Here is a 108,576-nt window from a genome sequence, read left to right as displayed (position 1 = left end):
TGGGGATCCAGGTGGCACTCAGAGTGGCTTGGCTCCAAGCTGCAGGTTGGGTTGAGGTCTGCTCTGTGGGTTCCTCGGGTACCTTGGGTCAGCATGTTAGCATAGGAGGGGTAAGCAGAGACATGTGATGCCTCATAGGGCCTGAGCCTGGAACTGGCACAGTATCTGTTCTGCCAACATTCATTCAGTTGGCCAAAATCGATGAAGGACATCAGCCCACAGAGTCAATAAGCTCGGGAAACCTCACACAAGAGAAAAATAAAACTGCATGAGAAGAGCACTGCACCTCTGATACTCTTTCCCAAACCCTGTGACCCAAGACTAATAATGAGGAAAATGCCAGACAAACCCAGATTTGGGGACATTCTACAGGATAATCTGACCAGTACTCTCTCCAGTGTCATGAAATACAAGGAAGGACTGAAAAATTCACAGACTGAAGGAGACCGAGGAAACCTGAAAACTAAGTGCAATGTGGGATCCTGAAACAGAAAGAGAATCTTAATGGAAAAACGGCTGAAATCCCAATGAAGTCTGGAGTTTAGTTTAAACACACACACACACACACACACACACAGAGGTACCTCCTTGTCAAACTTCTGAGGGAAAAAAGGTAATGAGAACATCTTAAAGACAGCCAGAGGAAAAAAATACACTTAATCTTCAAAGGAGCAACAACTAAACTGAGAGCTCCCTTCTCTACAGAAACAGTGGAAGCCAGGATACAATGAAATGCCATAGTTAAAGTGCTGAAAAGAAAAAAAACAAAACCTGTCAACTTAGAATTCTATACCTACAATTGTTCAATGATTTTTTAAAAATTATCCACTGCTCACAAGAGAAATGCTTTGAATGTAAGAACCCAGAAAGGCTGAAAGCAAAAGGATGGAAAGGATAACACCGTGCACACATGTCCCCAAAAGATGGTGGTGTTACACCAATATCAGACAAATATTTTAATGTCAGAAGCATTACAGAAGATGAAGAGGGACATTTTATACATTTAAACTATAAAGCAAAAATTGACAGAATTAACATCTCCACAACCATAGTGAAGGACTTGAACACATTTCTCTCAGTAGCTGATAGAACAAATAGACAAAAAAAAAAAAAAAATCAGTAGAGTTATAGAAGATCTGGACAACACAATTAACAAATTTGATCTCATTGAAATAGAACACTGTGCTCAACAACAATAGAATTCACATTGTTTTCAAGTACGAGTAGAATATCAAATTTCAAATGATTGAAACCAAACTGAGTATATTCCCTGACTACATTGAAATTAAACTATCAATAAGGTAACTTTTACTAGAAAATCCCAACTGCTTGTAAATCAGGCACTACATCTCTAAATAATCCAGGGGTCAAGAAAGAAAGAAAAGTGGAAACTAGAAAATATATTGAAGTGGTTAATAATGAGTATATGTTTTTGAAACTCACAGGATGCTTAAGCAATATTAGGAGAAAATTTATTGCCATAAAAAAGCATATCTGGGGCTTCCCCGGTGGCGCAGTGGTTGAGAGTCCACCTGCTGATGCAGGGGACACGGGTTTGTGCCCCGGTCCGGGAAGATCCCACATGCCGCGGAGCGGCTGGGCCCGTGAGCCGTGGCCGCTGAGCCTGCGCATCCGGAGCCTGTGCTCCGCAACGGGAGAGGCCACAACGGTGAGAGGCCTGCATACTGCCAAAAAAAAAAAAAAAAAAAAAGTATGTCTTATAATAGAGCAAAAGCTAAAAATCAGTTATTTACATCTCAGAAAGCTAGAGAAAGAATAGTAGATCAATCCTAAAGAAAGTAGAAGGAAGGAAATAAGTGTAATAGCAGAAATCTATGAATTAGAAAACCAACATACTAATTGAAAACCCCCTAACAAGACTGATGAGAGAGAGAACAAATTATCAATATCATGAATGAAAAAGAAGACATCTCTACAGATCCTATACATACTCAAAGGGTAATAAAGGGATATTATAGATTTACCAATGCATTTGGTAATTTGGATAAGACGGAGAAATTTCTCAAAAATACAGTTTGCCTATCTGACAGAAGAAATGGATATCCCAAATAGGCTAATAGAATTAAAGACATTGAAACCATTATTTTCTTAAGTAGACTGGCAGCCAATCATCTCTTTACTGTCTCCATAGTTACAGATTTTCCAGAATATCATAGAGTTGGAGCCATACAGTATGTAGCTTTTTCAGACTGGCTTCTTAGCAATATGCACTGAAGATTCCTCCATGTCTTCGTGGTCTCATAGCTCATTTCTTTTTGTTTGCCGAATGTTTCATTTTATCGATGTACCACAGTTTGTTTATTCGTTCACCTACTGAAGGACATCTTCGTTGATACCATTTTTTGGCAATTCTGAATAAAACTGCCGTAAACATTTGTGTGCTGGTTTTTGTTCGGACGTACGTACGTTTTCAACTCATTTGGGTAAATACCAAGGAGCACAATTGCTTGATCGTGTGGTACAAATATATTTAGGTTTTTCTGTTTTGTTTTGTTTTCTAAATGCCAAACTGTCTTCCAGTGTGGCTGGGCCCTTTTTTCATTCTCACCAGCAATGAATGAGCGTTCCTGTAGCTCCACATCCTTAGTAGCATTAGGTATTGTCAGTGCTATGGGTTTTATCTACTCTAATGGGTGTGTAGTGATATCTCATGGTGGTTTTTTTTTTTTTGGTGTTTTTTTTTTTGCGGTACGCGGGCCTCTCACTGCTGTGGCCTCTCCCGTTGCGGAGCACAGGCTCCGGACGCGCAGGCTCAGCGGCCATGGCTCACGGGCCTAGCCGCTCCGCGGCATGTGGGATCTTCCCCGACCGGGGCACGAACCCGTGTCCCCTGCATCGGCAGGCGGACTCTCAACCACTGCGCCACCAGGGAAGCCCCTCATTGTTGTTTTAGCTTGCAGTCCCCTAAAGACTATGATGTTGAGCGTCTTTTCATGTGTTTATTTGCCATATGTATATTTTCTTTGGTGAGGTGTCTGTTCAGATCTCTTGCCCTTTTTTTCTTTTTAACATCTTTATTGGAGTATAATTGCTTTCAACGGTGTGGTTTTGCCTATGTTTTAATTGAGTTGTTTCCTTATTGTTGAATTTTAAGAGTTTTTTATATATTTTGGATACCAGTCCTTTATTGGATATGCGTTTTGCGAATATTTTCTGCCAATCTATGGCTTGTGTTTCCATTCTCTTAACAGTGCCTTTTGCGGAGCAGATGGTCTTAATTTTAACGAGGTCCGATTTGTCAACTTGGCAACTTCCTCTGGGGCCCAGGCCATAGTGGTCTGGTACCCTCCTCAGACTTCCTCCTATGGTCCCTGACATCCGAGTCACGCCTCCTCCAGAGGGACGGCTCTCCCACAACCCCTGTGTCAAGGAACGCGTAGAGCCGCCTCAGTCTGCTCAAAGCAGAGGCATCAGAGAGTTTTCCAGCCCCTGCAGCTTCACCCACACGGGAGACGTGTGTGGACCTGGACGGCTTGGCACCTGCCCTGGGGCTTCAGACTTCCCTTCCCCCACTGTCATGCCCACCCCACCCTCACGCACTGGGAGGATGGCCGCTGCCCTGGGAAGAGGGATTCTTGGTTTTCTTGGGGAAGAAGCTACTCCCTCCTTTACCCAAGTCTCCGAATCCCTCTTTTCACTCCCCTAACCCTAACCAGCAAATCAGGGTAAAGGGAGCCGGCTCCCCTGGGAAGGAGTGCCCACCCCATCCCCCTGGAGCAAAGACAGGCAGCTGGCAGGCTATCCCCATCTGTGCCCTTTATTTCTCTCTGTCCCGGGCACCAGGCACACCTGTGTCCTGGGCCAGTCCACAGCCCCCAGGATCTCAGTCAGCTTGGGCTGCTATAACAAAATACCATAGAGTGGGTGGTTTAAACAACAGACATTTACTTCTCATAATTCTGGAGGCTGGGAAGTCCAGGGTCAAGGTGCTGCCAGGTTTAGTGAGAGCTCTCTTCCTGGGGTGCAGACAGCCGTCTCTCACTGTGTCTTCACAAGGTGGAGAGAGGAAGCTCTGGTGTCTCTTCCTCTTCTTATAAAGACGCTAATCCCATCATGGGGTCCCCACCCTCAGGACCTCATCTAAACCTAATTACCTCCCAGAGGTCCCACCTCTTAACACCATCACATTGGGGGTTCAACATACGAATCTGGGGAGGACACAGACATTTAGTCCATAATACCTGGCAATTCTGAGCATGTGGTCCCTGGAGAGGCGGCTGTGGTCACGGCAGCCACACACGTGTGCCCCTCTCTGCACAGGGCGAGTGGGAAGAAACAGGACCCATTCAGGGCATCTCAGAAATTTAGAGCTGGAGGCCAAGCCTCGGAGTCACTGCAGCCTGACCAGGTAATCTGCCCTGAACATCAAGGTAGCACAAACCGAGATACTAGCAAACACTGATCGTGCACGGGCCCAGCGCTGTCCACGTGCTTTACGTGCTTATGTCATCTCACTGATGCTTCCCGACGTCACCACTGTTACCGACCAGGGTTCCTGGACTCTTTAATCAATAGAAGTTGATGAGTGGCCAGAGGAGGAATTCAGGCGAGTCTTTACTGGGACTCGTGCTGCAGCAGAAGGGAGCGAAAACAAGCAACAGGTGCCCTTGCTCACTCCCTGAGGTGGGGCGAGCTGGTCCCTTAAATGGGGTGAGGGGGGGTTGGGCCGGAGCGGTGGCTCAGGTGGTCTGCCCACCCGCTTGGTGATGCCGTGTGCAGGGATCGCGTGCAGGACCCTGCTTTTCCTCCCCGCCCCTCAGAAGCGGCAGTTGGGTTTTGACCTTTTTGTATCTTCTTGTTCATAATTTGCCTAAACTGCGCATGCGTGCAGGTATTTTTAGTCCCTTTTAGTTTCTTTGTATTCTGTTGCTGGAAGAGACGTTTGTCCAGGTGCAAGCCCTGCAGTAGAGGGTCCGAGGTCCCAGCCTGCCTCATCATGAGGTAGGTACTATTGTGCCCCATTTTACAGATGGGGAAACTGAGACGGAGAAGCTAAGGAACTTGCCCAAGGTCACAGAGACAGTGAAAAGGGGAAGTCAGGACTCAGCCAGGCACCAGAGTCCCTGCTCTTAAGCTCTGCTGCTCCCTCAATCCCCTCATGTGAGCTGTGGGGAAACTGAGGCCCAGAAAAGTAAAGTTCACACAGATCTGAGGGGGATGGCTTCATGCCAATGGAATTCCAGAGCCCTGCTGGTTTCACAGCTACCCTCTTCACACTCCCTGGGGATGGTGGCCAGCGGTGAGGGAGGAGAGTAAAGGGTTGGCGGGGCTCCAGGCGAGTCTGTGTGGCCACTGCTGGGGGGCGGGGCAGGGGAGTCAGGAAGGAAGCCCTTGTGAATGAATGTCGCTTCAGCCCCCAAAGCTGGCCCTGACCCCAAAAGGGTCCCCTGAGACATCGGGAGAGAGGAAAGTGTGGGGAGGGAAGGGAGCAGAGCAGCCTTCCCCACGCCCAACCCCTCCCCCACCAAGGAAAGGGGCCTCTCTGAGCAAAACTGTAGCGGCAGGTCTACAGAAGCAGGACTGCCTGGGAAAGAAGCCGGAGAAAGCTAGGAAGCCTTTGCAAACACACTCTCCAATCCCTCGGGTTACAGATGGGCACACTGAGACCCAGAGAGGAGCGGACAGAGCAGAGGCAGCTAGGACCAGAGCCTGGCCAGGACGCTCTGTCTCCTGCCCCAGTGCGTGTGCACGCAACAGGCCAGGCAATTTGCCCAGGTAATAAAGGATTGGGCTCTTCGGGTTTTCTCACTGATGTCCTGCTGGATCCTCAGCCTTCCAGGTGCGAATTCCTCCACACTCTGCGAAGCTTGCAGACCTGCCCTGGAGGAACCTGCCTTATTAGGAAGGTAAAGGGGGGGCGGTGCGAGGGTGCCGGGGCAGGGAAGGATGGTCTCCAGGCTGACCTGAGAACAGGGTGAGTAAGAGTATTCCAGGCCCTGCCCTCCAGGGCAGCCCCAGGTTCTCTCTGCCCTTGACCCCCTTTCAGAGGGGCCTGAGGGGCCTGAGCAGCTTGGAGGGGGCACAGGTGCAGAGGGAGGCCTGGGCAGAGAAGTTTTCCTCACCAACTTGAAGGATGGCTTGTGCAAGAAGGAATGGTCTGGGTTTCTCTGTATCTTTCCCGTCTTGGTCCATGTAAATGTGTTACTAGTCCAGAACATACGGACATTTAAATTTAAGAAAGAATGTGGTTGGTCCTTAGGTACTGATAATGATTTCCAAGAAAGAAAGCAAGCTGAAAAACAATTTGCATAAATCACCCCAAGCTATGGACAATGGTGGTCACTGGGAGAGGAGGGAAAAGAAACTGGGAAGGGGGAGGAGGATTGCCTTTTTTTTTTTTTTTTTTTTTGCCGTACGCAGGCCTCTCACTGTTCTGGCCTCTCCCACTGCGGAGCACAGGCTCTGGACGCGCAGGCTCAGCGGCCATGGCTCATGGGTCTAGCCGCTCCGTGGCATGTGGGATCTTCCCGGACCGGGGCACAAACCCCCGTCCCCTGCATCAGCAGGCGGACTCTCAACCCCTGCGCCACCAGGGAAGCCCTGCTTTTTTATTCTGTATACTGCTGTATAATGTTTGTTATTACAATGAAAATGTATTTTTGAATTGCTTGAGCAATTTCTTAAACACGAAAATTAAAAAAAATGTTGCCAGCATTTAAAATCAAAATTCCTTCTCCCCCCAAAATAAGAGTGGCTGAAAGGTGAGGGAATGGATAAAAACATAAATCAGCCTCCTACACATGTCACCCCATTAGCCCTAACTCTGCGCTCTCTCCCACAACCAACGAAACCACACTGCTGGAAGTAAAGGGTGGAGAATCCCCGGTACGCGTACTGTTCCTCGGCAGACAGTACTAGTTGCTAACAAGGTCCCAGGTGATACCGATACTCCTGGCGATATCCTGGCGATACCATACTTGGCGAAACGCTGGTTTAGGGCATGATGTTGTTCTGCTGCCCTGGAGGGAATTCACTAGAGGCAGAGGTGCCCACCAGGTGAGTGCCAGCCTTGCCACTGCCTTGGTCTCCCTGCAGTAGAGTTGAGAGCCAAGGAACACAGGCCAGGCTTCAGGCTGGCTCAGCCTGCAGGTCCTCCCTGTGGTCCTACAATGAACTCGCTGGACTAGGTGTTTCCTGGTTCAAGTCCCAGCACCTGCCAGTTATACGAGCCTTTAAACTCAAGTTTACCCATCTCCATAATTGTCCTAACTCTTGAAGTGATTGTATAGATAAAGTAAAATGTGTTTCTATAACAGCTATTTTCTGGTTTATTACCTCTCACTGCCTTCTAAGGATGGGTCCTACCAACCAGAGAACCATTTGTTTTTTGGTTGTTGTTAATGAGTTCGGGGTATAAAAACTGGCAGGCAAGGATTAGAATGGAGTTGAGGTGCTCTGAATGCACTTCAAGAGTCCTTTGATGTGTTTGTGAAAAAATCTGGGTGGGTGGAGCCAGGAGTTAGTGAGTTGGGGTCATGGGGAGAAAAGAGAAAGGAAAAAAAAAAAACACTCTACCAGTCCAACGGCATGGCCTGGAGGAGGGCGTCCGGACAACGGAAGATTTTTAAATAGCTTGTTAAGAGATGAGTGATATCCACTTCTTCTCCATCCTCCTAATGTAACCGTCAGTAAAATCTACATTGCTTATTAGGATTTTCTGAGAGCGAACTCCTTAGAAAACTCAAAGAGATGATGAATTCTGCATCGGCTTCTGAATGATCCCAGAGGGGACCCCTGCAGAAGATGGGGCTGGAGCAACGCACAGGTGGCCCTGGGTTTCCTGTATCCAAAACAAATAATTCTTCCCTGACTCCAATACCCTGGCCCTCTAGAGTGCCCTGATCACAGCACTCATCTCCCTACCACCACAGTTACAAGAGGATTTCATTTGTTTTAATTTGTTTAAAAATTTAAAGTTTCGTTTGTTTAAACCTCTCAGTGGCTTAGTAATAGACAGGGAAATAAGTAAGACATATCTTTCTGAAAAAAGGGGACTGGAAAGAGGGATGAGGATGGAACAGAAGCAGTGGATTGTCTGCAGGAAAGATAAGTGACGTGGCAGCTCCGAGGTGAATTAGTGAACAGACTCCAAACGCCCAGGCTGGGATAGAGGAACCTGGGAAGCTATCACAGCTCTGCCCCAAGGGGCCATAGATGTCGAGCCTCTGCTTCTGTATCTTGGGCGTTGATCACCCCAGAGTGGCTTTTCAACCATTAGCTAACCAGGTGATCTAGGAACCGGAGCAGTAAGTGCAGGGAACCCTAACCCTCTCGAGTCTGATGCTTACGGATCATGTGGTCTTGTTGGGGGAAAGGGCTGTTGCTGAGAGATCGGTGCAGATGGGAAACTTGGCAACAGACGGCCTGAAAAGCCCAGATTAAACAAACACTAAGAGCATCTGGAGGGACACGGCGTCACTGGGAACAATCAGAGGGGCAACGCCACCCCCTCGGTGATGGTAGGCGTGGTGCGCTGGGGGCAGGTGCGGGGCCTTGGTCTTTCCTCCGTCCACCTCCTTCACTTTCTGTCTCCTGGCTGGCTGTCAGCTGCGTGCCCACAAAATGAGGGTACCTCAGTTCCTCCTTGCAGGGCCCAGCTCCCAGGCTGTCCGCGGTCACCAAGCAGCTCCTTCCGTGGCTACCACACCCACGGTAGTTGCAGAGACATCAGCCGATGATAAGAGGAGCAGGGCAGCCACAAGAGGCTGACATCAACTTGTGATTTCCGACTCAGGCCAAAGCTGATAAGGAGAAGGGGCAGCCCGTGATGGCCACACTGCTGGCTGCTGCTGAGTCCTGAACTTGCAGGGGCTGAGTTCTTGGTCCTGCATCCTGTCCTGGACTTATTCACTTCACTCATTCATTCCCTCATTCATTCGTTCATCCATTCATCCCTTTGTTTTATTTACTGAGCCAGACTGTCTCTTAACATTCTCTTATCCCGTGATGGATAGAATAATGAATAAGACCTAGCCTCTGCTTTCTCAGAACTCACAGGGGGAGGGAGGCGGCAGACGTGTGACCTAAGATTACAAAGATGCAAGATAAAATGTGAGTTTAGTCACGTGAGTGGGACCGAAAAGAAGTAGCCATGAGAGGGAAGCTGAGCTCTAGAGCAAATGGTTCAAATTTCTGGACTTCTTTCTTTTTTTCAAATGGCCTCTTCTACAAAAGGAAGGGATGGAACAGAGCCCACTCGGCCCCTGCAGAGAAAGGTCAGTGGCTTCTCCTTTGGTTGCAAAGGAGAAACCCAAGTGACAGAAACCCAGTGCAAACAGTCTTAATCGAAAAGGAGGGAGCATTTATTGGATCACATAGTTGAACAATTAAGAGAAGATCTAGACATCAGGGTTTCAGGCACAGCTGAATCCAGGCATTCATGCTGTCTGCAATCTGCCTCTCTCCAGAGCCATTTAGGCATTAGGCCATATCGGATGACAGCATAGAGTGTGTGAGTTTTTCAAAGGTCTAGAAATGTGTTGGAGATTCCCCAAAATATTGCTTGGCTTCAAAATATGGGAAAAAGAAAGAATATGACAGGGGCTTCCTTGGTGGCGCAGTGGTTGAGAGTCCACCTGCCAATGCAGGGGACACGGGTTCGTGCCCTGGTCCGGGAAGATCCCACGTGCCGCAGAGCGGCTGGGCCTGTGAGCCATGGCCGCTGAGCCTGCGCGTCCGGAGCCTGTGCTCCACAACGGGAGAGGCCACAGCAGCGAGAGGCCCGCGTATCACAAAAAAAATTAAAAAAAGAAAGAATATGACAAACTAGCAAACATGTCACCGTGGAGGTGATCTGCTCCCCAGCACTGCTCTCTCCTAATCATCAAGGTCAGCAGATGCTTTTTGGTGTTCATCCGTGTCCTGTCTGCAGTCTTGGACACCGTTGACCATCAAGTCCTTGACACTGTCCCACCCCCAGCTTCCATGGTACTCCACTTTTCCTCCTGACCTGTTTTTGCCTCTTCTGTACCAAAGGAAGGATGGTTAGGAGTGAGCCAGGAGAAGGGTTGGGAAGAGAATCCCAACTTCACTGCACATGCGAAGGCCTGGAGGTGGGAGACGGCCTGGATCATTAAGGAACTGCAGTCGTTCTGGAAGGCGTCAGAGCAAGGGGATAAAGCCTGAGGTTGGGGGTCAAGGAAGGACCAGATCAAGAAGGGCCTTGCAAGTCATGCTAAGGAATTTGGCCATTCTCTTGAAGGTAATAGGGAGCTATTGAAGGTTGTAACAAGGTGTAACGCGATCAGATTTGTGTTTCACTATCAGAAAGAGACCTTTGGCTATGAGGCGGAGGAGGCAGGGAGACATCAGGCAGTTGTAATAATTTAGGAGAAAAACAGTGGTGACCTCATGACCACCATGGGGGATGGAAAAAAAAAATGGGACAGTTCATGAGACAGTGACAAGACTTGGTGCTGTTTAGGTGTAACAGTTGAGGGAGGGGGAGATGTGAAGAATGACACCCAGGTTTCTGATTCTGAGATGAGCAGCAGAGAGGTGGGTTTAGAAGGTGAAATGAGGAACTGGCTTTGCACCTGTTGAGTCGGAAGAACTTGGGGCCATCTGGCTGATGGTGTCGGGGGTGGGGGTGTGGTTCTTGGTGTGTCTGGAGCTCGAGAAAGAAGTCAGGGCTCCCTGCATTGCTGCCCAGGCAGCACCAGCGGGGGGCCCACGGAGGTACCACCGTCCCACCCAGTCAGAATAAAGAACCTCCAGTGGCCAGTGGCTGACCACAGACACTTCTCTAGAAAGCAACGTCGCAGCAGGATGTGCTCTGGGAGGAGCTTTGAGGGCCATGGGGAAGGGGAAGGAAGAGGAGGGGACAGAGCCAGGCCTGTGCGACACTGGGCTTTTCTCTGCAGGTCTGGAGGCTGCAGACACCGGTCAGGGCTCATCTAAGACATCAGGTGGTCCCGGGCTGGAGGCCTCCCTGGGCAGGACTGTGGACAGCCGAGCTGCAGCTGAGCCAAGGTAGGCGCTGGCTGGGGGTGGGGTCTCCAGGGAGGGAGCCGGGAGAGGCAGACCTGAGCAGAGCAGATCGAGGGTCCGGGAGGAGGGATGCTGGAAGGGGAGCCCGTGAGGGGCAAGACACCCCTGGAGCTTGTGAATACACGCCCAGCCTTTCTGAGACGGGTTGCCCAGATGTGGTGGCTACTATGACCATTCTGCCAAGTTAAGATTATCCAACCTGGGCTGTCCAGTGGTTAGGACTCCGCACTTCCGATGCAAGCGGCACGGGTTCGATCCCTGGTGAGGGAACTAAGATCCCACATGCCTCAAGGTGCGGCCAAAAAAAAATTAGAAAAAGATTATTCAATCCATCTTCACAAGAAGAAAGGACGCAGGACCCTGTGAGAAGACCCCCTCCTTTCTTCTCCAAATCCTGTAAATGCCAGTAATAACAGGACTAATTATTGACGCCTGGTGCTATAGGATACATTCATTAGCCCATTGGATTCTCACGGACAATTGGAGGAAGGCTGGGTATGTTTATAATGCCCGTTTATAGGTCAGGAGACTGAGGCAACTTACTTGCCAAAGTGCAGAGCGGGTAAGCAAGGCACAGGGCTCAGAGAGAATCTTCTGGGTCCCCATCGGTGCCCCTCCTGGGACATCATCTGTCCACCTCTGTCCCGGATCTTGGCCATTCTCTACACACACACACACACACACACACACACACACACACACACACGGATCCAGCATCTTCTACGTGTGCAGCCGTCACCAGAGTCCAACCAGAGCCGTGTCTCCATCCTTGAGAAGCTGCCCGGCTGGTGTGGGGTTGAGACATGGCTGTGAGTGACTAACACAGACAGTAACAGGCGCCGGGGCCGCTGGCGAGGTGAGGTGTGCACGCAGGTGGAGAGAGCCCCGCAGGTGTGGGGTCAGGGAGGGCTCCGCGCAAACCCTGGGTCTTGAGGGAGACAGAGGGCTTGTGGGCAGAGATGGAGCAGCGGGCGTCCCAGTGAGGGGGGCAAAGTGCGCAAACCCGGAGTAGGAGAGCGGGTGTGAACAGCGAGAAAGAAAAGCTAGAGACTCAGTTTGGCTGCTAACGTGGGGTTTGTGGAGAACTTAGCAGCGTGGGCCTGGCCTGTTTCTTTATTTAGCTCTAAGTAAGTGGCTTTTGAATGTCATCTCATTGAGTCCTCACAGTAATCTTATGAGGTAGGTGCTAATATTAGGTCTCCTTTAAAGATAGGGAAACTGAGGCACAAGGGCTCTAAGCAACATGTTGCCATAGCAACAGAGAGGCTTGGAACCCGGGCAGTCCAGCGCCAAATGCTACCCGCCCGGCCACTCTGCCACTTTCCTCTGTCACCTCCTCGGCTCTCATGGTGGATGTGAACGCCAGGCTGGCTCGTGGCTTCCTGGTCTGCATCCAGGCCCTGTCACATTCCTCCCAGGCTCCCCCCGCCCACCCCACCCCCAGGAACAATGCTCTCCTCCTCCCCCCTCGACCAGCCCTCTCGCATCCAGGTGTTTCCTTCCCAGCCAGAGGCAGACTCAGCGAGGAAGTGGGCCTGCCCGGTCCTCAGGGGACAGCTGGGGAGCAGGGCCCTCGGGAATCTGGAAAGCCCAGCGGGCCTCGTGGGATGAGGGTTGACAGGGGCCCCCTCAGAACCCCAAGCTCTGCATTTCCACCCCCCACTAATCACAGGCTCTAAACCAAAGAGCTGGGTGTGTCGTCTGGCAAGTCTGTCTCTACAGAGAGAAGAACTCAGAGTCCTGGAAATGGCATCTGACCCAATACCCTGGGGGCGGCCGGCTGGCAACGCGTGTGGGAGGAGAGGGGAGTGGTTCGGTGGTGGGGGGGTCCCTTTTCTCTGTGCCAGGGCGGTGGGCGCAGGACAGGAGGGAGGCGGGAAGGAGGACCCAGATGGTCCTGGGAAACTCCGTGTCTTTCTTCCCAAGGGGTGGCTTCTCCTGTCTGAAGAGTCTGGCCCGGGAGCCAGCCATGGGGCAGGCAGGGGATCTTCCGAAGCTGGGATCTTCACGGCCAGACACTGACCCGGAGCCAGGCCTCCTCAGTCCTGCTCTCTGCAGCCCTTCCTCCAGCAGGGAAGTCTTTCCCATGATCTCTTGCACAGAGAGAATGGGCAGCCGCAGCTGCGAACAGGGCCCCGTCTGCTTCTTCCTGCTGCGTGTCACAGAACCGCCTCTGTGGCTCTGTGGCTGGTCCTGTGGCCCATTTTATCCCAAGGCAGTGAACGGCCATGTGTTCGCACCCGCCCCGAGGACTGTTCATTGCTAATGTTCTGTGTTTAAGGAGGAACGTCCTCTGAATCCCAATTCATTCATTCACTCGTTCATTCTTTGTTTCTGGTCTCGCCCCTCTGCTGGAAAGGGTCTAAGATTTTACCCTCCTTGTGACTCACAGGTTAGCGTACCACAATTTTAGGGATGCTGGCAGAAAACACGAGATTCGAGAGTCAGAGAGCCGGGTGTTTATCACTCACGGTGCACCAGGCAGTGTGAGCGTCCTGCCCCCAGGTCCCCTGGGAGAGCGGGGAGGTGGCCCCAGTGCGTGCTGTGCGTCACGGCTGGGATTAGCCCTGAGCTAAGGAAACCCCCATTGTTCACCGTGGGCTGCGAGCAAACCTGCCATCTTTGCCCTGGAAGGAGACATCGTCTCTATCATACTGGTCGGCAAAGAAATCCACCCTTGGCCCTGGAGGAGATCCTTGCTGTCTGTTCCAAGGCTGTTCACGATACAAACCTTCTTGAAGAAATGATCTGGAACAAAAGCTCACCAGACAGGCACAAACCCGGGAGGACTGTCTGCCAGCATCCTCCTACTGTCCCCTCGCCGACTGCACCCCAGCTGCACTGTCCCTTGAAAACCCTCGGGCGCCTCCCTCCTCGGCGCTTGGGTGGCTGTTCCCTTCGCATGGAACATGTTTCCTGCAGACATTGGCTTGCTCCTTTCCTCCCTCAGGCTTCTACTCAGATGTCACCTCCTTAGGGAGACCTTTTAACATCGCACCCCCGACGCTGGAACCTCGCGATCCCCTTCTCAGCCGTATTCCTATAGCACTTCTCAGCATCTCATATACAACTTAATTATGGAATTTATTGCCTTCCCCCACTCCCACCCTCACTACGTACCCTCAGGGGTGCAACCTTTATGAGAGCAGGTGTTTTTGCCTACTTGATTGCCACATCCCCAGGAACTGGAACAGTGTCTCACACTTAGAAGGGGCTCGAAACATATTCGTTGCGTGAATGAATGAATCCATCCACTTATATGATCTTCAGTTGAAGACCTGGTTCTCCTACCTTGAGTCTGTAGGACAGATAAGGCTCAATCACTATTGAGCAAATGAGACAAGGAACGAATAGCACTGGCCAGGGATGGGGGTGGGGGATGTATGAGAGGCCGCAGTGCCATGACCGTGGGGCTGCCCCCAGGTGGCTGGGATTCGCCCCTTGGCCGCTTTCCGCGCTGCTTGTACCAGCTGCTGGGAATCTTCCCAACTGGTGGCAGAGGCTGGTGTGTTTCTATCCCGTGATGTCGCATTCTCGCTATGACTGGGGCAACTGGGGGAGGGCAGGGGCTTGGGAGCTGAGCTTGGACGTGCCATTCGTCTGGTTAGCAGCACAAAAGCTACAGTCGGTCATCCGAGACGGAGCCAGGGACCAATGCCCCGCACAAGTGGCAGAGCAGCGTCCTTACCGCTGTGTCTGGGACCCCCTTCCCATGGGACCGCTGCCTCTTCACCAGTGTTTTCAGCATCAGTATCATCTCTGTTTCCTGTGCCAGTTGCCGTAGCAACCATGCTGAACAGACTTGATTCCGTTCCCCAGCCTGAGAGCGGCTTGGGGACAGGGACCCTGTCTTGTCTTCGTACAAGTGCTTGACATTCACGATGCAGTGCATCAGGGGCTACGGACCGTAAATGCTTGTCGAATGACTCACATGGCATCTCGGAGCAACTGCAACGCCCAGCTCACGTCAGGCGTGTCTGCAATTAACTCTCCTCTCTGAGAACTGGGACCTGGGCCACAGTGGACAGTCCCCAGCTTACAATGGTTTGACTTAAGACTTTTCGACTCTACGATGGTGGGAAAGCAGCGTGCATTCACTAGAAACCATACTTCAAATTCTGATCTTTTCCCAGGCTAGCGATATGGGGTTCGATATGCTGGGCAGGGCAGCTCCTAGCCAGCCACGTGATCACAAGAATCAACAACTCATACGCTTACAGCCGTTCTGCGCCCAGACGATCATTCTGTTTTTCACTTTCAGTAGAGTATTCAATCCATTACGTGAGATAGTCAACCGTTGATTATCAAGTAGGCTTTGCGTTAGATTTTGCCCAACTGTAGGCTAATGGAAGGGTTCTGAGCAGGTTTAAGGTAGGCAGGGCCGAGCTGTGATGTTCTGTAAGGGTAGGTGTGTTCAGTGCATTTTCGACTTACAATATTTTCAACATACAATGGATTTATTGGGGTGTAACCCCGTCACAGATCAAGAAAGATCTACATAGCTTGTGGGTTGCCAGCTTGTCTGCCTCAAAGAGCCCAGCAGGAAGCATGAACAATGCCACAGACCAGCTGACAGTGGTGGATGCAGTAGGAGGGGCGGGTGCCTGGCCCTTCCAGGGGGGCAGCTGCAGTCCAAGCCCACTGATTGTTGCCACGTGGAATTATGGGCCCATTGTTTCCAGATCTTCCAGTTATTCCTTCTAAGTAAAAGTTGAGAATCTTGATTTTTATGTGAAATCTAACTTTTAAATGTGGGCTACAGAGTCAAATTTTCTAGAACCGTGGCTGCTTCTAGGGAAGGAGGATGCTTGCTTTTTCACTGTATAGCATGTGTACCTTCCAGACATTTGCCATGGGCAGAGTTTTTAGCGTGGGCAGTAAATTCTCACAATGTACCAGGCAGAGCAAGTCTCTGGTTCCCCGTGCAAATGTTACCAAACACGTTTGGTCTGCCCGAGTCGCAGTGAGTCAAATGCTGAGATGCTGAGGTTTGCAACAGAGAAAGGGTTTATTCGTGAGGCAGCCAATCGAGGAGACGGGAGAACAACTCTCAGATCTGCCTTCCTGACGGCGAGGGGGCGAGGGGTACTTACGAGATAAAGATGAGGCGTGTGGAGCATGGGGAAAGGTGATGGGGATAAGAAAAGGTGAGGTAATCATCGTTCTGTGCAGGTGCAACTAAGCTACAAGCTTCTCATAGGACGCATGCTCAGAAAATGGTGCCGTTAGCGTGTTCTGAGGGTGGAGGTATTGGGCCCCTGACGCCAAATGGTCACCAAGTGGACATTTGCGCCTGCCCAGATGGAGGGTCTCAACCAGTCTTAATGGGCTCAAACTCAAACTGGACACAGCTTTGAGTTCCTAAAAAACCACTTAGGCAAACGTCTTATCGTTCAGCCTTCATGACACTTGGAGGACACGCAAGTTTTTGTAAAAATAATTAAAGCCAGCCTGATCAGCAAAGGCAGTATTTATTAATGGTTAACTGATGACTACCCTTGGTTTCCGTGTAACACGTGTGTCATCAAGCTTGCCGTGGGCATGGACACCAGTGTGCCAATCGTGGGCCGAGAACGTGGCGAGTAGGGCCACACTGCAGTCAGTGAGAAGTCATGGGCTGGAAGGCCCCCAGCTCCTAAGGGCAAGGACTGTGTCTCATTTATTTACCTCTAAACGTTCAGGCCTGGCGCACTTTCTGCCACGTGAACAGTGTTCCATAGATGCTGTTTGATTTACTCAGCAATCTCAGTCCCTCGAAACACTGCCAGGAGCTAGGAAGAGAGCCAGAGGGCCTCGGAGCAGCCCAAATAGATGTTCCAAGAGCATGGGAGTTCCATGCTCTTTTTTCATAGACCAGTTTCTCGGGCTTTGTCTCCCTATTTTACATACAAGACAATGCCATGTGTTTATCTGGCTCCCCAGCGTTCAGCAAATTGGCAGTCTGGTGAAAGAGCAGAGACAGCAACAGGGCAGCCACCCGCACAGAGGAGCCTTTGTTCCAGTTTAAGAGAGGCATCCCCGCTGAACAGACAGATGACAGCAAGCACCCTTTTGGATGGATTACGGAGCCTCGCCCTTCCTGGCTGGGAGGGCCAGTGAGGCGGTGGGCCAGACGGCAGCCCCGTCCACCCACTTTGTGCGAGGTGCAGTCCCCACTGCTGAAACGGGATTCATACCTGAGAAAGTAGGAGCCTTTCAGCGTAGGATGGAGGCTTCCTTCACCTACCAGCAGCCCCTGAAATCTTCACTGTGTTACTGTGAGGTACGTGCAGTCAACTCCCATGAGATTCATCGAGGAAACCTCAGAGGCAAGTTTGGGTGCTTAAAAGGGCAAGGTTTATTTCCTGAGAAATTCACATCATCCTGAAATGAGACAACTGAGATGTTGCTGCGTTTTGCCAGAATGACCTGGGTTCTGCCTGTTTCCATTTCCTGTCTGGTGCAGGCTTGACCCCTGAGGGCTCTGCCCCATACTGGTGTGGTCAGCAGCCCCAAAGGACAGGAAATAGATTGCAGAGGAACAAGGGGGTGACACAGCATATACCCAGGACCTGCACAAATGCATACAGGCACCGAATACATGGTTGATGAGTGAATAAGTGAGCGAATGAATGAATAGAAGAATGAAGGAGGCTTTCTGACAGCGATTGTTCAAACTTCTTAGAATTTTGCTTTCCATTAAACATCATCCCAGACCGAACCCGGGCCCCCTGCATTGGGAGTGCAGAGTCTTAACCACTGGACCACCAGGGAAGTCCCTACTTCTCTTTTTTTTTATTGAAGTGTACTTGGTTTACAATGTCGTGTAAGTTTCAGGTGTACAACACAGCAATTCAGCTACGTATATTCTTTTTCAGATTCTTTTCCCTTATAGGTTATTATGTAATATTGAGTATAGTTCCCTGTGCTATGCAGTAGCTCCTTGTTGGTTATCTATTTTATACATAATAGTGTGTATATGTTAATCCCAAGCCTCCTAATTTATCCCTCCCCCGACCCGACCTACGCTTCTCTTTTAATCTGTATCTTTGTGGTTTCTTTTCCTTTAAGTCTGCTCAATGGTCATTATTAGCTGATTCCTCCCCGACAAAAGTTTAACTGTGTGTGTACTTTATTTTCCTCGGGCAGAGGGTGCTCTGTGAGGTTTGGAGCAGGGGAAGAATGGGTACGAAGGGAAGGGAGGGGGCCATGACTGGACACCCCAGGCTGAGATCTGAGCTCTAGCCCTGATTCATCATTCACTGGACATGTGACTTCAACTATTTCTCCAAAATATTTATTCACTGTCTCCTGGGTGCCGATAACTGCCTTAGACACTGGGCGTGCTGCAGTGAATAAGAGACACTGGAACCCACTGTTTGTGGAGCTCACATTCTAATGAAGAGCCCAGAAAACTGATCATTACATGGGAAAATTCTGATCCTGATGAAAGCTATGAATAAAATAAAAGAGTGTGCGAGAGCATGACTGGGAAAGCTATTTTAGAAAGACTGCTCAAGGGAAGGCCTCTCTACGGAGGTGACATTTCAAATGAGACCTGAGTGTTGAGAAGGAGCCGGCTGTGAGGAAGGCTTGGGAGAAAGGTGTTCCGGGCAGAGGTGTGCAAAGGCCCTGAGGTAGGACTGAGCTTGGCAAGTTAGAGGAACACAAAGAGCCATGAGGTGAGATCCTGGTGAGCCAGAGGGAGAACGGGATGAGATGCAGCTGGAGAGAAGCACTGAAGCCAGATCGGGCAAGATTTAGGCAGGGTGAGGAGGGTGGACTTTATGATAAGGTCTAAGGGAAGTCATTGGAGGGCTTCAGTCAGGGGCTAGGCTGTAGGGGGAAGAGTGGAAGCTGGGAGACCCACTGGGGGCACTGCCGTAATTTGCACAAGAAATGATGGTGGCTTGGACCTGGTGGGGCGGTGGGGTTGGAGCAGAGGTTATTACCATCCTTCTTCACAACCACATAACCGATAGAGGGGGACTTGAGAACACAACTTCTGGGCTCCCACTTGGGAAGCTTCTCTTTGTCTCCCTCCACCCCTGGATTTGGGGATCTGCCCTGTTCCCACTGCCTGTCCACCTTGGGCGGTGGCTCTGACTGTGTTGCCATTTTCCACCTCCTCCGTGTAGACTGGGAACACCCACAAGGTCTTCCACTCACAGTCGAACTTTCATGTTTGAAGTTTCATAGTTCATTTAGATTCCAGTGTCAAGTCTTGCCCACCAAAACATGCCACTGCACGTTTTTAGAGAGAACAAACAGCATGAATGCCTGACACCTTCCTCTCTTGAGTGGAGTTTTAGTTCCCCGACCTGCATGCCTAGCCCTTGATCAAAATGTCATCATGAAATAGTCTGACATTCTAGCTGGTTCTTCTGGGTGTCCATCTCACAAAGAGAGGAGGAGACGGCAGCTCAGAGAGGCCCCCAGGGGGCCCCCTGGGGGTGGGGGTGCTGGGACTTGAGCCGGATTCCTCAGACTCCAGAAGTTACGCCCACAGCTCAGCATGGTCAGCCTTACAATACAGCAGTCCCAGAGACCCAGGGAGGAAGAGAAGAGCAATTATTTTAATAGTTTTATTGTTTTTTCCCTGAGATTATAAGTTACACGCACAGTGTAATTCAATGGCCGTGTCCTTGACTGATGAGCTCACAGATGTCTATTTTATTATGCTTCCCAACTTAAATACATGTCATCTCTCTCTTTTGTGTGCCCTCTGCCACATAATAAAAATAAAGTCAAACCTATTTCATATTAAGACATCAGATGTAGAAATGTATTAAAAATGAAAACCAGTGCCTGTGGGTAAGTGATACCACTTTTTTTTTTATAGTTTCGTGTGTATCATTAAAAGATAAAGGACTCACACACATACACACCAGGGAAATCTGAATAAAAAGGTATCAATGTCAATATCCTGGTAATGATACTTGCACTGCAGTTTCACAAGGTGTTACCACAGTGGGAAACTGGTAAAGCACACGTGAGATCTCTCTGTGTTATTTCTTACAACTGCGTGTGAATCTAGTTACCTCAACATTGAATGTTTAATTTAAGAAAAGACAACAGCTGTTACTTTTTTTTTCAAACAGAACTACAAAACTATTATCTCCCTCCACCCAAATTTCTGTGGTGTTCAAATTCCCAGGTGCCTCGAATGTCATAGTTTTTTTGTTTGTTTGTTTGTTTGTTTTTGCGGTACGCTGGCCTCTCACTGTCGCGGCATCTCCCGTCGCGGAGCACAGGCTCCGGATGCGCAGGCTCAGCGGCCATGGCTCACGGGCCCAGCCGCTCCGCGGCATGTGGGATCTTCCCGGACCGGGGCACGAACCGGCGTCCCCTGCATCGGCAGGCGGACTCCCAACCACTGCGCCACCAGGAAAGCCCCTAACCCCATAGTTTTTTGTAATAGTTTGAATTAGGATCGAAATAAGAGTCACTTGGTTGATAATGTCTCTTAAACCCTGTTAATCTGTAGCCCCCCCTTCCTTTGGCTTTACGTCTCCCCTCCTCACCTTCACCCCATCTTCCCTGCAATTTATTTGTTAAAGAAAACAGAATGTTCGTCCTGTAGAGTTTCTCAAACGCTGGATTTTGCATCCTGGTAATCTCCGTATTTCCTATAAATTGGTAATTAGATAGAGGCTTATTTGCATTTAGAATATATAAAACATGCACAAGCTTAAAAAAATTAAACTGGTAAAAAAAAAAGGGGTATATATTAAAATACGTCAGTTATTTTCCACTCCAGTTCCTCGGATGTTTCTCAAGAGGTAGCTGTGCCTTGTGTGTCAATGATCTGGTGTTTTAAAGCTGTGAGAGTACCATTGAACACACATGCCTTTTTCTTGGTAAATTCTAGAATTTGGTCAAAGCCTACTGAGCACCCAAGCACGGGATCCCAGTTACCAATTCAGATGTGGGTTTCTTTCTTTGTTTAATAGCTTTTTATTTTCTATATTTACATACAGTAAAATTGACTATTACTGCTATGCAGTTCAATGAGTTTTAACACATATATCGATTTTACCACAGGGTACAGAGCAAATCCGTCACCCCAAAAGTTCCCTGTTGCCCCTCTGTAGTCACCCCCTCTCCCTATCCCAAACCCTTACAACCACTGATCTATTTTCTTTCTTTTTTTTTGGTAATAAATTTATTTATTTATTTATGGCTGCGTGGGGTCTTCGTTGCTGCACACGGGCTTTCTCTAGTTGCGGCGAGCGGGGGCTGCTCTTCGTTGCGGTGCGCGGGCTTCTCATTGCCGTGGCTTCTCGTTGTGGAGCCGGGCTCTAGGCGTGCAGGCTTCAGTAGTTGTGGCACATGGGCTCAGTAGTTGTGACTCGCGGGCTCTAGAGCGCAGGCTCAGTAGTTGTGACACACGGGCTTAGTTGCTCCGCAGCATGTGGGATCTCCACGGACCAGGGCTCGAACCCGTGTGCCCTGCATTGGCAGGCGGATTCTTAGCCACTGCACCACCAGGGAAGTCCCTAGCAGGCAGATTCTTAATCACTTCGCCACCAGGGAAGTCCCTTCTGTTGTATTTCTTTTTTTAGTAGCTATCCCAGTGGATGTGAAGTGCTTGCTCTACTTTTTTAAACTATCCTCATTCGATTTTTGGTACCGAGGGTAGGCTGGCTTTTTCAGAGAATCTTTTCTTTTTTCTCTATTCTTTGGGACAGTAAACTCTGTGCTAAGTAACATAAAAACTTGCTTCACTCTGTAGGTTTGAGAGAACTTATCAAAGGAACCATCTGAGCCAGATACCACTTTTTAAGAGCCAGTTACCTGATGGCTTTCTCTGTTTCCTCACTGGTTACTAATATAAGCAGTTTTTCTAACTCTTCTAGAGCCTTTTGAGTCATTTTTATTTCCCTAGAAAACTGTGTATGATACAGAGGGTTCAGACTTTCTTTATACAGATAAATGTCATATGGGATGTTTATCATTCCTAATATTGTCTCTTTGTTTTCTCTTTCTCAATTAGCTTTCCCAGGTGTGTGTGTGTATGTGTGTATCTTTTTTTTCTTCAAAGAACAAGCTCTTGGATTCTTTCAGAGTTCCTCTGCTTTTCAGTTGTGGAGTGTGTTGCCCTGGGAAGCAGACTTTGGGTGTCCCTCCCTCTGGGGTCACAGTGGGGCAGCCTGTGGTCATGATTGAGGGCATGAGCTCTAGAGCCAGACGGTCTGAGTTCAAGGGCTCATTCCTTTACTTACTAGCTATTTGACCTTGAATCGTTATTTGTCTCTGTGTTTCAATTTCCCCATCTGTGGAATGGGGAGAAAATAGTGCCTACCTCATAAGGTTAATATTAAAGAGTTGATAGTTTTTAAGTGTTTAGAAGAGTGTCTGGCACATAGCAAGCACCATAGTAGTACTTCTTAAATAAATCTAGACTCCCTCCCCTCCAGTTTGAGAGAAGCCTCGTTCCCCCGGGAACCTCTCCATTCCACAAATATACTTTGTACACGTCCCACCCACCACTAACTGTCTCTTCTTTTGCAGAACCAGCTCTTTGCAGGAAAACAAGCACCTTACTTTCCATTCTGCTGCCTGAGACAGTCACACCCTCCTCACACTTACCCCAGGCCCCCATGGAGAGCTCAGGTCAGTATGGTCCGGGAGAGAGGGGTCTGGTGTGCCCGTTTACAGAGTGGGGAAGGCCCATCTGGCAGGTGAGGTTGCCCCCAGAGCTGGCAGGACCACCTCTACCCAGCGGGGCTGAGAGACCCGCACTCAGCTCCCCGAACGCGAGACCATCTTGAGAGATGGACATCTACACGCTTGTACGAGCCCCAGCTGCCGGCAGATCACTGAGCTGGACATTGGGAGTAATGACAATAATAGCAACATATATTGCCAAACACTTGCATTTATTTAACAGAAATCTCTATGGCACTCACAATATATCAAGTAGTGGGAAAAGCACCTGACAAATGTTAATTTGTTTAGTCTTCATAAAGACCCCATAAGATAGATATTATTATTACTTCCATTTTACAGAATATGGGAGGGGCTTCTCTGGTGGCGCAGTGGTTGAGAGTCCGCCTGCCGATGCAGGGGACACGGGTTCGTGCCCCGGTCCGGGAAGATCCCACATGCCGCGTAGCAGCTGGGCCCGTGAGCCATGGCCACTGAGCCTGCGCGTCCGGAGCCCGTGCTCCGCAGCGGGAGAGGCCACAACAGTGAGAGGCCCGCGTACCGCAAAAAAAAAAAAAAAAAAAAAAGAATATGGGAAAGTGAGAGAAGACAGGTATTGTCCCAAGGTCACATAGATATTATATGGTCAAATCAGGATTTGAACCCAGCAATCTAGCTCCAGCATCTGTGCTATGAATGACTTCTCTACGGGCTGCCTCATGCAAAACATCAGAAGGATTCTGCGAGGTAGGGATATCAGTACAATTGTCCTCATTTTACTAAAAGGGAAACAGGCTCAGAGAGGTTAGGTAATTTGCTCAAAGCTACAGAGCTAGTAAGTGGCAGATCCAGGATTGGAACCCACGTCTGGCTGACTCCAAAACCTAGACTTTTCTCCCTACACCGTCCTGGGACAACAAGCAGAGATAACCCTTCCCCCAAGATGTGTATCAACTAATGTTCACCTGGCAAGTCGGAAACCACTCCTCCGGCCACCAGGTATAGACTCCAATGCCGTTGAAGATCCCTGTCCCAGGGAAGGGTAGGGGACACCCCGAGGCAGGCACAGCCACCAGCCTGTTATCATTCCTAAGAGAGCATCCTTTCCACACCCCACTCACCCTCAGAGAGCCTCACCCAGTCAGAAGAAGCTTCAACCAGTGAATCTTGGTGTCACAAGGTTCCTGGTCACCTTTAACCAGCTGGGGTTTGGGCTGGGAGGATAAGGGTGGGGACAGCACTGTGAAAATCTCCTACTGAACATTTCAAAACCAACTTACTTTGCACTCACTTTAATTACAACAATTAAGACACATCGGTATCGTGTTTTAGGAAGGGAGGTATACCGATAAAGTTTCTTTGGATACAAGCAATAGAAGACCATATGGTTCATTTAATATTCAAAGATAAAAAGTGGCTGAGCATTGAAGGAACAGCTGAAGCATCAGGTACCAGAAAGGGCAGGGAACAGGGTGGATCTGCCGCCAGGACAGGAAGAGGGAGGCTCTCTCCACTCCGGGCTGTCACCCACAAAATGGTCACCCAGAGGGAGAGAGAGTCCGTTGGCCAGCTTGGTCCCGTGCCACTCCAAGGCCAGGTCAAAGCAGGGCACCTAGGTCACAGTGCCACCAGGATTATAGTGAGCAGGGAAGGCTACAGGGCAAGAAAGACCACCAACATCCAAATGACCCCCTGACCCAAAATCCAGTGGGTGAGAGAAGCATCCCCAAATTAGGATGCTGGCCCTGAAAACTCCAAAAGGGAGTTTTTCCATCAGGACCAGGGACTGCAGTTATCCTGGCTGGCTTTCCAAATTATAGTTGTTTTTAACTTTTCCCACCTTCCTACAGCCCTTAGAGACCTCTCATCCTAGAGTCAAGAAGAGGGGCCCCTGAAAAGTAAGACGTTTGTTTGGACGGCTGCAAAGAGCAATGTTTCAAGGTCACCAAAGGTATTGTTATTTTGCCACTCCTGCAAACAGGGGCAAGATTGCAAACCTTTTTAGAAACATCTGAGCCTTTGTACCACATGGGGGGAAGGTGGGAGTCAGGCACGGGATGGAAGAAAGAGGAGCACGTGAGCGTGTCACTCACTCCAGCCAACGGTGCATCTGGGTGCTGAGCACGTGATTTCAGTGAGCAGCTGAGATGCTCAGACAGTGCTGTCTGTTCACCAGGGGATTCCCAGACAAGTCCTCGCCCCTGGTAGGAAGGGTAGTCGGCAAGGTCCAGGTGGTCAGCGTGTTGGGGCCCCATGGGCTCAAGGAAAATGGAGCCCAGCTCAAAGGTCAAGGTCAGGAAAAGGTCATCCTCCAAAACGGAAACTAGTAAACACAACATGAACCACATGACATTCACCGGTACAGAGCTAAGCTGCCTCGGGTAGTCCAAGGCTGAATTGGAACACACACAAACAAACCATATTCTTCTCAATTGTATTATGGCTCACCCGGCATGAGGTAGTGGGACCCCTAGGTTAGTGATTTTATTGTGATTTTAAAGGGAAGGGACCAGAAAGAGTTCATTGGTGTGTTTCCATTTCCATTCCAGGGAGGGGGTTCTGATTCTGATGGCTGATACCCAGAGAGTGGAAAAGGACAATTCTCCACAACATCCTAGTTTGAGGGAAACATCCCTTGGGAATTATGAATTCAACTCTTCCGTAGTAATTTTGTGTCCCCTGTAACCCTCTCATCTGGGTGGCTATGTGCAGCGGCTGGAGCAGGCTGAGGGAATTTTAAGTTTGATTATTCCACCAGCTTTCCCCATACTGATGCCAGGGTCCTCTCTGGGCATGTTTGTCGGGGTTCTCCAGAGGAACAGAACCAGTAGGATGTATATACGTATAGAGAATGAGGTTTATTATAAGGAGTTGGCTTACACGATTATGGAGGCTGACAAGTACCAAGACCTGCAGTCAGGACAGCCCATGGTGTAAATTCCATTCCAGAAGCCAGCAGGCTCGAGACTCAGGAAGAGCCAGTGTTTCAGTTCAAGTCCAGAGGCAGGGGAAAACCAGTGTTCCAGCTGGACGGCAGGCAGGCAGGAGGAATTCCCTCTTCCTTGGGGGAGGGTCAGCCTTTTGCTCTATTCAGGCCACCACTGATTGGATGGGGCCCACCCACATTAGGAAGGGCAATCTGCTTTACTTGATCTATCGATTTAAATATTAAACTCATCTAAAACACCATCACAGACGCAACCAAAATAACATCTGACCAAATATCTGGGTGCCCTGTTGCCCAGTCAAGTTGACACGTAAAATTAACCATCACAAGAGGGTATGGGACAACTTCAAGAAGACAAAGACTGGTCTGCTTGAAAAAAATCTTAGGAGATTTTATTCCCGTCATGGCTGGACCCAAAGAGTGTCAGAGCACTGGTGTCTATAAGGGTTACATTTCTAAACAAAGGTTATATCTTTTGCAAACAAGCTAATGGACAACAACAAAAATAATAGTAATAATAATAAACTTTCTCCAATTGTATTATTTTAAATAAATTTATTTATTTTTGGCTGCGTTGGGTCTTTGTTGCTGCGCTTGGGCTTTCTGTAGTTGCGGTGAGCGGGGGCTACTCTTCGTTGCAGTGCATGGGCTTCTCATTGCGGTGGCTTCTCTTGTTGCGGAGCATGGACTCTAGGTGCGCAGGCTTCAGTAGTTGTGGCTCACGGGCTCTAGAGCACAGGCTCAGTAGTTGTGGCGCACGGGCTTAGCTGCTCCGCGGCATGTGGGATCTTCCCGGACTAGGGATCGAACCTGTGTCCCCTGTGTTGGCAGGTGGATTCTCAACCACTATGCCACCAGGGAAGCCCCTAATTGTATTCTTTTAAATCTCCTCCCACCACCGTGAGAGCCAGGACTATGGCCAGGGAGGGGCCATCCTGACCCTGTGACTTAATTCAGGGACGATTGTCCTCTGTGAACTGAGCATCTTGTCACTTCAGGGCTTCTCTGACAGATCAGTTACTCATATCTCCAAACTTATCGCCGAAGGCAATAATTCTCACTGAATTCGATTAGTTCTGTAATCCTGTACATTAGATTCTCCTGGGGAGATATTTTTAAAAATTGATGATTGGGCCCCACCCTCAGATATCTGATTTATTTGGTTTGGGGTGGGCTCTGCATTGGTATTTTTTTAAATCTTTCCAGGTGATTCTAATATGAGCCAAGGGTGGGACGTAGGGGAAAAGCAAACATCTAAGAGGGGGTTGGGGAGAGATTTGACTGTCTAGAATCGCAGGACAATGGAGAGCTGACATTGCCAAGTCCTGGGTCAGCTTTGAGTGGCCGGAAGTAGAGGAGCAAACCCTGAACTATGGGTGTCCTGCCACAGCAGGACCCTGTCAGCCTTTGTTCTCCCTTCCTTCCTCCCTATTGTCTCTTTAGCTGTAATAACATCTACCCTGGTTGGAGAGCGGGGAACCCTTTTTCAGGCAACTTTATCAGGGGCGTTTTTTTCTGCATTCAAGCCCCAGGCACACATAGGTAGACACGCGCTCACAGTCTCACCTGGGTGTCCCCTCTTCCCTTTCCCCAGTAAAGAGGTGAATGGTCACAAGTAAGATGACAGCTTTAGAGGAAGTGCATTTTGGCAAACAGAAAGCTCTGCTCCAACAAAAAGCTCTGTGACCTTGCGGAAATCCCTCTCCCCTCTGAGCCTCATTTCCCCCTCTGTGAAATGGGAAGAGAGCCAGCCTCTGAGGTCCGTCTGGGTCTGACCTTCTGTGGTTGGAGAGGCGAGATGGGGTGACTTTCAATCTAGATTCCACAAAACAGGGAGAACAGTAATTGTTCTGCCAAACTCACAGGGCTCTGCTCAGAATCCAGTGAGACAACACACACAGTTTGTGTGTCCCTGAGTCAGAGAACAGTGGCTGCCGTAACAGATGACCCCAGTGTCGGTAGATCAACACAAGAAATGCTTATTTCTTACTCATGTCACCACCCAACCTGGGCTACAGTCTTTCAGGGACAGAGGCTTCCTTCCTCTCAGGGCACCATCATCTTCCACATATATATTCCAAGCTCATGGAGGATAGGGTGGAGGGTTTTATGGCCACGCCTGAAGGTGGCACATACCACCTCTACCACGTGCCATTGGCCAGAACTCAGTCACATGGCTCCTGTGAAACAGCAAGGGAGCCTGGGAAATGTAGTCTTCTCATCTACCTGCGACAAAAATGAACTTGGTTTGATGAACACGTACCATTGTCTTGCTACGCCTACGTAAGACTCTCTACACGTGTACCATTCAAGTGCTATTTATGTTATTATTATTTTTAATGTATTTATTTATTTTTGACTGCGTTGGGTCTTTGTTGCTGCGCGTGGGCTTTCTCTAGTTGTGGCAAGCGGGGTCTACTACTCTTCGTTGCAGTGCATGGGCTTCTCATTGTGGTGGCTTCTCTTGTTGCGCAGCACGGGCTCTAGGCACGCGGGCTTCAGTAGTTGTGGCGCACCGGCTTAGCTGCTTTGCGGCATGTGGGATCTTCCCGGACCAGGGCTCGAACCTGTGTCCCCTGCGTTGGCAGGCGGATTCTTAACCACTGTGCCACCGGGGAAGCCCTCAAGTGCTATTTAAATGTTAGGTATTAATAGTAATCTGGATACCTGATAGTTATATCATATTCCTGGATGGAGGAGTAGATAATGAATGTTATTTATTTAGTGGGTGTTCTGGACCAAGAATTCCGTTAGACATTGCATATCATGTATAAACGACCCTGAGATACTTGAGGCACGAGAAATATTATTTCTTTGGCTTAATCAAATCCAATCCAGCTTCAAGCTCTTGTTTTCCAAGGTCCGTACAAATTCCAATGTCATTCACTTGCGGTACCCCCCTCCTCTCCTTGGGATCCTGTGAGAAGGCCAGGGGTTACAAAGTCTGCATGATGGGAAGTGTCAGTGGTCTTCAGTCCACTATGGCTACAGCCCCCAGAACAGCTTGCATGGTCCATAAGGAGACAGGGGGCTCCTCTGGGGACATTCTTGTGCTCTGGCAAAGGTGGCCCAGGAGACCACAGCAGTGGCACTCAAGCACACAGAGTTTAGCGCTTAGCTGCCCTCATCTGAGATCTTTGCCACCACCGTTCAGCTATGTCCCAGCCAACCCTGGTCTTCCTCCTTCCTGGGTCCCCATAACCCTCGTACCCTCACAGTCTTGGGAATCCAAGCTTCCGCCCTTGAATCGCCACTCCCCTCTTTAACTAAAAGCATCAGCCTTCACCCCCATCCGTTGGAGACAATCCAGGTTGATTGTCTCAATCAGACAGCCAGGGGTCTCAAAGTCAAGGGGCTGGGGAGAGGACGTAAGTGAGGGAAACAAGGAGAGCGACCACTCTGAAGCCCTAGGGGAGCTGTGCCCTGTCTCAAGGGGCAGCTGCTCCCCAGCCCCATCACTGTCACATGTAAGAAGAACGCACGCCCAGTGTCGACAGACTTTCAGGAGATGCCAGAAATCCGAACTTTGATGCAAAATCTCCTCATTTGTGAATGTTGGCGGCTAGTTCATTTTTAAAATTTTTTCCAAGACGCTCCACAAGCCCAAACAAGACACGTCTGCAAGCCAGATGTGGACCAAAGCCTGAGAGTTTGTTCCAGCTGCCCAGACTTTTGAAAACAAAGTTTATTTGGGGTTGTCTCCCGGGGCTACTGGCAGAGTCTAACTTCTCCATTTTTCTCTGAAACATAAAAACTTAGCTCCCTCTGCAAAGCAGGAGAACCTAGGGCTCAGAAGACGAAGGTTTGGCTGCCCTTCTAATGAGGGGGCAGGGAGGAAATCACAGTTATCACAGTTTTAAGTCTTTTGTGTAGTCCATGGCGGGAAGGTGGGCAGAAGAAGGGAGGAGAGAAGGAAGAAAGAAGGAACGAAGAAACAGGACATAGCATTATTTTTTAATAACCCACCCTGCGTTAACTCATTTATCTTCATGCCAGGTGGAGCTCGGTAGATGGAAGGATGGCTTGTGACAAGACTTCTTGCCAGGCTAAATCATTTCCTTGCTAGTTTTGGGAGATGCTGCACTGCCCACCAGAGTGGCCGGGTGGGCAAACGTGCGCTGTAACACCTGCCCACTCCCTGCCCGCTCTGAGCCTGAAGGAGACTCAGCTTCAGACCTGGACCTGGTCTGGGCAGGGGAACAAGTGAGAGGCAGGAGGAAAGTGAGGGTTTCAGAGATGCTGGGTGGCCCCAGCAGACGTACAAGGGCCCACGCCAGAGCCATGGAAGGGCCAGTCCATGAGCACCAGGGCATGGGGTGCCTTGACCTAAACCAGTTCTAACTCCTGGGCTGCAACCTGCTGGGTTTTTAGATTTGTCCTCTCTACCCGACCTATTTCCAAAGGAATCTGAGGCAATTAAGATGTATGTTTAGTAGATCATGAAGCAAGCACATCTGAAAAGGAGCAAAGGAGAGAGGTCTCTGTCACTTGAGATGAGCTGATTTTTGAGACGGGGCCCCAGTTTGGCTGTAAGTTTCCTGACCGCCAAGGCAAAAGGGGAACCTCTGAGGCGTGTGGTTTGTACTGTCTGACAACAAGAGACTGCACCCTCGCCTGTAAAAACAGCCTCTTGGTTGGAGCTGATCATAAAGGGGAATTGATGGTACAGGGAGTGTCTCCCGTACTTCCTGTGTTGGTCCAGATCCTCTAAGAAGCAGATAGTGAGACAAGATTAGACATGCAGGCTTCATGTGGGGAAACGCCTGTGGGACAGAAAATGGAGACGGAGGGAGCTGGTGAGAGCTGGGAGAGCGAGCGCCCAGACTGTGATGAAAATCCAACTCTGAGAGAAGGAGGAAGGGAGGAAGGGATGGGTGGAAATGTGCTAGACTGACGGATGGGTCTTGGGTTGGGGAATCCCTGAGCCACAGAGTCAGCCATCTACAAAGCTTCCCGAGCTGGAACCCGAGCAGAGTTCCTGCTGCTGCCCCTATTGGCTGGGAAGTGTGGCCTCGGCAGGAGGTGATGGATTTCACAGCCCAACAGCACAAAGCTCTTACACTCGTTGTAGCGGGAGATCAGTGAGGTGCATTTTCACGGCTACCGTGCTTTCCAAGTGTCAGTTCCTGATTCGTGTACCCACCTCCACAGCTCTGCAGTGTCAATGCTCTGCTGTTAAAGAAAATAATTATTTTGACACTTGTTAAACCCTAAAGAAGACTTTATTCAAGATTATTGCAATAGAGGAGAGAGATGGGCCTCTGCTCTGAATAAGGCAAAGACAGCTGGGGATTTACAGCCAACAAACAGAGGGAGGGGTCAGTAGATGGGAAATTCCTAAGAGGGGACCTCAGGGGTGGGAGATTCTTCCTAAAGTGACCTAACAGGATTCTTGCCGGACACAGGTCAAGAACTTACACATCAAAGGTGGGGAATAGAGAGCTTGGTCAGATATCAGCGAGAGGGACTTCTATCGGCCGACAGCAGGATCCTTGCTAAAACTGGGCTTGGAGACCAAAGACAGGACAGGGGCTACGCTGAGGGCCTAGTGGAGAACAGGGCTCTGAGGACCCCGAGTGAAGTTTGGTCAGGGAGAGAGTTCTTGTCACCTCCTGGTATCTATCTGATACGTTTCTTTAAATTGACTTTAAATTTTAGCTTCATACGAGTTGAGGAACCAGTTATATATTTTTTTCTATACATTAAAATAAGTGCATAATTACTCAAATTTTAGAATCATCCGTGTACCGTCTAAAATTGTCTCGCATGTCACTGGCAATGTACGTACCGCCCTCTGGGGAATGTGGATTTTACAAAGAACAGAGAAATGCCGGTTGAAAGGCTGTATTGCAGTCCTGGCCGGGACGCAGGCTGCCAGCTCTAAGTTGATTACTTCCGGGCACCTCTTGAGGCTCAGAGAGACGCTAAGGACATTCTCAGGGAGAGTGGAGGTGGGAGCGAGGGTAAGGCCAGGGGCTCCCGGCCTCAAAGCTTCCCCACCCTGCCTCCCAGATGTGGATCCGGACCTCCAGCGGAGCGTGCACGCTGTGCTCCGAGAGCTCAGTGCCCCGGCCCCCGCCCTACCGAGCAACCAAGGTAAGAGCCGGCAGGCATCGTCCGCTCTCTCTGCTTCCCCCGCCCCCGCGCAGCCAACTCCGCCCACGTGTTCTCGGGAAGAAAGCGCCCCAGCCTGGAGCTCACAGAATGAGGGGCTTCCGCCAAGCCCCCGTCCTCCTGGGAATCCTTGGAGCCCGAAGGACCCAGAAGGTCTTCTCTGCCCCCGGCTCACCCTCCAGGGACTGTGGCACAGCCCATCGGGGGTCTGCCGCCCTCTTTCTTAACCGCCTTCTCCAACTTGCCTTGCAAATAAAAGTCCCCTGGCACTCCAGGCCCGCATGACTCCCAGGAACGTGGCTCGGGGTGCTGAGCTGTTAACATCGCTGCTCCAGAAGCCACGTGCGCACACCTGTCCCCGCTAGCGTCCCGCCTCCCTCCTTTCTGCCCTGGGAATTCACCGCTCATGGGGCCTGCAGATCAGAGAAACCCACCCCCATGGGCGCGGAGCCCAGCACCTGGCGGTGGGGGCGGGGGTCAGACCTGGGACTCCAGGGCTCAGAGTCCTGCTCAGAGGGGTCTCCTTTCAGAGGCCACCCCCCTCCCCCCTGGCTGGGCTGGACACCCCTTTCTCCTGACCCAGGCATGTGGAGATGGTCCCTGCACAAGAAGGTCGAGCGGGATCCTGGTAAGAGTCCGGCACTGGTCCGCATACTGCTCAGAGAACTGGAGAAGGTGAGTCCTCGGGCTTCGGGCAGGGGGCAGACAGGGACGAGAGGAAGAGGGGCCGTTCCCGCCGGGGACTCGGGCCCATCCACCCCGCGTCTCACACACTCTGGTCGTTTGATTTCTACCGTATTTCTCCCTTTCCAGTACTTTGCTATAAGCAATTTAATCTTTACGTTGACTCCCACTCTTTGACCTGAGTTAACGTCTTTCAAAAAGGATCTCTACAACACGACTGTAAATGGAAAACCCGTATCACTGGACAGAAATGGAAAGTACCTGGAAACGTAAATGCCTAACTAGTAAAAATGTTCAAAATTATCCTCGTAATTACCCTCCACACCACCCAGTGCTCTACGTTTGGGAAACGCTGCACTCAGGGGAGCCTCCAAGCTGGTGCCTCACCTGTCGCTTTGCTACCAGCTCCTGCCCTGAGTCAGTGCCGCCCCTCCCTCAGGGAGTTCCCTGCACCCCTCCCACACGCCCTCACACCTGGGCTCCCGCACCTGTGCCCCCCACCCCCGCTCTTCTACCAGGGCAGGCTGTGGCCCTTTTCCACTCCCCTCGGCCTGCTGGGACACTGCCTTCCACCACATCTCCTGCTAGGATGTGGCAAGACCCCTGCGACCCCCCGCACCTGTGCGCCCCATCCATGTCCTGTGATCTCCTGTTTTCCAGGCAGAAAGTGAGGACGCCCGGCATGTCATCATCCCCTTGCTGCACACGCTAATGTACGTGCTCACTAAGGTGAGCGGGGACTGAGGGTGAAGGGGGTCGGGGTGACCCACGGGTGACGGGGCTGGACACTCAGGAGACGACCGGTCTCTGCCTGGTGAGCGAGCCTAGAGGAGCTCGAGGAGCACCTGCCCCTAACTGGCTTCTCCCCATAGCCCTGCCCTCGCCCTGATACACGAAGAGATGAAATTGGGGAGGTAGTGGCGGTAGATTTGCGACCCCGACAGAGCAGAAGGGCTGCGAGGGGAGTTGATGTGCTGGCAGAACAGGATGGGGATGAGTTTCCATCTTGAGAGGCCTGAACATGGTGTAGGAGGGGAGATGTCTTAAGATGCTGGGAGAAGAGGCTGAAGGTGTAGATTGGGAGAGAGTGTGAGCCCAGGTCTGGCTGCTCTCCCCGCCCCCCATCACCCCGCACCACCCAGGACCCTGCGAGACCTAGGGCTCCGGGCACCCTGATTCCTCCGTCTCACCCAGGCCACGGGCATCACAGAGGAGCTCCACCGGAGAACCTATGCCTTTTGCACGAGGTTGCTGACCCTGCCCGCCCCCTACTGCACCATCGCCCTGGACTGCGCCATAAGGCTGAAAACGGAGACGGCCGTCCCAGGTAAGAGCCAATCCGGCTCTGCCCAAGGTCTTGCCTTCCTCTCCAGGATTCCAGGGAGCTCAAAAGCCCCAGCACCTTCTGGGAAAGTAGGGAATGGGGGTCAGAGACTCAGACGCTGGTTGGCTGAAGTGGTCTGCCCCGCAGGGACACTGTACCAGAGGCTGGTCATTGCCGAGCAGAACCTGAGGAGTGAGCTGTACCCCTACCGGGAGAGGTGAGTGGCCCCAGCGAGGGTGCTGCCCGCAGGACAAGTGAGGAGTCTGCGTGGGGAGCGTCCCCTCCCATCCATGGCGTTTGTCCAGCAGCGGGACGTCCTCAGGGTAGAGAGGGCGTGTCCTTCCCTGGAGATCCCTGAAAGCAGTTAGGACTTTCTTCTTGGGCTGGATTCAGAGCTCGCCCGCTCACATGCAGAACGTGGACACGGGCACCGGGCCATTCTGCAGATCCATGGTTCCACCTCCATTCTGCCCTTGGCCATGGTGTTGCGTCAAGCAGCCAGAGGCACCTCTAGAATACCAGTAATTCAGGCCACAGTCACACCACGAGATCTGGGGTCTTTCATCTGTGTGTGTGTAAGACTGAGGACACGTCCGCTGCTCGTGCTGGGGAGAGAGGCTGATGGAGTCGGGGGTGAAGCAGGGGGTGCGTAGCCTCCTGCCCTGCAGGTACCTCTGCTCGCCTGGTACTGAAAGGTGTAGCCTGGGGCTCTGTGTTCGTGGAGGGTGCAGGGAGGGGAAGGGATCCGGAGGACTTGGCATTGGAGAGGTTGAAATGACAGTTGAGTATGGAAGAGAGGGTGGGTGAGGTTGGTTTTCTGCTGTGATGAGGGGGATGAGAGAAGAAGGGGCTCACTTAGGGTTCGGAGCTCGTTTCAGCAGGAAGGATTTAGGGTCCCTCCTAGAGGGCTACGGGGTCAACGGGCCACGACGCTGAGGGAGGGAGGGGCATTTCAGCTGGAACTTACCTAGACATGAGAGGGACCCAGAGGGACCAGCTGCCCCCCTGGAAGGGCCGTGCCTGCTCTTCTTTGCCGCAATCCCCACCACTCCCTAGTGTTGTCCCCCAATAGAATTTTGAATTTGAGGCTCCTGTTTTTGGAGGAAGTAAATAACTTGGGGGTTGGGGGTGGCGGGTGCTGCAAGGCTCTGAGGGTGGCCCTTCTCCCCGTGGTCCTCGTCATCAGCTCCCGGTCCCCCCACCTTTGCCCTCAGAGTGTTCCTCTTCGTGGATCCTGAGCTGGTGTCTCCCTCCGTGTGCAGTGCCCTGCTGCTGGAGATTGAGGCGGCCCAGGGGCAGCAGACACCAGAGGCCTGCATGCGCCACGTGGTCTCCCACGCCCTGCAGGCGGCGCTGGGGGAGGCCTGCGAGGCAGGTGTGCTGCAAAGGAAGCTTCAGGTAAGGTCACTGCCCTGCCCCCCCATACCAGCGCTCACTCTCCTGGGCTTCCCCCTTCTCCTGTTTCCACATCACCTTTTTCCCCAAACCAAAGATAAAGACACATTCACTAAGGAAAATTTGAAAAACAATGCAGGAGAGCCAAGAAAGAAAATACAAATCACTCACACCCCTCTACCCACACACATTAGCAATTAACATTTGGTATGTTTCCTGAATAATATCGACAGTGATCATCACAAGAGCCACTGTTTATTGAACGTCTGCTGTGTTCCAGGCACCGTGTTCAACACTTTATAGGTATCACCTTAAAAAACTCTCACCACAACATTGTGAAATGGATGCACTTACCAAAACAAAGGCACAGAGAAGCTGGTAACCTACCTGTGGTGACACAGATAGGAAGTGGCTGTGCCTGGATTTGAACCCAGGTCTATCTGACTTCAAGCCTGTGTTCAATCGCCTCCCAGCCCCATCCGCAGCCCCACTCCTTTTTAACAACTGAGCTATCAGACTCTGTATACAGTTTATATACTGCCTCTCTATGTGCATAAATGTAATATCTATTTTTCCTTGCCACTGGAAATATGCCATATGGAAATATTTTCCTTGGAAATCATGTGCTTCCGCTGGTGCAGAGAATTCTCTCTCGTGAATGTGCTGTTATTTCTTTATCCCCTGCTCCTGTTGTGGGCATTTAGTTTGTTTCCAACACTTGCCCACCTATTTCCTAGCTTTTCTCTCTGACTCGGCCTCACCCCTGTCCACAGCCAAGACTGCATAAGGTTGCAGATTCTCTGGCCGCGGTGGCCCCAGGCGCTGGATTTCTTGGGTGGGGGAGGATGCCAGTCGGAGTCTGCACAGTAGGCAGAACGGGGCCTGCCCTTCGGGAAGGGGGGTCGGAGGGTCGCTCAGGGCTGTGGTGCCCTAGGAGGGGCCGGCTCCAGAACGGGGCGCGCCCTTGAGGGGTCCACGATCCCCTGCCCGTCCTGCCCCAGGAAGTGGGTGTCTGTCCTTTCTCCAGCCTGAGTCTCAGGCCCTGCTTTGCTCATCAAAATGCACTGGAGCCGTTGCTCTTCCTTCTCTTGTTTCCATATGGAATTCTCCACACCCTGAGCCCTAGGTCTTGGATCCTTCCTTTGATGGGTGTCTTTTATGTGCGGCTGGGTTCCTTCTTTTTTTTTTTTTTTTTTTTTTTTTTGCGGTACGCGGGCCTCTCACTGTTGTGGCCTCTCCCGTTGTGGAGCACAGGCTCCAGACGCGCAGGCTCAGCGGCCATGGCTCACGGGCCCAGGCGCTCCGCGACATGTGGGATCTTCCCGGACCGGGGCACGAACCTGTGTCCCCTGCATCGGCAGGCGGACTCTCAACCACTGCGCCACCAGGGAAGCCCTGGGTTCCTTCTTAAACCATGCTGGTCGTTTTCTGTCATTCCTTTTCTCTAAAAGGACCATCCCCACCATTCCTTTGTGGTTGCCCACCTGCTTGGACCCACTGAGGGTTCTTGACTCCCTTCCCCCATGCCGCCATCCGGGACATCCCTCCTTCCATAACAGCCCCTTTGGGGGCTCACAGCACACAGACGCGTGATGGAGGAATGCCCCTCCCCGCCGGACTCGTACCTAAGCCCCAGGCTGGGTTTAGCACAGGCACCTATGGCCCCTAACGTGTCTCATGTGTCTGTCCTAACGTGGGCTCCTGTCCCCTCTCCCTGCACTTGGCCGTGGCTCTCGGGAAGGGAGGAGGGTAGTCGCCTTCCTGACCAGAGTTTGTCAGCTGACCCGGCAGCCCCTGTGTGGCCACCTGCGGCTCTGGAGGTTGTTTCTGACCAAACAGCCCACGGTCAAGGCGCCGTTTTCACACAACAATGCCAAACATGTAAGTGTTGCAGGAAGGGGGACCGCTTCCAGGGCCTGAGAGTGGGCTCTTGTCTCACACTCGGAAATGAATTGTCCGAGGAGACACACGGGCTGACAAAGCAAGAGACTTTATTGCGAAAGGTTTCCCGGGCGGAGAGCAGGAGGGTGAGGGAACCCAGGGGAACTGCTCCGCCACGTGGCTCGCAGGCTCGGGTTTCGTGGTGATGGGGTTAGTTTCCGGGTTGTCTCTGGCCAATCATCTTGCTTGGTCCATAGTCTGACTCAGGGTCCTTCCTGGTGGCGTATCTCTCAGCCAAGGTGGAGTCCAGTGTGAAGGATTCTGGGAGGTTGGTCATCTTCTCCCTCTTTTGGCCCCTCCTGAATTCTCGGGACCTCCTGTTGTGAGACAGCTCAGGCAAGCGGTGATCATCGTGCCTGGCCCAAGTGGGTGGTTTTGGTCAACAGTTCCCTAACGTCTTAAGCGCATTGATTTTTGTTTCTCAGTGATGCAGGCATTAGAGGATCCCCAGCCTCACTCCATCCCCGAGTTGGATGTGTCTGGAGTTCAGGGGTTGGCTTGAGAGTGAGGCTGGGCTGGGTTTGAGGGCATGAGGAATGGGACAGGATTGGGAGGTGCTGGGCCAAGAATGGGGTGGGGTTCAGGGCTGAATTAATGGGTCTGATGCGTGCACTACTTCGCTATAGAAGAAAGAAATGCTGAAAGTGAAAGCTGTATTTTTTTAAACATAGTCAAAATCTTATGCACCCTCTGCTACCTCGCTTTATCCGGAGCTCACGGCTGAGTCTCCATGTTTGTGAAAAGAGAATTGGGGGGGTGGGAGGGACCAAAGAAGAGCCAGGAGAGACCCAGGGAATGCGTCACTGATCTGAAGTTAGAGACCCTCGGAAGCTTGGAGGTAAGGGGTCCTCAGTGGTCCCCCCGGCACCCCCCCCCCCTTTTGGGTGCTTGGGGCTCCTAGACCTCAGCCCGGCCTGGGGCTCCCCGCCCCCTGAGACCAGCCTCCTTATCTGGAATTCTGCTTGAGGGATGCCATTCCCTGTCATACCTGCTGGCTTGAGGGCTGGTGGGGCCTGGGAGAAGTGGCCCAGCCAACCATGGTCTGGTGGTTAGGCCTTTTCTAGCCACCAGCCCACCTCCTGTCTGCTGAGGGCCTGGTCCGAGGCCCAGTTAGGAGGTGGGGAGTGTAGATTAGTCTCCCCACATGTCCACAGGATCTGACAAGGTCTCGAGACTGGGAGGGTAGCCTGGGACAACCCGGCCCTCGGACCCTCTGCTCTGTGTTCCGGATGCTAGAGATGGTGTCCAGGTGGGGCTGCCCCGTGGCAGGTACCCACATGACTCGACCCTTCACTTGCTTTAAACTTTTAGTCAAAAGTCACCTTTCAGTGAGGCTCCTCTGGTCTCACTGTCTAAAACTTCAGCCCCTCCCCCAGATTGCACATCCTCCTTCCCTGCTTTATTTTCTTTTCATCACTTTACTGTTATTTATCCTACTATAAATTTCACTTATCTTGTTTATTATTTCCCCCCCCACACACACACAAAGAGATACACTATAATATAAGCTGCATGCAGACAGGAATTTTTGTCTGTTTTGTTTACTGCTGTACTCCAGCAGTTAGAACAGTGCCTGGCACCTAGTGGGTACTTGATAACTATTTAATTAATTCACTTATAATCAATTTATAAAATGAAGCAACAAGACGAGATGGTCCCCGTGGCCCCTTCCAACTCTGATTCCTTGTCCCTCTAATTGCTGGTCATTCAGCAAATATTTACTGGAGCCCTAGCTGGTCAGAATGACCCACTCGCCCTCAGCCCAGGAAGTTAAGACCCTGCTCAGCGGACCCCTAGCGCAAAAAAGAGATCAGAGCAAGCCCTGCTGTGCCTGCCCGTGTCACTTGTTTGGGCCCCGCATCCTCAGTCATGAGCTGGGATTAGCTGGTGGTGAGTGGGGGTGAGGGGAGACAGCCAGAGATCAGTGATCCAGGGGAGTTCTCAAGGTGTCAGAGAGGTACCCGTGGAGACAGGAGCCTTCGGTGCTGGAGAGCATGGTGAAACTCAAAGAGTGAGAAGCTCTTCAAAACCTGTTTGCGTTAAGGAGAAAGGCTCAGCTTGGGGCGTTACCCTTAACCTCTTGAACACTTGCTAATCTGCCTTTTTTAAAAGAAAAAGCAAGCTTCCAGCTCTAAAGCCTTGGCAGGCCATAGTACCTGGCTACAATTTAATAATAGAGTTTTGTGATCATTATTTTCATCTTAGTTATTTTCTGTTTATGACAAGTGACACTAGCCGTTTTACTTAGAGCAGCAATATAAAATTTGCTTTTGAAATAATTTTGAACCAAAAAAGTGCAATGATTTAAAGAAAAATAATGATTTATAGGTGGTACGTCAAGGCAGTATAGGAGTGACAGACGTTTAGGAAATATTCAACAAATATTTATCGAGCACTTACTATGAGCCAGCAGATGTTCTAGGTGTTGGGGGTGCAGCTGGAAATGAAACAGACAAAACCGCTACCATCCTGAGTTTACATCCGAGTGATGGCAGAACAGTGATCCAGATACTTAGTGACATCCCAAGGAGGGTGGGCGCCAGAGGCCATCCCTTCCCCCGGGTTTCCCGACATTGCCGGGCACCAGCTGTCCCCCCGCACCACGGTGTGAGGGGCCGAGGGGACCCCCCGCTGCAGGCGGCATCGGGCAGCAGCTATGGCAGGGCAGGAGCGGAGCCCTGGACGTGGGAAGGCCTTCATGGGGAAGCTCCTGCCGGAGTCCCGGGCAGAGGGGAGGTGCCACTGGGCTCTCCGTGCACCTGCAGGCTTGGCGTTGGAGCAGGGGTGGGTGGGTGCAGAGCCGGAACTCAAGCTCTGATGCTCCTCCCCGCAGACCAGCTCCCCCCGCGCCCTGGAGCACTATTTCCACGCCGTGGTGGCAGCCGTGGAGCAGATGGCCAGCGAGCCCAGCCCGAGCCGGGAGGGCCACCTGGAGAGGCTGGAGGAGATTTACTGCTCGCTGCTGGGGCCGGCGGCCGCCGCGAGGGGCCGCTGCGGCGGTAAGCGTCAGGCGCGGTGAGCTGCGGTCCGGGTACCCTGCAGGGGGCGCCAGAGACCAGCGCTGTACCTGCTCAGAGTCTGCGCGCGTGGCTGAAGCGGGGTGGGACACACAGCGGCTCCCGAGAGCTTGAAGGTCCCGGGCTAATTAGAAGGTGGGTAATTAGGGTCATGATAACAGCTGACACCTACTGCGCACCTACTATACCCCAGTTGCTGTTCTCAGCAGTTTACATATATTAAATCAATTAATCCTCACAGTACTTATGAGGTAGAAAGCATTAACCCCATTTTGCAGGTGAGAAAACAGAGTTAGAAAGAGGCTATAAATCTTGCCCAAGATCACCCAGTTAGTAAGTAGCAGAGCTGAGATTCAAACCCAGGCTGTCTAGTTCTTAACCACCATACTATAGTAACCAAGGGATCCAATGGTCCACGGATTCCCTAAAGAGCATCTACATCACTTACACCTGGTCTCACAGAGTTTTATTCCAACGCTTCCTTTCTGCTTGCCTTTTTATAAGACAATGCCATACACTGATGGGAAGCAAGCCCGTGTGTGTTGCAGAAACTCCAAAGAGCCCAGAGAAGTGTCTGGAACATATATTTTCTGGCTACTGGAGGACGGTTCTGATTTGTGTCCTGTTTCATGGCCACTCAAAGCACCCGTGGAGTTTGTCAGCCTGCATGCCCTGAACACACGGTGCACCCGTAGGTACACAGCACTTGCCTGAGGACTGGAAACCACGGGCAGAGGCCAGTGTGCCGGCCCTCCCTGGGCTTGACCTCGGCAGCCCAGGGAGGGTGGAGACTGCCGAAGTCAGGGTGAGGCAGGCAGGTTGGGCACCTGCTTAAAACTTCCTCCTCCTTCTCAGCCTCCTCTTATTTTGCTTTAATATTCTACACTGCCTCTGATTGCCACGTGGAAATGTCTGTTCATGAAGCCTGTCCCCTCCCAAAGCTGGGCCAAACCCTGGGGCAAATCTGGCTTTGCTCTCCTTGGGTACCACTTGCTAACTCAGCAGTAAATCTGCGTGGGCAGGACAAGACCACTCTGGGCTGCCCCCACCATCCCAGACACATCCAGGCACCTGCCTCCCGCCCAGACTTGCCCTGCGCATCTTAATGGCCAGCCAGCACCCCCGTTGAGCCCCTGCTGCTGGGAGGCAGCATGGGACAGTGGTTATGGGCACCCTGTCATGGGTAAAAGCATGGACTCTGTAGCCGGGCTGCCTGGGCTCAAATTCTGGCTCTGCCACTTACTGTGTGACCTCAGACCAGTTACTTAACCTCTCTGTGCCCCAACTCCTCCTCTATAGTGAAGATAATATTACCTGTGCCCCAGGGTCGCTGGTAGGACCTGGTGAGACGATAGCACTGTGGGCACGGTGAGAACAGTAGTAAGTGTTCAGTGACCGTGGGTTGCTCTCCCCTAAGGAAGCTTGCAGCCTTGTTCAGGAGGGAGCTGTGCTATGTGGAAGTTAAATCCTAAGGCTACATGTTAGGTGTGCCCAGTGTGCCGCCAATAAGGTCTGGGGAGGGGATGACTCCCAGGCTGGAGTGTCAGGAAGGCTTCTGGAAGGAGGAGAGGGGGGTTGGCTGGCCCTGCTCTCTCCCCTGGATGCAGGCTTCCTGCTGCCCTTCGTACTTGGCCGTGACTCTTTTCAGCACCAGGAGCAAACGTTAATTGAGCATCTACTGTGTGCAGGCTCCTGGAGGAGGCCCTGAGAAATACGGAGGCCTTTCCCCTGGTCTGCATGTGGCCAGGATGTCTCTGAACAGTGGGAAAGGCAGCATGGCTGCAGCGGGGCTGGGGGAGGGAGAAAAGGTTGGGAATGATGCAGTGAGCTGGCTTGTGCAGGGTCTTGAAGGCCCAGCTAGGAAGTTTGTAGGAAACTGGGAGCCGCTAGGCATCCTCGGGCAGGTGTTAGGCCCTGGATGAGCTGATGGTGGCAGAGAGGCAGAGGAACTCGACAGGGCCAGATATGGGAGGGCGAGGGTCTCTGCCACCCACCCCCATAGGCCCCACACAGGAGCTGGGGGTGGGGAGAGGGCAGAGGAGAATCCCACAGTCCTCTCCTGCATGGTCTCCACAGCCTGTCCTTCAGGTGAGCCCCCCCAGGACCGGCTTCCAAGCATCCCTCTGCCCAGCCCCCATATCACCTTCCACCTGTGGACCAATGAGGAACAGCTCTGTAAGTGCAGTGCCTTTGACCCCTCTTGGGGGAGCGGGCTGGAAATAGTGGTGTATGCGTGTGTGCGTGTGTGTGTGTGTGTGTGTGTGTGTGTGTGTCTGTGCATCTGTGTGTGTTTGTGTGTATGTCTTTTGGTGTGTGTGCAGGTGTCTTTGTGTGTCTGTGTCTACATGTTTGCGTCTGTGTGTGCACTGTTTGTGTGTCTATCTCTGTATATTTATTGTGTATCTGTGTGTATGTCTACGTCTGTGTCTCTGTGTGTGCCTGTGTGTATCTTTGTGTGTCTGCCTGTGTATCTGCTGTGTGTGTGTCTGTGTGTGCTCCTTGTTCCCTGAGTTGTTTGCAGCATCTGAAAAGAGGATGCATTTGCTCTATGTCAGAACACTCCGTGCATTAGCCACTGGCCACATGTGTCTAGAAAGTGTCTAGAAAGTGTCACATGCCATGATGATGCCAACAGACAATACACGTCCCCAAGAAGGAGGCAGGCACAAAAAAGTTATGGTTTCCAGAGCAGGAGGGGGCCACACTTCCCTTCCACGCTGATGTCTGTCCCCCAGTCCCCCTGGCTCTTCTCAAGGGAGGGGGGAAGATAGAGCGGCAGGTTGTGGTGGGACGTGCCAGACTGGTGAACTGGGTTCAAGGCCCACGTGTCCTTTCACGTGCTGGGTCACCCTGGACGGCAGTTCCCTGGGGGCCTCAGTTTCCTCAGGAGCAATAAAATGAAGGTCGATTAGAAAAGCCAGGAGCTGATGCTCTGTTATCTGTGTCCCGGGGGAAACTATGGGGGGGCTGGAGAATGGAGGATGCTAATGAGCAAATATAGAGAAGAGGGCTCTAGAGGCAGGAGGCACTGCATTAAGCTACAGGACTTCTCAGAGCCTTTAAAATGTTTACCTGTGGCAGGAGTGTGTGGAGTTCTTAGTCTCTGTTGGCCACAGAACCTCTATTCCTTCATGGAGCATCTCATGGGGCTTCTGTTCAGCTAACCGTGTGTGGGAAACACGGAACCACTGGCCTTGCCAGGGTGGGGCCCTGCCAGCCTCGCATCCACTCTCCGCCCTGATGGTCCCCTTTGTCTCCGCGTCCCAGGGAAGGAACTGGTTCTCTTCCTGCGCCCGCGATCCCAGCTGCGCCTCAGTGCAGACTTGGAAGCCTTGGATCTGCAGGGCCTCCTGCCAGACCGGGAGTTGGCCCGGGCGTCCATGCTGTCCACCGACAGCGGCATCGAGCGGGACCTTCCGTGGGGGGCCGACGAGCCGCCCACACCTGGCAGCCCCGAGGTGGAGCGAGCCAGGCTGAAGCGCAAAGGGGGCATCAAGAAGCGGGTGTGGCCCCCGGACATCCTGATGCCCGGCAGCTGGGATGGACCCCCGGGGCTGCACCAGAGGACTGGCAGGCCCAGCGGGGATAGGGGGCTGCTGCCTGGGGTCTCCCGGCTGCACACGGCCCGGGTGCTGGTGCTAGGGGACGACCGGATGCTGGGGCGTCTGGCCCGGGCCTACCACAGCCTCAGGTAGGGCCCCACGGGGCGGCTGGGGATGGTCGGGGCACAGGTGGGCCCAGCCTGTGCTAGTGAAGGATGGAAGGGTGCGGGGGGGGGGGGTGCGCTCAGGAGGCCGAGACCAGGCTGGGATGGCAGAGGATGGTGCACAGTAATCCCCCTGCCCCCGCACCCGGCCACCACGGAGCACTGTGCTTCCTGCTTTACTGCACCCATTCTACAGATGAGGAAACAGAGGTTCAGAGAGAGTAGGTCAATTGCCCAGAGTCAAGAGATAATAAATAGCAGAGCCAGGATGTGGAACCAAGTCTGTCTGAAGTCAAAACCCCTGCCCTCATGCCTGTGCTCTGCTCCCCCTTGCCAGGAAACGAGAGACCCAGAAGTTCTGCCTCACCCCCAGACTCAGCCTGCAGCTCTACTACATCCCTGTGCTGGCATCTGAGGTGGCTGGAGGGGGGGCGGGGGACGTGGGGGAAGAGATGGAAGGTGTCAGGAGCGGGAACTGGGATCGTTCTTCCTTAGGATGTGGAGCTGGGAGAGACCTGGAGGCTTTCTGTCCCAGAAGCCACAGACATGGGCCCTGGGGGCTGCACGTGGCCAGAGAGAGACGCTCTCTCACTGGGAGCATCGTTTTGCTTTTCTAACGGAATTAATGGCAAGCTTCTCAAACGGGGCTCTCTGTCACACACACACCCCCTCAGCCACATACACACCACCCTTCCCGGGGGGGCCGGGAATGAAGCCGTACCGGCAATTTTTCTTTTCTGTCGCCCACTCTGCTTCTGATTGGAAAGCATTAAATTCAAGGCAATACTTGTCTCTCCCCTTTAAAGGCTGATGACCATTTTTCAGTGTCCCTGGCGGGCATCCTCAGGGAAGGGGATTCCAGCTTCATCTCAGGTGTAAAACAAGTCTTCACAAATCGACGCCCCAAGAGGTTGAGTGATTTGGCCATATTCCCAGAGCTAGTTTGCCCGGGACTGGTACCTGGGGACCCTCCGATAGGAAGAGAGTGCCAGAGAGCGCCTGACGGGTCTGCCCTGTCCCCTTGTCCCTCTGTCCCCAGAAGCCCACAGCATCCAGGCGTTCGGAGCTCGGAGAGGTGGCTGCGTTCCTGGGCCGCGCAGACCCGTGGTATGAGAGCATCGTCAACACCCTGTGCCCCGCCATCCACAAGCTGGCAGAGATGGTAGGGCAGCGAGGGTAGGAGGGCGGCAGGGAGGTGGTAGGGGGTGTTTTCTTGACCCTTGGCCTCAAGAGTCAGCCCAGGGAGCCCCATGAGGGGCGAGGCAGGAAGGAATACAGAAGAGGAGCCCTAACCAGCTAGTGGCTGGAATTCACTCGGAGCACGTACCAGGCACCTACGGGAACGCTATGGAGAAGATAAAGTAAAACATTCTTAAGTGTGTAGGCCAATTATATGCCTTCTTCTGTGAGTTTCTTGTGCTATTTTCTCTCCAACTGCAACAGTTCATGCTTCCTGAGCACTGCCCCATGCCAGGCACTGTTCTAAGCACTTATACGCAGCAGCCCTACCAACCAGGTACTCCTGTCTGTCTACAGGCGCTATTGCCACTGCATCCCCATTTTACAGATCGAGCAGCTGAGGCACGAAGGGATTAGGTCACTTGCCCAAAGAAACAGAAGGAGTCCCGCTTGGAATCAGGCAGCTTGATTCCAGAGCCTGTTCTCTTAACCACAAGCCATAGTGCCAATCCCCCACCCCAGGCAGTGGTTGGGGGGCAAGGAGAGATCATCTTTTACTGATTTGAAAGGCCTTCCCTTTCTGCTGTCATATGTGCTGCAGACATTTTCCCCCACTTTTTTATTTGCCTAACAATTTTGTCAGAGTGGGTTTTTTTTTGACTTACAGAATTTCAATATTTTTACCCTTTATGATTTTTCCCTTTGGAGCCATGCTTTGAAAGGCCTGCTCCACTCCAAGATTAAGTAAATATTTACTGATAATTTCTCTAACCATCTTATGGTCTCAATTTTTACATGTAAATAACCTATCTGCCATTAATTTTAGTATGTAATTTTATTTTTTCCAAGTGTTTAGCCAGTTGTCCTAAAGCTATTTATTGCGTAAACCATCTTGCCCCATCAATTTGAAATGCCACTTTTATCATTTACTAAACTGTCACACATGCTTGAGTTGATTTCTGGATACCTATTCTTTCTGATTCATCTATTCATTTCTGTATAAATTAGCACTTTTTAATGTCAATGTTTGGCACGGTACATCTACCCCATTACTCATTCAAGAGTAATTGAATTTCCAGAATTGGAATTGGAAAGTCTTGTTTCTTTCCAGATAAATTTTAGAATCCCTTTGTCGAGTTTTATTTTTAATTCCCTTGGGATCTCGATTGAAGTTGGGAGAATTAACATCTTTAGCACATTATGTTACACTCTCTGGGGGTGAGATATAACTCTTCACTTATTAAAGTCTTCTTGTATCTCCCTCAGGTGAGTTGTACAGTTTTCATCATATAGATTTTACCCATTTCCTGCTAAATTTATTCCCTATGTTTGACGGTTTTTTCTTATAGTTGTGGATTTTTCTCCCATTATATTTGGGTAGTAGTCACTGCTAGTATAAAAGGAGGTTATTGATTTTTACATAATTACTTTCTAACTGGCCACATTTTGCTTCATTGCCTGATTGATTAGGACATCTTCTTATATTCTAATAAAGATATTGGAGATAGGCATCTTTTCTGAATTATTACTTATCTGAAAATGTCTTTGCCTATATATGAAAGACTGTTTAGCTGGGTATTAAAATACCTTTTCCTCGAAACCTGGAGGATACTAACAGGAGAAACATCTGATGCAGGGTCTCATTTATACTCCTTTGTTGGTAGCTGTTTTCCCTGCCAAGACACAGGTAGGATTTTTATTTTCCCCTGCTCTCTTTCCCCTTATAATTAGCAATTTATGTGACCCTTACACTTAACTCCAAAAGCAGTTTCCACATGAAGAAAATGGAAATAGTGTGAACAATGGCGGCACTATTAGAATAAGTGCATAGTTCCTCAGTGCGAGCTTTTTGAAAGGAGCGAGATTTCAATAGACCAGATGTGAAAGTTAGAAGAGATATTATAAGATTGGATATGGATGAAATACGCTGAGCTGCTTTCCAACTCTGATACTATCAGACATTATATAGACGTTCTGTTTACCTGAAAAACCCATTATGCTTTATAATCGTATGGGGTTGGGGAAGGCCTGTAGGACACGGCACTAGTCATTTCCCAATAGCATGTAAACATTAGCTCATTTATTAATATAGTCAGATGCCACAAGAACTCAAAGAGACATCAGATCATCTGGTTCCAGCTCTCATGCCCAAGCTTACCTGGCTAATGAGTAGCTAATGCAAACTAGAACCCACTCCAGTGTCTCTCATCATTACTTACATTCTCAAGCATCTTGTCTACCCCAAGCACCCAGCACAGTGCCTTATACACAGAGCTGCCCAATATGTCTGTGTGTGATTGAAGTGAATCAGAGTCCCTGAGATGGGGATTTAGACAGTCATCTTTTGATTAGGAGCAGAAATCAGGTGGTCGGAAAGGCTTGGACTGTTGAAGGACCAGCTGGGTTCGTGTATCACAGAGGGCACGTGGGGGCTTTGGAGTTTCTCTGTTAAGAAAGTGGTGGGAATTCCCTGGTAGTCCAATGGTTTAGACTCAGCACTTTCAGTGCCAGAGCTCGGGTTCAATCCCTGGTCGGGGAACTAAGATCCTGCAAGCCATGCAGCGTGGCGAGAAAGAAAAGAAAAGAAAGAGTCAGCTCCCACAGTGGGATGGAGGAAGCTGGCTGAAGACAGTACCTCTCCCTCACTTACAGCCTCTCTCCCTGGACACGTCCCAGACCGTAGACCCCTTCATCCTGGATGCCATCACCTACTATGTTCGCATGGGCACCCAACCCATCTATTTCCAGATCTACGCAGTCAAGGTAAGCTTCCCACCCGGGGCTCCAAGGAGACCATGGCAGCCTGCTGGACCCCAGGACCCCACAACCTAAATACCCTGGCTCCAGGGAAACAGGGGGCCAGGATGCAAGTCATAAACTCATCCAGACATTCTTGCTTGTTAACTTTCTCTTCTTACTCTCTGGATGAGTCAGATAATTATTAACTCCTAAGGCCTCAGGTTCAAGCAGAAGCAGGTCTTCTTCATGTGGAAGGTTCTCTCCCTCACCTCACGTCCTCTCCTTCATCCTTGCTAGCCCTCATGTCCTACAGCAAAACTGCCCTCATCTCTGCTCCTCTCAGCCCGATTGGGTGCTTCTCCTGGGTGCCCCTGTGATGCCCTGGGCATCCCTCTGACACCTCACTGCCACTTTGTCGTATATCTGCAGACACCTGTCTCTCCCCACCAAGACTCTGAGTCCCCTGAGATAAGAGACTGTCCTTTGTTTATCTTTGAATGTCCTGCTATTAACACCATGAAGTGTGTGTGTGTGTGAGTGTGTGTGTGAGTGTGTGTGTGTGTGTGAGTGTGTGTGTGAGTGTAAACCAAAGAGCGGGTCAGTGTGGGACCGGCTGGGTGCAGTGGGTGGAAAGTTAGAGCCTGTGTGCGGTACTAAGAAGTTCATGGCTTTGCCTCCTGGTCCCCCCACCTGCTCACTGTGGGATCGCGGTACCTCTACCTCTCTAACATTCATTTTCCCCATCTTCAAAATGGGAATAGGGACTTCCCTGGTGGTCCAGTGGTTAAGACTCCGCGCTCCCAATGCAGGGGGCCCAGGTTCGATCCCTGATCAGGGGACTAGATACCACACGCATGCCGCAACTAAGCGTTTGCAGGCCGCAACTAAAGATCCTGCGTGCCACAACTAAGACCCAGCACAGCCTAAATAAAGGCAGAAAGAAATATTAAAAAAAAAAAAAAAAAAGGTGGGGCTGTCTCAATTGGCACAAGCCTTTCTCCTTTCTGGAAGGCAGGTGCAATGTAGGAGATGGGGCAACCATTTAAAATAGGAATAATCTTCACCACAGGGTTCCTGTGAGAATTCAAATGAGTAGAAAAATAAATTAAAAGATAGGGGAAGATAAGGGCAAGGAAGTCGGCCCATAGAGGATCTGAGGGCGGCGGTGGGCACTTGGGTTAGAAGCCTGCATCCCGGGCTGCGCGGGTTGGGGGGAGCTGCCTCTGCTGGGGACGGCCTCCTCCAGCCTCCGTCCTCCCTGCCTCCCTCCAGATCTTCCTCAGTGACCTGAGCCAGGACCCTGCAGAGGACATCTTCCTCACCGAGCTCAAAGTCAAGATCCAGGACTCCAAGTTCCCCAGAGGTGGGCATCTGTCTCCCCTTTCCCAAAGCTTGCCCTGGCTCAGCTCCTCAAGGCCCACTTCCAGAAAGTCCCCCCACCTCTCACCTAATGGTTCCCCCCAAGCCCCGTCCCACCTCTGCTGAATACCGGGGGGCTTTGCCCTACTGAAGGGCAGCCTGGCCCCCCTAGGGTGCTGCCTTTCCATCCCGGGACAGATGCAGCTTCCGCTCCACCTCAGGGAGGTGGGGAGCCAGGACGGGAGGGAAGGGGACCTCCCGCCTTCATTCAGCCTCTTCTCGTCCCCTGCAGAGAGCCTTTCACCCCGGAGGAGGGGCGTGGCCGAGGGCCCAGGGGCTGAGCTCTCCGTTCGCTACCAGAAGGTCAGTGTGTGTGGCGTGGTCAGCAGGTGGCCCGGAGGTTCAACTGGGGGGAAGCAGTTGTCAGGGACATGAGGGGGAGCAGATAGAGCCAGAGGAAACTTCTGCCCTTTTCTCGTGGCTGCCCCCAGAGTTTCCCAGCCTCCAGGGAGTTTTGCAGGGATGGGGGGTTACAGTTGGCCTTCCACATAGCCAAGGAGGCGATCTGACCTAAGGAACAAGGCGCTGTCCCCTTGCTCAAAAATACCCTCCTCGGGCTTCCCTGGTGGTGCAGTGGTTGAGAGTCCGCCTGCTGATGCAGGGGACGTGGGTTCGTGCCCCGGTCCGGGAAGATCCCACATGCCGCGGAGCGGCTGGGCCCGTGAGCCATGGCCGCTGAGCCTGCGCATCCGGAGCCTGTGCTCCGCAACGGGAGAGGCCACAGCAGTGAGAGGCCCGCGTACCGCAAAATAAATAAATAAATAAAATACCCTCCTCTCTAGCTGACCCGATGTATGGGGGCGTAGTCCTTGGTCTGGAAGGCTCCCTGGGCTGAGTGTTCTGAGCCTGCATCCTCTAGCTCCTTACTGGACATTAGTGACACGGCCAACACTCAGGGCAGGGGCGGGAAGCGGGGGATGGGGGGAAGGGGACAGAAGCAGGACTGTTGACGTGGTGTCGTGTACCTTGTCCTGAGGACCCCCTTCCGTCCCCGCATCCCCCTCCCCAGGCCCTGCTCAGCCACCGCACCCGAGAGGTCACCGTCTCCCTGCGGGCCACCGGGCTGGTCCTAAAGGCCCTTCCAGCCGGTGACACTGAAGGTGAGGGGCTGGGCACGCAGAGCAGAGACAGGGAAGGACACGCACGGGAAAGCAGGGGCGCGGAGGAGAGAGGGCGGAGAGAGAGGAGACGGGCTGAGCCAGGGGAAGGAGCCTCCCTCCCTGTCCCTGGGATCACGGAACGTGGTCGAACTCCTACCCGTGCTGGGCCCGGAGCTGGGCGCCAGGCTGCCCGGGCGAGGACCCGCCTGGCCTTCAGGTTGGTCAGCATCGAGCAGCGCTGGGTGATGCTTCTGCCGCCGGAGGAGCCTGAGCTGGAAGGTGGAGGGACCACGCAGAGGGGTGTACGTGGCCTCCTGTACGTGAAGGAGACGTGTGACTTTGGCAATAGCTCTAAGACAAGAGGCGGTCACAGAGCAGTGGGGCAGGAGCACAGGTTCTAGAACCAGATGGGCAGGCTTCGAAGCCCAGCTTTGCCGCGTTTCCATCTGTGTGACCTCGGGTTACTTGTGACCTCTACCTGTTTGTTCATTTCTAAAATAGAGACAAGATGCTAATGTACGTGCACACGGTAAACTAGCGTCAGCCCTATTGTTAAACTTTGATTTCTTCTGTTTCCCTTACAAAACTCCCACCCCATCCACCCCCGCTCTAACTCCTGAATCTCCTCCACATTTTCCATCACTCGGTCCTATCCGAACTGTTCTTAGATCTCTAAGAACCCTCCTTCGTCGGCAGGGAGGGGTATAGCCGGGCAGCAGTCACACAATAATGGTTTTTGACACATTATACGCTGTGAGGAAAGTCAAAGAAATGCTCTCGACATGTTGGGACAGATGCCCTCCTACAGCCCTCTGTCTTACACACCATCCTGGGCTAGGTGTTCCTGCCATTCTGAGCATGCCCAGTGGCTGCGGAAGAACTTCTTCCCATTGGAAACGGGTACAGGAGAAGGTGAAAGAAAGGATTTAGGTTGGTGATGTCTGCTATGCCTCAGGATATAGAAATGTGGATTCTCCAGGGGACGGAGACCAATGATCTGGAGGGAACTGAGGCTTGGCGGGGACCGAGGCGGAGTCAGGAAGTAGGGGCTGCGCAGGGTGTGGGGAGGGGGTAAAAGGGGGCAGGGCAGTAGTCAAGGTGGGTTCGTGTCCTTCTTGGGAGGCGGAGTCTCGAGCTCCCCTCCTTCCCTAGAGGCCCATTCACAGCTCCTCACCCACCATCTCATTCTTCCCAGTTTCAGGGCCCACCCACTGCCCCCCAACTGCTGCTCCCGAGACAGACCACACATGCCTGAATATTAGCGTGACAGAGGTTGTCAAGACCTCCAACTTGGCAGGAAGGTCCTTCTCTGTAAGTACTGGGGAGATTCATGCAGGGTAGGTGGCGGGGAGCCCAGCGGGAGGGTTTCAGCGAAGGGGGAATGGACTCTTGAGCCTTTCTGAGCCTTTGCTGTTGAAGTGGGTCTTCCTGCTGGAAAGAATCTGCTTTCCAGTCAATCTGTTTGAAATACTGAGCACCAACTGGCATAAGTAAGGCACTGGAAGAGTTAAGGCCCCGCCCTCCACCTCCACCTGGACCATCTGAGGAACTAAGACGTACCCAGATAGTGCAAAATGCACCCGGGTTCTGGCGTCCCCTGCACACAGCAGCTAGACTCCCAAACAGCAATGGCCCGGCCTTTGACCACATCAAACCAGCTCTTTCAACCTCATCACCCTACCGCCGCCCTTTGCCCTTTGCCTTAACCCTTACCGATACTCATAGAGAGTCCCTTATTGATACAGACATAGGACCCGCCCATTTTCTCCCTATCTGATGGCCTCTCTGGACTTCACTGCCCTACTCGGCTGGGCTTGGAGCCCGTGATCATACCTGAACCACGTTCTCAAGACAGCCTCAGCTTCCCCACATCGCCTGTCAGGCAGACACTACCTTTAGGTCAAGCCACCCACTCGGTCTGATGCTCAGGTGTCTGAGTGCTTCCGCGATACCCTGCATCCACGAGGTCAGGGCCGTGACCTTCCACCTCATCCCAAGCCTTGGCATCACTCAGCCCTTTTCTCTGGACTCTTTTTCCTAAGCCGATTCCTTAAATAGCCACTGTTCTCCACTTCAGTCCATGGCCCACTTCTTTTCTTATTCCCTGGACTCTCAAAACCACGTCCATGGCTTTAGTCCAAGTTGTTAAGGGTGCCCAAACCTTTATCTCCTGCTCTGACATTCATCCCTGAGTGACTGACTCCTGCATTCAACTAAGTTAGCATGACCTCCGTGTCCCACGACACCCCAAACTCAAGATATTCAAAACCAGAGCCAGTGCTTTCTAGTAGTTAAGAGCTCTCTGGAGCCAGACTGCCTGGGCTCAGATCTGAGCTGTCATTTACGAGCTACGTGATTTAGGCAAGACACTCCAGCTCTCTGTCCCTCAGTCTCATTATCTGGAAAACGGGGACAGTAATGGTACCTACCTGTCCGGTTGTTGTGAGGATTAAATGATGGTGACGTGTCAAGCTTCTAGAAGAGTGCTTGGCCAAGTCACAGCTATATATGTATTAGCGGCTGTTTTTATTTCATCCCCTCCTCCCCTGTGTCTTGTCTCTCATTCAGCGGGACCATCGTTAACCAGTCACCTGTCCCGGCAACTTTGGAGTCAGCTCAGATGCCTCCCCTTTCTCACCTCCCCGTGTCCACTGGTTTTCTCTCTCAAACACTCTCACACCTCTCTCTTCCTCTCCATCCTCCTTCTTGTGGTCCAGTGAGGTTGACCATCTGTCCCAATTTGCCAGGGACTAAGGGGTTTCCTGGGACGAACTGGTCACCCTTGGGCCAGACCTTCATCCACCCCCTTCTGGACAAACACTACAGCCTCCCAGCCGGTCTCCCCGATGTCATTCCAGTACTCCTGCAATCCACCCTCCACACCTTTGCCTGCATGATCTTTCTAAAACAGAACTCGGACACATGACTCTGTGCTTAAAATCCCTCGACCATTTCCTACTCTCCAGGGCAGAAGGGCTGAGAAACTTCAGTGTTGCATAGCTTGGTTCCGCTTTCTCTCCATCTGCAACCCTGGCCACCCCTGCGTGCACTTTACACGGGGGTATCTGTGATACCGAACCAAACCTGGGTCCTCTCGCCTGCACTCAGCAAAGCCAATACACTGACACCGGGTCGTGGCGAAGGAAAGTGCAGTGTTTATTGCAGGGTGCCAAGCAAGGAGTCCAGGGCAGCTGGTGCTCAAAACCACCAAAGTCCCCGATGGGTTTCAGAGCTTTTAAAGGCCAGGTGAGGGAAGGGCGTCCCAGTGCATGTGATCAGCTGGTGCACAGCTCTCTGATTGGCTGATGGCGAGGTAACAGGGTGGTGTCACAGCGGTTAATGTTATCAATCCTTAGGCGCCAGTAGGTCTGGGGGCTCCGTGCTCATGGTCATCAAGTAGTTAATTTCTTCCATTTGGTGGTGGTTTTAGCATCTGTAAAACAGCTCAGGAAATGTGCATCAGATACTGTTATCTAGGTACTTCGGAGAGGAGCTACAGCAGAGGATGTGGGGGAGGCGTCTGTCCGGGGAAGGTCCCGTAGTATACTGCTCGGTTCCATTTGGAAGTGTACTGGCAGACCTTCCTCTGTGCCTTTGTTCACGCACTTTGCTTGGCCTGAAACCCCGTGCCTCCCTTTCTCTTCCCCATCTTCCTTTCATAACCCCTATTTCTCTTTCAAGATGAAACTCAGGTGTTATCTCCCCCAGGAGGCCCTTCCCTCCACCTCCTCCACCACACTCCCCATTCCCCACTCCCCGGAGAGCTAGGGACTCCACCTCTGTGCTTCCCCAGAGCCCTGGGGACAGAGCCACTGAAGCATTTGCAAAACTTGTCAATGACGTGATCTCGTGGCTCAGGCCCTATCTCCGTCTTTCCAGCGCCCACCGTGGGAATGGCCCACAGCAGGAGCGGGCTAGATGTTCCCTGATCATCTGATCCAGCCTCCACCTATGCAGGATCTCACCTCTAACCAGAGTTCATCTTTTCTGGGGCAGCCTGTGCACTGGAGGAGCGCTCTGACGGGCTGAGAGCTTTGTACTGAGCTGAGATCTTCCAACAGGACAGCTCTGTATTTGAGCTTCAGGTTCCAGGGTGGACCTATTTACCTTTATGTATTTCCCCTTTCAAAGTCAGTTCCTTACCACGGTTTCTATTTTTAATGACCTCTTTAAATAACCTGGTTGTGAGCTTTTTGAAAATCTAAACTTACCACCCTAGCGAGTTCCCTTTTACCTCTGTACTGTCTCACTACCTACAAGGTAGTTGCAAAGGTGAGAAACAAAAGCACAGAGTGATTAAGAATCATATCCAAGGTCACACGGCTAATAAGTGGCAGAGCCAGGATGAGAACCCCGGTGGTCTGGGTGGAGTCTCCCGGGAGATTCCTGCACACTCTGCCCATAGACTCCTGGCCGCCAAGCCCACCTTCCACCCCACAAAAGTCCAGCAGAAATGGCTGGACATGCTTGACCCCCCGCCCCAGGTTGAGGCTCTGTTTGTCCCTCTGCTGTTTGACAGTAGGAAGGTGGATCAGCCCTGCCTACAGGGAGCTTATGAAAAACAGGGAGCTTATGAAAAAGGCCCAGGCCGGGGCTGGACTCCAGACCACTTAGATCAGAATTTCTGATTTTATGTTTTGGAAAGGTGACTCCAGGGGTGGAGAATACTTGAATGAGATGGAGGCTAAGGCTCTAGAAACTCCAGTGCTCTGTGGTGGTGAGTCATGCAAAGCTGCCATCCACGTGTGCTATGGGCCAGTGACCGGAAAGGCCCTCAGTGCCCCACCTGGAGCCCAGGATGCTCTACGTTCTCTGACCAGGGGGAGGGGTCTCTCGGGAGCAGCACCCTCAGGTCACGGGTTGGAGGGCTGCCTCAGGGCTGTTTTCCGGTGCTCCTGGGTACTTTCTGGAGAAGCTGCGCAGGGCTGTGGGTGTGGAAGGTGGGAACACCATGACCCGGGTTCCCCGTGCAGAGGACGTAACTAGCCCCGTGGTACAAACTGGTACAGGCTTAGTCTGAGTCATGAGGATAGGTGGCTGTTTTCCAGACCCTCTGTCTCTGCCCCAGGGAAATAATTTTGTATGCAATCCAACACTGAGTACAGGGGTCAGGGCTTATAAAAACCCTGAAGTAGCCCCAAATTACGTACATAACATGCCTGTCAAAAAGGAGGTGCTCAGAGGGGCTTCCCTGGTGGTGCAGTGGTTGGGAGTCCGCCTGCCAATGCAGGGGACGCGGGTTCATGCCCCGGTCCGGGAGGATCCCACACGCCGCAGAGTGGATGGGCCCGTGAGCCATGGTCGCTGGGCCTGCGCATCCAGAGCCTGTGCTCCGCAGCGGGAGGGGCCACATCAGTGAGAGGCCCGCATACAGCAAAAAATAATAAAAAAAAATAATAAAATAAAAAAATAAAAAGGAGGTGCTCAGGTCACTTCAGCACCTGGCAAGCTCTAGCTGTAGCATCCCAGGTTGTGTTTGAAATTAAGGACGACAGGTGGGAAAAAGAACTGTGGAAATGATGGGAGAGCCAAGGACCAAGGCTGCCTGGAAGCATCTTATGCAGGCTTGACACTACTCAGGGTCACTTGCAAGAAGAGAGGCGGGACCCTTGGGTACTGAACTGAAACACACAGGATTCCAGGGTAGGAGGTGTTGGCCGGGCCATCCGTTACCAAGGTGATGCTCCCCAAGCTGTCTCTGTCGCAGACGGTGACAAACACCTTCCGGTCGGCTAACGTCCAGATCCAAAGCCAGGACCAGAGGCTGCTGACACTGTTGCTGGACAAGGACAGTTGCCGCGCGTACAGGGATGTGGCCAGGTGAGGCTGGGCTCCGTGCCCCTGGGGCAAAGCTTCCCGGCTGCCGGCCCCGCCCCCGCTCTTGCCTGAGCCCTGAACGCCTTGTTGGGGTGGATCGTGGGCCAGGCAGGTATCCCTGATGGGTGTGGACTCAGGTGATGACTTAAATCCAGGAAGAAGAGCAAATGACGGCTGACCTTGGGCAGTAGCTGAAATTCAGTTCTCCCGAGATTCTTCTACAAATGCTCAGCCTGCAGCCCTCCCGATCCAACCTCCTGTGCTGGCACGGCCCCCAACACAGGCTGCCCTTCTGTGGCAGCTACGACCCAGTTAACACGACACTTACTGGTGTCCCCTAGGGAGGTGTTTTTGGGTCAGGCAGGCGCACAGGGTGACCCGTTCAGGCGTATCCTCCTCTCTGTGCGTTCGCCCCAGGCTCAGGGTACCCTTTCTTCTTCTGACTCTTCCTCTTCCCTCTGCGGAGCCCCCTTGTCTATACCCAACAGTAAAGGGGCTACGGTCAAAAGGCCCAGGCAGATCTGACCCCTGAGATGGGTCTCCCGAGCTGGCCTCTCTCCGCCCACAGGTTCGAGGTTGCTCCCTGCCCAGAGCCGTGTTCTGGGGCCCAGAAATCCAAGGTGCTGGGACTCAGCTCACACCAGGAGGAGATAGAGAGGACCAAAGCCAAGGCCAAGCCCCTTCGAATGCCCATCAACACGTTCTCTGGCATCGTCCAGTGAGCCCAAAGGGGCTGCAGAATCGCTGAGTCTGAGAGCAGAGGGCCCGAGAGGAAGGATACACCACCCCACCTGCCCCAAACACTCACAGCAACGACTAGAACGAGGCTCCCTGGGGCGGCTTCCAGCCACATCTGAAAGCCAGCAAGTCCCAGGAGCACAGGGAGCTGGCCGTGGCGGGTGCGGTGGGGCAGAGCCCACACGAAGGGCCGAGGAGGCCCTGGCCAAGCTGTGCGCACGAAGCCCAGCTCCTCGCGCCTGTGTCCACTCCTTCGTTGATTTCCAATCCCTGCCTCTCCCACTCAAGCTCCCCACCCGGCCCTAAAACCAAGGTGAGAGCTGCTGTCCCGTGGCCTGGGGCAAACAGGACGTGGGCAGCGGCAGCCCCTCCCGCCCAGTCTGTTCCCTCCCCTCTAGCGGGCCACTGCCCACCTCGCCCACTCCCAGGCGGGCGTCCCTCCCGGTTGAGAGGAAATGTCAGATTCAATAAATGCACACTAAAGTCTTTCTGCTCTCATCTATATCGAGCAATACTTGTGTTTTAGTAGAGAGCAGAGGCACTACGTAGTCTAACCTAACGACTCTGCTTAGGCCCAGGTAAGAGCTTGGTGAAACATTCACTGGTGTGTTCTGTCCACCTGCCCGGCCCCCTCCTCGTTCACGTTCACTGAGGGCCTCCTGATCAGAGATGTCCCCAGAACCGAGGTGGGAATGCAGGCTCATTTCAGAGGAGCCAGAGATTAAAGACATCAAAATTCTTGGCTTTTGAGTCCAGATGTTAAGTCCATACCCATCCCCTGGGCAATCCCAGGGGACGGCGGCAGTGGGATGGAAGAGTCCCTTCCAAGTTTGGGACCCAAGAGTGGAGAGGTAAGCACTTCACTCTTGGCCTTATTGCCCTGGGAGTGGGGGCAGGTCTCAGAGCATGTTCTCAGAGCCTAGGGGCATGGTGTAAGAGGGGCTGCCTGGGGGCCTAGGCAGATGGGCCCAAGAGCAAGCTTAAAGAGAGTCCCCGCGCCTCTCTGGGCACGGGAAGCAGGTACGGTTTTCCCCAGGTAGTTGAAAGCAAACAAGCCCAAGGTAAGAGGTGCAGCCGTGAGTGGCTACAGGGACCAGAGAACCTAAAGCCTGGATGTGGACCGCAGGCACCTTGATGGACACTACGTGGCGAAATCCCTGCACCTCAGTGGCGATCCACCCTGGACAGGTGAAGACCGAGAAGTTGATGGATGTGCGGTCCTCCACCGAAGCTGCCCCTGCGGAGCCCGGGGAGGACAGGGACTAGGGACAGCCCTGAATGTAACGGAGATGGTTTTAAACAGGAAGTGACTGATATCACTGAATTTGAGTGAGTTTATCTGAACATGGCTAGACTTTCTTTTTCTGTCGTTGGGGTTATGTAAATTGATTCATATCAATTTGGGCAACAAGTACTAGGTTCGTGAAATAAATAGCTGCAGGGTTTACCAGCTGTTAGAGTTAGGTGAGGGCTCTGGGCCTTCTCCCCCAACAATCTCTCCACCAGCTTACAAAGAAAGTACGTCATAGACCAAATTCTGCTGCCCACTCAGATATGCCTCCCCACCCCCAGTCAAATTAGGTGCTCCGAACAAACCTTGCTTGAAACCTTCACGCAAGGACACTGGGTGGCTGGACACTGTAAAGTGTCCATCTCAAAGTAAAGTCTTCCCTTCCAAAGGGTCTGGACTGCTGGAATCTCCGGATTCTTAATCCTGTTCACCAAGGGAAGAGATGCCTCCAAAAATTATAAACAATCCATGTGACTTGGACACCATGAATTTCACCAGCGAAATTTTGCCAATATCTCTCGGGATGATTAATGAATCCACTTCCGTTGATCTGAGATCATTAACGTGCTTATATTCACTGCCTCTGGAGTGTGACTTGGATGAAGTGTTAGCTAACCACCTCTGGCGTGTGTATTCCCCACATGGACAACTAAGCGCTCTCAGATGTCGATTAAAGCGATCCAGTACGTGCATAACGTTGGCCGGGGGTGGGGCTGAGGGTGGGTGCTGCACGGGGCTGCCTGGAGGAGCTGCCGTCTCAAGACCACCCTCAGCTGTCAGTCCCTCTCGGGGGATTGTCTCCACTGAAGAAAACCGTGTCACCTAAGGTCGTGCCTCTTCCAGAGGCAGCTCACATCCAATCAAACAGTTCTAGGCCCTGGGGACAAAAATAGCACTTGATTCCAATGGAGACAGACAATCAGAAACAGAAACCGGTAGTGTGTCTGACAGCGATGCGTACCACGGAGGAAAACAAGCAGGGAAGGGGAGAGTGTGAGTCTGGGGAGGGGGCGGGGTTTGTCAGCGAGGGTAGACAGGGACGGTCCCTGAGGGAAACAGGGTCGTCCTTGATCGGGGGCCCATGAGCAAAGACCTAAAGAACACGGGGCAGGGGGGCATATCATGAGTTCCACTCTCGCGCCTCCCCAGCCAAGTTTTACTTGCCTGAAGCAGTTCAGGGATCTAACTCAGCACCGTGGGCTACGCGGGGGCCCTGGGGGTGGCCTCGAGCGCACCCAGCAGGCCTCAGCCCGCGACCCTCCTGCACCTGCGCACGTCTGGCAGGTGCGGCGGCGAAGGCCGTGGGGGGTGGCAGGTGCGGCCCGCAGGTGCGCCGGCCCCGCCCCTTAGGGGCGGTGCCCTCCGGGCGGGGGCACTTCCGGGTCGGTGGCCGGACGTGGGGCGGTGGGCGGCCGTTGACCCGGTGACTGCGGCGCCGCCGGAGGCTGGAGCTGCCGTGCGGCTCGCTCCCGCCTCCCTTCAAGGGACATGGCGCCGCGCCCGCCCCGCGCCCCGCCGCGCCCTCCGTCCGCCCGGGTCTGACGGAGCCGGGCAGCCATGAGCGCCAACCCCCAGTGGGACACCAGCAGGGCGCTGGGGGTGGCCAGGTTCTTCCATCTGGTGTGCGGGGTCCGGGATGCCTGCGTGACCCCGTTCCTGACCCTCTACCTGCGGCAGCTGGGCTTGGCCGCGCCCTGGGTGGGCATCCTCATGGGAACCAAGCACCTGATCGCAGCCTTCTGGGCTCCCTTCTGTGCCTTCCTGGCCAAAAGCTACCAGAAGCGGAGGGTGCTTCTGATAGGCTCGCTGCTCGGCTCGGTGGGAGCCAGCCTGTTGATGGTCCTGGTGCCGCCCTTGGACAGAGACCCAGGGTACCGCTCGTGTAACGGAAGCCACAGTGTGACCGCCACGGTCCCACCACCGGCGGTCGCACTCACCGTGAACGTCACCTCCGCCCCCGAGCCAGCTCCGAACTACCCAGCGCCCAGCCTCCCAGCCGAGAGGAGTACTGGGGTCGGCCCAGGCGATGGCTTCAGAGAAGGGCCTGGGGAAAGTGGCCAAGAACCTTTCAGTCGTCTGCCCAGCTCCTTTGTGGGCTCCATCCAAGGAACCAGGACCACATCCCGAGTTCTCCTCCATCCTATTACTTCAAGAGTGAAAGATACTCCCCAGGAAGGTGCTTTTAGGGTGGTCAGTCCTGCCCATCCTTTGCTTGCTGGGGGTACGGTGTTGGCAAGTCCGGCCAACCAGTCGGCAGCCAGGGGGATGGCGGGGGCCCTCGACCTCTCCTCGGAAGGGTTGCGGTGGACTTTCATCCTCTCCCTGGGCTCCATGGTGGTCTGGGAGCTGCTGACATCCCCTGTGGAGCAGGTGGCCGATGACAGCCTTTATGAATACCTGGATTTTGTGGACGCCACTGACGGCTACAGAAGCCTGTGGATCTGGAGGCTGCTGGGCATGTCGGCAGGCGTGTGCGGCATCTCAGCCTTGGTGGGGCAGCTGGACTGCTTCCTGATGACAAGTGGCCCCCGGGGTGTAGTGCACTTCTACGGCTACTCACTTGTCAGCACCCTGGCTTTACTGGTGAGCATTGCCTTTCCCGTCCCCGTCTGCAGGCGGTGGGAGCCCAGCTACAAAATGGTCAAAGCCCTGTCTCTCGTCGGCGGTGACCCCCGCCTCATCACCCTCGCCCTCACTGTCTTCTTGATAGGAACCGCCACCAGCACCGTGCAGAACTTCCTGTTCTGGCACATGAAAGACCACGAGAGCACCGAACCGGTCATGGGCGTCTCAGTGGCCCTGGGCTTGCTGGGGGAAATTCTACTTCATCCTCTCAAAACTCCGTTGCTTAGGAAGCTGTCCAGGGTGGGCACGGTGGGGCTAGGGCTGGGCTGCCTGGCGGGGCAGCTTCTGTATTTCTCTTTCCTCTGGAGCTGGTGGTCTGTCCTCCCCGCTCAGCTCTTGAGCGCCGTCAGCCACGGGGCTCTGTGGTGGGCAGTCGGGGCCTCCATAGAGCATCTGGCCACTCCCGGAACAGAGAGGCCTCTGAGTGCCGTGTTCCGAGACCACTTTTACGGGGTCGGGGCCAGCCTGGGCAGCTTCGTGGGGGGCTTCGTGGTGATGCACTTCAGCTTAGCTGTGCTCTACCAGTCCTGCTGTGTGGTCCTGTTGCTCTGGCTGGCCTTGTTCCTGTCCATCCAGTCCAGACTGCCCCAGGAGCGGACAATCAACTACTCTAAGCTGCTGGCCGTGGAGGCCAGTGACACGAGTGATTCTGAGCAGGGGACCGAACGGGACTGGCTCGTGAAGGCCATGAGAGACGAGCACTCAGACTGGAGGGGCTGAGAGACTGTCAGGATGCGCTGATCTGGGGAGGAGCCAAAGGGATGGACAGCACTTAGCCTGCTGGGGACAAACCCCACGAGTCCTGCCAGGAGTGCAGGGAGCCTGCGGAGACAAAAGCATGTCTGTGCCAAAGCCCCACGGGAGCATCTCATCGCATGATTTTCTTTACTTTTGTAGTAAAAGGAGATTTAACTTTTGGCTGTTCAGTCTTTTTAAAATAATGGAGCAAGAATACATTTGCTAAAAAACAAAAATTTCCCTTTGTGGTCACTCTTTTTTGGCGTATGCGGTTTGCAAGAGCTTTGCGTGGTGCTGTTGATTTCAGCCACGACTGAACTGCTCAGGTGAAACCGACGGGGCTGGGAAGGCGATGGAACCGCAGGACTCAGTCGGCGGAGGGGGCAGCAGGCTTCGATGAGTCGTGCACATTCCTGTGGATCTTAAGGCTTGAGCCCGAGCCGATAAAAGCCATGCCGTGGGCAGGTAAGGATGGTCATGAGAACCGAAACTCTTCTCTCTGTCTCCCTCTCTCTCTCCACTAATGTACAGTGCCCACAGTCACACCCAGGGACTTAAGTCTCCAATAAGAGAAAATGATGGGACGTGTAATGTGTGTTTGGGGGGATAGGGGGTGGAGGTGAATAGGTTTTCATTCTTACTCTCAGATGTGTGCGTCACCAAAATGGGGTCCTTAGACTCGTCTTCCATGCTTAGATGAGGGCAAGAGCCGTTTCACATCCCCTGGATTCCCATTTTGCAGGCTCCACCTCTCAAGAGCACATGGAGACTTTCTGCATCTGCTCCGTGAGGGTGCGGCAGCCTCCTTAGGGCTAGGATGCTAGTACCTGTGCCATTGGACCTCCCACAACAAACCTATGAATAAATCAAAGTTGTTCACTGCATTTTACAAGCAAGAAAACAGAGTATTAGGAAAGTCACACATTGGGTCACTGTCGGAAACACCTCCAGAGCCCTGATCTCCTTCCCGCAAATCTGGTGCATTTTCCGCTATGCCAGTAGTTCCCAAGGCTGGATTCAGACACCAGCCACAAATTCGGGGGTCCCCAGGGCTACCCTCACTTCTGAGCAACTGGCTACAAATTTGGGGTTCCCACTTTCCCCCTCAGGTTCAATAATTCGCTAGAATGACTCACAGGACCTATGAAGGTACTACACGAATAATTACAGTTTTATTAGAGCCAAAAGAAGAGACACATAGCGTGAGGCCTGGAGGGTCCCAAACGTGGAGCGGCCATGTCCTCTCTCCACGGAGTCGGAATCCACCACCTCTGAGCCACGGATGTGTGCAAATACACGGAGCATCGCCATCCCAGGAGACTCTGGCATCCGTGGTCTCCATTACATCAGCATATGGTTCATTGAGTCATTGGTCTGAGACTCAATCTTCAGCCCCTGTCCCCTTCAGTCCCAACAGAAGCCAGGCCGTTGTCACATGGCTCAAAGCCCCAAACTTCTATTTAATCACGTGGTTGGTCTTTCTGGCACAGCAGTCCCTCCCCAGTTATCTCATTAGCATTAGGGTCCCTCACTAGTTACTTCATTAACATAAACCAGGGGCCCTCCCGAAGTCACGCATTAGCATAAACACGGGTGTGGTCCAGAGAGACCCACCAAAAATAACAAAGACACTCTTACAACTCAGGCTGCCTTCCAGGAACCAGGGACAAGGGGCAGCCAGCAGGCCCAACAGAAAACACATACACAGAACAAGACAAGCTGAATGTCAAGTGAGAAGTTCAAACAGTGTTTCAGGAAGTGTGAGGCAGGCGTGATGGTTGAATGCTGGGCGAAAACCTCATGGAGATGATGAAATAGGCCTGCGTATCGAAGGAAGGATCGGGTCACAAAGACTTAGACCTCAGAGGTGTGACTTTTACGCTAGTAACCAGCCACTAGATCGGTTCAGCATCATAAAGTTAAAAGCAAATGAAATCCTTAGCTCGCAGCCTCGTGGCTATCAGAGATACTGAGTTCTAACACATCTTGGTTCCGGCTAAGAGGAAAGTAAATATTGGATGAGCCATTAACCTTTCTGCTCAGCCTTACTTAAACCTTCATTTCCCAGGTGAGTTTGCAGAAAACTTGATCCTAGCAGGGAGGGGGATGGGGGCATTAAAAAAGAATTCTGTGCCAAACAATTTAAGAAATTATGTAAATGACGTCACCTCTTAGAAACTTACAATACGTATTAGCAATGAAAGATTCTGGAAAGCCCTATAACCAACAAATCTGTTTAACTTTGTTGGCCCTGTAATTCCCCTGACATAATACGTATCACAACCTTCTTCCAGGTACACAAATCAGTATCTTTCAGAGCTAGTGTTCCCTAGAAGAGGCTTGGAAAACACCAATGTTGGTCGTTTTCTGTGTGACCTTTGTGACTCAGGGACACATCTGGGCTCCCACACCCAGACTGGCAAGAATCGAGGGTATCTGTGGTACAAAGCTACCTCATTAAGTCAGAGCATCCACTCATTTTACAGGTGAAGCAACTAAGACTCAGAAGGTTAAAATTCAAAACCAGATCTGTTTGAGCCCATCTGCTCAAGCTGTGTGTTGAAACTGGCTCAGATAAGTGGAGAGGCTGTTCTACAAGGGTAGCGGGTGATAACCAGGCAGGGGCATGGCGGGGACAAGACGCTAAACTTGCTTGTGGATTTTGTATGAGGAGTTGTGGAAAACAGGCTGGAGACATGGGTTGGAGTCAGACTGTGGACACCCTCAATATCACCCTAAGGGAAAGGGAATTCACACAGGTTCAACCATGCCCACCCCCTCTGTGCCGGACACCTGCACATGTCACACTCATAATTCTCACCACACAAATGCTCATTTTACAGCAGGGGAAACTGAGGCTCAGAGAGGTTAACCGACTTAGCTGCCCAGGGTCATGACTATTGGATGGTGGAACATAGCTTGAACCCGGATCTGACCACTGCCAATCTCAGGGTCCTTCCTCTGAATATTCACGCTGCTTCCCGGAAGTGAAGATTTTACCAGCCAGCTGAGAGGCACTGAAAGCTTATACTCTGTCTTGCGGGTTGCACTGTGAACAACGGGTCTGGGTTGTGGGAGCTCCATCAGGGCTGGGACGTCTGTTTTGGACAGACCATTGCAATTGTCTGGGCAGGAAGGGGGCTGCATCTCAGAAGCATGTGATGATCTAATGATGTGACAACGTATGTGCCACGGATTGAATTGTGTCCCCTCCAAAGTCATATGTTGAAGCCCTAACTGCCAATGTGATGGTATTTGGAGATAGGGCATTTGGGAGGTAATTAGGGTTAAATGAGGTCATAGGGTGGGGCCCTAATCCGATGGGATTGGTGTCTTTATAAGAGGAAAAGGAGACACCTGAGAGCTTTCTCTCCCTCTCCCTCCCTCCCTCCATCTCTCCCTCCCTCTTTCTTTCTCTCTCTCTCTCCCTCTCTCTCCACCAGTGCAAGAAGAAAGGCCGTGTGAGGACACATCAAGAAGGCCACTGTCTCCAAGCCAGGAAGAGAGGCCTCACCAGAAATTGAATTTGCCAGCAATTTGACCACGGACTTCTAGCCTCCAGAACTGTGAGAAAATAAATGTCTGTGGTTTAAACCACCCAGCCCATGGTATTTTATTATGGCAGCCGGAGAAGACTAGTGCAGTATGCAAGGGAGTTTCAGAGATGGAATCAACAATATAGCCCTTGGTTATTGATTGACTAACGATGTGGAGGTTAGGGAAGAAGGAGATATCAAGGATCACAGATGATTTTGCAATTTTGAACCCATGTGATGAGGGAAAAAGTCTGTAGAAATGGCAGAGTCCAGAATGACAGAAAACCAGTGCCTATATCATAAAAATGAAAGACAATACAGAAAAGACATTACTCCTAAGCCTGCTAGGTCCCTTCCACAATGGATGACTGCCACCGAGACCAGGGATATGGCTGTTTGGTGATACTTGTGATGTGGGGCAGAGCAGAAGACATTTCCAAAATCAGAGGGCTTTTCCAGAGCAATGTTCAGGAAACCTGACTCTCTTTTCAAGTCTGGTTGGGAAATAGCTTGGAGACATGAGTTTGGACTGGACTGCAGTTCCTCTGGACCCTGGGAGCCTGTGATCTGTGATGGGAGGATGATGTGGTGAGGTGCCTTCTGTTACAGAAGTGAAGCTTAAGATGTGACCCCTCGGGCAAACCACTTACCCTTGCAAGGTCTCACCTTCCAAGTCTGAAAAGCAAGGGCCTTGGCCTCCATGATCTTCCAAATTGTGCCGTTTGATTGGACATGATCCGTTCCTTTGAGCCTCGGCCCTTCTCACCCGGCAGAACGGCATGGCGTCCTGGAACCCGAGGGATGTACTGAATGAATGTTTATTTCCTTCCCTGAACCTGGCACTGTGCCCCTGGTCTGCTGTGCAGCGTGGCCACATGGAGCCCCAAGTCCCAGCCCTAGACTGACCCTCTGCCCTCAAAACCAGGGCTCCAGGGGAGTGATGGGATGAACCCGAGGGGCAGTCCCTGGGGGCTGGAATTGCGAGCCTGTGGTTGGGGGTCTGCGGTGGAAGGGGGAGCCCCAGGCAGGCACCTTTAGCTCAGGGAACTCCCTCCTAGCGGCATCCGAATTCCCGCTCTGCACATGTCAACCATCATAGGCTGCAACCTTGGACTCCTGCATCCCCTCTACCCTGTGCCAGGGATGAGGGCATCCTCTCGGGCCAGAGAGGCCATTTTCTACCTCCACATGGAGTGCGAGGGCCATAAGCTGAGGGCCAGGAGCTGGGACCGCGGAGAACAAACCAGGACCGGAAGGGAGGAAGGGAGTCGGCCCGCAATTCAGAAGTGTTCCACCAGGGGGCACCAAACACACGGGGAAACACCCGCCTGGCTTCCTTTGGCAAACATGGGCCCGGGCCCTTCCCAAAGCTCCAGTTCAGGGTGAGGCCAGCTCCCTGAGGACCCTTTAGATCTTGAAGCTGGGAACTACAGGGGAAAAAAAAAAAAAAAACAACGAGGATCAGGTGCCACTGTTGAACTGGCTTTGAGTGAGAGATAGGACTCCTCCGGGAGAAGGACTTGGGAGCGGGGATGCTGCAGGGTTTGCAGTGGACTTGGCAGGTAAGAGACACGGGTACCAGCGGCCCTGCCAGCTCAGAGCAGCCGCTGGTATTTCTTCCTGAGGAGACAAGCTACCCTTATGCTGTTGGTCTTGGTCAGGGTGGGTGGGAGTCCCTGTAAGTGTGAAAGAAACAGGACAAATGGCTGCATGTACCACTTGAAGGTCCCAGGGCTGATGGGGGCCATATGGGGTCAGAGCCTTGATAGGAACAGTGTCAGCTTCACAGGTCCTCACCTCCTGCTTCTCAGCCCCCATCCGTCCAACCCTGGCTGCCCCTCGAGTCTCACCTGTTTATATTTGGGTGCCTGCAGTGAGGGCCTCACCAGCGTTTACCAATTACCCTGTTTTCACCAGCCTTCACCCCCTACCGATGGAAAAAGATGGGAGGATTTGTCACCTCTGGGAAAACCCTGAGACCCTCTGATACCGCCATGATACGACCTCTTCCTTTCTCTCCGGAAGCAGATGGCATCGACAAACTGCCTCTATTGTTCTTCGCAAGATATATTAAAACCTGTGTGCCCTTTTCCCAGAAAAGAGACTAGACTTCCAGTAAGGAGAGATTTTTTTTTTTTTTAAATTAATTAATTTAGTTAGTTAGTTAGTTTTGGCTGTGTTGAGTCTTCATTGCTGTGCGCGGGCTTTCTCTAGTTAGGGCAAGTGGGGGCTACTCTTTGTTGCGGTGCATGGGCTTCTCATTGCCGTGGCTTCTCTAGTTGTGGAGCACGGGCTCTAGGCTCGCAGGCTTCAGTAGTTGTGGCACGTGGGCTCAGTAGTTGTGGCTCGCGGGCTCTAGAGCGCAGGCTCAGTAGTTGTGGCGTGCGGGCTTAGTTGCTCCGTGGCATGTGGGATCTTCCCGGACCAGGGCTTGAACCCGTGTCCGTCCCCTGTATTGGCAGGCGGATTCTTAACCACTGCGCCACCAGGGAAGTCCCAGGAGAGAATCTTTTGCTTGGAGGTTGTAGAGGCTTTCAAGGTTTCCATTGGAGAATAGTGAGATGCTTGCCCTCCGCGGGGTGAATTAGGTGAGAGAGCTATGGTTGGGTGGTGTCACTACTGAACCTGCCATAAATAATGGCCACGGGGGGCCAGTATTTCTAAGGAAAGTTGTGAGAGGGATCTGAATGCCTTCCCCCCTCACAACAGCTGCCACCAGGCCAGTTGTGGGCAGCAAACCTACCTGGCTGTGTCTGTCCCAGGGGCTGGTGAGCCAGACCAGCTCGGGCGCTTAGGATATTTAAAGAAATACTGTCTTTCACAGAGGGGGTAATATCTGAATATGCTTGGCATTTTCTTGGATAGAGACTAAAGAAGCATTTAGAAAACAAAACCATTTTTTCAAATGAACTCTTCTGTGTTACTTGGTGCCCAGAAATCTTTGCCTTACTACAATCAAAGGAATCTAAGCAAGGTGACCTGGGAGAGGAGAGAAGAGATACCGGGTACCATTACTACATCCAAACTGGGGCCCACCACCAGCATCATGACGTCCACCAATGGAAACATGATGGGGTTTACAGGTGGAGGACAAAGTTTGCAAACAGGCACGTGTAGCATCAAAGCATACAATCAACAGAGCAAAAGGCAACCTATGGAATGGGAGAGAATATTTGCAAATCCTACATCAGACAAGGGGTTAATATCCAGCATAAAGAACGAACTCCTACAACTTAACAACAAAAAACAAACAACCCAATTATAAATATAGGCAAAGGACTTGAATAGACATTTCTCCTAAGAGGATATACAAATGGCCAACAAACACATGAAAAGATGCTCCACGTTCATAATCATTAGGGAAATGCAAACCGAAACCATGATGAGATACCCATTGTGGATGGCTGCTATCAAAAAAACAAAAACAAAAGACCAGAAACAAAAAACCCAGAAAATAACAGGTGTTGACAAAGATATGGAGAAATCGGAACCCTTGTACACTGTTAGAGGAAACGAAAAATCCTGCCTTTTTCTGAACATACATCTCATGAGGAAGCCTGTAACTTAGCTGCACCTGCACCAGCACAGGATGACTGCCTCACCTTTTTCTTATTTCCAATCCCCTTTCCCCACGCTCCCCACACCTCAGATCACCCTGCTTCTTTATCCCATAAATACCTCTAGGCCCTTGCCTTCAAGGAGGTGGAGCTTAGATCAGTTCTCCCGTCTCCCGGCCTCGTGAATAAACCCTTTCTCTGGTGCAAACCTCAGCGTCTCAGCGTTTGGCTCGCTGCACGTCAGGCAAACAAACCTGGCTTGGTGACAACATGAGGTACCTACAGTGGTCAAACTCATACACACAGAAAGTAGAACGGTTGTTACCAAGGCTGGGGGCAGGGGGAAATGGGAGGTGGTGTTTTGGGTTTTAGTTGGTGGGTATAGGGTTTTAGGGTTTTAGTTTTCCAAGATGAAGGAGTCTGGAGGTTGGTTGCACAACCATGTGAATGGATTTAACGCTACTGAACTGTATACTTACAAATGTTTGAGATGGTCAATTTTATGTTTCACCACAATTAAAAAAAATTTGTTTTAAAAAGAGGCAGGCCGGGGCTTCCCTGGTGGCGCAGTGGTTAAGAATTCCCCTATCAATGCAGGGGACACGGGTTTGAGCCCTGGTCCGGGAAGATCCCACATGCCGCGGAGCAACTAAGTCCGTGCACCACAACTACTGAGCCTGCGCTCTAGAGCCCGCGAGCCACAACTACTGAAGGCCTTGCACCTACAGCCCGTGCTCTGCAACAGGAGAAGCCACCGCAATGAGAAGCCCGCGCACCGCAATGAAGAGTAGCCCCTGCTCAGCGCAACTAGAGAAAGCCTGCGCGCAGCAACGAAGACCCAACGCAGACTAAAATAAATAAATTAAATAAATAAAAATTAAAAAAGAGGCAGGTCTAATGGAGGAAGGCTCTGTCTCTTCCTGAGTTTAGCTCTTGGAGCTGAGGGTTCTAGGGTAGGGAGTAGGGGTCCCAGCTCTGCACCTTTAGCGCTAAGAGAGCTTGAGGTTCCCCTGGGGGTGGGGGTGGATATTGCCTCCTTCCTTCAGCAAAGAAGCTGCTACCTTGTTCTCCAGCTACCAAAAGACTTAGCAAGGCCCAAGCAATTGTAGGGCCAGCAGAGCCATTCTTCTCCACGCTGTGAGCACTTTGAACTGTTTGGGAAATGAAAGGATTTCAGGGGACTCACAGCCTGGCTACACTTATCTCCAGGGCTGTGAGCCAGGATCATGCCTTGCATTTTCAAAAGTATTTTCCTTCCAAGATATTCAAGTTGTCGTCTGTGACCTGTGGTTCCAACTATAATTTTAGCCAAGGTTAAATCAAAGCTTTTGAAGCTCGCAGCTCATATTTCCACAATATACTTTGTAAAGTGTTCTGTCTGGTGTCCTGTCTTTTTTCTTTTCTTAAAAAATTTTTATTTTATATTGGACTATAGTTGATTTACAATGTTGTGTTAGTTTCAGATGTACAGCAAAGTGATTCAGTTACATGTACACATATATCTATTCTTTTTCAGATCCTTTTCCCATACAGGTTATTACAGAGTATTGAGTAGAGTTCCCTGTGCTATACAGCAGGTCCTTGTTGCTTATCTATTTCATAATAATATATATATGTTAATCCCAACCTCTTAATTTATCCCTCCCCTGCCACCTCTCCCCTTTGGTAACCAGAAGTTTGTTTTCTGAGTCTGTGAGTTTGTTTCTGATTTGTAAATAAGTTCATTTGTGTCCTTTTTTTTAAGATTCCACATATATTCCACATATAAGTGATAGTGTATGATATTTGTCTTTCTCTGTCTGACTGGCTTCACTTAGTATGATAATCTCTAGCTCCATCCATGTTGCAGCAAGTGACATGATTTCATTCCTTTTCATGGCTGAGTAATACTCCATTGTATATATGTACCACAACTTCTTTATCTGTTCCTCTGTTGATGGACATTTAGGTTGCTTTCATGTCTTGGCTATTGTAAATAGTGCTACAATGAACATTGGGGTGCATGTATCTTTTTGAATTATGGTTTTCTGTGGATATATCCCCAGGAGTGGGATTGCTAGATCATATAGTAGCTCTATTTTTAGTTTTTTAAGGAACCTCCATACTGTTCTCCATAGTGGCTGTATCAATTTACATTCCCACCAACAGTGTAGGAGAGTCCCCTTTTCTCCACACCCTCTCCAGCATTTATTGTTTGTAGACTTTTTGACGATAGCCATCCTGACCGGTGTGAAGTGATACCACATTGTAGTTTTGATTTGCATTTCCCTAATAATCCTGTCTTTTTTCTTCTTGTTCTGTAGGAATGTCTTCTACATTCTAGATATTCACCCTTTGTTGATTTTCATGCAGAAAATATCTCTGTTCAGTCTGTCACAATCTTTTAACTTTGGTGTCCTTTTTTGAACAGGAAGCCTTGATTTGTGATGTAATCAAACTTAAAAATTTTTCCCCTTACAATTTGTTTTGAGGATCGTGTTTAAGTATCTACTACCCCTGACTACCAGGTTACAAAGATATGTCTTACATTTTTCAATATTAGATCCACAGTTTTAGTCTCTCACATTAAGGTCTTTAATCCATTTGGGGTTTCCTTCACATATGCTTAAGATAGGCACCCACCTTTATATTTCTCCATCTAGCCAATTGTTAAAATACCATATATTAAACAGCCCACCTTTTCCTCTGCAGATTTATGGTACTGCCTCTGTATACCTAGACCTGCCTTTGAGTTCTCTGTTTAGTTTCTTTAATCTATTTATTCCTGCACAATGTCACACTGTTTTTAGCACTTGGCTTTGTAATATGTCTCAGTATTCAGTGTGTCCTTCCTCTTTGCTCTTCTTTTTCAAGTTTCATTTCCCCTTATAAATTTGGAGTTAGTTTGCACCATCTCCACCCAAAGTCTGGAATTTTTATTGGAATTACATTGAATTTGTACATTAATTTGGAGGAATTTGGCATCTTTACAATTGCTAAGTCACATTATCCATGAATATGGTATATCTCTCCATTTGTTCAGGTCTTTTTTATATCCTTTAATAAAGTTTTAAATTTTACTTCAAAAAGATCTTATGTAGTTTTCATTATATAAGATCATAAATACTTGATAGTTTCTGATGCTATTGTGAAAGGTAATTTTATTTTCTCTTATATTTTCAATTGGTATTGACTACTGCTGTCAAAACAAACCCTATTGGTTATTGTATGCAGGGCACCATCTCCAGTTATCTTGCTGAACCCTCTTTTTAGTTCTCTGTCTCTTGACTCAGTTGGGTTTGCTATGTAAAAGAGCATGTCATCTGCAACTAATATCAGTTTTGTCTTTACCCTGTTGACACTTGAACATTTTGTTGTCAGTGGTGATGGTGGTGATGAGGTTCATTGTCTTGGTTAGTGAGGACTTCTAATGCCATACTGAATAGTTATGGTTAAATAACCATATTTGTTTTGTTCCAGACCTTGAAAAGAATGTATCTAAAGGTTTAAGTATGATGTTTGCTGAAGGTTTTATTAAGTTAAAGAAACTCCCTTTTTTTCCTAGTTTTCTAACATTTCATCATAAACTATGTCAAGAATTTCCTGCATGTATGGAGAAGATGAGGTGATTTTTCTTCTCTACTCCATTTGTGTGATGAATTTTACATCAATATATCAATACTTTGGATTTTTAACTACCCATGAAATCTTAGATAGCCCCTATCTGATCCTGATAAGTTATGTTTTTTAAAAACACACCATTGAATTTGGCTGGCCAATATTTAATTGATTTGTTAATTAATTAATTAATTTTGCATTAATGTTCACTTTGTTTTCTTTCACTTTCCTTAATCAGTTTTGTCATTATGGTTATACTAGCCTCTAAAATAAGTAAAGCAGCTTTCCCTCTCTCTTATGTTTTCTATCGTATGGGACAACTTGTATAAGACAAACCTCAATAAATGGTAAAAACTGGTTGTGCTTGAAGGTCCGTAGAACAGGGGTTCTTTTGTACATCCAAGCGTTTATACACTTAGTTTTCTATTTGGTCATATGAAATTTTACATTTTTCTAGAAATTTATCCTTTTTACCCAAGTTTTCAGATGCATTGGTGTATAATTATTGAGTCAGAAACTTCTGCTCGCCTACCCAATATCCATTCTTCTCTCTTCTTCACCCAAATCGTGTTCCTGGCAGCAACTGTGTTCCAGTGACATGTTTAGCTTCCCAGATACCCTTGCAGGTGGGGAAAGCAAAAACTTTCCCAGACACAGGTTCCACCTCCTACATAAGCTTCATCCCCTCCTCTTCCCCTTTCCTTAGAGGAGAAACAGCCATCTTGCAGCCATAAGGCAAGAAACATGAGCAAGAAAATCCCACACTCAGCTGAACACAGTCCTTTTTGCTTAGTTACTCTTTTCTGAAGTTTGCATTTAGTGTTTCTAAAGGACCTGTGTTTGGTCTTGTAAATTTTTTTTTTTTTTTTTTTTTTTTTTTTTGCGGTACGCGGGCCTCCCACTGCTGTGGCCTCTCCCATTGCGGAGCACAGGCTCCGGTCGCGCAGGCTCAGCGGCCATGGCTCACGGGCCCAGCCGCTCCGCGGCCTGTGGGATCTTCCACGAACCCGTGTCCCCTGCATCGGCAGGTAGACTCTCAACCACTGCGCCACCAGGGCAGCCTGAGGTACTTTTAAAAAAAAATGCTTTCAAGGGAGATCAACTTCTAGAACAGTGAAGTGAGGATCTTGGTGAACCACTCTCCCATAAAAACAACAAAAACACTGGCAATACAACTAAAGTCAACCATTTGAGTACTCTAGAAATGTACCAAGGCCACTGACTGAACTGAAAGTTATCTATCCAAGAGAAACTACTGAACTTCAACAAGACAGTGGTGTCCAGCCCTCTGTCCCTCCCCAGCTTGGTGGGCCAGTAGCCATGAAAAGTTAGCAGTCTCAAAGCTGATGGAGAAGTCTGATTTCTCTTGGAGTTCTGTTAAAAGCCCATTCCTAGAGCACAGTCAATATTTTTTCCAAGTTAGAAGCTACCTGAAAAATCTCCATTCCCAAGGTGTTATGGCTATTCGGGGGTGGGGGGGGGGGGGGGGGGGGGGGGAGGGAAGGTGGTATCCCTAGGGCATTACCAAAAACAATAGCAATCTTCTAATAATATCTCAGCTGCCTAAGGTTGTGATTTTGGTTGCAACAAACAGAAGCCTGGCCAACAACAACAGAAGTTTTAAAGGAAGCCCTGGAGAACTAGAAAACCACAGGGAACTTTGAAAAGCTCCACCATATTCCTAGGGATCTAGAAGGCTGTGCACATGCACGTGGTTAGGAAAGGCCTTTGGAAAAAGGCTGCAGGCACTCACCTCTGACTGACCTTTAGGCCCTGTGTACTCAGGAAGTGAAAGCTAAGTCTGTTCTGTTAACTGCCTGAAGTTTGAATGTGTGTCTTCAGACACAGATCTCCTTGTCAAAGGGTAGAAGACATACAAGCAAGGCATTTAGCGAAATCTTTAGACCGATCATCGGCTTACCGCTAAATTATACTGAACCAGGAGTGAACCCTAGGAAACCAGACTTTAAAATACGAAGTTAAAGAAGGGGGGGGGGGGTGATGCGTAACAGAGAACTCAAGTGCTATACCCTTCAGGGAATACAGAATCTATAGAATTAATTGAGGAAAGTCACTAACAAGCAGCAACTAGAAAAACAATAATAAAAAAACAGCAGCAACAACAAATCTGGGGAGAAAGAATCTGATTTCAAGTTGTTACAATATATTCTTTTAAATATCTAATTTCTGACAAAAATTTACAAGACATGCAAAGAAACAGAAAAATTTGCCACATAATAGTAAAGTAAACAGCCGGCAGAAAATATCTCTGAGAGGGCACAAATGTTTAATTTAGTAGACAAAGACTTTAAACCAGCTGCTACAAATATGTTTAAAGACCTAAAGAATACCATGCCTAAAGAATTAAAGTATGACAACAGTGTCTCACCACATAGAGACTATCAATAACAACAACAAAAACAGAAATTACAAAGAAGAATCAAATAGAAATTCTGGAGTTAAAAAGCATAGTTACTGAAATGAAAAATTTGCTAAAGGGTCTCAATAGCAAATCTGGGCTGTGAGAAGAAAGAATCAGCAACTTCAAGGTAGGTTAATAGAAATGATCCAATCTAAGGAATAAAAATGAACAGAGCCTCAGAGACCTATAGGATATCATTCAGCATACTAACACACGCATAATAGGAGTCCCAGAAGGAGAAGAGAAAAATAAAGAAAAACAAGAATAGTTTTAAACATAATGACTAAAATCTTCCCAAATTTGATGAAAAGAATTAGTTTTGTTGTACTATGTCTAGGTGTGGTTGATTTTTTGGTTTTTGGGTTTTGTTTGTTTTTTGTTTTCTCCTTCTTAGATATGAACTTTTTTCAATTTGAGGTCTCTTCTGGAAATTCTTGGTCATTTTTTTTCTTCAAATATTTCATCCCTCTCCATTTTTTTCTTCTTCTTTTTTTTTTTTACATCTTTATTGGAGTATAATTGCTTTACAATGGTGTGTTAGTTTCTGCTTTATAACGAAGTGAATCAGTTATACATACACATATGTTCCCATATCTCTTCCCTCTTGCGTCTCCCTCCCTCCCACCCTCACTATCCCACCCCTCCAGGCGGTCACAAAGCACCGAGCTGATCTCCCTGTGCTATGCGGCTGCTTCCCACTAGCTATCTATTTTACGTTTGGTAGTGAATATCTGTCCATGCCACTCTCTCGCTTTGTCACAGCTTGCCCTTCCCCCTCCCCACGTTTTTTTCTTCTTATGAAATTTCCATTACTACTTTAGATTTTCTATTTTTACTTCAATCCTCTGTATCTTAGCTTATTTTCCATATCTTTCTGATGCCTTCTGGGAGAGTTGCTAAAAATGGTCTTCCACCTACTAATTGCTCTTTGTCTATATGCATCTGCTCTTCAATGCATCCATTAAGTAATTCTCTCAGTTTTCATATCCAGCACGTCCTTTGAGTTCGTTCATCCTTTATGCTTGCTTCCAGCTTCATGTTTCTGATATCTTCCCTCCTCTCTCTGAGTATATTTGTTACGTTTATTTTAAATGCTTATTCCTTTAATCCATTCGTTCTCTTTCCCTTGGTACAGGGAAACAGGTTCTTCTGTCTGTTGCCTTTCTTTTATAACAGTTACCCTCCTCAGACATCCCATTATTTTCCCCTCTGAACTCATGTGTCCTTGGAACCACCAATGACCTTGGCCTGGCAGTATGTACTTGGGCAGTCAGAGAGTCTCTGTGTTGCTGTCTGAAAGCAACCACTCCCCCTTCCGTCTCCCAACCAGGCAATATTCTTTCTCAGTAAATCTTCCAGAACCTCCTCCCCAGACATTGCTCTTTTCCAGGGGCTACCTCCCTCTTGCAACTCTCTGTCCCTTGCAAGAGGGAACATTTAAGTGTGTCCAGCCTGGGTGCCCCTGTATCTGCTCCAAGGCTGCCTCCCCCTCACCTCACTGCTCCGGGCTGGTATCACATTGGCACTGGGCTGATGCTATTTTCTTGCCAAACAGTGGAAATAGGGTGTGCAGTGATCTTCCCAGCAATGTAAAGGAGAGAAATGGCATGGTCCGAGCCCCTCCGACTTTTTTTTTCTTTTTCTTTTGGTATCTGGCCCTCTTCTGCTCTAGGCTACCATTAGAGAGAGAGAGAGAGAGAAATCCAACCACTTTCTGTTTCCCTAGGGTTTTCTTCTTAGTTTTTATGTTCGGTTCTGGTATCCCTCAACCTCCCTCCCATCTCTGCAGCATCTCAGGACAGGAGCAAAGAACCTCTCCTGGTTTGCAATCTTGTGGGAAACCTGAAGTCAGCCTCATGTGTTGTGGCTGAAGATGAATTTTAATCTCCAAGCCTCCATTCTTTTCTTCTCTGTAATGAGAAGTTTGGAACAAATGATCTCAAGTTGTCCTAGCTCTAAAATTCTGTGATTCCATGCAGTACACGCAGAGGCGGCAGGTAAGAGACATTGAGCTATTTTAAGACCACACAATTTCCAAGGTGATACAGAGACATAATGGGGGGGGACACCCAACGAGAGAGAGTTATTAACGAAAATGAATGTCAAGTTAGAGGGTAGAATGTCAATCAAGTTTCAAGGAATGAGAAGGGGAGGGTATTGACAGAGAAAGAGAAAGTTGTCACAAGAGAAAGGGAAAACCACTGATTGGAAAACGGTTTGGAGGAGAATGAGCAAGTGTTGAGAGGGACAAATGCAATTAACCCACCATGGGAGCAGATGCCATCTTTTCTTTCTAATTTATTAGGAAATATTTCTGACTTACCAATAGTACACAGAATAACATAGTGAACACTTGTGTGCCCAATCTAAAAGATTACTCACGACCCATATATAGCAACCTTCTCTCCACCATCACCAAGAGGTAGTAGCCATTATCCTAATTCAGTGTTTATCATTCTCAGTGGTTCTTTATACTTTTACTTCATATACGTATGCAAGGCAATATTTCGTCTTTGAAAAATCAGTTTTCATGTTTGAAGACAGAAGTATGATGACTATGTATTGAAAGACTTGTTTGAGGTTAAAAAAAAAAAAAAAAGTGTCAATGCTGAAGGAGTCCCAGGAGAGGGGAATAATAAAATAGATGGAATAACTTGGATCAGAGCATGAGAAACTTCTTTCTGCTCATTAGGTCTCTCCAAGGCGATGACACAGTGACTGGCAGAAGCTCCCGTAGCTGGACCGAGAGTGTTGGCCCCCTTCCTGATGGAGAGAGCCACACTCCTAGGACATCAAGAGCAGAAGGAAAGGGATGGTTTCAGCTGCTGCCTAGCAGAGCACTTCATTTGGATCAGTGGTCGTTCACTTCTCAGAAACACCAGCGTTGGGAAATCAGGCATCAGAACACAGCAGGGAGTCATTTATCATTTCAGAGACAAGCCCAGGAGCAGGCTGAGGTTTGGGGCCAGGCGCCAAGGTCAGAGTTGGCCCATGACTATTCATTGAGATGAATACAACCAAGGTTCTGCCTCATCCTTTCCCTGTAAGAAGCCCTTGAAACTGCCTCTGAAGGGGCCTGTCATCCTCAACCTCAGCAGACTGCCGAAAGGGAGTAAGAGAACCATTCTGTGAAAAGATGGCTGGGGTCAGGGAGGCCCTGGCTTTGCACGATCCTACTAGTGACAACCCAACTGGGCCATCTGTAGACAACCCAACCCTGCTGGGTACATCACTCAGCCCTAAACCCTGCTGCAACAAACAGATTAAAAACACACTCCCACTAAGTATAAACGCACTCGACACTAAGTATAATTTGCATCGACACTAAATATAATTTTGGGGAAAAAAATGTGAGAGGATTTTTGTAAACACACTTTTGAAATTTTTGTCTATAAATAACTCATTTAATTCGCAATTTGCTTTGATTTTTTTCCAAAAATCTGTGCATAATTGGGAATTTTTGAGAAATGAAGAAATCAAATCCACAGATTACTTTCAAATGTGTGAAACACTGTATGAATGCTAAAATTAACACTTCATGAAGTTGGAATACCATGTTTGTATGCATTTAATTAAACATTTATTCTTTATTTTTCATTCTGTATTCTCGAGCCAACAATCATTTCCAGGCTTCAAACATTGTCGCAAGCTCTTGAAAAGCTCATAGACCCTGGGCCCTGGGCCCACAGGGCCTGGAGGATAAACAACCCAGCTGGGGAGATTTTATGGGAGGTGCCTGGGTCTGTGGGCCTTGATTGGCTCCTTTGTCCCAACTCCCTACTCCTCCCTACTCATGGTCACTTGTGGTGGTAGTAGGGGCAGCATCTTGAAGACAACATTCTCAGATGTAGTCACCAGAGTTTATTTCCTATTTTCTCCCCCAATCACCGTAAGACTGGGAACCTTGTTTTGTTCACTGCTGTACCCCCAGCCTAGAATAGTGTCAGGCACATCACAGGTACTCAACATAAGTGTTTGTTGAATGCATGCTCATTTCTGGGAAATGGGATTGGATGCTGGATCAATAGGGCTCCAGCTGTATCAATTTTGTTTGAATGATGGACAGTGAGAATATATTCACTCATTACCCTTCTAATTCAAAAATAACATGTTTCCACAATGAGATATCACTTCATACCCATCAGGATAGCTTCTTTCAAAAAACCCCAGAAATAACAGGTATTGGTAAGGATGTGGAGAAATTGTAACTCCTGTGCTCTGCTGGTGGGGATGTTACATGGTACAGCCGATATGGAAAACAGTGTGATGGTTCCTCAAAACTGAAAATAGAACTACCATATCAATCATTCCAGCAATCCCTCTTCTGTGTATATACCCAAAGGAAATGAAATGAGTACCTCAAAGAGATATCCGTACTCTTATGCTAATTGCAACATAAACACAGTAGTCAAGATATGGAAACAACCTAAGTGTCCGTCAGCCAACGAATGGGTATAGAAGATGTGGTGTATATGTGAACGACGGAATATTATTCAGCCTTTAAAAAGGAAGGAGATCCTGCCTTTTGCAACAACATGGGTGAACCTCAAGGACACTACACCACATGAAGCAAGCCAGGCACCGAAAGATAAAAACAGCATGATCTAACGGATATATGGAACCTAAAACAGTGGAATACAGAGGAGCAGAGAGTAGAATGGTGGTTCGAGCAGTGGGGATCTGAGGGGAGTAGGGAGATGTTGGTCTAAAGGTACAAAGTTGCAGCTGTGTGGGATGAGTAAGCCTAGAGATCTAACATACAGCATGACGACTACAGTTAATAATACTGTCTTGAATGCCGGAAACTTGCTAAGAGAGTAGATTTCAGGTGCTCTCACCAGACACACAAAAAATGGTAACTATGTGAGGTAGCTACGTTAATTAGCTTGACTGTGGTTACCATTTTCACTATGTAGATGTATATCAAATCATCGTGTTGTACTCCCTAAGTAGATACGATTCTTACTTGAAAAATAAAATAAATTTGTATATATTTTTCTTTTTCCCAAATAATCAGCTAGTTACCCCAATACCATTTGTTTAATAATCCACACTTTCTCCACTGGTTGAATGCCACATTAGCATACAACGCATCCTTGTATAAACTTGGGTCTATTTCTGGGCTTTCTATTCTGATTCAGTGTAGCAAGGATCACAAACTGTGGCACTGTGGGCTCAACAGACCTCCACATGTGTGTTTCAACTTGTTTTGGTTTTGGCCGGAGGTGTTTTTTAAGCCTGTGAATTTTACTACCTTTAGGGCAGTGGTCCCTAACCTTTTTGGCACCAGGGACCGGTTTCGTGGAAGACAATTTTTCCACAGACAGCAACGCGAGCAATGGGGAGCGGCAGGTGAAGTGTCGCTCACTCGCTCGCCCCTGCTTACCCGCTGCTGTGCAGCCCGGTTCCTAACAGGCCGCGGACCGGTACTAGTCCGTGGCCCAGGGGTTGGGGACCCCTGCTTTAGGGGGTCTAGAGAGTCAGTTCTGTCTTAGACCAAGTTACTCGCCCAAGCTCTTAGGTTATTGAGTTTTTTCTGTCTCGAGTGACACTAGCAACATTAATATTTTATCTTTATAACATATTTTAGTATGGAGCAGTGGACATTCGGTCTTGTTATTCTTCTTTTTCAATATTTAAGTGCTCTAATTCTCCAAATAATTTAGACATTATTTTGTCAGCTTCTGGGGAAAAAAAAAATCTCTCTGGGATTTTGATTGCAAGTACGTCAAGTTCCTAAATCCATTTGGACAGAATTTACCTCTTTACAATATTGAGTCATTATTCAGAAGTGTAAGTCTCTACTCAGTTCTTTTATATCACTGAGTAAAAATGTAAAAATTTCTTTTTGAAGATCCTGCGTATTTCTCGCTAAATTTATTTATTTCTTAGAATTTCTTTTGTTGCTGCCTGCCAAGACGGATGGATATCTTTTTCTCATTTTTTTTCAAGATTACAAAAATAACATGTGGTCATTGTACAAAAAGAAATTAAACAGTATAGGAATATAAAGAACCGTCACCCCACCCCCATGTCATTCTGTCCCCAGAAATATGGTGCTATCCTTCTAGGGCCGTGCTTAACTATACACACACCGCAGGCACACATGCACGCGTGCGCGCGCGCACACACACACACACACACACACACACACACACACACTACACATTCTGTTCTGCATCTCGCTTTTGTCACATAGCAATTTATCACAGAAACCTCTCCGTGTCCGTGCATATAAATGAACCTCAATCTTCTTATAAATAGCATAGAATTACATTAAATTCTAATTGTTTTTCACTAATTAACCATTCTCTTGGATTTTCACAGTACATGATCACAGCATCTGTCATTATGAAAAAAAGAAAAAGAAAAAAAAATAGAAAACTTTTTTTTGTCTTTTTGCAATAGACAGAGCATCTAAAACAATGTCCAATGATTGTAGTGACAGAAGAAAACCTGTCATGTCTCTAATTCTAACAAAAATGTCTTTAATGGAAATTATAACGTTATCTGTTGGGTTCAGATATTTTTTATCAAGTTGATAAAGTGTCTTTGTGTACTAATAATTTGGAATTTTTAAAATCAGGATGGATGTTGAATTTTCCAATGCATTGTTGGCGTATATCCCAATGATCATGTCTTTTCTCCTGAGACATATTTACAGAATTAATTTTATTAATAGACTTCCTAATATTAAATCATTTTTGTATTCATGGTCCTGGTGAATTATTCTTTTAACCTCACACTAAATTAAATTTGATAATGTTTTCATTAAGATTTTCTTTTTTTTTTTAAATTGAAGTATAGTTGATTTACAAGGATTTTCATACTTGAGATTGTGTCTGGCCTGTTTTTTTCTTTCTTTGTCTATAATTAGTTCTTCTATAAAGCTCTGCTTTCAGCTTACAGCCAAACATTCTTTTAATTCTCAAAAGAAGTACAGCACAAACTGGTTTGATGCTCCTGGGAACACAGCTAAACCACATCGCTAGCCCCTTGCAACATAACTAGTCACGTGACCGGTTCCCACCAGAGGTCAGTGAATGGACATGGTGATGGGTTTGTTAAGAGCAGAAGGGCCTTTGCTTTCTTTCTTTCCCTTCCGTAGCGACCTTGGAGGTCATGGAGCTGCGAGATGGAAGGGGCTTACACTTTTCACTGCTTGGAAGAGAATCTCCCAGGAGAGCTGCCCCACTTGAGAAAATCCATATTGGACCTTGGTAAGCTATTGAGACTTGTTACAGCAACTAACATCAACATAGTTGACCAATACAAGGAATTTCCATAACGTCCATTTTGAAATGTATTTAATATAGTTTATCTGTGTGATTCCACTTACATGGAATCTAAGACATGGAAAATAACATAGACAAAAAGTGGTTTCCTCACACCCAGTACTCTGTGTGTACCTAGTACTGTGCTGGCCTATATGGCAGGAAATATTTTTTGAGACGTTAACCTAGATCTTTCTTCCTCCTGATATTTTTCCCCCTCTCCCTTTTCAAACAGGTAATTGTCTCAGAGGGAGGATGGGACAGGATAGAAAACAGAAAATATTATGCCTATTGGTCCCCAACAACCTAAATCCATCAGGTTTTCCTAGATGCCTCGGAGGCAAATATCAAGATGGAAAAGTGGAGGTAGGGGGTGAAGGATGGTAAGAAAGCTGGGCTCACCCAAGGAGGGAAGAGGAGAGGAGTGGGGGAGAGCACAGACTTCTGTGAATCCCAGACAGCCCTGCATCTTGACCCACAGCTCTGGAAAAGGCAGTGAGACCCCAGGGAGGGATGGTGGGTGATGGGGATGAAGATTCTCATGACTTTCCCACAAGGTACAGAAGCAACAGAAACGCTACACGGGCACGTACACCGGCAGGAGAAGAAGATGCCTTGACAGCTGCCTGTGTGCACCAACCCGGCCCTGGACCACCCGATTCGTAGATGCAACCAACGACGTGTCAAAATACCAGGGCAGGGGCTTCCCTGGTGGCGCAGTGGCTGAGAGTTCACCAGCCGATGCAGGGGACACGGGTTCGTGCCCCGGTCCGGGAAGATCCCACATGCCGCGGAGCGGCTGGGCCCGTGAGCCATGGCCGCTGGGCCTGCGCGTCCGGAGCCTGTGCTCCGCAACGGGAGAGGCCACAGCAGTGAGAGGCCCGCGTACCGCAAAAAAAAACAGGGGAAGCAGGTGATTCGAGAAACAGAGAGCCTCCTCCTCAAGGCCGGGCGTTGCACACACACCCTCTTGGGGGAAACGGGAGGCAAACCCCCGCTGTGCCAAACTCTAGGGAGTAAAAAGGAGAGGGTCTGTTTCTTGCGGGTGCTCCCGATGGAGAACCCTCTCGGGTGGAGGCGCTGAGGGTGGAGTGGGGTGGTGAGGGGGTGTTTGGGTGGGGTGGGGGCCGTCAGGCTGCCTCTGCAGATCCCGCCGGGCTGGCTCTGGAGGCGAGACTTGGGGGAGGGAATGGGAAAGGGCGGGGTGGGCCGCGCCCCGCCACGTCTCCTCCTCCTCCCCGGCCGGGATTGAGGGCGGGCTCGGGCGGCCAGCAGGGGGCGCCAGAGGACAGGCACTGCCTCGCGGAGGACTTGCCGGGCTTGGGACGCTGCCCCGCCCGAGACCCCCGCCCCACCCCGGCTCCGCATCCCAGACCCGGAGGGGACCCGGGCCGCGCGGCCGGCGTGCGCAGGGGAAGCAGGGAGAACCCAGCGGAGCCCGGAAGCCTGTGCCCGGCAGCGCGGGCGCGAGGTCACGGCTGTTAACCTCCGGGCGGGGGTCCCAGGGTGTCCGCCTCACACACAGGGTCTCAGATTTAGACGCTGGACCTCGGGCCAGATGAGCTGATGCACAATGCCCTGATGGGATCAAGGAAGGCAGGCGTCATAAAGCAGACATGTAAAATATCTGACATTTATGTTAACACATTTCGGCATTTCTTCCTATTTCAATACTCCGCCAACCTCAAAACATGGCACTGGCCCTGAGCCTCTTACCCTACGAGGGGCCTCGTCCTGGGCCTCCTCCATCTCTCCAGGGGACGGCCTCTTTGGTCCCCAGGCTTATCGCCTATCTGCACCCCGCCCCAGCCCCCTCCCAACACATACACCCCTACACATCCTTCACCCACTACTTGTCTCTCAACTTCGGGCCTTCTCCCCTCCTCCCACGGGCCCCATGCGCCTCTGTCCACCCCTACCCCTGCCTCAGCTAAACAGCTTCCTTCAGTTCTTTCCTCCTCAACCATCTGTCCCAGCCCCAGCCCCCTGCCTCGCCCTCACACACACACCTGAGCCCAGGAGGGAGCCCCCCCCCCCCCCGGGCAGGGCTGCCCTGCAAAAACACGCCTCTACCAAAACCCCCCTTTCGCAGCCATGGACGCCTAGCCCCTGCCTCCCCGGCCCTCCGCACCAGCATCAAATGAGGCCGAACTTCTTCCCAGAGTTCCTGAGGGATAAATGAAGGAGCAGAGAGCCAGACCCCAGCCAGAGTGGGGTCAGTGTGGACAGGGGTCAAAGGGCAAAGTCTGGGTTCCGCTTGTGGTTCACAGAACCCAGAGACTTGTTGCTAGGTAACCAGATCTCCCAGCCGACACATCCTGAGCTGCCTGCCGATAGGCAGCCTCCAGCCATCTTCCCTGAATCTCTCAGACACCCACCCTCTGTGGGACCCTGAAAAGCAGGAGGAGGGGAGAAGCAAGCCCTGCCACCACCCCTGAGCTCCGCCACCCCCGTTTCACTGTGAAGGTTCGGCCGCTGGGCCATTAGGTCACGGCCTCCATGAGTCTGGGCACCATGGAGGGGGAGGATCTGGCCGAGTACTTCCGGTTGCAGTATGGGCAAAGGCTGCTGCAGCTGCTGCAGTGAGTGTCGGAGGGCCTGGGACCGCCGTGCCCACCCGTTGCCCCACCTTCCTACCTGTCCCCCTGCTCCTATAACCCAGCACCGCAAATCACACTGGCACCAATCCCGCCCGTCCCCGGCCCCAGCTTGCTCCCCAGCACGGCCCTCTCTCCCCCTGAGCACACCGTTCTTTTCGCTCAGATGGGGTAGGGCGCCTTCCCTCCCCGTGGGTGCCTGTCTCCATGGGTTCCTCCCGGTCCCGGGCTGCCCCAGGCGCTCAGAGTCCACAGTCCCTATTGCCTGTGTCTTGGGCAGGAAGTTCCCCAGCACTGAGGACCACTCAGACTCCCCATCCATCCGGCTGCTGGAGAAGAAGAAAGAGGCCAAGCTCATGCACCATGCCATGGAGCAGAAGAAGGAGGTGGGAGACGCAAGGGTTGGATGCGGGGAGGGCCACGGCTCAGGGAGAGCCTGAGGACGGCCCTCTGTTTTGTGGGTGGTGGTGGCTAGAGCCAGGCATCGTGGGTGTTGATCTGTGTTTCCTCTGCACAGCACAGAAGGGCTCCGAGTCTTGGGGTACCAGTGTCCTGCGATGCTCTGCTCTGAACCAGACGTGGGGTGGAAAGTGGGCACCTGGGGACAGGGGCTCTAGGGCAGGGGATGCTGGGGCCTTCCTTGGTTCCCATTCAGGGGTCCTCTTGACCTCTCTGCTCCCCCCTCCCCCCTAGATATTTCAGCGCAGAATGGAAACCCTGAACCTGCGCTGGGAGGAGCTGGGAGTCAAGGAGGCCCAGCTGAAAGCCCACATACAGAAGTTTGAGCAGTTCATCCGGGTACGAAGGGGTGTGGCCTGCTGCAGCAGGGCTGCCACGCTCTGCAGTTGGTCAGCTTGCCCCTCCTCCCTCTCCCTACCTCTTCCCCCTCCCTCCTCAGCCTCCATTTCCCCGACTCCTCGCCCTGGGTTAGAGGTCTCCTTGGTGCTCACCAGTGCCTGGGGCTTGCCCCTTTATCTCCCCCTCCTACTGCTCCGTTTGCATTGATAGTTTCCGGCTGCCCTGTCCGTCTCTGCCCCCTCTAGATTGCTGTTTCCTATTTCCTTGCCTGTGGTTGGCACATCCAGTTTATCCAGTGAATGAATGAATGATGGATGATGAATAAATGAATGAATGTGCCACGGTTAGGGCCAGGCACTTGGGGATACAAAGATGAATCAGACAGGGTTTTATTTTTTAAATAAGTTTTTATTTATTTTATTTATTTATTTCTGGCTGTGTTGGGTCTTCGCTGCTGCGCGCGGGCTTTCTCTAGTTGCGGCGAGCAGGGGCTACTCTTCGTTGCGGTGCGCGGGCTTCTCGTTGCAGTGCGCGGGCTTCTCGTTGCAGTGCGCGGGCTTCTCGTTGCGCGGGCTTCGTTGCGGTGCGCGGGCTTCTCATCGCGGTGGCTTCTCATTGCGGAGCACGGGCTCTAGGTGTGCAGGCTTCGGTAGTTGCGGCACATGGGCTCAGTAGTTGTGGCACACGGGCTTAGTTGCTCTGCAGCATGTGGGATCTTCCTGGACCAGGGACTGAACCCGTGTCCTCTGCATTGGCAGGCAGATTCTCAACCACTGCGCCACCAGGGAAGCCCCCAGACAGGGTTTTAGTCCCCCCAGCTCACCCTACCCCTCCATCCTTGCACTGAAGGCCCAGGCAGGGGGCATTGAAGAACCAGGTACTGGAGTCCCCTATGAGACAACCCCTCTCAGTGTGTCCTGAGAGGAGGGATTTAACCGTTTTAAAATCCAGATTTCTCCAGACTGGCTCCAACCGGGCACCTGCCGAGCCTTGAAGGGCTGGCCCAGCCCCAGGGGGTAACCTCTGGCCTCTGCTACAGGGCAGTCCTGTTCTCAAGCATCTTTGTCTCTCTCTCTGCCTAAACCAGGTGGGAAAGGAAGCTGATGGACCAGGCATTATTCTCCAGAGGTCCAGTCTTTCTTACTGGCCAGAGAAAAGCTCATGGAGTGCTTGGGGTGGCAGGAGATTTGGGGGTGAGGGGTTCTGCAAATTGTCGGAATCCTGGAGAGCTTGTTACAGATACGGACCCTGGGCCCCTCCCCTCTCCTTGCTTTCAGCAGGCCTGAGGTCAGGCCCGGTCGACTGTATTGTTAAAAGTATCCGCAGGGGATTGTGATGCCCGGCTGGACTTGGAAACCACTGGGTTGGGGCCCCTCTGTCCTCTCCTGGACCCACAGGGCAGAATGCAAATCCCCCGGGTGCCTTCTTCCGTGTCTTCCAAATGCCACCACCACAGGCACCCATCTGGGTGGAATCACCACAGCCCCTGAAGGGGGAAAGGAGCCACACACAGGCAGTGTGAGAGGTCTGCCCCTCATCTTGGGAGGAGACCTTGTCCTCCCAAGGAAGGAAGGAGGACGGGACCAGCCACTTGCAGCAGCTGAGCCTCGTGTCTTTCTTTCTGGGCATTGAATTCCCTGCATCATCTCCTCCTGTCCCCACCTGATGCCAGTCTTGAGCTATAGGAACATCCCCTCCAGAATGGCCTTGCCCCACCAGGCCCTCCGGACTAGGCCCACCTCCTAGCTCGTCTCCCTAGAGCTCCAGCAGGGTTGCCCCAGCTTTTGAAAGGAAGAGAGGGGCTCCTGCCTCTCATTTCTACAATTGGAGAAGGTGAGGCACCAAATCAGGAGAAAATTTGGGCTTCCCAGGTCTGGGCCCAGGACTCTGCCCTGTGACAAATGGCCACCACTGAGGATAGAGATGAGGGACTTCCCTGGTGGTCCAGCGGTTAGGACTCCGCGCTTCCACTGCAGGGGGCTCCGGTTCTATCCCTGATTGGGGACCTAGGATCCCACGAGAGGAGCGGTGCGGCCAAAAAAAAAAAAAAAAGAATAGAGATGGAAACTTTATCAGAAGATTTTCCCAGCCTTTCCCAGGGTTTGAGTTCTCTCCAGACACTCCAGTGGGGCGTGGGGCTTCCGGAGCTCAGATTCCGCAGAGTCAGGATCACGTCCTGTCTCGTCCCCATAAGGCCACCTTCTGATGTTGGATTAAATCTCTGTCCTCTCAGCCTCCTCAGTCCACAGAAAACCCCTCAACCAGCTTCAGATAACCCTGGAGACGCGCTTCCTTTCACCTCATCCGCCACGTGGGCAGCCTGGCCACCGCCGTCCACCCTCAGGGTGGACAGAGGCCTTGTGGGAGCCCCACCAGCCTGGGCACCAGGGAGGGCAGGACCCACGCCCGATTGGCATCATCTCCCTGGCCCCAGGAGAACGACCAGAAACGGATCCGGGCCCTGAAGAAGGCCAACAAGGAGCGAGAACTCAAGAGGCAGTGCACGCAAGAGCTGACCAAGGCCAAGCAGGAGATGGCGGCCCTGCGGCTGGAGCACCAGAGGCTGAGCGCCAAGCTGCAGGAATACTCCATCTTCAACAAGTACCTGGAGAAGGTGGTGGAGAACTCCGAGGTGCGTGGAGGTTCCTCAGGCCCACCTACTCTTCCCCAGGGGCCTGGGCTGTGAGGGGACTGGGGCAGGGATGGTCACCTGCTCTGGGGAAAGGCCTCCAGCCAAGGAGGGCAGCTGGCAGAGGCCCCTGGTGAGGCTGGACTCATTTCTCAAGGGTGGGAACCTGGCGGTGTATCTGTGCGCGTATGACATCTGTGGACCTGTCTCTATATGGGTCCCGTGTCTGTGTCTAGGAGCGAGGTTTTGTTTTGGAGCACCAACGATCAGCTTGGCCTGCGTCGGATGTGACCCACACTCTCCCTGCTTCCCCTCCTCCCTGGTGTTCTTTAGCTTACTTGAGAGTAGATGGGCAGAGAAAGCACCAGCCTTGCGCAGAGCTGGGCACTTAGCATGTGCTGGGCCCTGGGCTGGGTGGGTGCTGCAAGCGTAGCCTTGCTCAGTCCACTCACTAGCCCCCAGAGGAAAGCCATCATTTCACCCTGTTACGAGGAAGAAGCGGAGGCTCAGAGAGGTTAGGTAACCTGCTCAGGGATGCACAGCTTATAAGTGGCAGAGCTCTTGCTTCTAACCACCCTTCGGTGGGCCCCACAAAGCCACTGACAACTGTTCTTCATAAAGTTGCCTTGTTGCCAGAGCTAAGGAACTTGTTTGCCTTCTGCCCACCCATGCTTTCTGGAGTGTTTGACACTGTCCATGCTCCTGCTTGAAATATACCTGTGCCCTTTCCTCTGGGACTCCTCCCTCCTTCTACTTTCAGGCTACCTCTGGCCCTTCCTCCTCAGGCTCCTCTGGGGCTCCTCTTCCTCAAGTTCCTCGGGTCTTTGTCCCACACCCTGCACTTTTCTCCCTGAGGAATTCCCTGGGCCTCTGATGGATGTCACCCATGTCAACGGCCATCCACCTATGTCCCCCATCCTCCCATGTGACAGCAGCAGGGTCCTTCACCAGGGTGGAGAGAGGTATGAGGTATGCCCTCTGGGGTGTGAACCCATGTCCTGTGGGGGGCACAGGGAGACAAAGGATGCACCACTTTTTAAAAAGTCCTGGCAATTTCCATATAGAACCACTAACCTAATTTATTTATGCATGAGTCCCAAGTCCGTGTTACTTCCTGCATTCTAAGGTACTACCTACTGTACGATAAATTGTTCATTTAATAATTGGGTTTTGGGGGAGGTGGGGGAGTGAGAGAAGACTAGTATATTAAAGCAGCAGATAGATTATAGGACACGACTCAAATTTAGAGCTAGTAAAATGTGTCTTGGAATGGAGGAGATTGGCCTGGATCTCTCTGGCCTGGAGCTCCCTCCTAAGCGTCAGGCCCGTACATCTAATTTATTGAGTCCACGACTGCTTCCTGCCACCCCCAGGCCAGCGCTGCTGCGGGTGGGTCCGGCGCTGGTGAAGGGCAAGACCACCCACCCACAGCCTCGCCACAACTCCAGCTTCTTCCTGGACTCCTCCTCCTTCTCCCCCACTCCCCGCAGCCATCCATCAGCAGATCTGGTCTATTCTGCCTCCTAAGTATTTCTGGAATCCAGCCCCTGCCCCTTCCTCATCCAGACCACCAGTGTACCTCACCAGGAGTTCAGCTCTGCGTTATGCCTCGCCACCAGTCTGTCCAGCATTCTACATCCAATGGGGTCCCCATCTCTCATTCTCTTTCCTCGTCCTTTAGTTCTTGCAAAATATTTTAAGCGTACTGAAAAGTATACATAAATATATGACAGCACCCAAGTACTCTCCACAGCTTCGTCAGATCTTAGTATTTCCCCCAATTTGCCCCTTTTTTTCCTAAAATAAAACACGACTGGTCATTGAAACCCCCAGTGTGCCCCCCTTCCAAACACCATTCTTCTCCTCTCCTCAGGGGTAACCAGTAATCCAGATTTTTAAGCTTCTCATTCTCAGGCTTGTTATTATTTGGGTCCACAGTTTACATTATCCATAAACTATGAAGAGTATGTACATGTCCTTTTATGGCTTTTTTCCAATCAATGATTTAAAGAGAAAAAAAAGCTTTGTATCATGGGAAATTTCAGCCGTATACAAAAGCAGAGAAAAGAGTCTATTGAATGCCCATTACTCATCACCTAATTCCAGCCATCATCAGCTCATTGTCAGATCCCCGTCGCTGCCATTTTGAAGCAAATGATATTGTTTTCATCTATAAGTATTTCATTATATGGCTCTAAAAGAGCTCTTTTTCACATAGCCACAATACCTGTATCCAGCCGACGTCAAAATTTCCCCAGTTATTGCACAAATGCTTTTTGTACAGCTGGTTTGTCCCAATTGGGGTCCAAATAAGGTCCCCAAACTGCATTTGGTTGATGTGTTTCTCAAGTGTCCCAGACGTTATTACTATGCTGATCAGAAGAAGCCAGACATGAAAGAGGACCTACTGTATGATTCTACTGATATGTTTCAAAACAGGTGAAATGAATCATGGGGGATAGAAGTCATAATTCTGGTTTCCTCGGGGCAGATACTGACTGAAAGGGGGCCAAAGATTCTTCTAGGGTGCTGGAAATGTCCTAAGTCCCCCTCTTCACATATTATCTAGAATACTACCATCTGGAAAAGGACTTCATACTTCCCTTCATCAACTAGTTGATGACTAGGTGGGCCTTAAAGAAAAATCTTGTTAAATGCTTGATTCTTCATTACAGTCTTCAGAATAATGAGTTGGTTCTCCAGCATCCTCCGAAAGTGCCCTGTAATGTTGTTAGTATCACCGCGAACAACACATTTGATATGGTTCAATCCTTCGCACTTATTCTTACTGATGTTCAAAGGGTCCCATCTTTGGACAGTGGCAGCCTCTTCAAGTTGGCACCTGGGACCTTTTGACATCAGCGTTCAGTTTTGGAGAGGTGCTCCTGGGTGCTCTGATGTATCCCATTCGTTCTAGCTGTTGTATACCATTGCATCTCTCAGAAATGCAGACAGGAAGTTCTCTCTCTGCTCTCTCCTTCAGTGGATGAAGTTCACACTCCTCAGGGTTTACTGGGCACTTTTTTAACTTCTCCAGGGTGATCTCTCCCTCCCCATCTTGAACCCAGGACATTCACGTTAAACTCTCTTGCTCATCCTGGATATGCCACACGTACACCATCATCTTTACCCAGGCTGTTCCGTCTACCTGTACTACTTCCTCGCTTTCCCCCACCTGCCTTTGCCTGCCCGTCTTCTCGTCATACCTCTGGCCCGCCTTCTCGTCATACCTCTGGTCTCATTTTAACCATCCTTTTCCTGAGGAAGCCTTTTCTGGCTGTCCCCATTTCCTCTAATGCTGGGTTAAGTGGCCCTTGCCCACAGAGGATGTATTTGGGGAGAGGCCAGTTCCCAGAACACCAGTCTATCACTGGAAATGTCATGAGATGGAGAGACAACTCACGGAGTGTCCCCTGGGTGGCTGGAAGTCACGTGCTGATAACCCCCCCACACCCCGGGGACGTGAGTTGGCATCCTGGAGCTGGTACTCAGAGCGCCTTCTAGAGAGGGAGGGTTACAGGGCTTCTGTTCTGCTGAGTTAGGGCCAGAGCAGCGTGGCCCTGCACTGTGGCAGACGGGGCAGCTGAGCCTGGCCAGCCACCTGCCCCACTGGTACCCACCCTCTCCAGACCCCGCCGGAGGGAGGCCTCAGCCCCTGTTGAACAAATACCAGAGAGCACCAGGCTGAAGATACTACCCAACAGTCGCCTGCAGCCCATCCCCCAGTCACCGAGAGGCCTTATCACTCTGTGTTGTAACTGACTATTTACTTGTCTGTCTGTCCTACCCCACCACCCCAAGTTGTAAGGCTTCCTAAAAGCAGGGTCTGGCTTTCTTATCTCCTGTTCAGCTGGGGAACCTTCAGAGCGGTTTATTAATCCGGGTCTCTGAGGGTGGAGGCTGGCACGTAGCTTTGTTTAAGCTCCCAGGTGATTCTAATAACCGGCAGTCAAGACTGAGAGCCCTGGGTCTAGATGCACGTGTTCCCAACACGTGGCCCACGGCCCATACCAACTCAGGAGGAGCACAGGGGGACTCCAAGGGCCTCGCAGCCTCTGCCCCTTGGCCCAGGGCCTCACTGCCGGGCAGAGGCATCAAGGCTGGGAGTGGAGGGCACAGAGTGGGGTCGGACCCCTTGGGTGGCGGTGCACTGGTCCGAGTCCGTCCCTCCCCTCCCCCCCACCCCCGCCCATCCCCTCCCGCAGTTCGAAGAGATCCACGAGGTGATCGCGCGCTACAAGACGCTGGTGAGCATGCACCATGACCTCATGCAGTCGGCGCAGGAGGGCCAGGAGAAGGTCGAGCACGCCAAGGCCCGGCTGGCGCGCTACAAGGAGGAGAAGGACGACGAGATCCTGCAGCACAACAACGAGCTGGCGCGCCTGCAGATGCGCTTCGACCGCGCCCGCAGCGACGTCATCATCTGGGTGAGCGCCCCGGGTGGGTAAGGGACACACACACACACAAACACACACACACACGCGCGCGCACACACACACTCCTAGCGCTCACGCCCCGCCCTCATTCTCCTCCCCAGGAATCTCGCTGGGCACACATCCAGAACACCGCCGCCAAGAAGACCCTCTTGCTTGGCACCATTAAGATGGCAACGCTGAACCTCTTCCAGATCGTGAGCAAGCAGCTGAAGGAGGCGAGCACCGTGTCCCTGGAGGACACGCACAAACAGCTGGACACGGTAAGAGGAGGCCCGAGTGCCTGGCCAGCTGGCTCGAGTGAGCCACGACGGTTCTCCCTGGGTTGGGCAGAGGCGTGATTCCTACAGAGTAGTGGTTCTCAAATTTTCACAGCATCAGCATCACCTGAGGGCTGGGGGGTATCACTGAATCCCACCCCCAGAGTCTCAGACTCGGTGGGTCTGAGATGAAAAGCCATGAATTTCCATTTTCAGCAAGTTTCCAGGTGATGGTGCTGGTCTGGGTTCCACACTTTGAGAACCACTGCATTAGCACTAAGGCTCTGTTGGCCCCAATCAGCACGGGCAGTAGCAGGGACCCGCTACTGCATTCATTAGTTACACAAAACAGTCTTATTAAGTTCTAGTGAGATGCTGAAGGCTTGTGACTGACCCCCACGCTTGGGGAAAAGAGAAAATTGGCGGGTGGTGCGGGGAGGGAAATCAGCAAGGGCAGGGAAGCGTCAGAGTCATATTAGTACCATTCTGAGATTTTTCTCTTTGAAGTAATTGAAAGGAAATGAGTTTTTCACTGTATGATTCAAAGCTATGGGATGCCATGTCCGTGTGCCACCTGAAATTGTCTCACTTTTGACCAAAGGTACCCGCATCCCGCTGTTTGGGAAGGTACGCCAGCAGATGCAGTAGCCGTGCTTCTTGTAACATGCAGAGAACCATGATTAATTATTTATCCTTTTTGGCAAAAGCCTTTAGCTCTGCCATGAAATAGTAGACAGTAGGCTCCCAAAGGCTGGGATTTCTGTTTGCTTTTTTCCTGCTGTATCCCCAGCATCTAGAACAATGCCAGGCAGATAGCAGGCACTCTGTAAGTATTTGGTGAATGAATATGGAACAGAAGCCGATAAAAGCAATTGACTGAGAGGTGCTTCCTCTGTTTAAAAAAAAAAAAAAAAAAAAAGGTGAAACTCATGAAATGTAAAGAATTTCACCCACTGACCAGCCGGGAAGTAGGATTTCCTTAAACCCAAGAATCAGCCTGCATCGTAAGGCTTATTAGAGCAGAATTATTAACAGTCCAAAGACTGTAAAGGGAATTTGTAAGAAAAGTTGTTCTGAAATAGCGATCCTCAAACTTTTTTGGTAGCAGGATACCTTTACACTCATAAAATTTATTGAAGACCCTCAAAGAGCTTTTGTTTATATGGGTTCTATCAATTGATGTTTCCTTATTAGAAACTCGAGCAGAAAAATTAAAAATAATTCATTTAGAAATGACAGTAAGAAGCACATGAACACAAATAGCATTTTTTTAGAAAATTTATTTATTTATTTATTTTTGGCTGTGTTGGGTCTTCGTTTCTGTGCGAGGGCTTTCTCGAGTTGTGGCAAGCGGGGGCCACTCTTCATCGCGGTGCGCGGGCCTCTCACTGTCGCGGCCTCTCTCGTTGCGGAGCACAGGCTCCAGACGTGCAGGCTTAGTAGTTGTGGCTCATGGGTCCAGTTGCTCCACGGCATGTGGGATCCTCCCAGACCAGGGCTCGAACCCGTGTCCCCTGCATTGGCAGGCGGATTCTCAACCACTTCACCACCAGGGAAGCCCCACAAATAGCATTTTTAATGAAAAACACGTTTTCAAAAAGTATTTTATGGGACGAGTGGCATTATTTGATACTTGCAAACCCCTTGAATGCGTGGCTTCCTGGAGGACAGGTGGATTGCCACACCTGCTTCTGCATTCAGCCTGTCGTGCTAGCCTACGTCACGGGAACATCCCACTCTGGGAAAAGCCCCTGTAGACTCTGAAGAAAATAAGAGCAAAAAAGGCAAGTAACATCTTAGTATTATTATAAAAAGAGTTTTGGCCTCGTAGACCCCTCTCCCCGGCAGTAGGGTCTCAGGACGCCCAGCCGTCCTCAGATCCCTCTCCTTTAGCCGTTGTAAAGAAAGATGGGGCAGGAGGTGGTGGGCGAGCATCCCCTGCTCAGACCGTAGCTTACAGTCCATCCACTCCAAATTCTGAGCTTTCGGACTCCCTCTCAACCTCTTTTTTTTTTTTTTTTTTTTCCGGCTGCACGGCTTGTGGGATCTTAGTTCCCCCACCAAAGATCGAACCCAGGCCCCCAGCATCGAGCAGTGAACGTGCCAAGTCCTAACCACTGGACTACCAGGGAACTCCTGTTCTCAACCTTGATTTGCTTCGATAGGAATCCCTCATATTGCCCAAAGGTTACTTTTAAATAGTCCACTTCATTCCTGTAGGATATGAGCCTACACACACGTGATTAAGTAGCCTGAAAAAAGAAAAATAAAGACCTGGGAAAATATAAGTTAAAATCTGAGGTCAGAGGCGAGAGAGAGATGTGTGGACTCTGGATTCTTGGAGTATAGAGGACAGTAGTTCAACAGGGACAGTAGTTGGCTCTGAGCTTCCTGGTAACCAGAAGCAAAAGCAACACATAGTTCTTGTACCAAAATAAGAAAACACATGGTTTCTTCAGAAAGAGCGAAACGTTCCCAGCACTTAACCTCTAGCTGAACATTTTCGAGGAGGCTTCAGAGACACTCAGTGAAATGATGTTCTCAGCAGTGTCCCTCCAGCAGATCCCCGCATGGGCTTCAGAAAGCAGCCACTTACTTAGAATCAGGAACGAGGTACCACTCAGGGAAAGTGATTTTGCAAAAGGCCAAGACGATTTGCGTTCAGCATAGTGTGTGTAGAAGGTCGAGCGTTATTGTTTCTGAATAAAGCCCAAAGTGGAGCAGCATTTTCCAAACCGTGCTTGGCAAACCCTAGAATCCCAGGATGGTAGTAAGTCTCCTCCAGGGAAATAAACGGGCTCTATGGTCTATAAAATTTAGAAAACTCAAGTTAAACAAAGGTGGCTGGTTTTAAAATACAGGACTTCACAGTGCCTTTGCTCTGGTTCTGCCCTGAGACTCTCCCAGCAGATAAAGTTTCTAAAACTTACTTGACCACAGACCCTTTTTGGGGTAGGTGATTACTTACTACAAGAACATAGTTTGGGAAATACTGGACTTGTCATCTCTGTAACCTTGGGAAAGTTGCTCTAATTCAGTCACTGTTTGTTTCTCTCCTCTCTTGCAAAATAGGAATTGTGCTGGTAATAGTAACAGTATTAGCAACTAACTGGGCTTTTGAGAGTGTTGGACAGTCTGTGTAGCCCCATCTTTAGGAACATTCTTGAAAAGGAGCAATTTTAGGACTGAGATCTTAAAGGCCATCTAGGCCAACCTTTTCTCCCTCTTCCCTTTTTAAAGATAAACTGAGTCCCAGAAAGATGAAGTGATTTCCCCAGAGCTGCATCAGGACCCCAGGTCGTCATCCTTTTTTAAAGTGAAGTATAGTTGGTTTACAATATTGTAAATTGTAAATATTGTAGTTTCAGATGAACAACAAAGTGATTCATTTATACGTATGTATGTATATATCCATATTCTTTTATTTTCAATTCTTTTCCATTATAGTTTTTTTTTTTTTTTTTTTTTGTGGTACACGGGCCTCTCACCACTGTGGTCTCTCCCGTTGCGGAGCACAGGCTCCAGACGTGCAGGCTCAGTGGCCATGGCCCACAGGCCCAGCCGCTCTGCGGCATATGGGATCTTCCCGGACCGGGGCATGAACCCGCGTCCCCTGCATCGGCAGGCGGACTCTCAACCACTGCGCCACCAGGGAAGCCCTCCATTATAGTTTTTTATAAGATATTGAATATAGTTTCCTGTGCTCTACAGTAAATCCTTATTGTTTCTCTGTTTTATATACGATAGTGTGCATCTATTAATCCCATATGCCCAATTCATCCCTCCCCCCACTTTCCACTTCGTTAACCATAGTTTGTTTTCTATGTCTGTGAGTCTGTTTCTGTTTTGTAAATAAGTTCATTTGTACTATTTTTTAGATTCCACATATAAGTGATATCATATAATATTTGTCTTTGTCTGACTTACTTAGTATGATAATCTCTGGGTCCATCCATGTTGCTTCAAATGACATTATTTCATTCTTTTTTATGGCTGAGTAATATTCCAGTGTGTGTGTGTGTGTGTGTGTGTGTGTGTGTGTGTATGTGTATGTGTATGTATGCATACCACATCTTCTTTATCCCGTCTGCTGACGGGTGCTTAGATTGCAGGACCCCAGGTCTTCTGACTTGTGAGGCTGTGCTTTTTCCACTGTGTCGTACTGATTGCATGTTCTTTACAACAAAAGTTAGTGAATAGAATTTAAACTTCCCTTGATGACTCAAGATTATCGTAATGAGCATCAGTTCTGGGTTTCAAGCAGATGACCTCCTTGAAGGCTTTTAAATAGTGGAGAGTCGTCTGCCCTGACCCTGGCTGACCCCTTCCTGCTAAGTGCGTGTAGCCTGAGTCCACTTAGGATCCTCCCTTTGTCTCCCTTTGTTAGACTGTCAGCCTGTACTTCATCCTCTCATTGCGTCTTCCTCTAGGGGTTCCCAGCTCCGTCCATGTTCATCACTTCTAGTCTGCTAAGCCTCATTCTCCATGTCAACTAGAATAATTGTCAAATGAGGGAAAGTCGGTCACAGGAAATGGTGACTCCTCACAAGCAGATTATGCCAGGACATTTCCGGATGGGTGGCTTGTGGCCTGCTGGGATTAACTGCGGTCCCCTGGCCTTGCTAGATCCAGCAGTTTATCCAGGACCTGTCAGACATCTGGGCAGAGGTGAAGAAGAAGGAGCAACAGCAAGTCCGGGTTTAAGGAGCAGCCATGGTTCCAGAATGTTCTGAGACAGAGAAGGGAGAGAGAAAGTACCTGGTGACCTCGCCATCCAGTCAGCCCAGTCCAGCCCTCTGGGACCGCTGTGCCTTTCGGAAATCCCTGTTTATCCCCCCAGGCCGCAGCCCGTCCCATCCCTGAAAACATTAAATTCTATTAGAAGTTTGTTCCTAAGTCCTCTTTCTCTTTTTGGTGGTTTATTCATGGGGAAGAGGGTCCACTGAGGGGAGAATCGCCCAAAGCACCCCCTTTTGAAGCTGCCCAGGTCTGGTATCTCTTAGGCTTTGCAGTTTACACAGGAAGTATCCGCGTGGCAACACACACCAGGGTGAGTGCACAGGACCCTTCTTTCCTCTACCACTTCCATTTTTTTTTTTTAAGTTGGTGTTTCCAGTTGAGGTGCAAAGACTCAGTAGAAACCATGAAGGCAGCTTCCTGGGTCCGAGCGCCGGAAGCGGTAAGTTAGGAACTGTTTCTTCCCTGACGTCGGGAGGAAGCCCTGCTGTCCTGCCCCTGCTGGACCCTAAGACATGCAATATGGTATCAGGAATGCTGATGTAGGAATAGCAGGCAGGCTGCCAGGCGACGGCATCTTAGCAGGCTGGAATGATGGCTTCAAACCGACAAAACTAAACTGAGTGGAGGTGAATGTGAAGTCTCTCACTTAACGGTCAAAAACTCAACGGCATTGTTATCAGTCGTCAGTGGCAAAAAGCAGGTCAGGGACTGGACTGAAAGAGCAGCGTTTATTGAGCGTATGTTTTATATACATCATCCCAGTGAGAACCGTGTGGCACCATTAACACCTGAACTACCAAACAGGACACTTGCCCAAGGACACTGGCTCCAGCGACAGGGTCGGGAGTCGCATTGGGTCTGCCTGCCCCCAGCCTGTGCTCCCTCCACCAGGCTGCTTTCCCCTCCAGGGGCAGCCCGAGGGGGCGGCCTGAACAGGGCTCCTTGTTTCTCCTTGGCCCTGTGATCCCAGAGGCCCTGCGGGGAGACCACCACCTCCAGGGGAGTCTGCTGCAGCACCCCTGCCCGGATCCTGCTGTGGGCCGCCGTCACCCCTCACCTTTGTGTTCACCGTCTTCCAGCAGCGTCAACATCCCCTGGGAGTTTATTGGAAAGGCGAATTCTCGGGCCCCATCCCAGACCCAAGCGTTGGAAGCTCTGGAGGTGGGGCGAAGCCCTCTGGGTTTTAACATGGCCTCCAGGTGATTCGGATACAAGCTCAAGTTTGAGAACCACCACTTTAGGGTAAACCAGACATTTTCAAGGACCTGGGATCCCACCATGTGAGGTCAAACCTATCCGTAACCCCACCTGTAGAGTCCGCGTGCAGTCAGAGGAACAGAACCAGCAGAAGGGAGATGCAGATGGGCATCCGTGGCTTCGCTCAGGGGATTGGACCCCAGGCAGGGAGGCCGCCGGTTGAGCAGTCTCTGCACACCTGTCGTCTTCCCACTGATGCTGGAGCTTGAAGCCCAAGGACGGGGAGTGGTTGGGAAAGAAATACGGACGTAAAGTAGGGGAGATGGAGGGTGAGTTGGAATCCACACTTGCAAGCTGGGCCCGCGAGGATGGACAGAAACCCATGGTAGTTCTTGCGGCCTCCAAGCCGGGAGGGGTGGGCGTCTGTAGAAGCTGGACCTGGATCACGGAGCTGAGCACCCACACTTGGCCCAGGAGCCGGAGGCGCTGCAAGAGGGTCCAGGGAGGGAGGCACAGCTGGGGCCACGGCCTCCCACAGATGAGGGGAGTGGGCAGTGCAGGGACAGCAGGTGGGAGCCTCCGCCTCTGCCCTCAAGCCTCTCACTGGAACCTCTGTGACCCCTGCTCCTTAGAAGCACCCCGGAAAAGGAATTCTGGGGAACACAGCACAGCCTGGCCAAGCTGCCATGTCCCCAGGCCTCCACAAGACCATCATCTGCTTCACAGGTGAGGGAAAGGGGAGGGGAGTGGAGCTGGCTGTCCCCTGCCAAAGGGACTTCTCTCTGGAAGGGGTTGGAATGTAACTGAGCAAGGGCTCCTGTGCTGGCAGCGCAGAGAGCCAAGCTCTGACAGCGGGTGTTTGCAGCAAAGTCAGGGTTTACTTGCAGGACGCCAAGCAAAGAGAAAGGGCAACTCATGCTCAGAAAACCCAAACGCCCGATGGCTTTCAGGCAAGGGTTTTTAAAGACAGTGTGAGGAAATGTAATGCTGGACACTATAAAACTCTTAGAGGAAAACACAGGAAGAACACTCTTTGACATAAACCACAGCAAGATCTTTTTTTTTTTTTTTTTTTTTGCAGTACGCGGGCCTCTCGCTGTTGCGGCCTCTCCCGTTGCGGAGCACAGGCTCCGGACGCGCAGGCTCAGCGGCCATGGCCCACGGGCCCAGCCGCTCCGCGGCATGTGGGATCTTCCTGGACCGGGGCACGAACCCGTGTCCCCTGCATCAGCAGGCGGACTCTCAACCACTGCACCACCAGGGAGGCTCCTCCCTTTTCTTTGATCCTCCTCAATCCTGGGAGGAACAGGGGCAGGACAAGAAAGGGAATAAAGTTTTGGATAGAGAGGTTGATTGTAAACTTGGCAGGGGAGCTCAGTTTTCGGGGGGACTGGGTTTCAGGAGGGCAGAGGTCATCCCGCAAACCCAGGAGGGCGAGTTCTGGGGGTGGTGCTGAGAGGGGGATGGGTAGAGTCTCTCACTGGAGGGAGATGTCTGGGCCTCCAGAGCCAGGGTTGGGGGTGAAGGATATGCCTCTAATACAGCTTCCCCTCACCTTTGAGCCTCCTGGGCCGTTTCCTGGGAGGCAGGAAAGGGCGCAGGACAGATGGTTATGCTGACCCCCATGCACACGGCCCCACCGTGTTCTGCTGTATCTGTGAGGTGTTGTTTGAGAAGTTCAGCCTCTAAGGGCTCAACGCACTTCCGGGGAGGCCTTGGGGTGGGGGGCGGCCCAGCCCTTCCCCAGGCCCCTCCCTCCCTCCCTCCCTCTTTCCCGGTCTTGGAGCGTCAAGTTTCCCCGAAGTGAGGAATTGTGCAGAGTCACACTCAGGATCCCTGTGATCACACACAGGCTTACCCTCACCCACACGGCTTTACACGTGTGTGCATACCTCACTCGGAGACTCCTTGCGTTTTTCAGGTTTCCAAAGGGGCCCAGCCCGGGAGCAGAAGAAATTCTGTGGGTCTAGGCAGATTTCTTGATTACAAGTGAAGCCACAGATCCACAGACTCATTCCCAAACCCACAGAAAGGGGCAGAGCCACTCCAGGAGGGCCAGCGATTCTCCCAGGCCTGAGCGAGAGGGCTTCCCCTTGGATGGGGGGACAGGCAGGGGTCACGGACAGACCCTCACGCCTCTCCCCCAGCCCCTCAGCCTGTCCACCCCGGGCCCTGGACCCACAGAAAGAAGCCCAAGACCGCCCACTCAAGAGGGATCGGGGCTCCCAGATGCAGGAGTGTTTCAAGAAAAAAAAAAGATGGAGTTAAGATGATTGGAGTTCTCTCAGCAAGAAAAGACACCAGCTCATTAAAGCAGAAATAACTGATTGGTTCCAGAAGTGAATGGTTCTCATCAGCACAGGCAGGAAGTAGGGTTCCGGGTGTTTTATGGGTAACGGGAGGCAAGAGGAGGGAAGACCTTCAGGGACTTACTCTCAACGCTGTTAGTGCTTCCTGATTGGGGGCGGGGGGTGGGAAGGAAAAAGGAGGAATAGGGCCTCGAGGCGTGAAGGAGCCCAGCCTGCCAGCAACCAGGTAGGAGGACATCTCCATGTCTGTCACTTACGCCACACACACAGTCCCCAAACAGCAGTCAGTGTCCCAAAGCTGCAGGTGAGGAAGTGCTTTAGAACAAAGAGCTGCTTTCGGAGTGGCATCCGTGTCTCTGGAGTAGTTTAAGGGTTCATGCTTCTGTAGGATTAGCTGTTGGTCCCTGGGATCACACCCCTTTCTCAGACTCCAGGCTGGGATCCCACATCTTACATCCAAGGCTTTGGGGCAGCTTGTGGGGGCCTGGAACCTTCCTCCTGTCATTTCAAGCCATCTTAGGGGTCATCCCTCAGGCACCTCTGGTCTGAAACTTTCGATCCAGTGATATCTATCAGAAGTTTACACAGCAGGGTGTGGAAGGCAAGCAGAATCCCAGGAGGCCCCAGGCAGCTCCTTCCCCTGGGAGATGAGCCCTCCCTGACAGCCGTGGGCCTCACCTCCACTCTCCTCACCTGCCCCGACACTGCCCCCTAGCTTTAACTCTTTGAAACTTTGAACTTTTTGAAATCGAGAAATCTCCCACCGCAAACCACAGAGTTGGGGATGGTAAGAGCCAGGCTCAGAGGCATCCAGAGCTTGAGGATTCCACCTTCCGGGGAGGCAAAGAACCATTTCAGGAATTTTAGGAGGAAACAGGCTGGATCTAGAAACATCCAACAGAAGGAAAGCCAGCTGCATGGTGACGCAAAACTGATCGTATTAGTTTTCCATTCTGCGTGACAGATTGCCACAAACTCAGAGACCTAAACCAACACCCACTGCCTGTCTCACAGTTGTGGGTCAGAAGTCCCCGTGGACTCCACTGGAGACTGAAATCAGGGCTGAAATCAACGTGTTGGACGGCCTGGGCTCTTGTCTGGGGAGTTTAGGGGACAGTCCACTTCCCAGCTCGTCCAGGGTTGTTGGCAGGATTCCTCTCAGCTGGGGCTCTGAGGTCCCCAATTCCCACTCTCTGCTCCTAGAGGCCATCTGCCTTCCTTGTCGTGTGTGATGTCCTCCATCTTCAAAGCCAGCAATGGAGTCATTGTCACTCTTCAGATCCCTCTGACTTTCTCTTCCAATACCATCCGGAGAAAACTCTCTGCTTTTAAAGGGCTCAGGTAGTAAGTTTAGGCCCATCTCCCTTTTGCCATATAACGAGAGAAACACGAGGGTGTGAAGGTCATGCAGGCCATCTTAGAACTGTACCTACCCTACTGATCAAGAAAGGATGTGGATGGGTGTGGAATGTCTAGCATGGCAACCATCGTTGATACTGTAGTGCAGGGCTTCCCTTGTGATGCAGTGGTTAAGAATCCGCCTGCCAATGCAGAGGACACGGGTTCCGTCCCTGGTCCGGGAAGATCCCACATGCCTCGGAGCAATGGAGCCTATGCGCCACAACTACTGAGCCTGCGCTCCAGAGCCCGCAAGCCACAACTACTGAGCCTGAGTGCCGCAACTACTGAAGCCCATGTGCCTAGAGCTGTGCTGCTCCTCAACAAGAGAAGCCACCACGATGAGAAGCCCACGCACCACAACAAAAAGGTAGTCCCCACTCACTGCAACTAGAGAAAGCCCATGTGCAGCAATGACTGAACACAGCCAAAAAAAAATAAAAATAAGAATTAAAATAAAAAATTTTTTAAATTAAGAAAAAAAGAAATGTCCAGAATAAGCGATTAATCCAGAGAAAGTAGATTAGTGGTTGGGTAGGGCTGGGGGTTTGGGAGGAAACAGGAATGACTACTAATGGGTATGAGGTTTTTTGGGGGGCGGGGTGATGAAAATGTTCTCATATTGATTGTGTTGATTACACGACTCTGTCAATATACTATAAACCACTGAATTGCACATTTTAAATTAATAAATTGTATGGTATATGAATTATATCTCAATAAGGCTGTTAATTTAAAGAAAGAAAGAAAGAAAGGCAGTAGTTCCTAACCTCATTGGGTTAAGATTCTTGGGAGAAACTACTGAAAGACATGGACTTCCTCCTGCCCCCACCCCACCCCCTCACTCATGAAAAATTCATATGTGCATGTATATAAAAGTTTCATAAAACATCAGGAGACTCCCAGACTGGCTAAAGCCCACTTATTGCCTGGACGGTTAACAGCCCCAGGAGAACCCTGTCTTGAGGAAACTATCACGAGTAAATGTTAGGTCAGCTGCACACCTGGAAGGTTCCTTTCCATCCACGCCTCATCTTGGCCTTGGACCACCCCTGTCACAGTCCCTCCTAGCCTTCTCCTCGTCTCCCTCTTCAAGCTGTCTTGACATCTTTTTTTTTTTCAATTGAGGTATAACTGACATACAACAGTGTATTAGTTCCAGGTGTGCCACATGACTTGCTATTCGTATATACCGCAACAGCATCACACTGCATCTAGGTGACATCTGTTACCACACAGTTACAACATTTTTTCCTCTTGTGATGAGAACTTTTAAGATCTACACTCTTAGCAACTGTCAAATATGCACTACAGTATTTTTTTTTAATAAATTTATTTATTTTTGGCTGCATTGGGTCTTCGCTGATGCACGCGGCCCTCTCCAGTTGTGGCGAGCAGGGGCCCCTCCTCGTTGTGGTGCGTGGGCTTCTCATTGCAGTGGTTTCTCCCCTTGCGGAACACGGGCTCTAGGTGCTTGCGCTTCAGTAGTTGTGCCTCGCCGGCTCCAGAGCCCAGGCCCAGTAGCCGTGACGCACGGGCCCAGTTGCTCTGCGGCATGTGGGATCTTCCCGGACCAGGGCTCGAACCCGTGTCCCCTAGCATTGGCAGGCGGATTCTTAACCACTGTGCCACCAGGCAAGTCCCTGGACATTTCTTATAAATGGAATCATACAATATGTTGTCTTTTGTGTGGCTTCGTTCACTTAGCATGTCTTCAATGTTCATCCGTGTTGTAGCGTGTATCAGTACATCATTGCTTTTTTAATGGCTAAACAATATTCCATTGTATGAATTTACCACATTTTATAAATCCAGTCAGCATTTGATGGACATTTGGGTTTTTTCTACCTTTTGGCTATTATGAATAAGGCTGCTGTGAACATTTTTATACAAGGTTTTCTGTAGATGTAGGTGTTTGTTTCTCTTAGGTATATCCGTATATATATATATTTAGGAGTGGAATTGTTGGTTCATCTGGTAACTCTGTTTAACCTTTTGAGGAACTGCTACACTGCCTGGAACTACTGCATTTTGAAATACTCTGGGAGCACTTTCATTTCAGGGATTAATGGCAGATTAGCAAAAAGGAAGGCCAGCTGGCAGGGAAGAGTCAGATAGAAAAGCAGGATTTGATGAAGTAATGGTCTAGGGACAGTTCAAGATTGATGACTGTAATATCCAATTACAGGCTGCCTGGACCCAAGGGAAGGAGGCTGAACCATGAATTAGAGAGCAGGCAGCTGTCCCAGCCTTACCCATAATTCACTTATAGCCCCCCTCCTCCCCCGTGTGCCCTTGCCCCTCCCGCCCACCCTTCCCATCCGCCACCCTCACACCTGGGCATCAGCACCCTTCTGTCAGTCAACAAATAGTGGTATAATTGGGTGCCTCCTATGTGCCCAGTACTGGTGGGGGGGGGGTGGGCAGAGGGGCCAGATTAGCAAACAGTTGATATGGTTCCTGAATCCTGGAGCTTGTGGTCTTTTGGCAAAGAGAGATAGTAAACCAATATGTATAAATAACTGAATAATTAGCACTGCAAGGCTGTCGGGAAATGCTGGGTGCTGAGATCATATAAGGGGATGGAGGTGGGAACCACCCGAGTCTGTCTGAGGAAACTGTGTAATGTTTATGGAGGGACTTATACAATGAATAGGTGTTTTTCTGAGCCAGACAGTGGTGAGGAGAAGGAGAGAGGAGGGTAAGGCTGTCCTAACACAAAACAGGGGGCCTGTGGGTCTGGAAGAGATGGCGCAGAAGGCCAGCGTCACAGGAACAGAGAGAGTAAGGGGAGGAGGTGGGCTAGAGCATGCAGGGCCTTTTGGGTGGGCCTGTCCAAGGATCTCGTGTTTTATTCTAAGGGAACTGAAGAGCACTAGAAGATTTTACTAAAGAAAAAAAGCAAAGGCTAAGAGACCAAAGGTTGGGCTCTGAGTAGAAGTTTATTTGGTTTTTGTTTTACAGTGACAAGCTTAGGAAGCCAATGGGGCCCCTCGCCGCCCCAGGAGCCGGAGTTGGGGGGGGATGAGGTTTGGGGGAAGAGAAAGGGAGTAGATCTTTAAATCTGAAAAACAGAACAAAACAAAACTCAAAACCCTCTCTGTCCTGTGCTAGGAAGGTAAGTCTCTGAGTGCTGCCGGTGAAATCTGGGCTTGATCAGGTGGGCGCAAGGCCCCCCGAGGGGAGATCCTTCCTTGGGGGCTGTCCTACTGTTTGATGCAAGGCAGGGTGCCCGACTTGGGGTGACGGCATGCAGTTGTCTTAGAAGCCGGACCTGCACTGCTGTCAGCAGACTACACAGCATGTCAGGGTCGAGCCAGGGAGGAGCATGGTGACACTTGCCCTTGGAAGAGATGGCTTTGGCTACTGTATGGAGAATGGATTAAACAGGGTGCCCGAGAAGGGGGAGGCCAGAGCGCCTGCAGGGAGACCACCTCGCTAAAGGATACTTTTTTAGGTAGAATGATAACTTCCGTATAAATATAAAATGGACACGTCTTAAAGATTTCACCGAACTCATCAAGGGAGTGAACCAGTGTGACATAAGACCCAGTTCAAAGGAGAGTCCAAAGAACAGACGGTCCAGAGAGACAATCTGGTATGCTGAAGTTAAGTTGCTAATAGATGTAAAAATGATCTCTGCCACAGGGCAGCAGTCAACTGCATCTTCCCTGTACAAAATTCATTTGAATTTCTATGAGCAGAAATCATTCGCATCACCTCTGTAAGTTTACTGTCTCTACAGAGTTGCAAACTGGAAAAGAAAAAAGAAGAGAAAGGTCAAGCTCCTCTAGAATCAGATAACTCTGGAAGGGTCCTCTAGAGACAGCGCTGAAAGGAAACATAGTAATATTTTTGCCTATTTCAAAGCATCTCACAAATTTCCCAGGCCAGTTTGGAGCTGCTGCAGGGGTCCATGCAAACCTGGACCTAGGCAGAGGAACAGTGTGTGTGGAACATTTCCAAGTGGTGTGCTGTGGTTGAATGGCGGTGGTGAGGGTCCCCAGATCCCCCTCCCTCCTGCCTGCAGAACCCGGGACACCCCAGGAAGCCTGGGACTCTTCAGAATCCAGTTTGAAAACTTGGGCCTTGGTATTTCCTAGGTTCCTGCCTGTTGAGCATTCTTTGGGCTTTCTAGTTCCCCAGGTCTTACTCTGAATTTTTTATGTATAGTTAAGTACCACCTCCTGCTTGCATTTAGAGATCTTAAAACATTAAAGAGAAATTGTGCAGTTTTGATGAGGCAATCCAGCATAGTGCTTTTAAACGCAGACCCTTGGAATCAAAACTCTGTACTCTGTCACCTTAGGCACGTCTCTTAATCTTTCTGTGCCTCTGTTTCTTCACTTGTAAAATGGAGACCATAGCAGCTCCTAGGGTTGCTTTGAGGAGTAAATCAATTAATATATGTACATCATTTAGTACAGAACCTGAGGCATGGGAAGTATTAAGGATTTCCTATCATTGTGATTCTGAGACAGTCCTGGGACCTGGGACGCTTTGCTGCAGGGCTGCAGTACTTGCACCTGGACACACCTGTCCTCCGGCAACCAAATATAAAGAAACTGTATGGGACTAAAAATAACTGCATGCATGCACAGTTGGGGCAAAATTATGGACAAAAGATACAGAGACCAAAAAACCCAACTGCCACTTTTGAAAAACCGGAGCAAAAGCAGGGTACTTTGCATGTCCCTTGCACACACCACCACCTAAGGGGTGGGCAAAACACCTAAACCACCCCTCTGGCCTGACCCTGGACACACCCCTGCCCTCACCCCATATAAGAAACAAGCTTGCCCCCCTCTACTCAGGGAGCGGAACAAGCAAGGGAACCTGTTGTTTGTTCTAGCTTCCCCCCGCTGCAGCAGGGGCCCCAATAAAGCCTTGCCTGAATTTCTTGTCTGACCTCTAGTCAATTTCTATTGCTTGGGGAAGGCCAGGAACCCTAGTCATTATCAATTCTAGTGGTTGAATGAATCCACAAGCCATCATTCTGCTTCACTCTGCTCACGAGAAGCCCGGTGGGTGGGATCACGATGCCAAGTGTCTCATCAGAATTGTGATCCTTAACTAACCAATAAGACTCAGAAGTGAATACACAGACAGGTAGCAAGATTCAGCTGTGTAAACAAATAGCAGATGGGTGAGAATCTTCGACATCATCATCATCATCAAATATTTATTGAATGCCTGCGAAACCCAATGTGACATGGAAGGCATCAGAGAAGGGATGCTGGAGACCATGGATGCCCACCTAACCACGCCACCCAAGGCATCCTTGAAAAAGAATCACAGAAAACTTGGAGGTAACTCCTCGTAGCCTTTTCCTTCCTGAGGCACAGCAGATGTGATGAACAGAGAGGTTAAGGGCTGTTCTCACGCTGAATTTTTGCCCCGTCTTCTCTTCTCCCAGAGAATGCTTTCTCAGGCTCCTGTCAGCCCCCTAATCACAGAGAGCTGAGGACCAGTTAGAGGAAGGTCTGTGTACAACCCCTCGTCTATGGGAGCTCCCAGCAGAGTTAAATATATTGATAAGACTCATTATTACAACAGATCGGGTATAACATTTACAAAGAGTATTCTTTGATACCCTGCTTTTCTAAGAGATGGAGCGACGTCCCCTCCCTTTGAGTGTGGGCTGGACTGAGCAACTCTCTTCTGAAGAATAGAATATGGCAGAAGTGAAGATGTATGATCTCTAAGACCAGGTCAGAAAAAGCATTGTGGCTTCCTCCTTTCTCTCTCTCCCTGGGTGCATTCAGTCTGAGGGAAGCCAACCACCATGCCATGAGGACACTCACGCAGCCCTATGGAGCCTTCCACCTGGTGAAGAACTGAGGCCTCCCACCAACAGCCATGAGGTTGGATCTTGGAAATGGATCCTCCTACCTCAGATAAGCCATCAGATGCCTGCAGCCCTGGTCAATAGCTTGACTGCACTTCATGATAGACCCAGAGCCAGAATCACCCAGTGAAGCTGCTCCCAGATTTTTGACCCTCAGAAATCATGTGAGATAATGATATCATTGGGGTTTTTTGGTTGGGGTTTTTTGACCTCACTTTCTCAGCCCTTTCTTGGCTGACACCCTAATCTAAGGTAGCCACTCAGTCACTCTCAAATATATAAGCCCATTGTATTTTTTATGTAATTTTAAATTAATTACTACTTGGGAATTCCCTGGCGGTCCAGTGGTTAGGACTCTGTGCTTTCACTGCCAAGGGCACAGGTTTGATCCCTGGTCAGGGAACTAAGATCCGACAAGCGGCAGGGCGTGGCCAAAAAAAAATAATTACCGCTTAATTTTCTTATTTGCTCATTGTTGAAATAACTCCACTATAAGCTCCGTGAGAGCTGGCATAGTTTCTGTCTTATTCAGAGATGTGTCTTCATTGCCTTGTTAGTGCCTGCTACAT

The 108,576-nt window shown here is 50.6% G+C and overlaps 3 protein-coding genes across 9 annotated transcripts; all 3 read left to right on the top strand.

Annotated features, from left to right (window-relative positions):
- The first annotated feature begins 9,729 nt into the window (after window positions 1-9,729).
- Window positions 9,730-61,834, top strand: PIK3R6 (phosphoinositide-3-kinase regulatory subunit 6). 6 transcript variants are annotated; one of them, XM_027131039.1, is made up of 21 exons: window positions 9,730-10,222; window positions 10,884-10,992; window positions 22,504-22,605; window positions 31,598-31,681; window positions 32,283-32,374; window positions 33,044-33,112; window positions 33,578-33,710; window positions 33,855-33,924; window positions 34,922-35,105; window positions 39,877-40,042; window positions 42,137-42,235; window positions 43,328-43,751; window positions 44,104-44,182; window positions 44,806-44,928; window positions 47,598-47,708; window positions 48,957-49,047; window positions 49,336-49,406; window positions 50,113-50,203; window positions 51,399-51,514; window positions 55,911-56,023; window positions 61,720-61,834. In XM_027131039.1, the coding sequence occupies exons 1-21, from the start codon at window positions 10,058-10,060 to the stop codon at window positions 61,727-61,729; spliced, it is 2,502 nt and encodes an 833-aa protein (XP_026986840.1). In that variant the 5' UTR covers window positions 9,730-10,057; the 3' UTR covers window positions 61,730-61,834. The 6 variants fall into 6 exon arrangements, with proteins under 6 accessions (XP_026986840.1, XP_026986839.1, XP_026986838.1 ...); XM_027131038.1 differs by lacking the exon at window positions 61,720-61,834 and adding an exon at window positions 56,589-57,258 and having other exon boundaries at window positions 9,731-10,222; window positions 51,405-51,514; XM_027131037.1 differs by lacking the exon at window positions 61,720-61,834 and adding an exon at window positions 56,589-57,258 and having other exon boundaries at window positions 9,733-10,222.
- MFSD6L (major facilitator superfamily domain containing 6 like) lies at window positions 59,055-61,648 on the top strand. Its single transcript, XM_027131044.1, has one exon. It carries the CDS (start codon window positions 59,607-59,609, stop codon window positions 61,392-61,394), a length of 1,788 nt encoding a protein of 595 aa, XP_026986845.1. The 5' UTR covers window positions 59,055-59,606; the 3' UTR covers window positions 61,395-61,648.
- Window positions 61,835-84,091: 22,257 nt separating the features above from the next.
- On the top strand, window positions 84,092-97,411 carry CCDC42 (coiled-coil domain containing 42). 2 transcript variants are annotated; one of them, XM_027130272.1, is made up of 7 exons: window positions 84,092-84,380; window positions 84,676-84,781; window positions 85,089-85,193; window positions 87,628-87,825; window positions 92,028-92,249; window positions 92,360-92,518; window positions 97,142-97,411. In XM_027130272.1, exons 1-7 carry the CDS (start codon window positions 84,298-84,300, stop codon window positions 97,217-97,219), a joined length of 951 nt encoding a protein of 316 aa, XP_026986073.1. In that variant the 5' UTR covers window positions 84,092-84,297; the 3' UTR covers window positions 97,220-97,411. The 2 variants fall into 2 exon arrangements, with proteins under 2 accessions (XP_026986073.1, XP_026986074.1); XM_027130273.1 differs by lacking the exon at window positions 92,028-92,249 and having other exon boundaries at window positions 84,298-84,380; window positions 97,142-97,405.
- The last annotated feature ends 11,165 nt before the right edge of the window (window positions 97,412-108,576 follow it).

The sequence above is a fragment of the Aethalodelphis obliquidens genome, unplaced genomic scaffold (assembly GCF_003676395.1).
Source record: "Aethalodelphis obliquidens isolate GAN/ISIS:26980383/991018 unplaced genomic scaffold, ASM367639v1 scaffold38, whole genome shotgun sequence".
NCBI classification, from domain to species: domain Eukaryota; kingdom Metazoa; phylum Chordata; class Mammalia; order Artiodactyla; family Delphinidae; genus Aethalodelphis; species Aethalodelphis obliquidens.
This window is presented reverse-complemented; position numbering and strand designations above follow the sequence as displayed.

Bases quoted from the DNA above. Each gene is read 5' to 3' on its own strand.
- MFSD6L (XM_027131044.1), top strand. From the start codon at position 59,607: ATGAGCGCCAACCCCCAGTGGGACACCAGCAGGGCGCTGGGGGTGGCC.
- CCDC42 (XM_027130272.1), top strand. From the start codon at position 84,298: ATGAGTCTGGGCACCATGGAGGGGGAGGATCTGGCCGAGTACTTCCGG. The intron at 84,381-84,675 runs GTGAGTGTCGGA...TGTCTTGGGCAG, and splicing joins AGGCTGCTGCAGCTGCTGCA to GAAGTTCCCCAGCACTGAGG. The intron at 85,194-87,627 runs GTACGAAGGGGT...CCCTGGCCCCAG, and splicing joins AGTTTGAGCAGTTCATCCGG to GAGAACGACCAGAAACGGAT.
- PIK3R6 (XM_027131037.1), top strand. From the start codon at position 10,058: ATGCGAAGGCCTGGAGGTGGGAGACGGCCTGGATCATTAAGGAACTGC. The intron at 22,606-31,597 runs GTCAGTATGGTC...CCTGCCTCCCAG, and splicing joins GGCCCCCATGGAGAGCTCAG to ATGTGGATCCGGACCTCCAG. The intron at 31,682-32,282 runs GTAAGAGCCGGC...CTCCTGACCCAG, and splicing joins CGCCCTACCGAGCAACCAAG to GCATGTGGAGATGGTCCCTG.